The 144,179-nt window shown below is 34.8% G+C and overlaps 1 protein-coding gene and 1 pseudogene across 1 annotated transcript; both read left to right on the forward strand.

Moving 5' to 3' along the window:
- The first annotated feature begins 10,311 nt into the window (after positions 1–10,311).
- On the forward strand, positions 10,312–11,093 carry LOC149548355 (calcineurin B-like protein 6 pseudogene; annotated as a pseudogene).
- A 10,320-nt stretch (positions 11,094–21,413) lies between these two features.
- Positions 21,414–108,372, forward strand: LOC149548356 (membrane-associated protein VIPP1, chloroplastic-like). Its single transcript, XM_089792438.1, has 11 exons — positions 21,414–21,679; positions 70,675–70,766; positions 70,916–71,026; positions 71,318–71,382; positions 71,473–71,554; positions 77,635–77,709; positions 87,590–87,660; positions 87,793–87,875; positions 107,380–107,444; positions 107,560–107,634; positions 107,895–108,372. Exons 1-11 carry the CDS (start codon positions 21,475–21,477, stop codon positions 108,009–108,011), a joined length of 1,041 nt encoding a protein of 346 aa, XP_089648564.1. The 5' UTR covers positions 21,414–21,474; the 3' UTR covers positions 108,012–108,372.
- Positions 108,373–144,179: the final 35,807 nt, after the last annotated feature.

Below are 144,179 nucleotides of genomic sequence, written 5' to 3' on the forward strand. Positions count from 1 at the left end.
TTAGTGGAAAGTTTGTTTTGACATCTAGGGACAAGGAATTATTTTTGTTGTAACTAATTCACCCTCTCCTCTTAGTGACACTCTTCATTACCAAAAAAATATATGTTTTTCTTAATGGATCTCTACAAGGGTTTTTGTTGAAGTTTTTGGATAATTTTTCTTTCAAACCCCAACTAATAATAATCATTGTTCTCTAAATTTAAATGTTGAATTTTCTCTCGTTGCTTAGATCTAGGTTGTCTAAATCAATTTTCAACAACATGATTCTACAATTTACATTTGGTTGTGGTTTTCAAATAACACACGAATCAATTCAATTTCTTAATTTCAAATCAAAATATTTTCTTCATATTTTATTCCATAAATTTCAAAATTTATATTTTAGTAATATGGCAGACACAAGATAGATAGGTCTTTCAAAAATAATTTTAACAAACAAGTTCTCAGACCCTACCTCAATTTGAAAACTAAAATTCTAGACAATCTATTGAATAGATGCAACCCAAATACCCTTACACTTTCAATAAATTTTTAACTTCCATTTCCAAATTGCTCTCCCAAAACCTGTGCATAACTCTAAAATGACAAAAAAAACTCTAAAAAGTAGCCTTAACCCTAACTAGGGTGTCCTAATTTTTAATTTGATAAAAAGTTATTTACTTTTAATTAAATATTAGATAACTTAATTTATTAAATCTTTTCATGCACACTCAACACACTTTTAATTTAAACTATTATTTTCTTTTCTTTTCTCCACCTTATTTATTCTACAAGACACTTTTAGAATAATAATTTATTATTTCAAATAATAATAATAATTAAAGCTCATTATTTAAATGCAACTCTAATTTAATTAGTATTAATTAAATAATTATAATAAATCCATATTACTCTTTAATATTTTAATTCTCTTTTTTTTGTTATTTTCTATTTTCCAAATTAGACTTTTAAATTAAGTCTTTAAATTCAATTAAAATATATAATTTAATTATTTTCTCAATTAATTAAATATCATCATACTTTAATATTCATTTTTAAACAATTAATATTTAATAATACTAATATCATATGATTAATCCAAGCACCTTAATTAAATCATTTATCAAGAAAATCACATAGTTAAACCCACATAAATAAAACTGACCAAAGTCAAAATCAAACAACACACAAAGGAAAACTCATGGGTTTAAAAAGGGTAGTCAGTCAGATAAATGTCCTCCTTCTTAAGACAAGTAATTAGGCTTTGGCTGGGATCGAACCTGAACATTATCTCCTCATTCTTATCATTGAGTTATTGTGATAGGGCACACTCATCCTAGCAATTCAAGGAAGATAATGATCCCAACTAGTATGTGACTATGACTCTCTTTCCAAACCACATCAAACATGACAGACATAAATATAAAACAAATGCGCACACCATAAACATGCAAGTATGGGTTAAGTACCATAAATAAATCATGAATACAAATAAAATTAGATTTCACTATAATAACTTATCATCATAAAGATAAAATAATCATCATTTATAGATTTAACATATGGTATCATCAAGAAAATAATTACATTTACTAGCTAAGAGTAATTTATGAAGGTAATCATATAATCATCAAATAAACACATTAAAGTATTATCATTGCAATAAAATAGCCATTTCTATATGGTATAATCAATTACCCTATATATAAAGTATTGCATTTCAAATATCAGTTAAGGCTAACATGTCCACATAAGAGTTAGATAGAAATTTAACAAGAAAGTCTATAATGATAGTAAAAAAGGGGTATTATAGGTACATAAATTTAAGATAATCAAGAAAAACCTTATTTATTGGAATAAGATTAAATTTAGAAACATCTTTGACACTAAAGCTTTAATTGAATCTGAATTAACTAGTGTAAACTCAGAAGTCATGAAGAAAGGTATAGATGAAAGTTTGTGTCTTAAGGGAAAATGTCTCAGACTACAAATGGAAGATATCTTAGCCAAAGAGAAAATCTTCTAGAAACAAAATTCCAGGGAGATTTGGTTAAGGGAAGGAGACAAAAACACTAAAATTTTCCACAATAGCACTAAAGATAGAAGAGACACTAATTAAGTTGTTAAAATAAAAAATAAGGAGAACACCACATTATAAATGCCTACTGAAATTGCCAAAGAGGTTGTGTCTTTCTTTGAAAATATGTTGAATAGCATAGAAGGATCATCTTTGGCTTTCCAAAAATCCTTCTTAAACAATATTCCAAAATTGATCTTAGATGATCACAACAATGTATTGCTACATAAAATTTCTACTAAAAATATCACTAAGGCTCTTTTCCAAATGGCCTCAGATAAATCCCCAGGGCTTGATGGCTTCCTAACATGTGTTTTTCCAAAAGTGTTGGCACTTTTTGGGATATGAGATCATAGAGGCTCTATAGAGATTTAGAAATCAAAGAGGCCTCCTCAAAGAACTAAATCATACATTTCTTCCTCTTTTTCAAAAATAATATTTGGTGGAACCATTTTAAGGAATTTCAACCAATTGCATTATGCAATACTCTCTATGAATTATTATCCAAAACTTTGGTTAATAAAATGTTAAATCTTTTACGAGTTCTTATTAGTGAAGGACAAACTAACTTCATCCTAGGAAGATCCATTTATGTTGGGATAGTAATAGCCCAAGAAGCAATCCATTCCCTTCATTATAATGGTTCATCATGTATGATGATTGAATTAGACATTAGTGAGGCTAATGATAAAGTTGATTGTAGATTTCTTTGCAAATTCTTACACTTTTTGAAGCAATGGATCAATCTAATCTTTGAATGCATTTAGACTCCAAAATTCTCAATCTTGGTAAATGACATGTCAGAGGGTTTCTTATCACCCTCCAGAGGACTAAGACAATAGGATCTCATTTCCCCCTTCTTATTTATTATTATGCCTAAAGTGTTGGGGAGAGCTTTAGGCAACTATAAAACTAATCAATCCCTTAAGGGTGTGTAGTTATCCCAAGAGGAAGATGCCATCACGCACCAACATTTTGTCAATGATACAATGCTATATAGGGAAGCTAGTATCAAAGAGGCAAAATATTTTAAAAATATTCTCCAAACTTATATGACATCTTTTAGCATGAAATAAATTTATCTAAGTCTAAAGCCTTCTTTTTTAATACCAAGGTCATTCTAGAATTGGATATTAGAAAATCCCAAAACATTAAGAAGGGATCTCTCCATTGCAAATATCTAGGTATTTAGTTAGCATAGGGGAAGAAAAACTCTTCTAGATGGGATATTCTAATTGTAAAAATTAAAGTTAGTGTTCAGTCCTAGAAAGGAAAATGGTTGTCTTTAGTAGGTAGAATAACCATGCTTAAATAAGTCTTATCTAGTACTCCAATATTCCAATTATCAATTTTGGAATAACCAACTCAAAAGAAGGATAATATTAACAAAATTTTAAAAGACTTTCTTTGGAAAGGTTCTAAAGATAAAAAGGAAAATATCCCTCCTAGCCTAGGATAAGGTCTACCGACCTAAGTCAGAAGGAGCATTTGGTGTCAAAAACTTGAAAGATTAAGCAATGGCTCTCAGTGCTAAGATTATTTGGAGAATGTTTAGATCTTCCCACCTAAAATGGGCAAGAACCCCATATAACAAATACTTACATTCTAATGACCCACTTAGCATATCTAGAACCAGAAATCCTCATCATATTAAAATATAGATCAATCATTTTAAATATAGTTACATGAAAATTTGACAAGGGGGATTAGGTAAGATTTTGGATGGACACATGGAAAGAATATCAAATTATTATCAAAATGGAAAACTTTCAATCAACAAGAGAAATTTTGGAGGATAGACTTGGTTTATTTCTCATTAAATATGTTGAGGAAGATTAAAAAAAACTTTGAAAAGATGTAAATGGAAATCATTCCCAACCTTTAATATTCGTCCTTAAGAGGAAGAAGACTTACCATAATATTAAATGAAAGAAATATTACCTTTACAAGATATGAAAATGAACTAATTTGGGATGGATCCAAGCATGGAGAATATAATATAAAAGATGGCTATAGCTAAATCTATAATTCACGACACCACCCCAAGGTGGAATTTCCCTACTCCTTATGTTGGGACTCTCTATACATACCAAAAGTTGGTTACCTTCTCCTAGTTAGTACTTCAAAAAAGAATTTTAACTATGGATAGAATCCGAAGGATTGACTTTGAGGTTCTTCCTCAGTGTCTCTTATGTGAAGCAACTAAGAAAAATGTAGATCATATCTTATTGAATTGTCTATATTCTTCAAAAATCTAGTGTTGGTTTTGCAAAAAAATGAATTTTAGGACAACCTTTCCTTACTCTGTATCATCCCTATTACTCTCTTGGCCTAAGTTAAAATTTGAAAGTATATATTACGGTTTGCGAATAATATCTCTTTCCATAATTCTTTGGGAATTATGGAAGGAGAGAAATAGAAGAATCTTCAAGAATACTAGTATGGCTTGGGATCGATAGATATCTAATTAAAACACTATAAAATCTATATGAGAATATTCTTGACTCTAAGCTCTAAAAAATAGTGCTTATATGTGATTAAAAAAATATCATAAAAAATAGTAAGAGTTATTGAAACGCCACTTTTTTGAAATAACTTAATTTTTTTAGTAATTGGATACAAACGAATATAAAACATGCATTTAATAGACATTTCCATTTGAAAAAGTGTGAGACCATATATAACTTAGCTAGAATGAATTTATCTAGATCGTATGTTTGAAAAAATATGGGTTTTAGATATAAATACTCAAATTTAGTCATTCTGATAAGTCAGCCTGAAAGGTGACACAACTTTGTACCTTTACCCACTTACTATAAAATAAAAGTATCCATAAGTGAAACACTCAATTGTAAAATTCTAAGCCTCAATGACACAACTAACCAATGTCACATTGGGATGAAAAAATGAGAAACCAATGGTCAAGACTTAATTAAAATTCCCTTATTTTATGGCAAGGGTGGGAAAGATAGTAAAAATAAGAGAGCACTATGTGTTTGATCCCATCTTGTAGAGAATTGGGCTAAAAATAACTTTGATGGTGCCTCTAGGGGTAATGTGGGTAAAATAGGTATAAGTTGTTGTATTAGATATCATCAAGGTGAACTTTTGGCCAAATGTATGAAAGAAATAGGAAAAGCCACTAATAATGAAGTTGAACTTAGAACCCTAATTGAGGGCTCGTGGTTATGTTTGAAACTTAAACTTAATTAGGTCAAAATTGAGGAAGACTCAGTAATAGTAATTAATGTATTTATAAATCAATCTATGCCTGATTGGAGATTTAATTATCTACTGACTAAGGTATTGGAGATGGCTAAAAATATTGAGAAAACAAATATTAACCATATCTATAGAGAAGGAAATAGTATGGCTAATAAATTGGCAAATGAAGGAGCAAATGGGAAAAGTGAAACCATCTTTTTTCCCTACCCATATCCACCTTAAGTGTCCGATCTTTATCCATATTAACTTTTTAAATTATTATAACAATTGTTTTATACAAATTAGCTAATTTAAGACTCATTAAGGGTGTTTTTTATAGTGGAGCTAATCAAGGGTGATTTAGCTCGAGTAATTAATTCCTTTAGAGGGTATTATTAACCATTATCTTGGAAATTGGAAAAATTCCAAAAGTATGATTAATCTCAAATATAGAAAGGGTAATAAAATTATGGATAGTTTAGCAACAAGGAGATAGTGGATATTAATTAACCTATCCTCTTTTCTCATCCATACTTCCCCTTGACTCTCAATATTTTAATTGTATCTAAAATTTTCTACTAATACCTAATATTTTCATTAAATATCATTATATAATTATGTTAATCTCTGATGGATTTATTTTATGTACTTGGGTGTTGGAAATATAAGAGGAGTAATTGAGAGGGGAGCGATGATTTAGTTACTACTAAAATAAATTCCAGATCCCTTAGATGTCAGTATAGAAATGCAAACTTAAAATTGAATATTGTTGAAGCTTGGTAATAATTGAATTAGCTCGGTAAGTGCTTAACATATAAACCTTTAGATGTTTTTTGTGCTTAACATTACTTTATCTAAGTTTCAAACACATAAAAAAAAATAGCATGAACACAGTAGACACCAGGATTTAATGTGGAAACCCAATTTGGGAAAAATGACCAATTGCAACTAGTTATTGTTTTTCACTCTTCTGAAGTGAGCCCTCTTAGGAGCCAACCCTATTAAAGGTTACAAAATACACTGTTAGGTGTGACCCTATTAAAGGATTTAATCACCCTATTAGGAGTGGCCTAGTTAGAGGTCTTAAGACAATTCAGTGGAACTGTACCTTGCTAGAGGATTCGCAAATGGTTGTTAAGCCAACTCTGTTAAGAGATTTAGATCACTGCTACAATGGTTAGAGAGTAACAATGACATGACCTAATTTGAATGCAACTAATTTTTTGATTACCAATCTCTATTCTGGCTTGTGCTTGATCCTTCTTGATTGAATAAGGTTTTGTTGCTCCACAAGGATATTCTGCTTATCCTTCAAATACACTTCCTTTTCTTATCATTAGATCTTCAATAACATCTTTATGCCATGCATTCACACACTTTGAAATCATAACTTGACCTTATACTTATATCTTCCACTTTGTCAAGTCGGCTCAAATACAACTTAGAATAAATAATATTCATCACCTTACTCAGCTGGAATCAATAGATAAATCAATTAAGATAAATACAAAAAAAAAAAAGAAAATCCTTCGTTAGCCGACCCAACTCAATAGAAATTGACTCAGAAATGATTTCCTTTGTTAACCAATAGAAGCTCAGTTAACGCTGCAAACTTGCAAAAAATCCTTTGGCAACCGAGTGAGCTCAATTAGCATTGGTTCTATCCAACTTTCCTTCATTAATCGAGTGATCTCAATTAACACTCCCTTCTACAACCTTTCCTCTTGACGCTTGAGTGAACTCGGTAGACACTACCTTCTGAACTAGGCAAACACAGGAATGCTTGGTAGACACTGAGAATTGTCTTCACTGCTTGAGTGAGCTCGACATAAACAGACAAATAATGATATGACATTTGTGTAACATCAAAGACAACACACAATTAATCAGTTGTATCCAACAATCTCCCTCTTTGGCATTAACGACAATACAACATGTCATAGCACAATAAAATTTTGGATTCAGACTGAGAACTCCCTCTGTCAGTATGAGCTCTTTCTTTCATTGGATTCTATCTACAACGACTGCTACCAAGTTCATTTGGAACATTTTCCCTCTTTTAGCAATTTTTTTTTTTTTTTTTGGAAAACTTTTCCCTCTCTAGTTTCTTACTTTATTCTGGTTCCAAAATTTCTTAGAGATATGACAGTAAACTTCTCCCTCTTTGACAACACGTGCCAAAGACAATAATTCTATAAATACTAATGTACCTTAAGTATTGATTCATTTGCAATATGCGCTTGCTAATTCTGCACCAACTTATTGATCTTCAACAGGTTTTGGTTGATGCACTGCTAAACTTCATTTAGTGAATTTCAGATAGAGGAATGACCCCTAGCTTATCTCTTAGATATAGAAATGCATCCTTAGGTAACGACTTGGTGAATATGTCTACAATTTGTTCCTTTATATTCACATATTCTAATCTAACTTCTTTATCTTGCACTAATTCTCTTAAGAAGTGATATTTTATTGCAATGTGCTTTGTTTTGGAATGCATTACTGGATTTTTGGATATATTGATTGCACTGATATTATCACAGTATATGACTACTAGGTCTTTGATTTCTACCTTCATTCCTTCCAACAGTTGTTTGAACCAAACAATGTTATAACAACTGACTGCTACTACTACATATTTTGCTTCTGCTATGGATTGAGATGTACAATTTTTCTTCTTGCTTATCCAAGATACTAATCTTTTACTAAGAAAGAATGCTCCAAAACTAGTGCTTTTTCTGTCATCAAGACTTCCTGCCCAATCATCATTAGTAAATATTTTCGAGTCCAAATTGACTCCAAGTTTATACCATAGATCATAGTCTTCAATACCTTTTAGAGTTCTCATGATTCTCTTGATTGCCATCATGTGATTTTCCTTGGGATTTGTTGAGAATCTTGCCACTATTCCAATTGCTAGAGCAATATCAGGCCCTGTGTGTACTACATACTACAATTTTCCAATCATTGATCTATATGTGGTCTTATCTACTTCTTTGGAATCATCATTTTTGGCGAGCTTATGTCCAGTAGACATAGGGGTTCCAACTAGTCTTGAATCTTCCATTCCAAATTTCTTCAATATCTCCCTGATATACTTAGATTGAGTGATGTAGATACCATTTTTGTTCTATTGTTTCTATAATCCAAAAAAGAATTTTATCTTACCAAACAAGGACATCTCAAATTCTTTACTCATTTCTTTTGAAAAAGCTTTGCATAAGTATCATTTCCTGTGAATAGAGTATCGTTAACAAATATTTCTGCCAGCACAATCTTCTTGTCTGGTCCTTCCTTGACATACAGACTATTGTTATCATCTATTCTTTGAAAACCAATATGTACCAAGTAATTACGGAGTCTTTCATACCAAGCTTTGGGATCTTGCTTGAGACCATATAATGCTTTGTGTAACTTGCAAACCATGTCTCTTTTGCTAGGATCTACAAAACCTTCTAGTTGTTCAATATAAACTTCTTCATCAAGAATTCCATTCAAGAATGCAGATTTGGCATCCATTTGATATACTTTAAATCCTCTGTGTTGCATATGCTAGTAAAGTTCTAACACCTTCCAGTCTTGCCACAAGAGCAAAAGTCTCACCATAGTCAATACCTTCTTCTTGAGAGTAACCTTTGCACACCAATCTTGCTTTGTTTCTTGAATCTTTTCCATCTTCATTCAACTTATTTCTAAATACCCACTTTGTACCAATTACATTTTTATTCTTGGGTCTAGGAACAAGAGTCCAAGTTTTGTTCTTTTCTATCTGTTCTATCTCTTCATTCATTGCTTCAATCCAACTTTCATTTTCTAGAGCATCTTTAACACTTTTAGGTTCAAATTTAGCAAGTAAACATGTACATTTTAATTTTCCTCTTGTCATTGTTCCATCTAATTTGTCTCCAATGATCTGATCAGGTGCATAATGTCTTTTGACATATCTTGCTAACACATGCTCTTTGGTTTTTGAATGAGTTCCACCATCTTCGTTTTCAATTTCAATTTCAAGCTCGTGTCCTTCTGTTTGTGACTTGGGTCCTGTTACTAAAATTTTGCACGTGTAAAATTTAAGTATTCATATAATGATTTAAAAAATAGAAATGTCCTTGTATTATTAATTTTCAAATATACAATTGATGTTTTAAAAAAATGAAATGAATTGATATGTTGAAAGGAAAATATCTCACACAAGTTGTGAGTATAGCTAGCTAACCTTCTTTCATAGAGGAACACACAAATAGATAACATATGTTTAAAAGAAAGAAGCGAGGATAGCGATAACCAGTCATTGCCTTTTGCTTTGACTAGTTATGAATTCCCTGGCGTGCTCGTCATCCAACTCCAAGCTTTGCATTCTTCAACAGGTGCAAAAAAATGAAGGAGAATGATATTAGATCCCGAAGGGTCTAAGCAATGACTGAATATCTATACTTCTACACATATTCTATCTAGTTAATGCATTTCGTTACAAAAGAGAATAAGTTATATTAAATGCAATGCTGAAAGATATTTTGCATTAAGCTTTTCAAAGAAATAAAAGTCATTTGTGGATGTCACGAGCCCGTGCTTGAACTCCACAGGGTACATATGTTATAGGATGCAAAAGATTACAACAAAGAGCATTAGTGATGCACAGAAGATTATTCATGAGGCATATTTACCTTTATTGGGTTCACTAGATACCAATAAATGCATACCATACAACATCGGTGTGTAGACCATACAATATCAATCACTTTTGGCAGTAGGAGCACCTGTAGATCGAGTTCATTTGATTACAGGTTTTGGAGGATTGGAATTGTACATGGATAAGACATTTTTAGATGCAAAAGACTTCATGTTAATTTTACCTAAATTCAAAGAGAATATAGCACACAAAGCTGAAATAGGTAAAATCCACAAGGTAAACTATCTTGACAAACTTGGGAGAATTATTCTTGTTATGGGGCCATGGTTCCAGAACACTACATCATGGAAGGAACAAATAAAATATCTTGTCTACTGTATGGAAAATGCCAAAAATAAATCTGCCAAAGAAACAAGAATAGATGGCTTGGTTGACTGATTTCAAAGGTTGGACAATGGCTAGTATATCTGTGAAGATAACTCTTGAAACAATTAATACTGTACATAACCATTATCCAAGAAGAAGTCATAACAGAGTTGAACATAATAACATGAATCTAAATGAAGAAAATGTGAACTATGGTTTCTAATTCCTTGCCCAGAGAAGATTAAAAAAGAAACAAGCACAGAGACATAGGTAGTCAACATAAATGAAGTTGAGGCCTTGTATGTGCTATTTTAAAAATTGAGTAGCTCTGTAATTGATGATGACTTCATATACAAGGAAGAGCTCCAGCTAGCATTGTTTAGGTGCACCACAAAAGAGAACTTGTTTGCAAATAAAGTCTTTGATCTATTCAATAAAAATCACAATGAAGTCATTGAGTTTGGAGAATTTGTTTGTGGACTTAGTATCTTCCATCCAAATGCACCTCTAAAAGACAAGATTGATTTTGCTTTTAGACTTTATGATTTGAGGCGGATAGGCTACCTTGAATGTAAAGAGGTAAAGCAGATGATAGTAGCTCTTTTGAATGAATCAGACATGATATTGACACATGATATCCTTGAAGCTATATTGGATAAGACATTTTTAGATGCAGATTTTCGTCATGATGATAACATTGATAGAGATGAATGGAAAGAGTTTGTTGTATAGAGCCCTTATCTGTTAAAGATTATGAATCTTCCATATTTAAGGAATATTACTACACCATTTCCAAGTTTCATCTTCAACACTGAAGTGGATGATATAGAAAATTGAGTCTCCATTGACTGCTGATGAAACCTTTTGGAACAAATCAATTCTTTTCAAGATGTCTACCAATTGATTTATTTATACAATTTTCTTGCTACTTGAAGAAAGGAAATGCTTGAATATTTGAAAGATAATGGAAGAAAAAAAAAGAAAAAGATAATCTGCTTGTTTGAGGCTGGAGTCAATCCAAATGTTGGAGATGATGTTTCAACAAACAATCAAAGAGCTAGAGTGTTCAAAGTGTGGGAGATGTGGGAATGATCATAGCCGATGACACTAACAAATTCTTTCCTTCTATTTATGCATTTCTTTCCATTCAAGTATCAAAGAAATCAAACAACTCCATTGAAGGGTGACATGAGGCATCATCTATAGAGACCTCAAATGTTTCATATTTACAAAACTGACGCCTGCATATTAGAAAGGAAAAGCAAATTGTACTTGTTGTTTCAATTTTTTGTTAAAAGTGACAGATAAAGACATCAAATGCATCTTTTAGAAACAACAATGATATATATAATAGCTTCTAGTAAAGGAAGAAGACCATTTCAAAGCTACAGAGTTTTGGTTTCCAAGAGAAATTTATCAAAGTTGATGTTAGTTTCAACAACGTTATAAGTTTCATATCAAATTCTTCCTTCAAATAAAAACTTCTAGCAATATGAATTCATGGCGGCTTCAAATCAATAAGATTCAGCACAACCAAAACAAATGCTTCAACAAAAAATTCTTACCATGTTTCCAATGAGCTCAACAATGGGGTGGCAAAGAACCAGTAAAACTATTCGAAGACCAGCAAAATATCTCACCAAAAAACTCCAAGAAACCCTCCTAGCTGCAGCTCCAAAGAAAATTTCCAGAATGTGAAAATGTGAAAATGAGAAGTGTTTAGGGTATTCAAGCCTTTGTATTCCCTATTTTATTTTTTATAATTCTTGAAGTTCGCGGGTGGTATTATGGGATTTTTATCTCTTTTTGTTATTTCACATTGAGCATAATGTGGGAGGGCTTATGTTTGTAGTATATACCTTAGGGTTTTTCTTTGTGATTGAAGTAGTCTTATGTTTTGCATAAATTTTGTATTGTAAAGGAAATAATATTAAAATGATATATAATCATTTAATATTATTTTGTCATTGTAAAATGCAAAAAATAAGGGGGATATATGAGTTATATGCTTTTGCATAAATGTTGCATTGTAAAAGAAAAATATTTAAATGATATCCTTATAAGTCATTTAATGTTTTTTTCTATTTTGTCATGTAAAAGGAGAAATAAGCCATTATATCCCTATGTTATGGTCTTTAAGTCCGAAATCAGTTGGGAACATCTAGAGGGAATATAGGACTATTGGGTCGAATTTGGCTTTACCATGACAGTTGAGAGACCTTTGCTGGTTGTTAGAGCATTTTTAGAGATGTTTTGAGTGAGTCATGAGGTTATTTATGACTTGATGGAACTTTTTAAGGAAAAAATCATCATTTTAGAAGTTTCTAAGTCCTCTTTTTGGGGCTTTGATTCTGCATTTGACCCAAGGAGTTGGGCTTTTTGGTACTTAATGAGTTTTGCAACTCATTTAGGGGAGTTTTGATTTTATGCATAGAGGTTTTTGTGAGTGCTTTTTCTAGTCCTGGACTGTACTTGCAAAATTTGTAATTCATTTTTTGGAGATACAATACAAGTGAAGGCAGTGTGATTATGCTATTTTGTGTAAACTGTTAAACCTTCTTTTTTCCTGCATTTTTGTGTGTGTATCTGAGTGATTTGATAGGATACCTTGTGAAATTTCATTATTCCTTGCTATTTTGTCTCATTCCAGCACCTGATTGTAGGAGAGTAAGTTTATTTGTAGGTTATAATTTGTGTCTTTTAAAGTGAAATTGGTTAAAAATCACTTATGCAAATCTTTACAGGAAGTTGTGTTTTACTTGCATCTCAAATAGCTAAGTAATCCTTTCCATCAAATGTATCTGAATTTCCATATCATTTTTGTGTATCACCATCTCCTAGTTTAGGTTGTAGGTTTAGGTTCATTTCCAACAATTTCTTCCCTTTTCCCTGAAGTTTAGATTAGGATCTTGGAAATATCACTGAAAATCCAATAGAAGCCAACCTAGAATTCGGAGGTCTCCTTTCATTTGCATGTCCCATGAAGTCAAGTGATTCCCATGTTAAGTCAGGATTACTAAACTTTTTCAGTTCAGTATTGGGTGCAAATCTTGAAACTTAACAGGTCCATCAAGCTCAATTTGAACTAGCTAGGTAGCCTTTGACTCGGGTCCTTCAAACTGTAGCTTGGGTTGCACTGTTTGCAACTTTGTAACTATAGGAGTTTCTAGCGACTCGGGAGATGTAACTTCTTTTCTCTTAGATAGATTTGGTAGGGTATCAGGTTCATAGTAAACAAATCTTCTGTAATTTTCTGGCTCCTTGTTGCTTTCTTCTTCACTCTTTTGCAAACTCATCAATTCTTACATGTGCACTTTCTATGATTTTGTGAGTAGACAAATTCAAACATCTGTATGCTTTACTTCTGCAGGAGTATCCTAAAAATATGCCTTCATCACCTTTTACATCAAATTTTCCTTTTCTATATTCTTTCAATATATAACATTTGATTCCAAATACTTTCAAGTAACTTACATTAGGTTTGTAGCCATACCATAGCTGATTTTGTAGCCATACCATAGCTAATAAGGTGTTTTGTTTGAATGTTTCTTCAACTAAACTCTATTCAAGGAATGAATTGTAGTGTTGATAGCTTCCTTCCAGTATTTGAGAGCAACATTCTTTTCAATCATCAGGGTTTCTATATAGTCCATGATAGATCTGTTTCTTCTTTCAGCTATACCATTCTGCTGTGGTGTACCAGGGGCTGATACTTGTCCTTTAATTCCTCTTTCAATGCAAAAATTATTGAACACATGGGAGTTGAATTCACCACCTCTGCTTGATCTTAAGCATTTCAACTTCTTTCCAGTTTTCTTTTCCACTATTGCCAAATACCACTTGAATTTTTGAAAGGCTTCTGATTTTTCTTTGAAATACATTACTATCATCTTTCTAGAATAGTCATCAACAAAAAGAATGAAATTTTTTTCTCTATTATAGCTTTCTATTCCAATAGGTCCACATAAATCTGTATGAACAATTTCCAAGACTTCTTTTGCTCTTGAAGCTAGTTTTTCCAATCTTACCATTTTGCAATTCTGGCATAGACCCATGTCAAGCTTCTTCAAACTAGGAATACCTCTTACTCTTCTATGTTTTCTTATCTTAACTAGATTATCAAAGTTTACATGACATAACCTTTTGTTCCATAACCAAATTTCCTCTACTTGAGCAATAAAACATGAACAATCACTGAGATCAAGATAAAATAGATTATCTTTTGTTTGCTTGACATTTTCAACCATATTTCCTTTTCCATCTAGTAGTTTGGCCTATCCATTCATGAATTCTACCTTGAATCCAATGTTATTCAATTGTGCTACACTTAATAGATTATTCTTTAGTCCTTCAACCTAATAGGCATTCTCACATACAAGTTCTTTGGTCAACAAGATACGTCCTTTTCCTTTTATGTTACAAGATTCATTGTTTCCAAATCTCACACTACCTCCATCATAATATTCCATGTGCTCAAATTTTGTTTTTTAACCCATCATATGATGTAAGCAGACGCTATCAATAATCCATATATCATTTTTGCTAACATAAGGTATAAGTGTCATCTTATCTTCTTCATCATCAAATTCATCTTTCATAACAATATATACCATTTCATCTTCACTGTTATTAGAATCCTTAGCTATAAAACAAGATTTATTACCTTTGTCCTTGTAGTTCTTGTAGTTCTTGGAGTCCTTCTTGTCTTTATGCTTATTGTTTTTCTTCTCATCCTTGATTTCCTTATTTGGACACCTAGTAGCAATGTGACCAACTTCTTCATAGGAAAAGCAGATCAAAGGAACTTTACCTTTGTATTTTCCTCTTCCTTTGGAATACTTCCTTGCAAGTAGGGCTTCAACAACTTCAATATTGCTGTTTGAACTTTCTTATGATGATCCATCTTCTTCACTTCCTGATTGATTGGAATTTGATTTCTTACCTTTTTCTAAGAGTTTTTTTTTTAATGCAGATTCAATATTCTTTGAAGCAGGAACATAATTATCATAGTTATCTAATTCAAAAGCTGTCAATCTTCCAACTAGAGCATCCAAGCCTAATTAGGTATTTGGATCACATCTCATTTTTTGAATAGCAGACACTGTAATTGCATAAATAGGAAGAAGAGTTCTGAGCACTTTACTTGCAATAGTTTCCTCTTTAATGTCTCCTCTAGATGCTTTATTGCACTTACACTAGCCTTGATCCTTTCCACATATTTTGCAATGTTTTCATCTTCTCTCATTCTCATTTGATCAAATTGTCCTCTAAGGCTTTCTGCTTTGGCTCTTCTTACATTATCATCTCCTCCATAGATATCTCTCAATTTGTTCCACATCTCATAAGTTGTTTTGCAATCTTTGACTTCGTCAAATTCAACATAACTGAGAGCAGATGCAATATCGATCATCATGATATTATGATTTTTCTTTTTAGCAATGTCTTCAACTGATAATGTTCTAGTGGGAGTCTTGTATTTAGCATCAAGATACTTGCAACCCGAATCACTAATGGTAGCCAGATGTAACCTCATAAGTCCTTGCCATGCTGCAAAGTTGTCTCTGTTCAATTTGGGAATCTTTCTTTTGTAAGACATCCTGATCTTTAGCTTAGGCATTGAAACCTTCTCTGCAAAGCACCAAAACCTCTGATACCAATTATTGGAAATATAAGAGGAGTAACTGAGGGGTGAGGGGTGAATCAGTTACTACTAAAATAAATCCTAGATCCCTTCGATGTTAGTATAGAAATGCAAACTTAAAACTAAATACTGTTGAAGCTCAGTAATAATTGAATTAGCTCGATAAGTGCTTAACATATAAACCTTTAGATGTTGTCTGTGATTCAAATTGCTTTAACTAAGTTGCAAACACATAATAGAAAATAACATGAATATAGTAGACACCAAGATTTAACATGGAAACCCAATTTGGGAAAAACCACCAATTGCAACTAGTTACTATTTTTCACTCTTCTGAAGTGAGTCCTGTTAAGAGCCAACCCTATTAAAGGTTACAAAACACACTGTTAGGTGTGACCCTGTTAAAGGACTTAATCACCCTATTAGGAGTGGCCTAGTTAGAGGCCTTGGGATAATTTAGTGGAACTGCCACCTTGTTAGAGGATTTGCAAATGGCTATTAAGCCAAATCTGTTAAGAGATTTAGATAACTGCTACAATGGTTAGAGAGTAATGATGAGATGACTTGATTTGAATGCAACTGATTTGCTAATTACAAATCTATATTCTGGCTTGTGGTTGATCCTTCCTGATCGAATAAGGCTTTGCTACTTATCCTTCAAATTCACTTCCTCCACTTATCATTAGATCTTCAATAACATCTTCATGTCATGCATTCACACACTTTGAAATCACAACTTGACCTCATACTTATATCTTCCACTTTGTCAAGTTGACTCAAATACAACTTAGAATAAACAATATTCATCACCTTAGTCAGTTGGAATCAATAGATAAATCAATTAAGCTGAATACAAAAAATAAGAAAATCCTTTGTTAGCCGACCCAGCTCGGTAGAAACTGACTCAAAAGTGATTTCCTTTTTTAACCAATAGAAGCTCGGTTAACACTACAAACTTGTGAAAAATCCTTTGGCAACTGAGTGAGCTCGGTTAGCACTGGTTCCATCCAACTTTCCTTCATTAACTGAGTGATCTCAATTAACACTCACTTTTTGCAACTTTTATTTTGACACCTAAGTGAACTCGGTAGACACTGCCTTTTGAACTAGGCAAACACAAGAATGCTTGGTAGACACCGAGAACTGTCTTCACTGCCCAAGTGAGTTTGGCATTTACTGACTAATAATGATATGACATTCATGTAACATCAAAGACAACACACAATTAATCAATTGTATCCAACACTTGGGTACATTTTGGGTTAACAAAGGCTTGAGACAAGATGACAAGTACTTTTCATGCATGACTGACTCCTTATGTGTGAGTCATAAACATTCTTAACTCCTTAGGTAGTGTTGGCATTAATTTCCTCTTTTCACTCCTTTTTTTCCTATTTATTGGGGACTGTTGGTGTCATTTTGCATTCAAAATCCATGGATACCCCAATCAAGCTCACATCCCCATCCCTTCTCATGGTTTTTGATAAACCAATTAAGTTAGAAAGGATTATGCAGTTTGTGTCTATAAGAAACAAGGTGGTTTGGAGAGCAATTCTCTAGTGTTTGTGAACTCAATATATTAATTATCCCACCATGTTCTGCTCCAATACAAAAAAAGTGGCTATGTTTATAGCTATTTCCTGCCACTTCTATACTGATAATGGCCTCATTTCAAGCCTTTGTCAGGAGTTGTTTAATAAGAAATTGTTGGGTGAACTCGACATTGTTCTGATGAATAGCAGAGGTGACCTTTCGATTCCCCTGGCTGTGAATTATAATATGCTATATGTAAGGGGGGAACCAATACTAACTTACTCAGTCATTTTCACTAAAGATCTGATGGGGTTTGGGAGGATAGGAAGGTTTACCAGAGAAATCTTTGATTCCTCATCTTTTTTTTTTCCATTTTGGACACCATCGAAGATGTCTGGTTGGAAAGCTACTTTAAGGAGGAAGGGATTTCGCATGAACGATCCCTAAGAGCTACCATTGAAGATTTACATGAAGCTTTTAAGGAAGAATAGTGATTGCAACTATTTTATTTTGGGAAAATTGTTGTCTTTTCACTAATTTTATTTTGAATATGTAGACATCTTTAATTTTGGTTAACTGCATAACTTTATGAACTTCAAGAATGTATATAAAGAGTTTATAAATAAAAAGAACAACAATTATAGTTTGGTAAATTTTAAGCTTTAGATAAGTTTCGTAGAACTTGTTCTTTGAAATTCTGGAAGTATTTTCCAAGTTTTACATAAACGAAAAACTCCAAATCTAGTTTACTTCATTATCTAAGTAATATTCTTCTGATTTCTATTACTTCCATCCTATCCTAGTTTGTTTGAAATGTTATTTCATACATAGCTAAACAAAGCATTCTCAATTTAGAGAAGAGTGTTGTTGGGTTTTATTTCTCTTCATTTTCTTTAGCAACATTCTATGTTTTTCTCATTTCAATGCTCCTTTCATGCAAGAGGGTTGAGATCCTGAGGGTTTTGCTGAAAATTCATCTAGGGTGCTTTGGAAAATAATGTTGGAGTAATCTTTTATAAACAAATGACTACTAGTAAATATAGAGCCACGTTAGGAATGCTTCTTGCTATATGCTAAAATGTTATATGCTTTATTTTAAAATGTTATCAAGTAACCAAAAGTAACCAAAAGTAACAACATTCATGCTTAATTTTATAAATTAATCGAGATAGTTTTTTGATTAATAAGCATCATGGTTGAAATATGGTTTAGAGGCTTCATAAGGAAATCCTACTAATCAGACATTATTGTAGTACCCTAGTTATGTCCCCCACTAGGGGCTAGAAGGTCTAGTTCAATAAAAAAGTAGAGTGTTAAGCATTGATTGTGAGTTGTATTGATCTTCACTCTGGTTTAACCTAGGGCATTTTTTAAGAATGTGATTGACTGTAGCCTTAATAGAGCAATAAGGCTAAGGTCTTGGTAAAAATCCTCCTCATCAAAAGGTAATGACTTTCCTCTTCATTATGCTTAAAGGATAATCATGCATTGTTCACTTTTCATTATTTTTCTATTTACAGTATCCAAACTAGATACTGAGTAAGGATTGCTCTGCTGAGGAAATATAATGGTAGTCTTTAGGTTGTTTACTTTTATTTCCTCTTTTAAAAGCCCACTAGCTCCTAGCTAGCTGTAGAATGATTCCTACATTGAATGGCTCTAACAAACCTTCCTAGTCTAGAAGAATGTTTGCACTGGTTGTTATGGCAGATTGTCTTTAGAATGTTCTAGAACTCATCTTCAGTCAACTTCTCACCACAAGTGTCTCCCTTACCAAAGTTTTTTTAAGACATGTAAAGGAATTTACTCCCATTTTTTTCAATGTAATACTCTTTATTGAGAGATCTATGTAATTTAACAACTCAATCTCAACAATATATTTCTAAAGCTCTATAAAAGAGGGTATGCCCTCTTCAAGTCCTTGTTAAGGGCCTTTGTCTTCAATCTCGGGCTACACTGGAGGTTTTCTTAATCTCATTCTTTTTCCCCTAATACCTGCACTTGAACGAGGCATATGTAAATATTTTGAAAATAATAAAAACTGGGCACTTACCTCTTATTAATCAACAAAACAATATTAAATAAAATAGAATATATCTACAGAATGCCACACTATTTATTTATTTATGTACATTTAGTGTACAAGTATTTTTTTTAGATTACTATTATAATTAATAAAAGATAATTTTATAATTGAAAAAAAATATTTTGTTATTGAAACTAGTATTTTTTATTAAAGAAAATTCATTTAGTTTAACAATTAATTATAATTACATATTATATTTATATCTAAATGATTTCACATATCATTTGTACATTACAAAAGGTTGTATAATTTAATTTTTAACAATAGGAAAATTATAATAGAAATAATATAAATAATTGGAAAGCGATATTATTATATTATTACTAATATTTTCTTATTATTATGTTATATTTTATATATATTTTAACAAATAGACATAACCTATTCCAATACTATTATTAAATTATAATGTTTTTGAGTCTTAATATTTAATAATAACATTCTAATATATTATGATTAAAAAATTGTTATTTTAGTTAATACATAGTTTATTATTATTTTTGAAAAAATTAAAACTATTAAAATTATAAGTGTTTAACTAAAAATAATTAAAAAATATGGGAACCGATTATAATGTAAACAAATAAGACGTCAGAGTTTTAGAAAACTTATATTTATATGTTGTAACTTCGATAGTTTATCTCCATTTAGGGCAGTTGATAGGATGGAGAAAAGGTTGGGGTTAGGATTATGGTAGAAATCAGATTATCATTACAATTCAATTAGGATTAAAGTTAAGGTTATAGCTTTTAAATTAAGATAAGGAAGAATTTGGATAAGAGGTCAATCAATATGAAGGTGAAGGTTATTGTCATGGTTAGAGATAAAATGTTTGTTACATTAAGTTTAGGATATAAATAGGTGTATGTAAATTAGACATGTGATGGTTATGCAAACATATTTTCTTGGTGCTCGTTAATGAATATAGTTGCACTCTACATTTTAGGTGTATCCCAAATACGATGCAAACTTATTACTTATATAGAATATCGATGCAAAAGTGGTAAGGTGTGTGTACAAATAATGTGATTAACTAAAGTTGAGTGCCAAAAAATTCTAAGATTTATTTAGGTTGAAGGCTATAAATAATACACGCCGTTTTAAGTTACAAATGTGGTTACCACCTGTCTAACTTCCCAATGTATGTTGTAGCGAGAATTCACAAGGCCCCCATGGGATGGAAATGACGCCATAGTTGTGACGATATGTTGCTAGGCAATTGGCAACATACCAGTCACAATGGCATGGGCTATAACGATACACAAATATGAAGGCCCGATACTACGAAATGCAACAATTGACATTGGTAAGGTTGAAAGGCAGATTTGACATTTATAGCCATGTTAAGAGTCAAGTCACCAAATAACCTCCAAATTCAACAAATATTTTCCTTTAAGGAGTACATAAACATAAAAAGTAACACATAGACAATGTTAAGGAAAGATGATGAAGCACACCTGCAAATACTTTCATTTCAGTATTGAATGAAAGCTACAAAACCAAATCTATCATTCTTTCCATGTACCTCTTAATATACATTTGCATTTAACACTTAAAAAACTACTAGACATTCCCAATTTTATAAATATCGCAAGTAATATTCTTATTTAGGAAAAGTTTTTCCAAAAAATCTATTTTGATAGACTGAATAGAACACATATGCACTTCGAGAGAGAAAAACCATATCCTTGAGGAGAAGTCTTTGTCGAAGGATGAAAATAAGGGTAACATGAAAAATGCTTAGGTGGCACCAAATCATCTCTGCTCATGAATTTACCAGTGAATGTACTACACGTGGATCTCCAAATCAGCACGAGGGCTCATCTAGACGTATCACCATACGCTTTTAAACCCACCAATGAAATAATATAATCTCTTCCGATTCTCGGCCGCATTCAGCTTTCATTACCTTCAGTTGGAAGTACAGGCAGGGTAGCAGAGGGCCAACAATCAAAACTATGACAAGCTCAGCGGTTACAGTTGCCCAAGCTATGAATTTGAGCACACTGAGTGTACAATGTCATTCTAAATCTCAGGTACCCTACAGAATTAGGTCTGTATCATTTCCATTGAGGAGAGGCCCTCCCAAAGGCCACTCGGTCCCTCGTCTTAGCGTTCGTTTGCCCGGCCCTATCTTCGAGTCCGTATTTCTATCTGGAACAGGTATTTTTTCTTTTCATTACTTTTCCATTTCTTTCTATCTAGTGACAATTATATTCAAATACCCTCTGAATTCGACTGCACCGAAGTTTCTGCACTCTCAACAGTTTGATGCATAATTCGTTAGTTTTGTGGTCCAACCAGTTCTTCAAGCCTGTTCCTAAAAGGTTTCCTATATACATCGTTTGCCACACCTTGAATTCTTTATTTAACTACACTAAATCAGTCTGTATAATTGGATTACCCCTGGTTTACAGCAATTTTCTCAGCTTCTCAGTGAAGTCCATGCAAGAACACTTTGATCTAGTTGGAATAGCATATTTGATAGCAGTTGCAAGAGGATGCTTAACGCAACAATTGAATTAATTTTTAGCAACTTATTCATTGTCAATGTCATGTTTGTAAGGACTATCATTAAGGCCTATATCTTTTCTACTGAATTTCTGGAATGTACCATGTATCTATTTTTTTGCCAATTCTCTACCGTAAAACCTTCAAGTTAGATGAGGCATCAGGGAAGCGTTACAATGCTAGGGCTATTCTTTTAAGCAATTATTACTTTCGTAGAATACATTTATTCCATTAATTAATCTCCTATAGCTGTCCTAAAGTAGTGATGTGGAGTTGGGAATACAACTGCCTTGGCTAATCTTCATCGTGGTGAACTGATTGTTATAGAGGATCTCTATTGAATGAAAAGGATCCATTGGCAGAAAGCAACATGGAGCGTACCTATTAGCCAAGTTTGTATGCCTTGTTTCATTTGGTCACGTGGCAGGCGAAATAATTTACCATTATGGAAGTATTATTCATCTAACTTCTTTTCTAAGACAAATTTGAAAGGTGAGGCCAAAGAAAGGTACCAAAAACCGTTACCTCATTGTGTAGAGAAAAATGCAAAATATATGTAGATCATTCCCTATGGGCGGTACTTGTTGGAACACCTTCCATTGGTTGTGTGTTGGGAGTTGGTATTTTAAATTACTGAAGGAACAAAATTCTTAGTTACTTTTGATTTTGCCAACTGTGGCATGTATTTAATGCAAGAATGACTGTTGAAGCATCATGATCCATTCTCGGATTGGGTAACAGTGCAGCACTAGCACGTTCTACTTCTGATCTATGAACTAGATAAAGCTAGATGTCTTACAAACAGTCATCACATACACGGATCATAATGAAAGATCAATGAACTGCATTTTCTAGGCAACTAAAATAACAATGAACTTGAAAGACATTGAGAACAACAGACACCACCACAAATAGAAGACACATGAACTTATCTTGGGGGAGATGTCAGTCAAAACACACTTATCCTCTCTTTTAAAAGGGAAGTACAGCCTCGAGTCTCTTGGAGATACGACTAATCTGATGTCAACTTATCTCTGTCACTTAGTTCTCTACACCAGCTCTCTACCGCACAATTCAGTCCTGTTCTTCTCTTATAACAGTTTATTGAGTCTATGAACTATATAAAAATCCAATTCAATATAATCTAAATTTCTATGTTGCCTCTTGGGGCGTTTACAACTGGTATATATATTATAGACTGAGAGTCTCAGAAGTAGCTAGAAACCGTTTGGAGGAGGAATTTAAAGTGTTTTGGTGTAGTATCAGAACACAGGATGAAACAATTACTTTGTGCAGTGATGAAATTGCTGATTTTGTCTGAAACCTGGGGTGGTTTCACAATTGTTATGTAACCACCACCTGGAAAAGATGGTGGTTTCACACAGAAGGCTGGAATATTTTATTTCTTCTTCACACATCTTCTAAAATATGTCCCACTTCTATTTTGAAGTCAACTGGACTTCTTACTGATCAAATTTGCCATTAAAAGCTGGAGAAATTGTTCATTTCATTAATTTGAACAAGGAACATGGACCAGAAGTAATGGAAACGCTTCCAGATCTAAAAAATTGTGTTGCTTTGATGACTTCAGTGTTGTCCTTGGGTGTTTCACAATAGTTATGTAACCAATGCCTGGAAAATCTGGTGGTTTTGTACAAAAGTCTGGAATATTTTATTTTTTACCATCTTTTCTACTTCTGATGTCTGCACTCTACTTCACATGTCTTCTAAAATATGTCCCACTTCTTTATTGAAGTCAACTGGACTTCTTACTGATCAAATTTTGCATTAAAGCCTGGAGAAATTGTGCATTTCATTAATTCGAACAAGTAACATGGACCAAAAATAATGGAAGCTCTCCCAGATCTAGAAATTTGTGTCGCTTTCATGACTTCAGCATTGTCCTTGGCCCATCTTATCTAAGAAGCAGTATCTACCAAATGAAGTGAAAATTATTTATTAGTTTTTGAAAAGGTTGATTCTTCTGCATTTAGCACTTTAATTGCTTTTGGTGAAAAGCAATTAAAGGAAACCCAATGACTGTTGAGCATTTGTGTTTGTTTACAGTTGTGTAAAAGTAGTTAGTCAGGTAACTTATGCAAGCTTTGTGGGAATCTAATAATATAAGCCCAAATCTAGGTGTGTGAAAAAAATTACAATAGTGGCAAGCACGAAAAAATTAATGGAATCTGCAACACCACAAGCTATTGCAAAATAGGAGTCAATAGTCAAATCAAATTAACCAAAGCAACCATCAAATGAATGCTCAAAGTACATATAATCAGGCCACCTAGATGCATGAATTAAGGAGATGGCATGCATATAATCAGGACACTTATGCACCTCGAGTCAAGGTATACATATGTCTCTAGTAACTTCTTAGAATAGCTAAATATCCTAATTATCCTAAGTAAACTTATCAGATAGATGCAATGTCACACTTCGGAAAGAAACATATCCGAGGTGAAGTAAATATTACACCAACATCGCCCAATAAGTACAACTTAGGATAGCTGAGGAGTGGTCTTGACAACTAGGCCTGATTAGGTACCCATGTACAATGAGAGAAACCCCTAAAAAGGGAAAGTGAAAGCTTGTAGGACAAACCCCAACTCAAGGGGATGAAGATGAATGAATGAATTGGAAGTTGTTTGTGTACCTTGATGCCAGTGTTGAATTGTGATTGGAATCAATCAATGGAATCAAGTACCATGAAGATTTAAGAATATTAACCATAATGAATGGCTCTCAATTTGAGATGTGAGTGGATATGTCTCAGATACAATATTCAGAAACATTTACCATAATAATTTGTTCCAAATTGACTTTTAAAACATTGCGAATCAGATGTGAGATTTAAGATCATTTACCAAACATTGCGAATCAGATGTAAGATTCAAGAACATTTACCATAAACTCTCAATTTGAGAGGTGAACTGATGTGAATCAGATGCAAGATTGTGGATTCATTTAATAATGGCTCTCCAATGGAGATACAAACTAATGTGAATCAAGGTGGATGAAGTTGTAAGCATGATGTGGTGTAGAGACTAGGATGATTTAAAAAAGTTGGTTCAACTCAATGTGAGCTTTATCAATGATGGAGGTGGAACCATAATGCATGCCTTTTGATCAACAATGCGCATCCTTTATTATGTCTTGCTGTGTGGAAACGTTGGAAGCCTATATATGAAGCCCCTAGGATGAAATGTTATTGTCGTTCATGATTACAAAATGTCCATTTGTAAGTCCTACATGATATGAGGGCACTTTATAAGTTGAGGGCATTTGCATAAATGATAAATCCCCCTGCCCCTCCAAATAGTTTAAATTATAATCTCTCAGCATGTTACAATTATTGGAATTTTATATGTTAGCGCAATTACAGAGTTTAGCTAATTTTTTGAGTTTTACATAGACTGATATGGAGCAGACAGGAGAAAGTGTGGGCCTGCATGGGTAGCAGAGTTTTCTTGAGCCTTGTGTTTGCTCCCTAGCGGTCTTCAGTTTTAATCCAAAGCCCTAACTCACCTGATGCACCTGGCTTGCAGTCAGCTTGGTACATCCCTAGAGGATCAGTCTCTCTTCAGCTCTCCCTTTCCTGATCCCAATTTGGCAACAAGTAAGTCCAAAGTAAGGCGGGTTGGGCACTGGGCTGGGTTGTGGGGATATCTCTGGCACAACAAAAAAAGAAAAGAAAGAAGAAAGTACAGTCAATTAAACATAAAAATAAATAGCCAACACCATGATGTTGTGCTTGTGGATAAATTGACACCTTAAAAAAATACAATACTCAAATTTAATTTTGTTTGTGAAAGTTATGAGGCTTGGAATATTGCAATCATAAAGCAATTGATGTCAGAAATTTGATTATCTGAACAATCCAGGAGTTTTAAGCAGATACTGCCTACAGCATTATGAAGAGCATGGGAAAGTAACCCATTTGAAGAAAAAATGCAAAGCAAACAACCTCAATATGATGAAGATATGTCCTCCCAAAGTTACTTTTAAAAATTGAAATTCTCATTGAGAGCACCCTATTTGGTATATTGGCTGAGGTGCTGGCGGAGGCAGATGAGCAGCAAAGGTGACCCATTGGTTTCTGAAGCCACAGTGACTGTTAGGTGATTGCCAGAACACCTGTCATTGGCTAGGAATTTCAATAAGCTGGCGGAAGTTCTACAGATCAATGGGGAGGGGAGCATAGGCCTTAACTGCTCTTGTCATGTGGTAAGTAGTGGTAGTGTGGTTGAGTATTCCCATGGTACCTTGTACCCCCTGGATTCACAAAATGCTAAGCACTTAAAAGAAAACTGATTTGTACTTTAATCCCCCCCAACCCCACCTCCCCCCAACAAAAAAAAACAAAACAGATACATAATAATTTTAATAAAAAATCAGACTTACATCAAGCTACGCAGGCAGGCCATACAACCTCACTATGTTGTTTTTAACCTTTTAAGCAATCTTCTCCAAATTGAACAAATTTTAATTTGGATTTATGTGTTTTGAATCTTTTGATGTCTTTTAGATGCAATTCTGTGCTGAAGTGCCTCAAAAAGTATGATTTTCATGAAAACCACCGAAAATACATACAATCAAAGATTTAAATAAATGTCTTTAGAGAGCTAATTGGATGAAACAAAAGACAAACATTTGTTTCTTGGCTTCTCTGAAAATAATGGTGTGCTCTGATCTGATCCAAGAATTAGTGATGTGAAGCCTTAGATGAAACTCTCTTTGCTAAACAGAAACCCCTATCTCCAAGCACCAACAGAGTTTTGATACTATGTTAGATTTATTGGGAATTCAATTTTTAAGCCTGAATCTGGGTACATGAAGAAAGCTACAAGAGCTGTAAGCTGTAATGCAATACACAATAAGGCAAGCTATTCCAAAATTGGGGAAACAAAATGAGATCAAATTAATTAAATCAATGTAATGTCCCTTTTCCGAAAGAAAGTTTATCAATAAACAATAATATTAAATAATAAATAATAATTACTAACTAAAATAAACAATAATATAATTATAAAATATAAATAAAATAGATAAAATACAAATGTAAAGAATATAATGATATAAATAATAAGTAATAATAAGCATGAATCATAGATGAAGGTAGAGGCCTTTATGCAGAAGATTAGGGACATTACAAACTTAATACATCTATTGATTCAAGAGCATATACTGGTATCTTTGATTGGATTGATAATAAGATGCAGAGTTAAGAGGATATGACACTCATGACTTCATTGATAGTGTTTGAACCCACTGTAGCAAATCAAAATTATGACTCCTACCACTGAATATTCACAGTGACATAGTCTCTTGACTTGGGCCAATATCATAGATAAATACTTTGTCGATTCAAAGCAACTTCTGGTATATTACTCAAATATTGCCACAAGTATTATTCATGCCACTCGAATTAAACTCAGCTTATGTTGCACCATTTATGGGATAGGTTTGGCATTATGTAATCCGATATGTATAGTTCACATTATCAATGTTGAAATATTTATTTTATGGTGACAAACTTAAGAACCTTGCTGATGTGGAATATTTTGGTGTATATACTCTTCAACATAGGAATAAAGCTTCTGGCAAAAATGAAAAAGAGTATTATTTGAAACCTCAAACTTCTCCTGCAACGATAGGTGTAGCTGATACTCCAATAGTTCTGATAATAATAGAAGGGTGTATCGTGTAATATTTGACAAGATTAATTAAATCATCACTATTAGTATGGTTGCCAAGAGATTTATAAAGATTGAGTCATACTAGATAAACGTAATCAGAATGATATGAAACATGTAGAAATTATCTAATCATCACCAATTATGGATTGTTCACATATAAATTGGCTCACATATCTCAAATATTTATTGATGTATATAATAATGTAGTGCTTATGTATTGATCAGTGATCTAATAGAATGCAAAGCACAATTAGCTCGTGAAAAGTAATTAGCAAAGACAAACAATAAGAGACATGACCTTATAGAAATCTAATCGCTCGCTTCAATAGGCACTTGATTGAAGAGACATGATCCTTGGAAGCGGAGATACAAATAGATTGTTTGTAAGAAATCATGAGTTAGGGAACAACTTTTAGATCCATTCAACATTAAAAATACAACCAACATTTGAATATTTAATCTGTCATAAATATATATAATACAGTCAGAAACTAACATTGAATCAGCATTTGATATATAGCTCAATCAGCAAATACATCCTATAGGACAAGGGAATCAGAAAATAAGAAATATATTTAATATGTTTAAGATGGGAGAGGAGAAGAGAGGCGAATGTTGCCAAAGGAATTAATAGTCAGCGACAAAATATTATATTAAGGATATAGAATCCTTATATGATGTAGTATACTTATATATTATATATATTATACATGTATCGTACAAACACACACACATATCTTAAAATAATGAAATCAGTATACATACATACACACACACACACACACACACATGCATATATATGTATATGTAGATATAGATATATATACATATGTATGTATGTATATATATGATGACTTAGTATATCTGTTGACATCTTTATGTATTTGATTATCAAGGTAGAGAGAGAGAGATGAATAATCTTATGTATCTAAATTATAAGAATGATCTAAATATAAGAATTGCCAATAATTACATCAATACATTCATTTCCAGTGAATCAAATCAAGAGATCACAAGGACATTCTTGGTGAATGTTAAAATTCCTAGAAAGGAATTAAGGCAGAGATTATACATCTTGGAAAGCCAGTATATACACTTAGAGCTATGAACATAGGCATTTGTGAGGATGGATACACCTAGTGTGGGTATTCATAAGGCTTAGGAAGAGATAATGACTCTCTCAAGGATTATGAGGATGGACACACCAAAGTATAGGTTATCCATAAAGCCTGGGAAGAGAGACTTTATACCAAGTAAAGGATATTTGTAAGGCCTTAGAAGGAGAAAGTCATTAATGACATGGTGACATAGCTTGAGGTCCATTTAGAATGGCCACAAGGCAAGTAGAGCCTCAGGAATTCTTCCCCGAAGAACCTGATTACAAACTCTTCCTAAGGATTATGTTTATTCATCAAAGCTCATCACGGAACAAGGCATTTCTTAACACAAAAGAAGGGAAGTGTCACAGTAAATAAAGATAAGTTTTATCTTCTTACTTATTCTAAAGATTTTAAATTGGATATAATAATGAAATGTATTCAAATTTGATAAATTTTATATTTTATATTTATAAACATATTGCATGTCTCACTTCAAGTTGAAATCATTATTTCAGGACTAAATAAAGGTAGATCCTAAGTGGGGACATTTCAATCAACCATCAAATGAATGGATGAAGTACATAAATACGTCACTTGGATGAACTCCTGAAGAAGATGGCATGTCTAGTGTTAATGAGTTAAATTTATAAACATTTGATTAGTTAACTCAGTCTAACAATGAAGTCAATAGACAAACTACTAGTGAGTGAATTAGTTCACTCAAGCAAGACAAACTCAGCAAAGGTTGCGTTTACTAAATAGAGGTCGCATCTAGCAACCACCAATCAAGGATTGATGAGGTAGTGGTTGCACTTATGTACCTCATGTCAAGGTATACACAACTCTATTAGCTCATTTGGTGAAATGAATTGGCTTTCCAAAAGACGATTAGCAGTTGTTAACAATGTAACTTGACATTGATTAAGTAAATCTAATGAAAGTTGCAATTAGTGTAATTACCAATAGACATGCCCTTTCATTATCAAGAGATTCGACTGCTTGCGATCAAGGATACTTATATTGCATGAAGTTGCTCATTTAAGAACTACTGAAGCCAACACGCAACACGTATGACATATTAATATAGACTTGCAGTGACCTGATATATATACAGTATACATATACTTGCAGTGATTTTATATATTCAGGTAGATTGATTTGAAATCGATATTAATACATATATATTCAAGCAGATCAATATACATTCTGGTAGATTGGTACCTACAGGCTGATTGACAAATTGATACATAGTCAGACCACGTTATACATAGAGTGGTTTTTATTGATTGGCAAATCAATTCACATATTGCATGTCTATTATAGATCGACATTGGCAATAATTGTATTTGGACATTAATCATTGTATACATATAATCAGAGTTTCCTTGCTAGATTTTTCACCTTCAAGCTTGAAGCTCTTCCTAGGGTACATATTGTTAATTAATTTAAAAGATGCATTCTATTAGTCTGATCATAAAATTTAACATGGTGTCAAAGCATGCTTAAGAAAATATGGGATCAGATTCAAAGCAGCAGGGTTGCCCTCTAAATTGCCCTTTCAAACCTGATAGCATATATCAATGTCAAGTTGGTAAATGGAATTAAAATTGAAGACAGACTTGAAGGAGCATCAAATTTTACCTCCTGGAAGTTCAAAAATATGGGATCAGATTCAAAGCAGTGGGTTGCCCTCTAAATTGCCCTTTCAAATCTGATAGCATATATCAACGTCAAGATGGTAAATGGAATTAAAGTTGAAGACAGACTTGAAGGACCATCAATTTTCACCTCCTGGAAGTTCAGAGTCAGGCTTGCCTTGGAGGATAACAAATTGAATGAATTTGTAGAGAAAAGGTTCTAAAACCAGATGAAGAAGATCAGAAGCCTCAGTGGAAGAGTAAATTCATCAAAACAAAGAAAACATTGGTTCGCTCTATGAAAGATCACATTGTGCCAATCATCTCTAAGTTAAGATTAGCATATGACATGGTCAAGGAATTAGAGGAGATGTATGAGATCAATAACACGAGGGAGCTCTAGCATTAGAACAGGAATTTCACCACATTAAGATGACAAAAGGAGAATCCATCATCTCGTATTTCATGAGGAATTACTGAATTGAGAGATCAACTCTCTAACATAGATCACATTATAGATTATAAAGAACTATCCATGTTGGCACTTAGTGGTCTTCCTTCATCACGGGAGTCATTTATACAAGGGATAAGTGCAAGATCATAACTCCCTAAGTTTGATTGTTTGAAGCAGAAAACCAAAAATCATGGCGATTCATGCAATTTATGCAATTTGGCGTTACAAAACGTGCTGGGCAATTTTTGACAAGCTGCTGAATCGGATTGCCTATTTTTGCCCATGAATGGCCATGAATCAGCTCGAAAAATTGGGCAGCCCAATTGGGCAACTTAAAAACATAAAAAAAATACAACTTTTAATTTTTATTTATTTAAAAATTTCTCTTTCTTACAACCCTAAAAGACCTTCTATTTGTTGAGTATGACAAAAAGAGAGGAAAAGTGAGAGATAGACTTGAGCTAGAGCTAGAACAGATAGACTTGTTTTTTCATTTTGTTTACAGATAGATATATGTTTCATGGATCTTTATCATACATACATTTATGATTTGATGTCATTGGTTTTATGGATCTTCATCTTACTTACATTAATGATTTGACAACATTTATCATTGTCATAGTTACACAGCCCTAGGAGACGAGGGGACAGCGGGATGGGGGGACAAAGGGGCCTTGATTTGGGGACGGCAGGGGATGGGGTGGTAGCGGAGGGAGCAAAGGTATATATACTATATATATGGTACTTAAAATGCTAGTTATGAAAAGATGTACTACAATTATACAATATAAGATACAAAGATGTAAAAAGCTTAAACATTGAACATTGCCTTGAAGTTTTCAACTGGAACATCATGATTCATGATCAAATGACAAACGAACAATGAACATTGAACATTAAACATCAGCAAATAATAAATATTAGTCTAGACTCTATATATCAGTCTTCATATCAATAGTATGAGTATCTAGATTCTACTATCTAATAGTAATCAATGATCATATGAGTCATGACATAAAGATGATTACAATAAGTATCATGTGCCATGAATCATGATATCAAAATAAGTATATAATGCAAACAAAAACTACAAGTCTCCAAGAGTCCAAATCAAAATGCCAACTCAATGATCAATGATCATCCCCTGGAGGCTGGAAGTTGAAACTCATCGCTACTGGAACTATCGGTCTCTCCAAGATCAAGAGCCGAAAAGGGAACACCAACTAGCCTTGTGGCTGGATCTAAACCATCCTCGTCCTCGTCAATATGCGATGGCTCCTTAGGCTCTACATCCCATTGTGATGCTGGACTCTCCTTGTACACAGTTGTCTTGCAGTCATCAATACACAACACACTGTGTACAGCTACTAGCTTCTTTGCTCTCTGAGAGGTAAGTCTATTCCTCTTATGAGAGTGGATGAAGCTATATGTAGACCAATTCCTCTCAGAAGCTGAGGAACTAGAAACCTAAGATGAAAAATAATTGGCCAATGTGAGACTTGGGAATTAGAAGTTGAACAATTATTATTGAACAATGAAAAGTTAAAAGTTGAGGAACTAAGTACTTGGGACAACAAACAAATAGCTAGTGTGGTGGTTGTAGATTTCGTTCCATAAGCTGACCACCACAAAATGGTATCCTCTTGTGCCATAGTCTTGATATCCACCTTTGCCGCTTGATTGTAACCCTAAGAGTAGCAAATTTGGTCCACTCAGTGCAAACCTTAGCTGCTGTCTCAAGGTCATACATCCTATCTATGCACTTGAAGAACCCTTCTTTCACCTGAAAAAAATTTAAAAAGTATAAATTGTTAGCAAATAAAAGAACCAAGATGCTAGTAATGTAAATGATTTTAACTTATAAAAAGATAAGAATCTAAGTCTTAAGACAAAGTCTTAAAGTGTTATATAATATAAATCACCTCATTATCCTGAAGTGGTGTGACTCTGCCAAGCCTAGTCATGTACCACCTCAGATTCAATGCATATGCAACCATGTGTAAGGGTGTGTTAAATTTGTCCCATCTACTCTGAATAATATATTGAATGTGATCATTGTAGAAGGCTAATGTGGGGTCCTTCTCTTGCACAACTGCCCTTATCTGCTCAAGCATAGAATCAATGCACTCGTACACCTCTCCAAGTGTAGGCGCATCCCCATCTCCATACTTGATCACCTCGAAGACTGGCCTACTAATAGAGACAATGTATTTTGCATCCCTCCAAAATACATCACTCTTAACTATATCCTTCACCCTTATCCCCTGCTCTAACTCGGAACCACCCCACCTATTCCATTCATTCGTCATAAACATTAGTTGCAGTGGCTCCTGCAACTCAAGCATTCTCTCCAAGAGAATGAAATAGGATGCATATCATGTCTCAACTGACTTCAGGAACTCCTCCTTGCCGAAGCTCCTAAATAGTGCATGTGAGGTGTGGTGGTTGCAGATATACATCTGCACATTTCTACCATCACTCACCACTCCCTTTATCCAACTAATCTTCCCCATGTCCTTTAGAGCACTGTTCATAGCATGTACACAATAAGGTGTCCACCAAATATGCCGATATGCGGCCTCAATAAGCCTCCTTGCAACTGTGCACACATGAGCTGCATCTGTCACTACTTGGACCACATTTTGTGGCCCAATCTCCTCATTGGCTTCTTGAAGAATCTGAAACTGAAAATTAGCATCTTTTTGATACCCTGGACAATCAACCACCCTAAGAAAGAATGGGCCCTCTGTACATGTGACTATGACATTGATTAGTGGACGGTGTCTAATGTTCGTCCACCCATCCATGATAATGCTGCACTCCGATTCCTCCCAAACAGCCCTCATGGTCTCCATGGACTTACTAATCTTGGCATACTCATCATCCAAGATTTTAGTCCTCAATTTGTGCTCACTTGGTGGCACATATGATGGTAATCCAACCTTCGCTACTTTGTGAAATGCCTCCTTAAAATAAGGAGACCGAGCAATATGAAGTGGAATGCTATTGACAAATAACATTCTCCCAATGCATGCATCTAACTTCTCTCTCGTCTGGGCTGCAAACAATTCTGCTAAAGGGTTGTTGTCACTAGATTGTGCCCTGCGTTTCCTCTTGCTTGTCTGGGCTGCTGCTACACCTATAGAGCTATAAGTAGAGGAAGGTGCGGAGGCTGACCCTAGCAATGTAGTAGATGAAGCTCTATGTTGTAGTCTAGAAGAAGACATGTGTCGGTGTTGTTGCCCTTGTATTTGTTGCTCATGCACCTCCTGTATAGTTTGAATCTGCTGCCTACCAACCAAGGTAGTAGGCACTAGAAGGCTCAAGTCCTTTGGCACTCCCCAAAGCTTGTTAAATTCAATTCTAAACTTCAAGTTTTTGGATTCAATCAAAAACTTACATGGCAAGACACCTTTCCTTGTGGAAAAGAGGAAGTGTGCATTCACTCTACTAATGCTACGATACCATACATCATCACAAATATTGCATCTCCACTTTCTTGTACCACTTGTTCCTGATCCGCTTGTTGTTCTAGTGGCAAATTGTTTTAAAAGAGATTTTGGATCAAACTTACCCCTAGCCTACTCTACCAAAGATGGAGAGGGGCAATCAATAGATGGAGTACCAGATAGTATAAAATTAGTACCCATGGAAGTGAAACTAGTTTGGGCCCCTTACTGATTTGGCCCAACCCCAATGCCACTTTCATGCTCACCCCTCTCAATGGTGTCATCATCATCCTCAGCCCCAACCTCAGAGTCATGTTCATATTTTGATTTATTGCCACTATCTGAATGAAATTCCATCTCATCATCACTATGAGTATCAATGTAGGTGCTCATTTTGACACTGCATTTCACAAAATGAAAAAAATAAAATAAAGCTAAAAAATCAAACTATCAGCCTATTCCTTACTTTAAATTTTCTAAAATTTAAAACTAATAACAAGAATTTGCAAAATGAAACATCAAGAATCTTAATCTTTTATTTAAATTTATAAATATGATTCAATGAATAAATGATAATTATAACTATAACAAAATGAAACAAGTTACAACCAAAGAACAACAAATCAGAATCAGCAAGGCTTATTTTTTATTTTTTATTTTTAACTTTTTTTGTTATTGCTTACATTGATAAGTAGGAGATAATTTTCACAGCAAGTCAAATTGTGATATTGCTATCAGGATTTAACTATGTGATTTTGAGTCAAACTTATTGACCCATGTTTCATGAGTATTGATTCAACATGAATCCATCTCTCATGAGAATAAATGGAACACTTAGCACTCATTGGATCTAGGTGATGCTTATAGGGGTGAAGCACCAGGACTTCTCGAGAGGTCACCCATCCCAATACTACTCTAGCCTGAGCGCACTTAACTATGGAGTTTCCTCCATGGTTAAACGGAAAACTTCCGACCCCATTTGCAAAACCTTTAGTAGGTGTTGTGCCTTAATGAACCATTCATTAGAAAGCCCCCTAAGCTCATCCATTGATAAGTAGTAGATAATTTCCACAACAAGTCAAATTATGATATTGTTATGAGGATTTAACTGTGATTTTGAGTCAAACTCATTGAACCATGTTTCATGAGTAGTGATTCAACATGAATCGTTCTTTCATGAGAATAAATGGAACACTTAGCACTCATTGGATCTAGGTGATGCTCCCAGGGGTGAAGTATTGGGACTTCCCGGGAGGTCACCCATCCCAATACTACTCTAGCCTAAGCGCACTTAACTCAAAATCACACAGTTAAATCCTGATAGCAATACCGCAATTTGACTTGCCGTGGAAATTATCTCCTACTTAGCAATCGATGGGCTTAAGGGGCTTTCTAATGAATGGTTCATAAGGCACAACACTTGGTGAAGGTTTTGCAAATGGGGTCGAAAGCTTTGGGTTTAATCATGGAGGAAACTCCATAGTTAAGTGCACTCAGGCTGGAGTAGTACTCGAATGGGTGACCTCTCGGGAAGTCCTGGTGCTTTACCCCTGTGAGCATCACCTAGATCCAAGGAGTGCTAAGTCTTCCATTTATTCTCATGAGAGATGGATTCATGTTGAATCACTACCCATGAAACATGGGTCAATGAGTTTGATTGAAAATCACATAGTTAAATCTTGATAGCAATATCATTATTTCTTACATACTGAAATCAATTCAGAATAGCCCAAATCCTACATAACCACTGAAAGTCAATTTTCGTTTTGTACTCTTTTATTTTATTTTACTGTTATAGTTGAAAGATAATAAAACTTGTCTAAAGAAACAAAAATTTTAAATTTAACATTCATAAATATCCATTTGAAAATTAGAAAAATAAGTTAAAAACCTTACCTTTTGCTTGAAAAACTACTTCAACAAGATTAGGGTAAACTCGGACCCACCCTCCTCTTCTTCTTGCTCCTAGGCTCTCCTTTTTCACTTGCAAACACTTTATTCACTCTTGCACAAACCCTTATCTCAGCTCTTCACTCTTCTTCTTGCTATTGCAAACAATGAGAAATGCAAATGTGAATAAAAATGAAGAAGAGAAGACTTTTGAACAAAGGAGGAGGAATGAATGGGCCCCACAATCCAATAGCATAAAAATAGAAACATCAAAACATTATAAAAATGCCTTAACTTTTTAATTTTTTAAGTGCCTCTTTTTTTTGCTTGTCACGGGAGACATCTAGGTGCCCCCCCGCAATGAAGGAGACTCCTTCGCATCCCCTTGCACCCCTATACTTGGAGATGTCTCGCTGTCTCCAACGGCGGTGGCACTCTAAGTGGCGCCGCCTGAAACGCCGTCCCCCTGTCCTAGGGACATCCCCATCTCCGAGATGACCTAGTTTTTTTTTTTTTGGGCGGGGGGGGGGAGACGCATCCCCGTGTTACACTGATAATTCTATATATCTATGTCATATGATCCTGTGTTTTCTATTTACTTAAGCTACAAATTACAATTTACATTTATCATGATGTATGCGATGGATTTATCATTTATGTTCTTTGTTTATGTATGTTAGATTCTATTTGATGATGTTATAATGTTTTTAAGTTATATTCAATAAAGGTTGCATGAAAGAAGTTTTAAATCGCTCAAATCTCTAGATATCAAAGGTTTTTTTCACTTTGCCAATTCATAGTCAATTTGTAGCTGAATCTGATTCGACTCATGAGTCGAGTCAGCCTTGCCAATTCCAAGCCGATTCTGAGTTTTGGTTCTTTGGTTTGAAGACAAATTGTATTAAAAAACAATCTAGATTGGTTGCAAGAGGGATAATTAGAAACTCACAAAATAAAGACAATCATGTTCTTATTACTCACACTACTAAGAAGAGAGGAAGAAATTGGAAGAAAAGCAAGCACAAAAGGAATAGAAATCAAAAGTTTGACCTTGCACCTAACTCGATGAAGAAGGTAGATCTCTCAAATAGACAGTGCTTTCAATGTGACAAGTATGGTTACTATGGAAGAGACTATTGGTCAAAACCTAAGGATCAAGTGGCAAATATTAATGAAGCCTCAACTAAAGGGGAAGCACAAGAGGATTCAAATAGATTTCTATTCATATCTACCCTATCAACTGGTGTTCCCTCAGATAGTGACAATTGGCTAATTGATAGTGGAGCCTCTCGAGACACCACTATCAAGAACATGAATAGAAATAGAGATCAAAAGTCTGACCTTGCGCGGAATGTGATGAAGAAGGTAAATCTCTTAAATATTTAGTGCTTTAAATGTGACAAGTATAATTACTATGCAAGAGACGATTGGTCAAAACATAAGGATCAAGTGGCAAATATTAATGAAGTCTCAACTAAAGGGGAAGCGCAAGAAGATTCAAATAGATTTCTCTTCATATCTACCCTATCAAGTAGTCTTCCCACAAATAGTGACACTTGGCTAATTGATAGTAGAGCTTCTCGAGACACCACTATCAAGAACATCTTCAAATTTGGTAGAGAAAGAGTCAATCCTTCAAGTTATTATTGGAGATGATGCAAACTATTTAGTGAAAGGAGTTGGTGCAACATCGCTCAACCTAGAATTTGGGATTTCACTTCATCTAAATAATGTCCAATTTGTGCTAGGAATTAAGAGAAAGTTCATATCTATTTTGGTTTTGGAAGACGATGGCTTTTGAGTAACATCTTCGGAAGGGAAAGTCATGGTATGGCCAAAGAAGTCCAACATCAAGATTGCATATGTGATTGGATATGGACATGAGAGTTTGTACAAACTTTCCAGTCGACCTACTCAAGCTCTTCTTCATGACACTTCAAACTCCAGTGAGCTATGGAACAGAAGATTTGGTCACTTATGCTACAATGCTCTTCCATCTTTGGAGAAGATAGTTACATGCATACTTAAATTTGAAATGAAATGAAATGAAAGGTTTTTAATGACGTCCATGAGACCAACAGTCTAAGGGACCACCGTAAGACCCCTTAATATGTTTGTTGAGATTTCTCCAGGCTGCCTCTTTTGTTGTGGATTTGCATAAGTAAGATGGCTCCCTTGAGAAGTCTTGGCCCTTCTGAAAGCTCTTTTGTGCTGTTCACTTTTAAAGTGTCCTTGTGCTGGTTGCGAATTTCCTCGTATATAGTGCAATCTTTCACATAGTGCCACTCCATTTCTACCACTGTCTCATTGCAAAACCTACAAATTCTATCCTCCCACTCTTCCTTAGTGACCTTCCATCTGCCAGTTTCACATCTCAAATGGTGTGATTGAGACCTTGGTTGGGCGATTAAGATTTTTGCCTTTCCTTTGATCTTGGCTCCTAAATACTTAGTCATGTACATGGTGGTACTTGTAAAGGTTGTGCTATGGGTAAAAACACTAAGAACCAATGTAACAATAGTGAAAGTAGGTCTAAAGAAGTATTAAAACTTGTACATTTTGATTTATGTGGACCAATGTCAATGCATCCCAATGTGGATTTTTGTATTATGTAACTTTCATAGAGAATTACTCTGTTAAAACCTAGATCAAATTTTGAAGGTCCAAGGAGATTGATGAAGTACCTAGTAGATTTAAGGAATTCAAAGCTCTAGTAGAAAATTTATCTAGAAAGAAAATTAAAAAGTTAAGGACTCAATAATGGAAGCAAATACACCTCTGACAGTTTTTGAGATTTTTGCATTGAGGTAGGAATTAAGAGGGAGTTTTGTGTTCTCTATAACTGACAACAAAATGGGTTGCTGAAAGAAAGAATAGATCCATCATTTAAGCTGCTGCTAAATTAATGATACACGATGAAGACCTCTCAACTTTCCTTTGGCCAACAGCTTATGGAACAAATTTATATATTCAAAATAGATGTCCTCATTAGATATTGAAGAATATTACTCTAGAAGAAGCCTTTCAGAGGTTAAGCCTGATGTCGGTCATTTGAGAATCTTTGGTAGCCCAGTATATGTTCATATACCCAAAGATAAAGAACCAAGTTAGAACCTTTAGGCATAAGAGGAATATTTGCAGACTATAGGAAGCCTTCAAAAGCCTACACATACATGGTCAGAAACAAATAGAGGTAAGCAAAAATGTTACATTTGAGGAAAATGTTGTATTTAGGAAATCTAAAGGTTCATCCATAGAGATTGATGATGAAAATCTAGAGGCTCCACTAAACATGGATATCCACAAAAGCTAAAGAGGATTATGATCCAATTGAGCCTTTGAATCCTACTGATGAGCCTAGAGATATTGTTGCGAATAAAAAGGGAATTTTTTGGGTAAGGAAAACTATACAAGAGGAATAATAGTTTGCAGCTCTTAGAGGCACCTTTAGAGAGAGTAAAAGACTACATAGATTCTCTAGCTATGTTGCATTAATGTGTAATATCATTGAGACTCAACATTTTAGTGTTGAGGAAGCCTCAAAACAAGTCTTGAAAGATTCTATGTCTGAAGAATATTAATCCATTATCAAGAATGATGTTTGGGATATTGTACCTAGACCTAAGGGGAAATTAGTTGTTTCTTCCAAACGAGATTTCAACATTAAGCATGTGGCTGATGGAAGAATTGAGAAATACGAAGCTAGATTTGTTGCATGTGGTTTCTCTCAAAAAAAAGGAAAAGACTATGAAGAAACCTTTGCTCTAGTTACTTGTTGTGCTTCCATCAGAACCATCATTACAGTTGCAATAGCTAAGGGATGGAAGCTACATCAAACAGATATAAAGACATCCTTTCTTAATGGTGTTATTGAAGGAGAAGTCTACATTGAGCAACTTGAAGGTTCGTGATTCATGAGAAAGAGTCACATGTGTGTAAATTAAAGAAAGCCTTATATGGTCTTAAATAGGCTCCTTGAGCATAGTATGAAAGATAGACCAATATTTGATGAGTTTGGTATTCAACAAAAATGATATTCCAAACCTTTACTTCAAAGTAGTTAATGGTGAAGCCTTGATATTGGTGATATATGCTGATGACTTATTTCTTATAGGGGAAGAACATCTCATCTCTAGATGCAAGGAGGAGTTGACTTCAGAGTTTGAGGTGAAGGACCTAGGATCCAAGCACTTCTTTCGAGGATTGGAAGTATGGTAGAGGCGTGATGGTGTATCCTAAGTCAAGGAAAATACATCGTTTACATCTAAAACAGATTTAGGATGTTATATTGTGAATTTATGTCTACATCGATGGAAACCAACTTGAAGAAGTTGAGTGAGTCAATAGCTAGTTTAGACCTTGGAGATCCTACTCTGTACAAGCAATTGATCCGGTCCTTGATGTATCAAGTTAATGTTAGATCAAATATTTGCTATGCAGTGAGTGTACTCAACCAGTTCATGTGTGAACACAAACATATACATTTAGTTGCAGCAAAGCATATCTTGAGACACTTGCATGGCACAATTGTATATGGCTTGAAGTATTATTCCAGTGTGGACTTAGACTTTTAGGGCTATACAGTTTCCAATTGGGTAGGAAGTGTTTGAAAAACACTTTTGGTTGTTTTAGTTTGGGATCTACCACGACTTCATGGTGTCGCAAGAAATAGTCACATCTTGCTCAAATTGCATCAGAAGCTGAATGTGTTGCAGCCAATGTAGCAAAACAAGAAGCAATATGGCTTCAAAAGCTCCTTGCAAGATTGTTTGGACAATTATTGGATTCCGACACGTTCATTGCAGCAATAAGAGTTGTGCAAAACTTTTTGTCAATCTTTTGTTTCATGACAAAACAAAGCATGTAGAGATCAAATATCACTATATCAAAGGTATGATGCAAAGGAATGTTATCTAGTTGAACTATGTTAGCACTGATGAACAGATGGCTGATATTCTCACCAAGCCACTTGTTGGCATGAAATTTGAGCGTTTTCAAGAGAGGCTTCAAATTGTGGAGAACGAATCCTTGGTTGAGAGGGAGTCTCAACATCATTGATTCCATTGGATGTACTACATTGCAATTTCTCTAAGATGGAGAAAGTCAAGTGTAGGTCCTTGTAGTGAAATTTCTCTGAAATGGAGAAATTTGAGGTGTTAGCCCTCATGATAACACATTTTTAATGATCTCAGATATTTGAGTACATCCTCCCTAGCTAAGAGAGAGTGTTGACGATCAATGCTGGGAGAATGGATCAATAACTACTATGTATTAATTTAACTACAAAAATATCGATCTAAAAGGGCATAATCTTAATCAACAAATCATTAATATACCTGCGATGAAAAATAAACTCCATATTTGGCTAAGAATGAAGTTAATTATCAAACAAAAATGAATTGGCTCTCTAAGTGATGATTAGCATTTGTTAAGGATGTAACTTAACATTGATTAAGGAAATCTAATGAAAGTTGCGATTAGTGTAATTACCATTAGACACACCCTTTGGTTATTTAAGAGACTCACCCGCTTGCAATCAAAGATACTTATATTGTATGAAGTTGCTTGTTTGAGACCCACCGAAGGTAATAAGCAATACAAATCACATATTAATATAGACTTGCAACAACTCGATATATATACAGTGTTGTTTTGCATTTTGTCACCACAAAATGTAGGTAACTGTACAAAACTTTTCCAATTTAGTTTTGCATTTCTTTGAGTTAGTTTGTAATTGGATGACATTGATCAACCAATTGACTCCAATTGATGTAATGAATCCTTTTATTGAAGACTTTAGTAAAGTCTTTTTAGTTTTTTTGTTTGTTGAGCCAATGTTTGATTTTTGAAGCCTTAAATGCTATTTTTCTCGTTTTTTAGTGTGTTTGTTAGTTTTTGGTCTTTTAGTTTTGCTCGAATCATTACCTTCGATTTTCCCTTCGATTTGGTCTATACTAGCGTTCAATCAGATTTGGCAGACAAAAAATATGATCATTTTAGTGTCCAAAAGGTGGACTCTCTAGGTGCAATCGCATATTTTAAAATACCATGTTATATTTTAAAGTTGACATTCACTTTTTGAAAAATATAGCATAAATTCACTTTACGTAATGTTTTAAAGTTACTTTAGCACTTAAATTTATCACTTTAAGTAACTATATTGCACTTTTATGTTATATTTTCATGTTGAGTTGCTTTTTAAATTTTTCACTTAAGTGACTTTAGTAACTATATAGTTTGATTTAATTTTTGAGTTACTTTATGTTTTAATTTAAACCATCTAAATAAATATTACTTTTTGAATGATATTTGCACATATTTAATTAAACTATATAGTGTAAATATTATTTTTGACCCAATGAAATGATATTTCTTCAAAAATCAATTAGACATATGCTTAATTCATCACATAAATTGTGCATGTCTTTCAACCCAATTACATGTAAAAAAAAATGCATCTATAGACCACACTTTGCACTAGAAAGACATTCTACATATTTTTAAAATGTGTAATGGTCATCCTAGAATGAGTTTTGCATGTTTTTAAAATATGCAATGACCTCTAGAGAGTGCGTTTTGCACTAAAAAGGTTATAATAAGCAAAATTTTAAAATATGCAATCACCCTCTTAGAGTGCCTTTTGCATCTTGAGGCCAAATAGCATATTTTAAAAACATTTCATTGCACTTTGAAGAGTGCATTTTGCATGGGCAATGCATATTCATGTTTTTAAAATATGCAATGAGGCTTGGAGAATGAGTTTTTCCTTAATACATGTTTTTAAAAATATGCAATGGCACTCATAGAGTGCGTTTTGCATGAAAAGATTAAATACATGTATATTAAAACATTTAATATCTCCTAGAAAGTGCATTTTGCATGTATTTGAAAAAAGTGAACCCGAATTTGAAGACTCAAGGGCAAAAAACTTGATGTTTTCCTCCTCCAAGAACACGTTTATCATAAAAAATGCTTAGATCTGCCCATGTAATGGCTTGAAAACTCCAAGATCAAGGTCGTTTTTGCATATTTATCCAATCCCATGCATTATGTGTTGAAATCCATGCAAGAAACAATGCAGATCTTGAGGTTTTGAAACCACATTTTGGAGAAAAATACCCAGATTTGGGGCTTTTTGATCACTTTTTCCCTCCAGTACAAGTCGTTTTGGCCTTATGATCCTTGTGTTTGCTATTGAAGAACATGTTTCTGCCTTTAGATATCTAAAACGCTTCATTTCATGCCCTCTATGAATCACGTTTTTGCTAAAAATGCCCTAAATATTGGGTTTTTCATCCACGTTTTTGCATTTTTCAACCACATTTTTGCTTTTGGATCCTTGTTTTATCATTTGGGGAAGACATTTTTGCATTCACAAGTCAAAAATGATCAACACATATTTGCATTTGTGAGTCACGTTTTTGCAAAAGCAACCCAGATTTTTGCATGAAAAGGGCACATTTTTGTTAAAAACACTAAAAAATGGCATTTCTAGCCCATGCGTTTAGATCAATAGGGGTCATTTTTTAGTTTTAATGCATGTTATTGCCTTTGGAGATCACGTTTTTGGCATTCTCATGCCAAATCCAACCATTGAATGGTCATTACTTGCAAGTGTGGAAGAAGTCAAATAGTTGTTTGTAAATATAGATTTGGAGGAGAATTGGTCTTCAAGTCTATAATTCTTGCTATTTTGGCTCTTTAATCTCCAAGTAAGTGGATAAATTCAACCTTACTTATTAATTCATGCTTATCTTGCTATTTTGTTGCATATTTTAACTTGATGTTGCACACTTGTCCAAAGTCATGCCATGAATAGTGCATTTTTCCTTTAAATATGATGAAAACTTTCATTTTCACACATTTGGATTCTCCCCACACTCCAAATTGTAAATTGCACTTATAAGCAACTTGCTTGTTGACATGTTTGAGTCTAAGACCAAAGCTATGTGTTTGCTTTGTGCTTGTTTTCATTGGTTGTTTGTTTGCTTTTTCGTTTTTCTTCTTGTTGAAGAAATTGCAAGTTCTTTCCCAAGAACTTGAGAGCTTTTCCCTCCATTCCATCTCTTCACCCTTTTCATGCAAGTGCATCATTTCATTCCACCTCCATCATTACATGCCATAACACATTGCATCTCATTCTCCACATGTGATTACATGTAATCCCACCCTTCATCTACATTTACATACAATCTCATCCTTCGTTCCCATTTACACGCATTTCCATCTTCTGAACCTAAATGAATGTTCGTTTTACAAGTAATTCACTTTACATGTAATGACATCTTGAGAACCCTTTTTTGTCTAAAGGTCACACTTTTAAAGTCAAAAGTTATCATTTGCACACATTCCCATGCACCTAGCCTTCATTCCTCAAGGCATCTTTATAAGAACTCATGCTTTTCCCATACACATTTACATGCCATCCATCTTCCTAAGTCCCATTTTAGCCCTCCACATGTACTTTCCATATCACATCCAAGTCATTGCATATGTTCCATAAGTATCTAATATATACTCCGAATATACTGTTCCTTAGAGATCCATTTTGCCAATATTCTCATGGAGTTAGAACCATATTTTCTAATGATGGATTCAATCCCATTGAAACTTTCATGTTGCAGCAAGTCAAGATATGCCAAAATTTCTATAAAGAGTGAAGACATCTAGTAAAGAAGGCGTGCTTCAAATCAAAGAAATGATAATTCATTTGGTCTCCATTTTCCCAATGGTTGTCTAAGAACTTGAGTTTGTGGAAATGCACCAAGCACTCTGCTTCAAAAAAGAAAAAAGAAAAAAAAGTAGTTACAGGTGTTGATGGGAAAATTTGTTCTAATTCTACATCCGAACATCATCAGGAAAGTTTCCAAAGGGTCAGAGACTCCAGTTTGTGCTGATCTACAAAGGAAAATTTGCGACAACTTGAACGAGAAAAAGCTTGATTACTTCAAGTTTTAAAGTCACAACTAGAAACTCATTAAAGAGAGTAAGAGGCTATCTAACGATGCAACATCATGATTATCAAGGTGAATGTAGTGGCACGAAAATACAGGAACTCATCCAGGATTGCATTATCAAGTACAAGGCCCTTCAGAACAATCCCTAGGATTATTTCAATTCTCTCCCGTCCTCTTCCTTCTTTAGTTTTCATGTTTGTAGATTGAAGAAGATTTATGGCATGGAAATATATAATTACATGTAATACATTTACATGTCCTTATGACATGTAATCCAATAAGTTCTCTTGTTAGTTAGACCGGGTCAAAGTTGGTTGAGCTCCCACTTTTTCCTCATTTTTCTCAAGTCCTTTGCCTATATAAATGAGTGCTCTATCATTGTAAAAATCATCTTTTGTTGTATGTAAAAAAGCTCTGCCAAACTTGTGCAAGCATAATTTGATTGTGTAGTACCAATTTGGGAGAAAAGTGAATAAAAGAAGCAATTAAATTCAAAGCTTTGACTAGAAGCAATTGTGATAGAGTAAATTAGAAGCTTTGACTGTAATTTGTGCCTATTGTCTTTGATTAATGTTATTATTGTGTGTTTAATAATAGAGTGTAGTGAGTTAAGAAGCAACTGGAGCCGAAGCTTTCACTAGGAGTGGTTGTGGTGATACATAGATTAGAAGCTTGGACTGTAGCTTGTGTTACAATCTCGAATTCACAAAAAATAGTTAGAATTTCTCTACTTCTAGAAGTTTTTGCACCCCAATGGTAGAGATTTTTCTTATAGAATAGCTTAAGACTACAAATAAGTTATAGAATAGAGATCATCTACTTCTGGAAGTCTTTGCTCTCCAATGGTAGTGATTTTTCTTATAAATAAGACAAAAAGGACTTAGAGCCAAATTGATACGCTTTTAGCTAGCCTTTGAGTTAGTGTTGGTTTATCTGTATCACCCTTTAAACTTTAGATAGAAGTGTAGTTTGAGGTTTCATCTTGCCCATTACTCACTCTGCGGGAAGTGGAGTCTTTTTTGAAAGCTAAGAGGAAAGAATATTGGTAATACCTTTCCAAATCTCTCAACTTCTTGCTTACCTTGAGTTGATCCAAGGAATAGTGAGGAGGGGGAGCCTTACCTTTAAGGTAGGAGAGATCCTATCTTACACACTGTGGCTGGTCTACTTATTTTGTGTCTGGATTTTATCCAAAAATGTTGGTTGCAAAATATCCACCCAACATACAATATACATCATTTGCAGTGATTATATATATTCAAGCAGATTGGTTTGAGATCGATATTAACACATATATTCAAGCAGATCAATATACTTTCTGGCAGATTGGTACCTACAGGCTGAATGACAAATTGATAAATATTCAGATTGGGTTACACATGAGTGGTCTATATTGATCGGCAAATCAAAATTCACATATTGCATGTCGATTGTAGAACAACGTTGACAATAATTGTAATCAGACATTAATCATTGTATAAATATAATCAGATTTTGCTTGCTATGTTTTCCACCTTCAAACTTGCAGGATTTCCTAGGGTACATTTTGTTTGAATTAATTTAAAAGTTGCATTCTATTAATCTGATCATAAAATTTAACACTCACTTTCCCTATCTTCTGCAATTTTTAAGCAAGATATCCACTAAGAGCTGCAAGTAGATTGATTTCATCTTTTCGAATGCTTCTTCGATTGAATGTAATTGTGTTCTAGGGACTCCCCATGTTTACCTTTTTGCCTTTCATTAAATTGAGTTTTCCATATAAGATCTTCAATGTATTTGTGAGGATCATCTGCCCTTGTTAATACTTGTTCAACCCTCTCCTTTGCGACCAATAATCTGCCCGTCAAATCTTGCAATGCTAAAGGTCTTTGTTCAAAGCCATCTAGAGTATATGAGCTACCATACATTTCATTTTCTGATTTTTTTCAACTATAAGAATATTATCTTTGTCAATCTCCATTGTCTCCCCAAAAGATGTCATGTGCTCTTCATGTAGCACAAATGGGAGAGCATCATGATCAGATATGAGTTTATCAAAGAAGTTCCTCTCTTCCCGTATTCTATCAATACAGTTTCACAAATCAGGAATAAAGAGTTTGAACTTCGAAGTACTCCTCACCTGTAAAAAATGGTTCTTCCTACATATTATGAACCTTAGATGATTGGGAGCCATTATCCGTTTTACTTTCACCATCCACAATGACTGGTGCATTCAAGGCTGCGGTTTTAGCTTGCTCCTCGAGTCACGGCATCTCTTTTCTCTGCATCCATTTCCTCATCACCACTTGGTTACATTATATTTTTCCCTTTATTAGTTCCACAGATATGATCGGATGTCCAAGATTTTTAACATATGAAACAAATCTGTTATTTCTCATTTGATTCTTACCCTTTTTAGGAGATCCTGAAGATGTAATTCCACAGAAATTAATTTTCTTCAGCCCATTGTTTTTTGAACTTCTCAATTTTCCACTCTCATTGTTTGAGTACCCTGTTGACCAAGTCATAAGCAGATTTAGAAATATCTTGTTCTTGCCTGGAATGTGCTAACAACATATGCATAAGTGGCTGATAATGAGCATCGCTCTCATTAATTGTCATAATCATAATGGTCTTGATGGTTGCAATAACATCTTTATTGTGTTCTTCACTGATTGTGATCAAGAAAATTTGAAACATGCTATGCATTAAATCATGCAATCCCATGTCTAGCATGAGATTACTCAAGCTTATTTTTGCCAATGCTTTTAGTATGGCAACCCTTCTTGAGAAATAACGACTCTTGATGTGCCCAAGATTTTTAAAACAATCAACGATTAGCTGAAGTACCTCCTCAATTGTGTTGTCTTCATAAGGTTCTTGAGGTGCTAACATTTTTGTGATTGCCATCAAACAAGAAGTAACCAATAGCATCTGAATGCTTGAACCACTTGTGTTGACCCAACGCAGTCATGGTAGGAAAAAGAGAAATCTGCAACAAATTAAGGGGTGATCGTTCTACAATGGTCAAACATCCTTCCAGTTGGATCAAAGTGATGAAAACATCTCCCCTTGTTTGTAATTCCAACCCAAGTTTGCCACCTGTCTCATAGAGAACTTTGGCCAAAAGTGTCCTTTGATGCCATTTTCAAATCTGAGAGTCTCTTTTTTTTTTGTGTTAATCTGCACTGTTTCATTCGTTCCCTTCCAAGAATTTTGTCAGTGTTTGCTTGTTGCGAATGGAGTCAACTGCTGTTTCAGACTTCACAATTTTGTAGACAGAAACCATGGATTGCAGACTAAGAACCATCACATTTGCCCAACCTTATCACTTATTTGCAGATATATCTTTCTTTATTAGCAGGCTGTATTTATTTATTTTCTATTCCAATACACTGTCTAATGTTCTTGTAAGCAGTTAACTTGTTTATTGCAGACAGATGACTTGTCATGCTACTATAACTGTCTTCACAGCTTAATATCATTTCCAATGAATAATACTGGCATAAACAGTAATTACCATTTACAAATAGTAAGAGAATTGCTGAAAAATCCAACCTGGAAAGCAAACTTTTCTGAGTTAGTATTGAACCTGATAGTTGTTGCAAATCCAAATCTCTGAGTATTGAGCTGCTTCTACCAGCGACAATGTTTCCAGATTAATGATGAAATTTCAGCGCTAACCATCCTTACTGTTCCTGTTACTGCTCTGGTGCCTGCAAAAACTATTGTTATTCCAAAGCAAACTGTGCAATGACCAAACTCAGATTTCTTCAGCTCTAAAAACATACTTAACCCAGACCCGTTAAAAAGTAGACCTACTGTCAATTTGTCTCCAAGATGTTTGTCACCAAGTCTTCAAATAAGGAGCAAACAAACATCCCTCAACTAAGACCTGACAATGGTTTTTAAAATCTTCAAATGACATTTACCCACAGGTTTGCCAGTGTCGAATGTTATGGATTCTTATAGACTGCTGGAGTACCTGTTCTGAGAGCAGAATGCTCAGATAAGTCATGGATTGGCTCAGTTTGATTTGTTTCATTCAAACATATGAATCTTTATTAGGTTAATTTGACTCACTCTCTCTATTCACATCAATGGAGTCCAAACAGAAACTTGCTGAGGACTGCTAGCTAACATTCTTGAGCATGGTTACAATATATCATTTTTACCCAGATTTGATTCTAGAAGCTTTCACAATAAAATAACGCATATCAATTCACTTGCTCCAAATTCTCATCCATCACAACATTCAAACAAGAATGAAATTCCAACAGTTCCAGGAATCTTGGTCAGAAATTGTAACAACATTAGGTGTTGCTTCTTCCTATTTTGAAAACACCAAAAGCATCTCTCTGAAATGTTTTTAACACCACAGGAAATTCAATAATGAATCTACACTCTTCAATATTAGTATCTTCTGGAAATGATTTTGTAAGCTTCAGAATTTCCCGGCCAAATGAAACCTGTGCCAACCAAAGCATACTGTAGAGATGAAGTCGTTTCAGCTTCTAATATTCCCATCTCAAGCTTCTGTTTTCTATATTTAATATTTTTCCCGATAATTCACAGGAATGGCAAAAATTAGAAGAGACTGGCCATTATCTGCATATACTCAAAACACTTTGAAGGAATATAATCTTAATGTTATGAACCAGAATAGTATAACATGCAATAACCAGAAACTTTAAAAAACATAAGAGCAGAAGACACAAATGTTTACCCTGGGAAAACCCAGCCACACTCGAAGAATATATCCTTTATTTAGATATCAAAACAAATACAATAGTTTTCCTTCCTTATGATTGATTTCTACTTACAGTCAATCAAACGCTTCACTGCAAAAGTCTCTCAGTCTCTCAATAACAAAACTGCTTACAAAACATATGAATTACATTCACAAGAATCAATAATTCATTGGTCGTGCATATACTCTGTAACACACTAATAGAAATGAATCTAATAAGCAGGACAAGTGGACACATCTATCACTGGATTCACTGCAAATACACAGTATCGACAGAACAATACCAACACGCAGCAGAGTACACAGAATCACTCTGAAGGTTGATATTGCCTCTTATAGAGAGACAAATCTTGTTCAAAGCTGAAAGGTCTATCATTCTCACCAAGCGACGAAAGTTATAAATGACACATGGCATCTTTAATATAAAAACAAACGATAGCAATGAGCCGACAACATCAATGAATTGACGAGCTCAAATAATGAAATGACAACTCCAATATATAAATCGTCAGCACTTCATTAACAATATTCGCTGCCAGCAGATCATTACAACCACATGGTGCCAAGTAAGCAGACATAAGGCACAAACATATTATATGTGATATTCTTTAGCCACAATATAGCTTGAACACAATAGAAGCACCAGATAAATAATATAATCATTGCACAACATGAAAATAATAAAGAGGTCAACATGAAGACAACTTCAACCCGAGCCCAGCAGAGAAAAAGAAACATGAAAACATGACAAACAATTTCTATAGAAGCTCGTGGCAAATCATCAAGGTGAATATCTCAGTCACAGTTAAATTAGCTTCATCACTCCCTCTTAGCAAGAGAGGGATCATTCATAAGTCATAGCATGATGAGCATAAGAAGCTGCAACACAAAAATGTCAATAACAAAATCTAATCACAGATTTTCTCAACATAATATTGCCATCTCAGTATGACATTAACTATGGCTACTCCCAGAGGGCGAATAAACAAAAGTGCTTCATCATGGAATTTCTTCCTTGATATCCACCATGCCTACTCGCAAAGGGTGGATCCACCATACCCACTCGCAGAGGGTGGATTGAGGGCTTTCGTCTCAGACTTCTCCTAGAGAAGAATGCATCTCCATCATGCCTAGTCGTAGAGGGTGGAACAAGGAGTTTCACCTCGAACTTCTGTCGTAGAGAAGAAATCATTAACAAGGGATTTCACTTCGAACTTCTCTCATAGAGAACTCATTAACAAGCAATTTCACCTCGAACTTCTTTTTGTAGAGAAGAACTCGTTAGAAAGGGATTTCACCTCAAACTTTTGTCGTAGAGAAGAACTCATTAACAAGGATCTCACCTTGATCTTATCTTATAGAGAAGAATTCATTAACAAGGGATTTCACCTTGAACTTCTCCCTTAGAGAAGAACTCATTAACAAGGGATTTCACTTCAAACTTCTTCCTTACAGAGAAGATTTCATTAACCACAAAGACTCTCTCAACGGGGCAACATTCTCTTTGCTTTGGTTATCACAATTAGACAATTGATTCCAAGTTTAACCTAACAAGGAGCTTTAGCAATCACACTGCCACATGAGCTCCCAAAGAACAAGGCATTCTCCCTTTGTCATACAAGCTCCCTCTGAATCTCATTTCTGTAGTTGAAGAGTCTCTCTTTGAATGTTATTTCTTCCTCTAATGATAATTTGAATAAGTTCTTCCTCTTTAATGAAGTTAACCAATTCAGCCCCATGTCTATAAGCAACATTTCCCATCTTCATGACTTTGCATGCAATCTCACAACATCTCCTTGCTTCTCGATTCATCATGGAAGCATTTTAGAGATATTAGTAATGGTATCAAATAGACTAATGTGTAATGTCCCCTTTTTGGGACATTAGAAAAGTTAAAGACATATTATATATAATATTAAAATTGACTTGGAGAGCGTGGACTCAAAATATAAAAAGTCAATTTAATATTATAAAGTGGCAAAAAGGACAAGGAGAGATAAGACAAAAAACCAACAGGGGGAGTCGAAGAGTCACAACTGTGAGGATGAAAGGGGAAGAGACTCTTTCATTTGGCATGCTTGATTTACGATTCAGATTTTAGTTTCTCTCTTGTGAGAGTTATTTGGAAAGCTTAAGCTTTCAGCCAGTGTTAGGATGTAACCCCTCATGTTGGCAGACAGTGGACGCAAACCCATTGTCTATGGAGACGTCACCTTAGGTGTCTTGTATGCGCTTACAAGTTTTTGTCTTATGTGTTCCAATCTAACTGTAAAATTGTGTTTACGATTGGATTTTGAATGCTGGTTATTGTATTGCTATTGTATAATGCAATAACATGTTTTTGAGAAATTTTATGAGTTTTACTGGTTTTATATTGTTGGTTTGTAACGCATTTTCATGTTTGAATCTTGAATATTATTTTGAAAGAACGAGTTAATATCTATTGGAGTTTCTACTGGTTTCTATTGTGTTTTGTAATACATCTACATATGTTTAAGATTTGAATATATTTTGAGAAAGAAACCGGGTCAATATCCATTAGGGATATTTCAGTGGTACCAGAGTTGGTTTTCCTACCAGCTTGTGAAGTTATAACAGAGAATTTATGAAGGGTCAAATTTTCGTATCTAAGTTCAATTCAAGAGGAAAGATGTTTCAAACGACTCCATATTTAGAAGAAATTTGGTTAACGCATTTTAAGCTTTATGAGTTTTGGCACTAGTTGGAAATCACGCGCTCCTTGTTCAATATTTTCTAGGAAACCAAGAGAAGTAAGCTACAACAGCTAGCGACAATTTGTGAATCTTGTAATTAGTATTCCGTAGGGTAAGTAGGAAGGAAATGCGAGCACTCCTCGTAGTAGGCTGTGGTTTATTACTGTGACCAGTTGACGTGAGTGCCAACCAATAGCATTGACCCAGGAGTCATCCTCTCAGTGTGGTGGCTAGTAAATAGACGTAGGTGTATGCTACAGGACTCCTGTTTAGGTATCTTGGGTCTGCAGTATCCCATCAGGGCCTGCGATTGATCTTGGAAGGCCAGTGTCTCACCTTGTGCACTTAATCTAGAATCAAGTTAGCATGTGAAGACAGTATAAAGATTGCATGAGGTGTACGTTAGATAGCAAAGTTCAGACAATCGAAGTGAAATTTTTTTGGATTGAATCTTGGTAGACAGGTATCAATACAACAGACAGGAGATTGGGTGGCAGACAAAGAAGACAGTCAACTCACAAGTAGCTTGGTAGGAGGTAATGCTAAAACCTTACTATGGTATTGCGTGAGTGATTTGTGCTAAAGCAGTAGCCATTTCCTAAGGTTGGGACCATTGAGCAGAGTAGCATTGGATAATAAATGTTGCAGAGCTACGTGGGAGAGTAACAATCACATTTCTGTGACGTTGCCCAGCTTTTTGTAAGTTGCATTGACTCCAGCAAAGACGTCTATAGGTCAGGGCCTATATGGGCATGGTTTGGTAGTGTTGTTTAGGCAACGTTGAGAACAGGATAGTACAGGGAGTGACAGGATGGACAGTGGCATGATGCGGCAGTAGTCAACATACCGAACTTCTAGCAACGATAGTATCCTATAAGTGAAACAAGAATTCATCGTTGGTCTTTGAATTTGGAGCCATTTGGGCATTACAAAGGCTAACGACTAAAATATTGGGTGAGTTGACATGGATTGTTACTATCGGGAGTGCTACCAGTGCCGAGAAAGAGCCAGAATGAGTCAAATATTGAAACGCTTAAAGTGACAATTTTTGTTGTGAAGTGGGCTCATAAACGCAAGTTTGAAAATCTTGGCGTTAACCAAAACTTTTGAAATTGGAATCATTTATGGAAGACGTTTTGGTTTTAGGAGGGAAATCATCCGAGCTTGAAGAGATACGACAGTTACAGAAAGACGCTATGAAAACACTCCTACTTGCAGTTAGCATTACGTTGAGTGTTGGTATCGACGTGTCCCTGTAGGTAGTTGCCATTACAAAAAACTGAGCAGTATTGAAGCCAAGATGGAATATTCTTTCTGAAGTTTGAAACGCAAACTGTCAATGTAAGCACATCATCGTACTGGGCTAGACTAAAATCAGCATAAACATTTGGTATAAGGGGGAGGAGTTCATTTGCCGTGAATGATTGCGACTGCTACAAGTATTTGTTTTAATATTCGTAGACGTGTCTTAGAATAGAATTCCTTGAACATTACAATGAACATATGATTTCCTTGATGTTACTAAGGAACAAACTTAGAAACTATCAGCCAAGGCATCAAATAAACCGAATGAATTAACATGGGGAGCTAAGCTGTGTATAACTCTTGGAGCCATTTTTGGTAGCGAAAATTGTAAAGAGCGCTCATGGGTGATTGCATAGTTACCATCAGGTATTGCTAGAAATAGTGATGTTTGGGATATTTCATTGGGCTTCTTGCTACTATAGTTGAGTGTTCTTATTTGGCATTGCATAAGGTGGAGGATAGGTTATAATATTTGAGCGCATGTCCAAATATTTGAGTTGGAAAATTGATCATCTAGTATGGGACAAAAGAGAAACATAAATATATCATACGATTTGGAGCATCGAACCAGGCCAAGGGTATCATAGTTAGTAGATGAAGGCAAAGCTGTTCTATGACACTTGGAGTTAAGCAAGACAAATTACTGAGGAAGCCAACACTATTCTAAAGGTTTTAAGGATGATCAAGTTCTAAGTTAGAACTTTTGGAATATTATTGCAGGACATAGAGGTCATTGTCATTAATGGTGTTTACAAAGATTCTATTGGCAACCCTTCAAATCTGAGATTAAATAGTGGTGGTGACAAATGTTGCAATCAAGTTGATGACTAGCATTCAGAATGAGATAGTTGTGTAGGAGGTTGTCACAAATTCTAATATTGGCATGGAGACTTAGGCATCTGTTAATAATTGTCAAAGATTTATACTGTTGTGTGATAAACAGTGTGTTACAATGTGACTGCTATTTCAAAATATTCTGGTTTAGTCTATAAACAGGGCAATACTAGATTACTTAAGGTGTGGTTCCAACTTCTGTTCTGGTTGTTAGTTGTAGATCTGCTGCATATATACGTGTACTTTGTCATTAAAGCTTGAATGTGTGTTATAACTATTTGCAATCAAGATCAGAGCCTTCTACCAAAAGGCAAAGTGTTTGACAAAACTACAGCAGGCATCTGGTAACAACAATCAACAAGACTACTTCTTTTAGAAAATAGTGCATTAGGAAATATTGGGAAATGCGTTGTCCTAACTGAAAGGAAAGAGAATATTTTATTATTAATTTTTAAAGATTTTTTTGTATGTACTCCTTGAGCGAAGTCAGCTTGAAGAATACCAAATCCTGTTGATATTGTCAATCGATAAAGAAATCAATTTAGTTTGACTATTTGAAGAAGGCAATTCTGGGCAGAATGTAGCTGTTTGTTAGACTTACAGTAACAGGATAACAACATTCAGCAATGGGAAAAGATTTGGATAAATTCAAGAAAGGTACTATGAAGCCACAAGAGCAGTTAGCCCAGAATTTTGAATCCGTTACAAGAGTTGATATACTTGACATTTTTAGAGAATATAAAAAACTTCCTACACGAATTCAAAATGACTTATCATTTTGTGATTACATAGATTTTCATCCAGAGCAACAACTCAAGACTGATATGGCGAAAAATTAAGTATTTTGAATTGGTTCAGGATCTCCTTGCAAAAGACTAGTGCAAAAATTTGTATGAAGAGTTTCCAACAAATCAAATTCATCTAATAGAGGGTCTTGAAAAAGAAGAGCAATCAACTACGTAGAAGATGTTACACAGGGTGCAAGTTTCTACGTTGGTGATTTGGAGGTTGGCCTTGACCAACAGGTTGATGAGGTCGGTTGCAGATGGGTTGGAATCTTTGTATGATGAACCATATATTTTTGATGCCGATGACATGAATTTAGAGGAACAATCTAAGATGACATTGCTAGAAGATGAACCGCTTCAACATGACAATAATGAAATGCGCACTTTAAAGAACTAGCTGAAGGTTAGTGAAGACATGGTTGTGGCATCTTTGGTATGTTATGACAGCACTCACTAGAAGGCTCAAAGGGAAGTGGAAGGAGATTTCCTTGTTGCTGATTTGCAGGTGGTCAAAACAACTCTTGAAACTATGAAATCAAATTATTTTTGTTTGCTTTCCGACAAGGATTATATTCTTGAGGTTGCTGAAATATATGTTGATCAGTTGAATAGAGAAAGAAATGAGATTACGGAGCTCAACAGGGAGCTTAAGTATGCTCGTGAGGCATTGGATGATACTCAGTTTTCTCTTCGAGAAGCAAAAAAATCAGATAAGGATCACAAACCATTTTCGGGAACATGAGGGGAAAGAGAGGTAGGAGTTTTTGCAAGAAGTAATTGATGAACTTGATAGCATTCAGCAGACGTATGACTTGGATAGCTGCCCCAAACGATCAAGCACCAAAACTTCAGACCACATTCAGTTTGTAGACAACCCTTTGTTTGAAGTAAATGCGGATTTGTAATAACCCCCAATCGATTATAACTTCGACAAACACCAAATTCTTTTATAATTTAGGTTGTTTGACATTTCGTCAAACACTTTGCAAGCAAGCTCTGATACCACTGTAAAAACCCTTTGCCAATTATAACTTAATAACAGCAACTGAATTAATAGTTTGGCAAATTTTTCAGTTAACCATGATGAATGACAAGCCAATTCAGCTTGCTATGCCAAATGAACATCAATTTACTGACTTTCGAATTTGTCTGTACCAAAATGCAGATGCAACTGAACAACGTTTTTATTCCATCCCTTTGGGGATATTGAGAAAGATATTCAATATGCAAAATACAGAAACTAAAATGCTAGGAAAACAATGTGCAAGTCTAACTTTATTACTTTGAATTTCCTGAGACAAACAAATTAATATCAAATAGTATTTGCACATTCAGACAAATGTGGAACTGATATAGAGGAACCTGATTTGAAGCACAAAGATGAACTAAGGCAAAATAATTCCTTATCTAGCAGATCCCAGCCTCCAGATTGAATAGTCTAATCCACCATAGTCCATGTGGCTTCCAAAAACCACAATGCGGGCCTGAAAGAATAAAATCACAGGCTTCTCTTTGCAGACACGGGCCAGTATAGGCAATCGCAGATCCAAATAATGAAACGCAGGCCCAGGAATTAAATTGCAGGCCTTCCCAATAATGCTGCAGGTCAAATTCTTCAACGCTGGGCCTAAAATACAGATACAAGCCTCCCAGAACACAATTGCAGGCCTCTATACTGCTGCTGCAGGCTTTTCTAAGGTGAAACACAGGTTACAAAGTAAATCACAGGCCTCTGATTCTAGCCACAGCCTGCACAGATACACACCTTGCTTCACACAGGGATGACTGCTCTTCACAAATTGAACCCCTACAATTTGCAAATACTTTCAATAATGCCAGGTTACGACACTTTTCTCTGTTCACAATTCTCAGACCATGCAGATCAAATTCTTTTGAGCAGAAAACAATACATTCCAAACTTCAACAATGAAGCCTCCTGATGACAGGCAATGACAGAAGAAAGACTCCAATCATTTCAAACTCTAATTCTCCAAATTAAATCTCCTACAACACTTAGTCCTAGACTTCTTCCAACACAACAAGAATAGAGAAATGGGAGACTAGTAAGTCTCATGAATCCAATTCACAATACCTCAGTTGCGAATTGCCAGGCACTTCTCGGAATTTTCAGAACTTCTTAAAACGCTCAGCCAGATGTCCAATAATTTCAGTATAATTAACAAGACTATTCTTCTCCCTAGATACAGAAGATACAATAGGAGAATGTAGGCCAATTGTATACTTAAGCACAATTGCCAAAAACTTCTCAGACGAGACCCTTATACTTCAACAAGGGTTCACAAGTCAGAAATCAAGAAAAGCCACAAAGGCACAAGAAGAAAATATATTTTTAAGCATGTCTTTCCCAATGAAATGAGCTCTCATTTATAAGCTTTCGTTGGCAAAAGTTTCCATAAAACTACACTTCAGAAAACGTGGAAGTTTCCCAAAAGAATTCAAAACTGGAAACTTTTCAACTTGCTTTTTAGAAGTCTCTCTAAAAGTCATTATTATAATAATATAAACATTATTATAATAATGCAACTCAATGAATAATAAATAAATAAGAGCTCATGCAATTATTAGCTTGATCAACTGCAGGTGATGAACAACTGCCAAGCCGCCTACTGCACTGTCAAGAATAGCAACTAATAAAAATAAACTTACTAAAAATAGTAAATCCATAACTGAGAGCCCCAAAATGTCCTGTCAGCTCACGAAGGTCACTATGATTAGCTAACTCTATCAATCGCACAGACTGGCCAAAAACATGGACATTGTAATAACCCCTAGCCGGATATTGCTTAAACAAAACATCAATTTCCTTAACTAATCAGAAGTTTGACATTTTGTCAAACACTTGGCAATTACGTGCTACAATTTTCTCATGCAAAAGGATATGATTAAGTTTGCTTTGACTGAATTAGTAAACTGCTCATATATTTCCAAACATCCATCATTTACATTCTCACTCCTTTACAGAAATAAATCTATAGGCTGAAGCAAGATTCCTAATGTGGAAACCATAAACTGAAAATTCCTTTCATCATTCACTATTGTTTCACATGCATTCATTTATTATTTATGAAAAAACATAGAACCTGGAATGAGTGACATAGTAAACCATGAGCTTCACCACAAATCACAGGTTTGGAATGTTTAGCTACAGCAGTCCCAAAGATGTCAAAAATGATGATTAGCTGCCCAGATTCAATGCCAGCAATGTGCCAAAAGTGCAGGTTCGAATCACCAAAAATGGCCCTAGATATTACAGTTCGAACTAGGCTGTGAAACCCTGCTAACGCAACCAAATCACTGCACCAATTTGCAGAATTACTGCCCATGGCTTTAACTCGATGTCAATGCATAGTTGAAGAAAGACACCTACAACAGATGTGTGAATCACCACCATTCAAAACATAATCCCAAACAAAATTAAAAGAAACAACCAATCTTCACTATACTTCAGCAGTAGAAAGAAACCTCAGATCAATCCCTAGTCAGAGTAAGTACAATAGGGAAAAGCACTTGCAATAACTCCCAGAAATGCAATCCACAATACCACAGCTGTAGACTCTTAAGCACTGCTCAGAATCTCAGACTCAACCCTTACACTTCAGCAAGGGCAACAAAATTCGGAACCTCAGAAAAAAGGCACAAAGGCAACAAAAGCAAATAAATATCCAAGCACACTTTTCTCAACAAATGGGCTTGTATTTATAACCTCCAAATTCCCTTTTGTTGCCAAAATGTAACTTCATTCAAGAAATTTCACTACACAACATTAATTAGAAGCTTCCTTTAGATTCTCTCACTTGACTTGGCTTAACTAATTAGTAAATGACATTTTCCAATGATAACTCAACTCTCAACTTAAGTGAAATTATAAAGTTAAATTATAACTTTATAATAAACTATTTAATAAATAATAATAATTTGGCCGCTAAAAATATAATAACTCCCACAATACTCATCATTTAAATATGTCGTCTGAAATAGGAGCCACACTTATTATTTCTTCATGTGACCAAATGCACTTTCCTAAAATAGAAAGGAGCATCTCGATCAACATCAACTTACCACAAATAGTAAGTACACAAAACTGAGCCCAAATGAAGTCCAATCCGAGCCAAATGAAAACCAACCCGTAGCTTACTGAAATGTGGAGAAGATAAGACCCTCCCAAGCCAAGCCACTGCCACAGAAGACCCTCTATCCACAATAATTATCCTACGAGGATCACAATAATAGGCTAATCCTTGAAACTCCAATGCTAGGAAAAATGGGTACATTACTGTCCTCCCTCCTTGAGATTGCTTGTCCTCAAGCAATCCAACAATATAGTGAACTCTAACCTCCACTTGGATCCCAAATAAAGAAAATAATTAGTCTTGACCTAGATCCCAAAGTTAGAACTATGTACCATCCTTGCTGTGTACAAGCAACTCCTATAGCACCAACACCCAAATAATGGACATCAACATCAAGATCATCTGAAAAGTGACCTGAGGTGTTGATGAAGGCAACAACCCATCGGAACTCAACGCAACTAAAATTCCAACTTTGTCCATACCGGACTTCCCATCAAACTGATAATCACACCCAACTACACTATGGAGATGGTAACAGCCATAGGTCCCTGAATCACTAACACCAACTCCAACCTCTTCCAAAATGTCCGGGGTGTGTAGATACTGCAAGCAACTGTCAATCCCATCTGCAAAAGATGGTCCTAACCCATCCCATAATGGATGGTATGAAATTGGAGCCAACCCACACCGACGTGAAACCAAGTCCTCTACTTGTGGATCAAAGAAAAATGATGAGCACTCCTCATAGTGTAATGCTGATAAAAACTCCCAATCTCTATCAAGGGCTCATCATCATCAAATTGGGAATCAAAAAATAGCTCCAATCTCTAACTACGAACTATTTGTTGGCTAGGATCTTGGGCAACCCTCTTAGCAAACCCAACCTCAAAATCCCTGTGGGGAAGCATTGCAGACAGAGTCTCTACAATCTTTCCCACCAATCTCTAAATAGCATGAGAGCCTCGGATGAGAGTACCCTCAGACACTCTGTATGAATCCTCCCTCACATCCAAAGTCTCCAACAAATACTGCATGAAGGACTTTGTGCAGTAGAAATTATATGTGGAAACATCCACCTGCTCCCTTGCGACCCACAACTGATCCCTCTAAAAATGTGGCACTGCCAACTGTCCAACACTATTAGCTATATGAGATGAAGAAATAGATTTGCTTCCAGTAGAAGGAAGCAAATCAGCATGAGAGCTCAACTCCCCTGATACTCTCATCTCATCCGTACCTATTGCACCCATATCATGGATGGATGTGTTGGCCTCATCATCACGTCCATTATCCCCAACCGTAGAAGCAAACTCACCACCAACCACAATATGCAATTGAACTAGATCTGGGGTTGGTGTGGGCCGAACATTCTCCAACTCCATGGTCATCTCATCCAACCGTGACTGTGACTCTTGAAGAGCCCACTGAGTACATTGAAGAGAGTTCATAATCACCTCAAGCTCTTGGGTGAGCTCCACCACCTCCTCTTTCTCTAACAATGTCTCATGATAGGTGCTACCCCTCTTCAAAAGGTAATCGTGGTCAACAACTAGCTGCGAGTAAGGACGCTTTAAGATCCTGACAACCTCTAGAAGTGCATGAACCTCTGCTAGAGAAAGAATACTATTACTGTGCTCAGCAGACATAGGAGCACCCCAACTAGATGTAGTTAGCATTTGATGGACAACATCATAATGCCCAAGAGCTGAAGAAATGTCACTATCGCTCACCTTCAACTGACTAGTCACATGATGCCTTTGTAACCTTTGACTATTGCACCATCTCTCTATCTCACTAACTACACTGCGATAGGAAACTGAATCAAAACTGCCCACTACAAGATCACTCATACGTGTGCCATCATCCTCGTACAACTCCACATCCGAGATACAACTTCTAGGTACCTCAACCACCTCCTCATTTGAAGAAATAGAAATCCTCGCAATATCAATCCCCTTGCATGTCTCACCTTCCACCTTAAACGTAAGATCATGTAAACATCGATCCTGGGACTCATCGAAAACCTCCTTGGAGTCACCTCCCAAAATTTGATAAGGGATATCATACCTGGTGCAACTCATAGTATCATCAGATGTGTCCATACCATCTACATCCACATCTCCCGACTTTGTTATAACACCTAATTCACCAACATCATAGTTGGGTGACTCCATACATGCCTCAGTCCCACCTAAGGAAGCAATTGCCTCCTATACTCGAGCAACACTACAGTAGCTAACATATGAGTCGCCAATAACAACTCCCTCCTCCGATGAGTTTGAAAAGTCAATGACAACTACATCATCAACTGCCTCTAAACTAACCATGGCGACTACCGTGGGAGCCTCAACCTGCTGAAGCTCAGTGTTGCTATCCATCACAGGCACATCCACATGTCCTTGTGAAATGAGTTCATCATCAACACTGCGGATAGGACTAGCAGGTGCTGTACTAAATATAGGTACATCAGCATCATGGACACCTGTCGGGGAAAACTCAAGCTTCCTTCCCTGCAACCTCGATGTCGGCCTTCTAAAGGTGGAAACCATATACCTTGCCGCACTCTCAACTATAGCTAGATCTGCCAAGTTCTCCGCCACTTTGTCGATGAAGCTTCAGTTTCTCCAAACTCTCTTGCAATGCATTCATTTTTACGCTAACTTCCTCATTACTCCACAGACTTCTAGAACTGCCAGTCCTATGTCTGTCCATAGCTATTAAAGTGCTGGTCATTCTAGAAATTAGATCTAAAAACCTTCAAAGTCAGCATCGAACAAAATAAACACTGAGCTCAATTCCTACAGGCTAGCAGGAAACCGCTCTGATACCACTGTAACAACCCCCAACCGGTTATAACTTTGACAAATACCAATTTTTTTTATAATTCAGTTGTTTGACATTTCGTCAAACACTTTGCAAGCAAGCTCTGATACCACTGTAATAACGTCTAGCCGGTTATTGCTTAAACAAAACATTAGTTTCCTTAACTAATCAGACGTTTGACATTTTGACACACACTTGACAATTACCTGCTACAACTTTCTCATGCAAAAGGATATGATTAAGTTTGCTTTGACTGAATTAGTAATCTGCTTATATATTTCTAGACATCCATCATTTACATTCCTACTCCTTTGCACAAATAAATCTACAAGCTAAAGCAAGATTCCAATTTAATGTGGAAACCATAAAATGAAAATTCCTTTCATCATTCACTATTGTTTCACATGAATTCATTTATTATTTATGAAAAAACATAGAACTTGGAATGAGTGACACAGTAAACCATGAGCTTCACCACAAATCACAAGTCTGGAATGTGCAGCTACAGCAGTTCCAAAGATGTCAAAAATGACGATTAGCTGCCTAGATACAATGCCAGCAATGCGCCAAACTGCAGGTTCGAATCATCAAAAACAGCCTTATATATTACAGTTTGAACTAGGCTGTGAAACCTTGCTAATGCCACCAAATCACTGCACCAATTTGCAGAATTACAGCCACGCCTCAAGACCAAGAATAGACATGTAGTTGCTTTAACTCGATGTCAGTGGATAATTGCAGACACACACCTACAACAAATGTGTGAATCACCACCACTCAAAACATAATCCTAAACAAACTCAAAAGAAGCAACCAATCTCTACTATACTTCAGCAATGGAAAGAAACCTTAGATCAATCCCTAGTCACAGTAAGTATAGTAGGGAAAAACACTTGCAATAATTTCCAGAAATACAATCCACAATACGATAGTTGTAGATTCCCAACCACTTCTCAGAATCTCAGAGTCAATCCTTATACTTTAGCAAGGGCAACAAAATTCAGAACCTCAGAAAAAAGCCACAAAGGCAACAAAAGCAGATAAATATCCAAGCATGCTTTTCTCAACAAATGGGCTTGTATTTATAACCTTCAAATTCCCTTTTGGTGCCAAAATGTAACTTCATTCAAGAAGCTTCACAACATTAATTAGAAGCTTCCTTTAGATTCTCTCACTTGACTTTGCTTAACTAATTAATAAATGACACTTTCCAATTATAACTCAACTCTCAACTTAAGTGAAATTATAAAGTTAAATTATAACTTTATAATAAACCATTTAATAATTAATAATAATTTGGCCACTAAAATTATAATATCTCCCAAAATACTCATCATTTAAATATGCCATCTGAAATAGGAGTCATATTTATTATTTCTCCATGTGACCAAATGCACTTTTCAAAAATAGAATGGGTCCATCTTGATTAACACCAACTTACACAAATAGTAAGTACACAAAACTAAGTCCAAACAAAGTCCGATCTGAGCCAAACGAAGGCCAACTTGTAGCTTATTGAAATGTGGAGAAGATAAGACCCTCCCAAGCCAAGCCGTTGCCACAGAAGATCCTCTATCCGCAATAATTAGCCTACGAGGATCACAATAATAGGGTAATCCCTGAAACTCCAATGCTAGGAAAAATGGGGACATTATAGGATTGGACTTCCAATAATCCCCTTTTTGTGTTAAATGAGGGAACTCCTTTTGATTTCCATGAAGAAGATGATTTTGATTTCATAATATTGGATCCTGGTACAACTCCTAGCAGTGAATCTTGGTCACAGGATGGGATTGGTGAATTGAGTATCGTTGCTTGTCATTGGATCAGTCCAAATATGGTTCCCGATTTCAATCCATTTAGGAGTTGGATGGATTTCCTACATCGTTTGAATAGATCTTGGTGGAGTATTGATGAGAGTTATGTTTCAATCATAGTGAATGGCTTTACAGCTTCATACTTACTCGTAGCACTTGTGTACTGAGGGGTTCTCTAGACTTATGAGGACGGTATGGTTTTTGATGTGCATGTGATGTTAGTTTTAGCTTTCGAGCAGTTCATTTCTTACATCATCTATTTTGGTCGGGTTGTCACCATCTACTGGGTTATATAGAACCTATTGATACATTTCTATCTCATCATATCAAATGGTCATGACAACAGGGTTTGGGATCTAGGCATTGACAATATGTATCTATGGCTTATTGTGGATTTTGTTAGAGTTCTACTTAGTTTGAGACTGGATGTGAGGATAATCAGAGTTGTACAGTCTATGAGTGCAGCGATATTTCATAGATTTATATGGGGTCTAGAGATGTGGCTAATGGAGGGGTTGCATAGTGATACCTTGCTTCGTAGTGTGACCGAATTTGTTTTTAGATTGGGCTGCAAAACTACTTGTAGATTCGTATGGGATTCTGGTACTAATTGCTTGAGAACAAGCAATTTCAAGGAGGGGAGATTTGTAATGTCCCCTTTTTGGGACATTAGAAAAGTTAAATACATATTATATATAACATTAAAATTGACTTAGAGAGTGTGGACTCAAAATATTGAAGGTCAATTTAATATTATGAGGTGGGCAAAAAGTACAAGGAGAGATAAGACGAAGAGCCAGGAGGGGGAGTCGAAGAGTCACAGCTGTGAGGATAAAAGGAGAAGAGCCTCTTTCATTTGGCATGCTTGATTTATGATTCAGATTTCTCTTTCTTTCTTGCGAGAGTTATTTGGAAATCTTTAGCTTTCAGCCAGTGTGAGGATGTAGCCCCTCGTGCCAGCAGACAGTGGACGCAAACTCATTGTCCATGGAGACGTCACTTCAGTTGTTATTGGATTCTGAATGTTGGTTATTGGATTGCTGTTGTATAATGCAATAACATGTTTTTGAGGAATTTTATGAGAGTTTTACTAGTTTTGTACTATTGGTTTGTAATGCATTTTCATATGTTTGAATCCTGAATATTATTTTGAAAGAACGAGTTAATATCTATTGGAGTTTCTATTGGTTTCTATTGTGTTTCGTAATACATCTGCATATGTTTAAGAGTTGAGTATACTTTGAGAAAGAAACCAGGTCAATATCCATTAGGGATATTTCATAATGCTAGAAGCATACATGATTCACTACTCTCAATGCTATTGCATGAATTAAATATATATAATTCATGATCAATATAAAATACTTATCTCTTCATAGTCTAATCTTATTCGAGAAGGATCTCAACACACACATATTCAATACACAACTATCTCTTTTTAACATTATTGAACAATAATCGCAGACCAGCATTCATATGATGATCATAGCATTGCATGTCTACTATCTCGCACAATGAATGCCAATGAACATCACCTTAAAGAATACCTCTCAAAAATAGACTATTATAACTGAGATAAGATCTGTTATATACTTCTTCTGCCTAAACGCAGGTAGAATAATTCTGTTTCGGGATGTTTACTTAGAGATGCTTTGATACCATATTGATTTTACGAACCAGAATAACATAACATGCAATAATCAGAAACTTTGAAATCATAAGAGCAGAAGCCACAAATGTTTGTTCCTGGGAGAACCCTCATAGTCTAGGGAAAAACCTAGCCACACCCGAAGAATAGATCATTTATTTAGATCTCAAAACAAATACAATAGATTTCCTTCCTTATGATTGGCGTCTATTCCCAGTGAATGAAAAGCCATATTGCAAAAGTCTCTGAGTCTCTCAATAACAAAACTGCTTACAAAACATATGAATTACATTCACAAGAATCACTCATTCATTAATCATGGATATGCTCTGTTACACACACTAATACGAAATGACTCTAATAAGGAGGATGAGTGAACACATCTATCATTGCAAATACATAGTATCGACAAAGCAATACCAACATGCAGCGGAGTACACATCATCACACTATGAAGGTCGATATCATTGCTTACAGAGAGACAAATATTGTTCAAAGCTGAAAGGTTGTTCATTCTCACCAAGCGATGACAGTTACAAAAGACCCATGGCATCTATAATATGAGAGTGGATGGTAGCAATGACCCGATGATATCAGTGAATTGACGGGCTCAAAGAGTGAATTGACGACTCCAATAAATAAATCATCAGCATTTTATTAACGATGTTCTCTGCCAGCGGATCATTACAACCGCATGGTGCCAAGTAAGCACACACAAGGCACAAACATATTATATGCGATACTCTTCAGCCATGATATAGCTTGAACACAATAGAAGCAACTGATAGACAATATAATCGTCGCATAGAATGAAAATAATAAAGGCCACAACATGACAACAACTTCAGCTCGAGCCCAACAGAGAAAAAGAAATATGAAAACATGACAAATGACTTCCATGGAAGCTCATGACAGATTATCAAGGTGAATATTTCTTTCACAGTTACATTATCTTCAACATATAATGGCCAGGAAAGACACATAATTGTATGTCTTTGTAAACAACTTCAAACTTTAATCTAGTCTGTCCAGAATATAGCTCATTGTAAGTTGTATAATGTATTGTATGCCCTAGTATTGATCAGTTTTGTACCGCTGCAAATACAAAACACTCACTGTTTGTTCCCTAAGACACTCAGAAATTTGATGGGGTAACCGTGTTGAATATATAGCTCAAATGGCAATGTGAAGTGGTACCACAATAACCAACAGTACACCCTGTGGAAGCAGCTACGGAAAATGCCAATATATTTCTTCAACAGCCTTCACCAATAGGGAATCGCAGTTCACAATTATTTTGCCGAGACTATAGAATGGCTTCAGAATATTTGCTCTATAAAATATTATCTTTTAATCAAAGTTCAACAAATATTTCCTTTTTTGTTTCCATGATCATTGCATGAATCAATAATTCATTTGTCACTATATAGTTTGGGACCACCAAATAATTCGCAGATGAAAGAATTGTATAAATCGGCAAACTAGTAATAACTCCAGTATATTTTATTTGTTTGCAAATATTTTCCTACCAAGCAATCGATTTAATAATGTTTTGTGATTATGGCCCATTGATTAATAAAGTCTTCACCTCAACCTTGTAACATAACGAACTTACAGCAAAGTCTTTTATGGTACCAACGACTCAGAGGGGCAAGGGGATAGCTTCCTGTGGTTACTCCAGCCTTTACAAACATTCACCATAAACATAAGAAAGCTGGACAGTAATAATATTGGGTGCTGATATTAGCTCTCTTGTGTGCAGTTGTGCTTAAAGGCCAACTTATATTAACCACGAACCAAATATAACTCCAAGGTTGACATCGATGGTGCTTACTAGTTTGTGAGAAAGCTGCCAGCATTCTGATATTATTCCCAGACTTTGATATGCCAATAATAATGTATTTCTTAGTTTGAGTAGTCAAATAAATTTATTTCTTAAAAAATCATTGCAGATAAGTCCAAAATTGAAACCTGTTACTTATGAAACCTCACAGGATGGTAGGAGAGCCACCTTTGGTACCACTGAAATATCCGCTGAGGAATATTTTTTCTAGATGTTTTAACCAAACTATCCACAAAAATTTAACAACAATTTGCATGCAATTGATTTCAATTAATCCCACAAATTATATTGATAATCATAAAATATTTAAGTTGCCGATTCGGGTACGGATACGGGGTTCGGATTTATGGGTACGACAATTTTTTCCCCCTTGCAGGTTCAGGTTCGTTTGCATATGTATGTATGTATGTTAAAAAATTGACTTCAAAAATATAAAAAGAAGAGTGATACTCATAAATCCATAATGGCCAATAAAATTATAAATAAATTAATTGCATTACTGATATTGTTTCAAATTACATGAATTACAAATTGGCATCAATCCAATAATGATTAACAAACATAGCTATGGTGTGGCTTTTACAAATCTATCAATAGTAATGTACTCAGATCTACAAATAAAAAAATCAGTCTGATCTTCAAATAAATTAAAGTAGACTGCTGTTTAACTTCTGTCATAAACTAAGTGCATTACATAGACCAATTTTGACTTGAATAATATTACCAAGCTGTTGCAAGACAATATCTAAAGCTTATACAAACAGTACGTTGATAAAAAAATCAGAAATACATACATAGACTGACCAGTCGCCCTGGGGTACTTCCTAGGTGCCCCTGTTCATTGTGTGTCCTTAACAGAAGGACCCACAAAGAACCCATGAAGTACCCCAAAGGAACCAGTACCAAAACTGTACCAATACCAGGACCCGGGCCTAAATAGCAGAATCTGGTAACTGAGTAAAATATCAGATTGGAATAGAGATTATGGATAATGAAAAGAATGAATTTGAAGCACAAAGCAAAACACCGGAGTGATATCTCCAACAGACATTGAGTTTCTGTCCTCTGCCTCCAAGCTCGAGGTTTCTGTCCTTAAACCTGCCAAAAGTCAAAAAGCTTCCCCAAATTCTCCAAGAGATCAAAATCAAACATATATCCAAGTGTGCTGAAAATGAGCTTCTCCATGTTCTTCAATATTACATCCTTGTGACTTCGTTTTCCCTCTACCTTTCTCTTGGAATTGCTTTACCGTCTCTTTATTATTCCCCTCTTTTAAATTAAAATGACTATTAATAATTTTCATTAAGCTCCAATAAAAGTCATTTTAATACTTTATTAAGTTGTCATTTAATTTGATATGATTTGACAGCTTAATATTTGGTTGACTTCTAATGGCCCTAAAAAAGGGACTTTACACTTTGTGTCCATGCTTGTGAGCACCATCAGCATGACAACTCTTTTTCTGTGGAAAGGAATGACCATCCAAATTAAAGTTTGTTTCCCTTTAGTACCACTAGGATTGATGATCTGTGCCAGTTATATTGAGAACAAAATCAAACATATATCCAAGCGTGCTGAAAATGAGCTTCTCCACTAGGATTGATGATCTGTGCAAGCTATATTGAGAAGAAAATCAAACATATATCCAAGTGTGCTGAAAATGAGCTTCTCCATGTTCTTCAATATTACATCCTTCTGACTTCATTTTCCTCTACCTTTCTCTTGGAATTACTTGTCTGTCTCTTTATTATTCCCCTCTTTTAAATTAAAATGACTATTAATAATTTTCATTAAGCTCCAATAAATTATAAAAGTCATTTAATACTTTATTAAATTGTCATTTAATTTGATATGATTTGACAACTTAATATTTGGTTGACTTCTAATGGCCCCTACAAAATGGGACTTTACACTTTGTGTCCATGCTTGTGAGCACCATCAGCATGACAACTCTTTTTGTGTGGAAGGGAATAACCATCCAAATTAAAGTTTGTTTCCCTTTAGTACCACTAGGATTGATGATCTGTGCCAGTTATATTCAGCCATGTCATCCCTAACCACAATAATCTGACTCAAAAGGTGGCAAAAGAATAATAGGTCATCAGTTTTGTAGTAATTTTTTAGAGTGCCAGATACAATAATTTGACTGAGAAGGTGGCAGTGGAATCTTAGGACAATTACCTAAAGTACTTTGAAGGGTTCGGGGCTGGGAAATATCGAGTAGGAGGATAGGGGAAGGATTCTTTGCAGCCCCAGTACCTGTGTGCAAGGGTTCTTTTCAAGAAAAGACAGAAAAGAAGATTTATTTTAATTACTAACACTGAAAAATGGTACTTGTATAAATGAAAAATTGAGAGAAGATAGTCCATATTTGACCATATTCAAGATTACAGTTTTCATTAGAAGGAATAATATACCATTCTCCATTGTATTATTTTTTTGATTGGTAAGAGGCCGAGGCTAAGATTATTATTATTGTGTTGTGATTAATTATTATTATTATTTACCAAGCTCGGGTTGACTTGAACCCAAGACCTCCCAGATAAGAGGCTCACAATTTAACATTGTGTTGTAGGCTCTTACCTACCATTCTCCATTGTATTACTTTTAGAACAGTAGTAGACTTTCTTTGCCATTGGATATTAACCTTCCCTAGGAATGGCTTAACAGACATTGAATTTTGTTAATCCATTCTTGTTTTGCTTTGGTGAAAATTTAAAAAACTTTACGGGGTTTTATTTTTTCATTCACCCACCAATTCTCCTTAGCGTATGTATGATACTTACTAATTATAAATAAATTTTACTTAGTCTAGTGCTATATCAGATCAATGTAACATCATTAATGTTGCTTTCATGTTTAGTGACACTTAGGTTGCCAACAGCCCAAGATGTCCAAAGTGGTGGGGAACGTTTTCAAATGAACATCTTTGAGCGCGTTGTCAGGCTTGTAAAGGTATAAAGGAAGAGGAAGGGCCTCAGAAAAATAATTTTTAGCTAAGCAATTGAAATTTAATAATGGCTCTTGAGAGATGATTACCCTTGTTACATTTATTTAGAATGTTCTTTCTGTTTAGTCACTTTCTTTTCGTCTTTGGTTAACAGTCATATGCAAATGCAATACTAAGCAGTGTAGAGGACCCCGAAAAGATTTTGGACCAGACTGTTGAAGAAATGAACACTGATTTGACAAAGATGCGTCAAGCTTCTGCACAGGTTTTGTTTTATCTTTGATCCAGAGGTTTATGCTGAAACCTCCTATGGTGCAATATGCAAACTGCAACACAAAACAAATTTCAATACCAGAGATTAAGAATTTTTAACAGTATTCTGATTCTGATGAGTAAGCTTAGTGAAGAGTACTGGAATTAATATTAAAAGAACATTGAAGCAATAAATTTTTATGGAAGATACCCTTTGATCATAACTATTTATTATTTTCACTTTATCAATATTAACCATGGAGTATCTTGCATCTAAATTCTAATGAAAATGTAATTTGTAAAGGTTTTAGCATCTCAAAAACAGTTGGAGAACAGATATAAAACTGCAAAGCAATCTGCAGACGATTGGTGAGTTTTTGTTACTAAAGTTTGGTCTAGACTCTAAAGTATGTGAGTACATCAATATTCATGGGGCCAAGTTATTTCTTTTCCAAAAAGGTACCGTCGAGCCAAACTTGCATTAGAGAAAGGAGATGAAAATCTTGCACGTGAGGCTCTGGTCCGTCGCAAAGCCTTGGAGGTAACTGTCTACTGTTAAGTGTTATATTTTTCAATTTACAAACTATGAATATATTGACTTTGCCAGCCTGTTTAATTCAATATACGAATTTTGAAGATGTATGTTTGCAAGGCACACTCTTTCTCTACGTCTAGAAGTGATGAAAGAAATAAGTTACAAGTATGCTTTCGAAAAAAATGGCATAAACAAGTTATTTATCACCCTTTAATCCACCCATTTCTATGAGTGACAAAATAGCAGTCAACCTTTATTAAACCTGTCATGACCACATACAACATACATGTATGGTGTAAAAGTTGATTCTGTGGAAATGAAGTTACATTTCACAATTTTGATGATTTTAGTTATCTACTGAACTACTTGCATATTTTAAAAATTGTAAGAACTGATTTATTGTCCCACACTATTGAACTCCTTTGTTACTGAATAGAGGAACACTTTCAGAGTGCTTTGTTATACATTGTATGTGGAAAACAAATTGAAATGTACAACAATCTTTTTATTAGCTTTCAATTATGTAACCTGTGATTTCTTAACTTGACCATCTTTATTTGTAGCAGTAAAAGGTTTTACAAGATCATCCTTCTTTTTCTTGGTAATGAATATAAGAGTAGGATACTGACTCAGGGTAAACCACAATCACATCAAGATTTACTATGGGTGGCAAAAGCTTCGTTAGAGATTTAATTACTTGTACCGAGACCATGTTTATATTGTACATGAGTTACCATTGAAGAAATTGTTAGTGGAATCCAAAATGAAAATAAATTCAATTAAGCACCATGTGAAGCACCATTTAGAAATCTAGCGAACCCCAGTTTCTACTTCTCCATAAGAAGAGCACAAGCACAATTTGAAGTCTTCAATTGTCAAAATGAGTGAATACCTTCTCTTTTCTTTTCAAAAACCTTATATATTTTCCTCAAGAGGTCAGTTTCCTTCATGTGTGTTTTAAAGCATTTAAAATGATAGAAATTCTTTTCATTTCAGCTTCATTGAATGCTTTAATAAATGGCCCCTCAAAAGTAATGTTTTTAATAATCATTTTCAAACATACTTTAAATTTATTTTTTTGACTTCTACACATCAACAAATGGCCCTCAAATATTAAAATAAGTAATTGTACTTTTAAATCACTTAAATTGAGGGTCATGGCCCCATTGTACATATCTTTATAATTCACCTTTAATGATTAATTATTAATAAAGTCACTGTTATTAATAACTAAATAACATAACTTGCACCAATATCATTATTTCACTAAGTCAACTGAAAAATAGGAAGACTGCTACATATACCTTGTATCCACATGCCCTGCCAAAAGTAGTAACTTTGCAAATATGAATTACTACAAATAGTTAGTCCCAGAATTCCTGATCAAGCTTATGGTGCCAAGGAGATGCTTCACTAATTAGTAATCTGGACTTTTCCGAAAATAGTAACTTATTATAAATAGTAAGTGTGCCAAACTGAACCAACAAAGAGCAATCCTTCAACATTTTTGATCTCTTAAATTGGAATAAGCCTCTTGCATTGCCAACTAGGACCCTCTAACCATTAGTGTTAGCCTACAAGGGCCAATAAAAGACTAATCCAATCATAAACCATATTACAATGTAATTGGAAAATATTTGCTTGTTATTAATAAAGACCAAGAGATCAATTTATACAAGAAATTGAATGATGTTTCTTTAAGAAACAATCGTAAAGAATAGAAACATTCTATTCTAGAAACAAAAAACTAAATATTAGAAATATTCTAATATTTACAAAAATATTCTAATATTTACAAAAGATTACAATAGATAACTATTAGATACTAAACAAAGATAATAGAAACTATCTATTATCATTATACCTTCCCTTAATGGTTAATCTATCCAAAGCACGAAGTTGTCAAAAATCGTCAAAGGCAGTTTTTGTCTGCTCAAGGGGCTCCGCACTATTCGCTGTGGGCAGCAAACCAAATTGCTTAGATAGGGCAGCTAAGCACTTCCGACATTCAACCTTCATGTGCCCAAACTTTTGGCAATAGTTGCATTGAATGTTTTTCTGCCGAGAGCCTTTTAAATCTAGAGCAAAGGATGTCTCTTGAGAAGACCGCTGATGGTACTTTGGATAATGCTCCAAAACTTTGCAGATGAGCATAATGCTCCAAAACAAACTGCAAAAAGCCATGATTTTTGAGGTGAAAAATCAATCACAACCCCAACATGATTTTTGTGATTAAAAATCAATCAAAGTCCATGATTTTTGAGGTGAAAAAACAATCAAAACCCAACATGATTTTTGAGGTGAAAAAACAATCAAAACCCAACATGATTTTTGAGGCGAAAAATCAATCAAAACCCAACATGATTTTTGTGATGAAAAATCAATCAAAACCCAACATTACAAAGCTTCGTTTTTTATAAGAAAAACGTTAAAACCCAACACATAATTTTGTAGGAAAAAATTACAAACCCACAAAGGAAACCCACACAACTTTGTGAATTACAGAATCAAAAATTTTAAGGAAAATTTATAGAAACGCATAATTTTTTTTTTAGGGAAAAATATATTAAAACCCATTAAAATATTTTTTTTGAGGAATACAATTATGAAAACCCACCAGAATTTGTAAGGGAGGCAAAACATGAGACTTTGCATGGTAAAGTAGCACATGCAAACAACATGCAAGTACATGCAACAAACATGCAACCTTAAAAAAGTAGACCCATAAAATTTGAAAGGTGACCGAGAAGAGAGCTTGAAAAACCTAGAAATAATATGTTGTCGGTTTCTAGATCGGCTCACTAAAAAATCGAGGCATAAAAATCGAAACACCCAGAAAAATCTAACACAACCCAGTTGAGCTCTCAGAAAAACCCTTCAAGAAACAGAAGTCGGCGAATTTAGATCTCTCAAAACAGAAACCCGTCGGATTATAGAGAGAGTTGGAACCAAATATGCATGTAAATAATTTTGAAAATGAAAGGCAGATAATTTCAACTAAGAAATTATAATTATTTTCGAAAAAATTTAGAGTATTAGCTTTGATACCATATTATGAAGTAATTGGAAAATATTTGCTTGCTATTAACAGAGACCAAGAGATCAATTTATACAAGAGACTGAACAATGTTTCCTTAAGAAACAATTGTAAAGAATAGAAACATTCTATTCTAGAAACAGAAAACTAAATATTAAAAATATTCTAATATTTATAGAAACATTCTAATATTTAAAGAAGATTACAATAGATAACCATTAGATACTAAACAAAGATAATAGAAATTGTCTATTATCGTAATAAACCATACCATCCCAGAAAGGGGACATTACAAGATATCAGAAGTTAGCCTCCACAATTTCAATCCCGAGTGGCAAGAAATGAGACCATGACAAAAGTCAATGGTATACAATGTGCATGGTTTGGGCCCTTGGGATGATGCATATTGATCAATTGCCAAATCCTCCAAGATCATCAATGTTATCCTATTTGACAGAATAATGTTGTTAAAGAAGGCTCTGAAGTTGAATCACATGGAACTCCTTTTGAGGTGGGGATCCTTGAAATATTTGGGTAGAAAGTATAAAAGTAGTAGCTCATTTTGCAGAAGACATATTATCTGCCCATGTCTCTTTTTTCTGTCTGTTCTTGTCTGTTTCTTGGCTTTATCACCAATCCCACAACCTTGGTGGACCAAATATATCTACAAGGGTTTATGCTTGCTAAGTAAGACTAAGTAAGACCAATCACAAGCAAAAATCACAATGTACCTTTCTTAGCTTGTGTTGCATGTAGTCTGAAAAGGCTGCAGTGAAATGGATCACGTAAATGGTAAAGGCATTCAGAATTGGAGAGTGACTTTCATCTGTTTAATACTGGAAACAACCAAACCATTATACAAATCTCAATATGTTGTATGGTGTATATTATGTTTAAAGTATGTGATATTATAAATAGGCATGCTCACATGGGATGGTGGAAGCCGTTAAAAAGACAAGCATCAACTGATTAATTAAGACTTGTTCGGCAACATAGTGGTATGTGGTTCTTTTATTTTCTTGCTTGTGCATCCCTACATTGATGGCTTCCTCTATATGACACATGCCCAGCTTGTGGTATTTAAAAGCAAGTTTGAGGTAGTAGACACATTCCTTGCTTTCGACCTGAAAGGCAATAATTAACTGCCAACAAATATTTTTGTTGATTGCGAATAAATTGATGCAATAGCTGGGGAAAATTGGTTTCATTAACTTTGGGTTGTTATGTCACTTGCATCTAACATGCTTATTCTGGCATGCTCAAATGCACAAAAATAGACAATACACAACACACCAAAAGGGAGAAACATATCCTCCTGTGAACTCACAAGGAATAAATGCTGCCCATGATATACCCAATGGTTTACTACCAACAGATTGCAGTTTCTTCTAAGGAGCAACCAGTTACTTTTACAATTTTTGCTGAAACTTAGTGCTTAAAGCAGTCTTAATCATCTAAAAAACACTAGTAAGAGAAAATGTCTCAGCCTTTTGAGAAATGAAAATGATACTGTAAGGCTGTCCGGCTGTTGCTTAATGATTTGAGACCGCTTCTCAAAGGTATTTAAAGTTGGTCAAAGTCAAGAGCTACATGAAAGAATATTTGACTAACTAAAATATATCAGGTATACCATTTGTTCGTAATGCTCCCTTAGATTCTTGCTAATTGGCTTTCTCGTTGCATGGAAATTTCTTGCAAATGTTTAGGAGATTTTCAAGCTTAATTTCTTTTAAGTACAAAATTAGAAATGCTAAATTAATACTGTTTCGTAATTTCTTCATTGCTGGAATAGAAGGACTAATTAACAGAATCTTTTGAATTCAGATCTAATAGTTATGTTACTGAACCTGTCCATTTCTCATACAACATGAGGTCAGCATATAGAGTAATTGAAAAAGCCAAAAGCAAAAAAACTCCAGTATTTACCAAGATTGGTTGCATTTACCTGACACAGATCACAGTATACATATCAACAAAATTGATCTTCATTTACTCCTGTAATATTTAATGTAGTAGATAATCAATTCATATTGTTCACTATAACAGCCAATAACTACCTTAAAATCGTTTAAGGGCAACTTGTTTCCAGCGTTATTCCAGCCAAAACACAACCCAGAATATAGCCCATCGGATAACTATTTTATTTTTATAGATTTATTATACATAACTATTTTTAAATCAAATTTATATGAGGTGAAATTGATCATGATTTTCTTTTCTGATTTTTTCCTCCTTGCTGAACTTCATCCAAATTTATTGTTGCTGAACATGAATTGAAACCTTGTGACAAATTTTGACTATGTCTAAATACTATTCCACTAACTTCTTTGTCCCAAAGTCCTTGCTATCATTTTGACTCTGCTTCCATATTCTTGAGAATATGTTTTGAATCTTGATAGTGGAGTCTGAGGATAAATGCCAGGGCTGTGAAATAGAATATTTAATAATTCAGGAAATACAATTTAGCAGGTCAAAGTCACAACTGTATTGATAAGCAAATAATTTTTTTATTATCTAGAAAAAGGCTTTTGGAAATCTATTTGAAATTTTGAACCATTTTCACGTTGGATTGTATGATTGATGCAAAGAGACCATTCCTGGCATGTTTAAGCCAAATATTTCAGTCAAGCATGTTTTCAAATGGATGCATATTATGTGTTTCGATTTAGATCTGTTGCTGCTGATATATTTTATTAATTCTTGTATATCTATGTTAAGAGTTGTTTTCATCCAGTGGAACTTGGCATTGTCATGTCTTGCTTTAGCAATTTAGCAGTCATCAGAATCTGCTTTTAGGTACAGCTGCTAACTATTCAGAAAGGGGTCTATCTTTTGCTCACTGGAGGACTAAGAAATGGGAAGGCATTCACACTGAAAAAGTTCTGATCAGAATATAGTTTATACCTTGTCGGAGATTGCCCAAATCTAAACAACTGTATTCTGCAAATTATGTAGTAAATTATGACCAGCAATATGTTGTAAACATGCAAACACATTATTGATGTTCTAAATACACAAATTCTGTTTCTTATTAGTGAATGAAATGCAGGACAATTCAAATGCCTTGAAGAGTCAACTTGACCAACAAAAGGGTGTTGTTGAAAAGCTTATATCAAGTACAAGGGTAAGTTCGTTTCTCAAAAATCTCAGGTTAAGCTTGCTTTGGAAATTAGACCTCTTCTACAAGTAACACAAATTACACTAGGTACTCCTAATTTATTTTCATTTAGATAGTATTAAAACTGAGAATTTTTCTGCTGCTATGTTAGTGTTTATAAAGTTGTGCCTATTCAGTATTTTTCTTTCCTATGCATGCTTCTATTTGTTTTCAATATAACAGTGGCAGATCTATATCAAGGGCTCCATAAGTTGTAGTTGCAGTCATTTTTGAGAATCCTTGTACTCCGATTATTCTAAAATAACATTTGTTGCCAATTGTTCATTATACATCCCAGTGTAATTTTTGCATTGAAAATAGAAACATTTTATTCTATATTAAAGTCTATATAAAGAAACTGTGGTAGAGAACATGTTTATACTAAAGCATATGGTCACATGTTATAGTTTATTTGATCATGCAAGGAATATTGTTAGAAAGATATAGTCAGATTTGAGAGTTGGACATAGTAATTACTAATTAGTTAGTTGATATGTTTCAACTTTTGACATTTGAGTCATGGAAACCTTTTTGCTTGATAAGACATGGGTTCTATTTGGGTCCAATTCCTTAGGAATTTGACATTACAAAGAGACATAAAGCATTGCAAATAACAATTTGAATTTTTGAACAATTACAATCAGCTGGCATGCTATTTTGTGGCCTTCTAGTTTTTCTTACAAGTTCGCAGGAACATCCGAGAGGATGCTTTTTTCTGACATAAAGATTTCTTACGTGCAACCATAGTTTAAACATCTTCGACCATGCCATTCTTCTCCAAGGCATGTTACATTCTTTGGTAGATTCCACCATCAGAAGAAGAACCGATAGAATATGAAGTCCTCAAGCTCATCTGAGAACTGAACATAGAAGGCACAGGCTTAGAAAACTCAAAATGCAAATAAGGAGGATTCACAGACAAGAGTCATACAATGAAAGGACAAAGCTTAGGCAGATTAACTTTTTCCCAAAGGAGAGGAAGGTACTTCAACTACAGATTGAAAACAAGGCAAAGGATGTCCAGCCTCAAAAGGCTGCCTAACTGAGCCTAGCAGAGGGAGAGGGGGATGAAGTGTCCCACATCTAAAGAAAGTCCCAGAAAAGATCACCCATTTGTCAGATGCTAGTGCAAGCTCCAAAGCCAAAGAGGGACCCTATTAAAAGGTTTTGAATAGTGTAGGATAACCAAATTATTCCCAGGAACAGTGATATAAGGGGGGAAATCAGAAATTATAGGCATTTGAAATGTCGTGGAAGCTGCCAAGGGATTGATCCGAGGATAAATGCTGGAATCTTTATCAATAGAAAAATGATGCAGTTTGACATTTTTCCACCGGGAAGCTGACCAGGAGTCTCTTGCTTACCTCATGAAAAGTATTGGAAATAAATAATCTCAAACTACATGCGAAGGAAAGAACAAATAAGATAAGATAATGATATTAATGTCCAACAAGAGACCAACAAAGGATCTAAGGGATTGGAAGATACAACAAGGGGAAAGAAAACCTAGCACGAGCACGAAACGGTGTCTGAGAAAGAGCGAACAAGAAAGCAAAGAAAGGGAAAAACACTAGACGAGAGAAGGACTAAGCATCCTTTCTCGGTACAAAGAAGGACAGTGGCCAGCAAGGCCCATAATATGAAGCTTCACTTGAGAATATGAGCTATTGAAAGGTTTTCCTTTGTTACTTTGACAATAATTGCACTTCCAATAGCATGAGCCACCTCTTGAAACCCGTGGTATCTATGTTGAATGTCTCCACAAAGGAGAACCTATATTAATTTTGAAATTATCAGTCCCTTCCCCTCCTTGGCCTTCCACTAAACTTTGACTAGCACTACCACCGGTATCTATTCTTGCCTAGGTTTTTGCAACCTATTCTATAAGAAAATAAATAAATTTTAATTAGGTCCTAACAACTATGAATATCATGCATACAAGTGGAAAGAAGTGAGAAAAAACTACCAAAATAGATACCCAAACTTGCTTCTACATATCTTTCAATTTTTTTTGAGAAAAAAATCTTGAAAAAAATCACGAACATGAAAAAAGTAATAAAAAACTCTTAAATTTTTATCAAAATACTCAAGAATGCGATTGATCACTTATCGTAAATGATTTAAACTCCTTTGAGAAAGCTATCTCTCCCTCTTCGATTGATCCTCTTCGAAAATGCTGAACTTGGCTTCACAATGACAATGCAAACTAGATACCAAATGAGAAGTGGTTGTAGGTGCAAAGAAAGTTCCAAAAGGAGTTGTGAATGCTTCAATATTTACCTTTAGGGTCATTTTCGAGTTTCATAGCAAAAAAAACCTAAAATGTGCAATTAAAACATGTGTTGAATGGGCAACTTAAGTGTTTTAAAAAGTTTTTTTAGCTTTTCCGGTTGTGGGCACGCAGATGCTCTCGGATGCTTCTGAAAGCCCTACGGATGCTAGCTGGAAGCCTCTCAAACAGAGTCATCTATAAAAGGCAAAAAGGCTCTTTTGAAACAAATAATTTTGGCGAAGGTTAAGATTGTTGCCTTAATTAGGGATTACAATGGAAATACATAGAAAATATTAAAGGGAGGAAATACAAAAATAAAAGACGACTAGAAATGCGTATAGCACAAGATTCATGGAGTGAGAAAATATGTAAGGGTGAAATTCTCAACCAGTTACAATTAAGGATACCTTTCTTGTCAACAAAGTATGTGGATTGTATCTTGCATTATTGTTGTAATTGAAGAGAATGTTAGGGTTTAAAAACCTATTTTTCTCCTAATAAAAAACATTTATAATTAGGGTTTAACATTTATGAATAAGGTTAGGATTAAGATTTATCAATTAGGATTATAGGTAGGTGTAAAGTTTGGTTAGTTTTAGGATTAGGGTTGGAGTTAGGGTATATATTTTGGTTAGGGATAGGGATAGGGTTAGGATTAAGTTTAGGGTTAGGGTTGGGATCATTGTTAGGGTCACAATTCATATCATTGTTAGGATAAGAGTTAGGGGTAACAATATTATTAGGGTGAGGGTTAGAATTATGGTTACTGTAAGAACTATGATTAAGGTTAGGTCTAAGGATATGGTAATTGTAACTATGAGTTGGTTAGGGTTCATATTAGAGTTTGGTTATCATGAATGTTAGGGTTGGGTTAAGACTGGTTAAATTATGGTTCAGATTCAAATAGAGATAGAGTAATTCAATTAATATTTTTGAATAAAACAAAATGGGTTTTGAAGGGATCTCAAACCCTATATAGAAATATCATGAAAGATATATAATGAATGCCCACAACAAGGAACAATATAAGACCAAGGAAAGGGTTTTACTAATAGGATCCCACAACCTAAGACCAAAGTTGCTTAAAGAGACCGTTATTTAACCAAAAACTTGAGAAAGGACAAACACAAACATTGACCCTAACTTCCACAACCCAAAAACATCAACCAAAACCTTAATTCCAACAATCAAAGGAACGATGGGTCATGTCAAAAGAAGACATATATGTCTTGGATTTTGTTTCTTTCATAGTAATCCAACCTTCTTCCACCTTAGCAGGTGCATCCTGCCAATCAAAAAAACCTAGCTTTGGAACTTTAGTACCTTGAAAGGAAAGACCAACAACTCCTACAAAAGAACTAGAGAAGTGGCTAGCAGAAGCTAAAGAGCCAAAATCATCAACATTCAGATATATAAGGCCAACAAAGATAATACCATCGCTTTTCTCAACAATTATAATAGATCCTCCAACATGAGCCCTATCACAACCAACCACATTTTGAGACGTAACAAGTGGAGAACTAACAACACCAACCAAAATCTCAGCAACACCCTTTCTTCCATTAGAGGAAGACACTAGAGGCCTAATATTAATAATAGTATGAGAAACAATGGGAGGGACAAACCCATCTACATCAACCATACTACAAGAGATATCAACTTGAGAAGAAATTGCAAGACCTCAAAGATCGAAGAAGCGAAAGCTTGCTACACCCGTCTTCGGGCATACTAGATCTGCTAGACCTCATCGTGGATTCGCCAGACAATGACACCCTATTTACAGTGCTAGTCAGAGATGGACTTGGACCTTTGGTTGCCTTGGGCCTCATCCTTTGGTGCTGGATTTCTTTGTACTGAGAAAGGATACTTCGTCCTTCTCTCGTCTAGTATTTTTCCCTTTCTTTGCTTTCTTGTTTGCTCTTTCTTGGACACCATTTGGTGCTCCTGCTAGGTTGTTTTTCTTCCCTATTGTATCTTCTAATCCCTTAGACCCTTTGTTGGTCTCTTGTTGGACATTAATATCATTATCTTATCTGATCTTATTTGTTCTTTCCTTCGCATGTAGTTTGCAGTGATTATCTATCTTACGACTGAATATTTGCTGATAAATATAAAACTGTATTAACTCCCTTCAGTGTCTTTGGAAGCATTCCACTATTGCAACTTATATCTTCTTAGTGGAGTGAGGGGGTGCAATGTTGGAGGACATGTCTCCTTTGTCACACCTTTCCCTCAAGTCATCACATATTATCCACCATAAATAATAATAAACTTCCTCAATGATTATTTGCTTGCTCAACCCTTTTATTGTTCACTAACACCCATTTATTGTTCGCTAATACGTTGTTGCAGTCGATGTGAATGCAACAACTAAGTTCATGTTAATTGATAATGAGATTGATAATTAATTAATATTTATCATGATAATACAAAATCAATTGATAATTATATTATTCAAGTATTTATTTTTATTATTAATTAATATATATTTATTAAATATTCGGACCAGAGCTTATTACAGTCCACCCCTCTTTAATTTGCTTGTCCTCATGAAACAATATATTTCTCTTATTTTAGGGAAAAATATTACATCATCTTTGAGTTTGCGCAATACTATGTTTGCATGATAATGTGCCTCCAATTCATCTTTCTCTAGTTATTCTATCATTCTAGGTAGACTATATAAAATTATTAAAGTATACACTTGAAAATATAAAATATATGCATGAGTATGTGAAGACATGAAGCATACACATAGGATACATTAAAATAGCTCTTCGTACTAACTAGAATACATTCATTGATTCCTCGCATTACAATTTAATTGTGGAGACTTTTGGAGCTCTAAGATACAAAAGCATCGCAGCTCCTCCATAAAATTCCATCTATCTCTTATTTCTTTTCCTTTTGATTGGCTGCTCTTAAGAGTTGCTTCATCATACCTTGTTGTCTTGCTTGGGTTTCCTTCTATTTCTTTATCGAGTGTTGCTTCTATCTTGTGGACCCTCTCCTTTCTTCCAAATTGATGCTTTGGTTCCCAATTGACTATATCTAAAACACCACTTTTCCCTCTTGGCTTCTCTTCTATGGAAAATGTGCCCTTGTCCCTAAAGGTTCTTGGCATTTTTAGCTTAAATTATTTTTTTCTTAAGTTCATCTTTCGACATAAAAACCTTGTCGTGCGTATCTTACTTATGAAAAGCTTTTGTATGTTCGTTTACGTCTTTTACATTGGTAGATGATGTTTCTAAACTTAAGGCTATTTCAATAGCATCATCTAGGGTAGTTGGTTTGAATGAAACTGCCAATAGCCTTTATTGATTCCTTTAACCCATGCACAAATAGATAGTTATGTGACTCCTGTTGAATTTCTTCTGAACCTACAGATGTCTTCATCCATTGTCCCTGTTTGTTTTTGCTGAGTTAAGTCTTTGAAATCCTTTTGGGGATGTTTACGGTCAAACTATTAAATCAGTTTCTGTGAGAATTCTTCATAAGAGGTCATGTTTTTTGTATCCTTGGGTATGGACATCATGTTGCCACCAATCATGGGCTGCATCTTCCAAATGTAGGATGGAAAATTGTATTGCATTTTCTTCTGTAATGGGATTGAGGTTTAAGAACGTGTTTAATTTTGTAACGATCTGTGGGCTGTGATTTTGCCAGATTCGTCAAAGTTTGGAACAGTGACCTTACTTGCCTTGTGTTTCAAGTTCTTATTAGGCTGTTCCCCTTCTCTCCTAGGAGCTTCTTATCTCTTTGCTTCACAATAGTCTCTGAAAGATACACTCCTTTGTTTCAAGCTTTATTTCGAGTATGCATTTATTTTCGGAACCATTCGTGGGGTGTGATTTTGCCAGATCCGTCAAAGTTTGGAATAGTGACCTTACTTACCTTGTGTTTCAAATCCTTATTAGGTTGTTCCCTTTCTCTCCTAGGAGCTTGTTATCTCTTTGCTTCACAATAGTCCCTGAAAGATGTATTCCTTATTAGTTATTTCAAGATTTAATTTTGAGTAAGCCTTTGCTAATTCTTCTGTGCTGCTATGGAGCTGATTTTTCCCCTCTTCCTCCCTCAGTGTAGTCCTTGGTAGAAAGGATGGTTTTTGTATTCTTGCTGTGGATGTACTATTATTTTCCGAATGATTTGTATTAACATCCCATCCACTAAGATGTGATCTAAGATCGTGAATTGAAGCATTCATATTTTTCAAGGCTTCCATGAGGACTTTGGCTCTTTTGTTTTGTTCCATTAGTGTCTTGGTTGTTATTTCCATGAATGACCTCATTCCTTGCCGATTAGTTCATCCATTGTATTGTTTGAATTTGGGTTAGACTTTGTTACTAGTTTCCTCCTTGTTTCTAATACTCTTTGAGCCCTTTGGCTAGTTTGCATTAACAGGGCTCTTGACACCAATCTACAAGTAGGCTTCCTCGAGGCATTGGGACTGTATGTTCATACCCATCTCAGGATTTTCCCTCAAGGCATTGGAAATGCACATCCTTACCCATATTGGAATTTATCTATTTTGTGAGGATTACTCTGCCATATTGACAGGAATCTATCCTCTTAAGGGGTTATGATAAGTGATTAAGGAATAGGCTACAAAGATTTAATTCCTTTATATTACGAACAAAAATTCATATAACATATAACCATATAAGTCATATCTCGATATATTCCTATCTATAACAGACTAAACTCTCTCTCTCTCTCTCTCTCTCTCTCTCTCTCTCTCTCTATATATATATATATATATATATATATATATATATATAATACAGTTTACTTATATGTGTGTAATTTCCCAATATCATAATCATATATGTACATCGTTCCATATAGAAAGGCTCTGGTATTATTCAAGTGTACTATTCCTTGATAATAATTCTAATATTCCTGCTTGTTATTTAGGAACGGCATTATATGAGTTGATGGTTCTAATGAACACAGTGATGAGCAATCCTCTTTTTAGTATTGTCCTGATGATCAGCTTTATTTGTGCCACTGTACTGCATTTATTATCAGTGAATGCCAAGGACTTACAGCTGGAAGCTACTTATAGCTTTTCTCTTACTTATTCCTTCCTTCACATGTAGTCTGCAGTGATTATCTATCTTACCACTGACTGGTTGCAGTTTCAAATACAACTGTATTGATTGCCTTTGACGCCCTTGGAAGCATTTGGTGGAGTGAAGGGGTGCAGTGCTGGGGGATGTGTCCCCTCTGTTGCACCTTTCCCTCAAGTCATCACATATTATCTGCCGTTTATAATAATAAGCTTCCCTGATGATTATTTGAGTGCTCAGCCCATTTATGAATCACTTATAATCTTGCACACGTAGAAAGGGGTGTTGCCTACATGGCTTTGGAGTGTAATCATTGCAGTTTTAATCATTCATATTGTTTATTATGGAATGATACTTATATGTTGCTGTAGTCGATATAGTTCATGTTTATTAATTTATTAATTAAACATAATAACTAATTTGTTAATTGATATTAGGAATGATAATTAATACATATTTATATAATGATTTTATATATATTACTTGATAATTATATTTTATTCAATTATTTACTTAATAATAATAAATGATTTAATTCTTAATTAATATATAATTATTAAACATTCGGACCAGGGGTTGTCACAGGATATCTAACATTGTAGGGTGAAAAAATCAACATCAGTTGAACATGAAAAGTACATAATATCTCAATGCACATTAGGTATAGAAATATTTTGGCCATCAAGAGTCAGTGGAAAGACAGAAGAACATAGGAAGCAATTGAGATTCAAATCAATCTAGAAATATTAGTAGGAATGATGGTTGCAAGCTCAAAAAAAATAAAAATGAACTGTTTAATTTACACATTCAGTGAAAATTCAGTTGAGCTTAGAGAAAATTTTAGTGATATCTGGGAATTCTTTTGCTTTGGATCAAGCATTGACCTGAAACTATTCCTTGATGATGGGCCCACTAGTAAGACCTGAATGTTGGATGGTAGTTTTTTGATGCAGGATGATTGAGAACTGCAAACAATGATACAGTGCAAGTAAGCTAATGTATATAACAGTTTATCTTTTTTTTAAAAACTAAATCAATATCCTGCATGGTTTGGAAGGTAGAGAGATCAAACCTGATGAGAGGCTATTTTTCTTCCCAAAGTTGCTTATAATGTTTTGAGGTTTTGCAGCTTCACTGGCCTTCCTTGAATTCTTTTAAACTAAAGATCTGTGCCCATTTGGGCAAATCTTTTATTTGAGATCTGACTGAACCTGTGTTTGGAGATGAAAAATAAGGCATATCTACTGTGTCAACTATCTTTAATTCACTTTAAAAGATGAACATGGCATTTCTGGTAATTTTTACTAAATCAGAATTACAGAGGGAATGAACATCCACTTTCATATTTTTTGGGAATGATAGATATTGACATTCAAAATCAATCTGGAAATATTAGTACGAATGATGCTTGCAAGCTCAAGAAAAAACATGAAGTGTTTAATTTACACATTCAGTGAAAGTTCAGTTGAGCTTAGAGAAAATTTTAGTGATTTCTGGGAGATTCTTTTGCTTTGGATTAAGCATTGACCTGAAACTATTCCTTGATGATGGGCCCACTAGTAAGATCTGAAATGTTGGATAGTAGTTTTTTGATGCAGGATGATTGAGAACTGCAGACAATGATACAGTGCAAGCAAGCTAATGTGAAGAACAGTTTATCTTTTTTTTTAAAAACAAAATCAATATCCTGCATGGTTTGGAAGGTAGAGAGATTGAACCTGATGAGAGGCTATTTTTTCTTCCCAAAGTTGCTTATAATGTTTTGAGGTTTTGCAGCTTCACTGGCCTTCCTTGAATTCTTTTAAACTAAAGATCTGTGCCTATTTGGGCAAATCTTTTATTTGAGATCTGACTGAACCTGTGTTTGGAGATGAAAAATAAGACATATCTACTGTGTCAACTATCTTTAATTCACTTTAAAAGATGAATATGGCATTTCTGGTAATTTTTACTAAATCAGAATGACAGAGGGAATGAACTTCCACTTTCATATTTTTTGGGAACGATAGATATTGAGCAATATTTCTTAGCCGGTCTAGTTTTTCATAAATACATACATACTTGTAAATTATATTCCTTGGTCATGATACCAAATTATGTAGAGAAATGACAGAAGCATGAGAGGGTAAAATTCACCAGCTTAGGCTAGTGGGATTAGTTGACAAATTACTTGTTCTTGTTATATTTTATTTGGTTTTCAATATGAGTTTCAGATTGATTCTCTATTTAATCTTCACTCAACTATAAGCTTTTAATAAAATTTAAGCCTGACTAGAGAATGTAATTAACAGACCAATTTTTTTTAGGTGATTTTTTTTTGTGTTTTTAAAGTTCAAAATATCAAGTTGTTTTGAAATATGACTTTGTTTTTATGTTTGAAAAATTTATGCTTAGCTCATGAATTTTTCATTTACTTCACTCTACTGAGCTATATGGGCTATGGTGCCACATAATCTTCAATCGTTTTTCCTGAAGTTGCTCAAAATAATGATCTCTATGCTGCTAGCTATTGGAGAGCAAAATACAAGAGGCCAAGTCGAAGAAAGATACATTGAAAGCACGAGCACAGTCTGCAAAGTTTGTAGACACTTACCTTTTTGAATTTAGCATTTAGAGTTGAGTACTTGTTTGATGTAAACCGATGTCCTGTTAAAGGATTGTGTTACCAGGCTCAATTAATTGTGAGACTTTTCATTCTGTTTGATTCAGGACTGCACAGAAAGTAAATGAGATGTTGGGCACTGTCAATACAAGTAGTGCTCTTGCTGTTTTTGAAAAGATGGAGGAAAAGGGTATGTTCCTATGTTTGATTTAAAATCAATTTTAATAGTGGTTCTACAATGGGAAATTTGCTAATATATTTTACATTCTCAAATGCTTGGAATTCTATTGTTCTCATTTAAGTTCTTGTATATTGTGGTCATTATTTTCTGCGCTAATATTGTTATCTAGTTCAATTCATGATCTTCTGTTTACACTCAACAAGAGGGAAGGAAGATCTAGAATTACATTAAATTAAAAAACGAGGAAATGTTAGGCATGTTATTAGAAGACCAATATATTAAATGTGAGACATCTAATAGCATATTAACAGGTTTGATATTTACTACCTGAGGCTCTTTTTTCTAGACTGATTCTCCATTTGACCTCTCTTTTCACTTTTTATATTGGACTGACATAGAGCTACTTGTTGACCTTGTTGAATTCTATGGTAGTCCTCGTTAATCATAGGCAAATCATCAGACCTGTTGCCTTCCCAACCATACATGATAAACACTTATTATCATCCCTGAGGACAATAGCTGTTTAATAAAGCAGATTGCATATTCTTTTCTGTGTATTTGAGAGAGGAAGATAATCTTCTTTTATACCAAACAAATGGAATTCACGAAGGGACGCCACCCTTCCAAAGTTTGGGCCCTCAATATATTATAATATAATAATTGTATAATATAATAATAATAATTATATAATATAATTAGTATAATTATATTATCACAAAATTATATAACTATATTATTAATGATATGATTATATTATCTCATAATATAATTACATCTCACAATAATATATTATCAATATAATTATTATATATTTATTAATCAATAATCTTTTATGCTAAGGCCGAAGGCCAATTAGCACATCATACCACTAGTTTGGCCCAAGAAGGGATCTGACCTAGCTACAAAAAATCAACACTCCCTCATAGTGAGGGAGGATTCCCTTTTGAACAACCAAGTCAGGTGGTGACAGCCATCATGGCTGCTCCCAAAGGATGCGTCTAGCATGGCTACTACCATAGGGTGGAGTCTACTACCTCAAACTTTTCTCACAGAGAAGGATGCTACAAGGGTCAGTACCCCAAAATTGTCTAACAGAGAACAATGCTACAAGGACTGATACCTCAAACTTCTCTCATAGAGAAGATTGCTACAAGGGCCGAAACCTCAAACTTCTCTCATAGAGAAGAATGCTACAAGGGCTGATACCTCAAAACTTCTCTCACAGAGAAGAATGCTACAGGGGATTGCATCTCAAACTTCTCCCACACGGAGAAGAATTCATTAACAAGGGATTGCACCTTGAACTTCTGCCTCACAAAGAACTCATTAACAAGGGATTGCACCTCGAACTTCTCCCTTATGGAGAAGATCTTATTAACAAGGGATTTTACCTCTAACTTCTCTCTCTTCAAGAAGAACTTGTTAACAAGGGATTGCATCTTTAATTTTTCTCTCATAGAGAAGAAATCATTGACAAGGGATTACACTTCGAACTTCTCCCTTGCGGAGAAGAACTCATTAACAAAATCTCCATGGTGATGTGGCTCTCTGAAACAGATATGAACCTTCCAATCCTTGTTCAAGGTTGTTTCTGATGGATTGTCAGACTCCCTCTAAGTCTTATAACAATCTTCTGACCTGGTCCGAGGTTTCATGCGATGAATTGTCACTAAAGCAGATCCACTACCTGCTCGCTTTGTCACAGAAGCATTCCCTGCTCACATAATAAAACTCTCAAATACTATTTGTCTCCTTTCAAAAGTCGCATTGGGATACTTCCAAGTGATTTCAAACCCTATCTTTCCTTGGGTCCAAGATATCTTGGACCTGTTTCCATCACATAAACCCCTCTTAGTTACAAATTTGTAAATTCCACTATTCCCATGCTCATCTTTGACATAACAATTCTGCACAGTAGAGTACCTAATCTCAGCACTCTTAGCATAATATAGCTCCACAACTGCAGCATGAAGCTGGTTGGTAGCATAGGAAGGTCACAGTGCCTTCCAACAGCAATAGCAGGTTTTACACCCTAAATTCCAAAAGATTTAGCTATGATGAAGACATCAGGTCCCATCATGACAAAATCTCCATTCATTGTCCCATCTTCTGGTAGCCTTATTGTCCCCACAATACCTAAATTTGTTATATATGCTCTTTATTTTCACTAAAAGAGAAAACAGGGCCTGATGTTTTGCCAATGACAAGGGTGTGTTCCTCATCACTGCATTTAGTGACCCTTCTTTATCCAACCCATTGCCCAACCAAACAGTGGTAGAGCACACTATCTACTGCAATCAAATTTCCACAACATACAGTACCAGGATTGCGTAGCAATATACCTTCAGCGATTCTGTTAGAAGAATATTCTGATGCTGTTACTCCTGTGTAGTTACTCAAAAGTATATTTTAATTCTAATGCAACCTGACAAACACATGATTATCCATATTGGCAAGAATTTATAATTAAATCAACACATATTGCCGCCAACACCTTATACTGTTGTGTGAAATTACTATAATGAAAGTTTCACTCCTTTTAGTTCCTCTCTTGTATTATCTCTGAATACCGTCGGTTGTCTAGCCATCATAAGTATATTCTTCTTCTTCAGAATTCTCTGTAAACACTGTTATGGTGTTAAAATGACTCTCAATGTGGCTCCTCTTAAGCAATGGAAGCCCATAACCCCAAGAAATGGCGATCAGATTCATCACTCCTTATGAAGCTGGTCCACTCTTATTCACAACAATAGCTCACATATCCACCATGAAGCATTAATGCGCTATAAACAACGGTGATGACCAAGGCAAAACCCAACTAATAGGAAGAATTGATTAGATAACTATTTGATTCTCCGAACTATGGATACTCCTTTCAAATAATGTCCACAATAAAATATGTTCCATTGTACTTGCCAAATACTTCTTACAACAACTAGGAAGAGAGTGGTATATTGGCCGTGACAAATCTGTCTGTCTTCTTTAGGAGAGTGAACACATAATTTTCAGAAGACAAAAATCTTTCTGGGCAACTTATTGATGCTTGTTGATATTGGGATGAACATGCCCAAGAGAAGAATTATTGACTGTTCCTTTGATGAGTTCTATTTGGCATATTTGACATATTGCTTTGGATCCATTAATAGATGGAATAAATGTCACATTATCAGAAAATTCCTCTCCATATGGAAAACATAATAAATTTCCCAGAAAGTAAGTGAATGCTCTTGAACTTCCATTTCTTTATCAAGCTCCATCCAGCATAACATTCCTTAAGTTAGTCTCATCTGTTCATTTATGCAAATCCTCTATGAGCCATTTGATGTTATCCAAAGAAGGCACTAGTTGGGGGTGTCGTATGAAAATGAAAATGTCAAACTCATATACTTTGGTTTGAGAGTTCAGATAAGGGTCTGATCCTCTAACACTGCATAGATTTAGAAATCGATATTTTTCATCATGTTTGGTTAAATCTGCTCTTAGTCTTTGGAACACATCGATGAGTGAGCATAGACAATTCCACTGATCATTTCTGGTTCTGATGAGGTTCCAAAGCTAGCACAAAACTTCAACAATCTTTTACGTTTACTCCAATTTCGATAAGATAGGTGTATCCTTATAACATTTCACAGTCAATATAGTTTGACAGTATTAAATCTTTAGTTATAGAGCTGATTTGAAATGCTGAAACTTGGCCTTCCTAGACGCTTCCATATTCTTGTCAATTCTCTTAACAATTTGAAGCACTTCTTGCAATTACTTGGAAGTCTCTTTTGCCTTTATGTTTGGTCTTGAAATAAAATCAGAGAGTTGGGTTTGAATTGCATACCTCGACGGTGGATCCAACACTTGCCAAGATTTTTGATTGGGATACTCATTCCGAACTTATATTCCAAACTCTATAAATTTAGATGGTCCTATCATATTTGTATCACAACTTCAAACTATATGCCAGGGACTTTCAATAAGTTGTGACTTCTTTGTAGAGATCTGATGCAAGGAGATGCTTGATGACTTCTTCCAAATCAATGGGTGCCATTTTATGTAATAAATGCATGAGTTATAACAACTCGACTACCAACTGGCCTATTAGGCATTTAAATGGTAAGCACAATTAGTTGAGAATATCTCTTTAACAAGCTTGAGTTCCCGATACTGTTCCTTGTTTTCATTGCTCAATGTTGATAAGGTTCAAAAAGCGTTGTGTGATGTTTTATTAGCCTGTTCGAGGGCAACCAGAGCCTTGTAATTTGTAGCAAGAAATTATACATTTTATCAATGAGAGTTCTGATACCGTGTTGAGGTTTATGGTAGTGCTTGTTAACCACAGTCAAAGCATCAGATCTGTTGCCTTCCCAACCATAGATGATAAACTCTTATCATCACCCTCAAGCACAACAATCGCTTAATAAAGCAGATTATATATTCTTTTGAGTATCCAAGAGAGGAAGATAATCTTCCTTTATACCAAACAAATGGAATTCACGAACGTACGCTGCCCTTCCATAGTTTGGGCCCTCAATATAATATAATAATGATACAATATAATAATCATAATTATATCATATAATAATTATAATTATATTATCATAAAATAATATAACTGTATTATTAATGATATGATTATTTTCTGAAAATAAAAAATAAAATGATATGATTAATATTATCTCATAATATAATTACATCTCCCAATAATATATTATCAAATAAATTATTATATTATTATTAATCAATAATCTTTTATGCTAAGGCCAAAGGCCAAAGGCCAATTAGCACATCGTTGCTCCAGGGCGTTCCAAGAAGGGATTGGACCTAGCTAAAAAAATCAACAAGTCTATTATAATATCTTGTGATTGGCATTTATTGACCTTAATGTATGATGAAATCTTGTCCATATCTTTGATCAAAGCTGATGCAGGAGCATCTTGCATGGAAAAAATTATAAAAAAATAAAAATAAAAAATAAAAAATAAAAAATTGGAGGAGAGAGAAAGTGACGAAAATAGAAGGAAAAATAATTAAAAAAATAAAATAAGGGAAAAAGGAGAAAAGAAAAAAAAAGGGAATTTCTATTTTCGAGGTGCATAGGTGGCGTAAATAGAAGAAATAAAAATGGTTGTCATTCCATTTATTGAGGTGTGTAGGTGGAATTCTAGAAGGTTGTGGATATTGTGTAGGTGAATCCTAGAAGGTTGTGGATATTGTGTAGGTGGAATTCTAGAAGGTTGTGGATAAATCATGCATTGGGTGGTAAGTGCCTATTTAAGCAAGGCATATGAGCATTTCTAATCAAGCTTGGGAAGGTAAAGCTTTGGAAGCTTCAAGGTGTGAACGCTGGAAGGAGTGAAGGCTTCAAGGTGTGATCTCTTCTTAGTAGAAGCTTGAAGAGAAGGAGGAAGAAGAGGAGCGAGTTTTCCTTCAGTCTGTGGACAGAGCACCGAATGTGAGGTAGTTTACAGCAAGATTGTGGTGGAGTTGTGAATGTGTGGATAGAGGCAGTTTACACTTGGATCTTGGATAGAGTTTGTGAGAAGAGCTAGTGGTTACGATTTAGAAACAAGGAGGTTGCTTGGTGGCTTGTGAGCACAAGTTGAGATCTTAGAGGTTTCTACAGAGTGTGGATCTGGACTAGCTAGTGTTTGGATTGGATTTTGAGGGATCTTGAAGAACTGTTATTGTAATTGCTATTGTATTTGGCCGTAACTGGGAAGGCCTTACAGCCCGACACATTGCATTTAACAGTTATTTTATGAATAAAGAGTTGTGATTTGATATTAGATCTTGCATTCTTGGTTATGAGTTGGTAGGGTGGTGTGGCCCTTCATCAAGTGGTATCAGAGTGGGAGTTCCTGAGTGTACAAGCAGATTGCCGAAGTGTGAGGTAGTTTGTAGCAGGACCTTGGTTGGGCGAAGTTTATTAGAGCGAAGGTTGTTCCTGAGTGTGTAGACAGATCGCCGAAGCTGAGGCAGTTTGCACTAGGATTTGGGTTAGAGAAGTAGATCTGAGTTGGTCTTGATCTATTGGTGGATTTTTTTTCTGGAGTCTTAGATCTCTTGGTTGCGAGGTGGCAGATTGTGGTTCTGACTTGCAATTGTAGAGGGCTTGCAGATGGATCTATGGTTGCAGAGATGGAAGACTGAACTTGTTGAGGCATAATTGTAGAGAGCTTGTGGATTATAGGTCCGTGGTCCTAGACTTGTGATGTGGTTCCTGATTGGTCACACGAGGTGGCAGGTTGCAATTTGACTTGCAAACAATTCAAGGTTGTCACAAGGAGTGTGGGAAGGTTTGTTGCAGAGGGTTTACGAAGATCTTGGGAGATGGCTCCAAGAGGATTGGACCCTGGGATGATTGCAAAACTCCATGATATAGTCGAGAGGAGGTTTTCTGAGATGACTGCTTGGCTTGAAGCTAGCTTGGCTGATCGAGTTAGGGATGGGGTGAGGAAGGAATTCCGTGAACGTTTGTGGAGCTGGAGTCTACTGATCTGGAAGAGAGTTGTTTGGCCGGTTAAGAGACTTGTTCAAGAGAGACGATGGCATCGCAAGGTTGAGGTGGAAGAAGGTGGTTTTGTTGATCAGATTATGGAGCCTGATATAGAACCTGCAGAGCAGCTGGAGGTTGTTGCTGAAGATGTTCCTAACCTTGTTGATGTTGGGATGGAGATTGGTTTTCATGACCAATTGGTTGAGTCTGACATGGAGATTGCAGAGCACTCGGTCATGGATGATCCAGTTGTTGTTGGTGGCAACTTGTATGTTGCAGAGCATCTTGTTGTGAGCAATGAGACTGCTGGCGTTGTGAGTTTGGCATATGTTGCTGCTGATATGGATTTTGTTGTTGCTGGTGTGGATTCACTAGTTGCTGATATGGATGAGGGTTTGTTGATGAAGTATTATGTTCAATTTGTTCCTGGGAGTGAGCATGATGATTGGATAATTGAGATTTTGGTGTTTGACATATGGATGCAGGTGTGGAAGATTTGCATGTTGGTTTTCTTGTCTCTATTGAGGTGGAAACCTTTGGTGAAGATGAAGATGGTTGTAGATCTTTCTTTTGGCGTCAAAGTGTGGGACACATTTTTCTATCTACCTGGCGAGTCTGATGCAAGAGCATCTTGCATGAAAAAATTTATTTAAAAAAAAATTAAAAATTAAAAATTAAAAATTGGAGGGGAGAGAAAGTGACGAAAATAGAAGGAAAAATAAAATAAGGGAAAAAGGAGAAAAGAAAAAAAAGGGAATTTCTATTTTCAAGGTGCATAGGTGGCGTAAATAGAAAAAATAAAAATGGTTGTCATTCCATTTATCGAGGTGTGTAAGTGGAATTCTAGAAGGTTGTGGATATTGTATAGGTGGAATCCTAGAAGGTTGTGGATATTGTGTAGGTGGAATTCTAGAAGGTTGTGGATAAATCATACATTGGGTGATAAGTGTCTATTTAAGCAAGGCATATGAGCATTTCTAATCAAGCTTGGGAAGGTAAAGCTTTGGAAGCTTCAAGGTGTGAAAGCTAGAAGGAGTGAAGGCTTCAAGGTGTGATCTCTTCTTAGTAGAAGCTTGAAGAGGAGGAAGAAGAGGAGCGAGTTTCCCTGAGTCTATGGACAGAGTGCCGAATGTGAGGCAATTTACAGCAGGATTGTGGTGGAGTTGTGAATGTGTGGACAGAGCGCCGAATGGGAGGCAGTTTACACTTGGATCTTGGATAGAGTTTGTGAGAAGAGCTAGTGGCTGCGGTTTAGAAACAAGGAGGTTGCTTTGTGGCTTGCGAGCACAAGTTGAGATCTTGGAGGTTTCTACCAGAGTGTGGATCTGGATTCTGGACTAGCTAGCGTTTAGATTGGATTTTGAGGGATCTTGAAGAACTGTTATTGTAATTGCTATTGTATTTGGCCGTAACTGGGAAGGCCTTACAGCCCGACACATTGCATTTAACAGTTATTTTATGAATAAAGAGTTGTGATTTGATATCAGATCTTGCATTCTTGGTTATGAATTGGTAGGGTGGTTTGGCCCTTCATCAAAAGCATAATGGCTGCTTACATTAGGTGAACTATTATCTGAAATCAAAATCAGATTTATATCATTCAGTGACTAAAACAAGCCAGTGGGATTGCAATGTCTAATAATATAAAAGATACTAGTAATCTAGACACAAGGCATAGTGGAGATAAAATATATGTTTTCTAATAGTGCACAACATGGCATGTTTTAAAATATCTAGAGGATATACATAGCAGGAGTATCACTTGCTCAACTAAAGAACTGTCAATAGTATTGAAAGTATTTTTGTTGAAGTTTAAGAGCATATTTTAGGACTATAGAATCAAACTATTGTCATCCATATTTTTGTGCAAGTGCTCAGAAATAGAACTCAATGTACGATTTAGAAATTATTAATTTTTTATTTAATTTTCCTTGAAGGATAGGGATAACATGATGATATGAATGTGAAGGCTCAAAAATAATGAAATGATTTAAGAAAGATATCTGACATGTGGGTTTTTTATTTTGTCACTTTCTCAACAACACAAAACATAATAATGGATAAGGAAAGGCTCTCTTGAAATTAGCAAGTGAAGCTTTTCGATTCAATATATTTTAAAACCTACAACAAAAACATCTGTTTTGATTAAGTAAAAATAGGTTTTAAAGGACCCAAAACCTTTTACAAAGTACACAAAAGTCTAGAGAAAAAAGCATAAAAGCTAACATCTAAATCTAAAAGCATAGTTCACTGAATGACAGGCCTCCAGAAAGAGCAAAGAAAAACAGGAAAACAGGAGGCCAACTAGAAACAGAGCTGTAAAGACAGCAAAGAAACAGCAAAAAACCAGCACTCGAACAGCTACATAATCTTCAGCATGTCAGCAGCCTGGTCTGCCAAGATGTGCATATTCTCCGCAGTGGCCTTCACCTCTTCCATCTTGCTCTTCTCCTCATTCTTCTTAGAATGAGCCCGAGTGCGTTTGCTAGGTCCCTGGTTCTCAGCAACAGTAGGGGAATCCTATCCTTTATCTTGCTCACATTATCTGCCATAGTCTTTAAAGCATTACTATTATTATCAATCATTTTCTTTATCATCTTTTCCATATTATTCACCTTGGCCTCCAAGCTTGTCACCTTCTTCAGATTATCACTATTAGCCTTTTCCAGCACCTTGTTTTTGGCTTCAATCTGTGGAATCTTTTTCATAAGGTTTTTAACCTCTTCAGCATTTCCATTAACCTCTGAAAGTCTGTCAATATGTTGACCTAAAGTTCGCTCCCCTCTGGCCAATTTGCTTACCTGCTCAACTTCCTTAACAATAAACTGCATTTGTTGTTTCAAATTTCCAACTTCCTTCAAAATGGTCCCAAGGCTTCTTAAGGGTCCTTTAGTAATGTCAGCCTCACCCTCATCCTTGTCAAAATCTAGGATTTGCTCTTGGTCCCCATATTCCTCTTTTTCCAGCACCACATTCTTCATATAATTCTCAACCCCCTCATCTTGAGACCTCATTGATTTTCTCTTCCTCTCCATTCTGTGAGCAAGAATTTCATCATCTGATGGGGTCGAAACCCTATCATCCTTGTGACCCTTAATATCTAGTCCCCTTCCACCACTCCCTTTCTTTTGGGAGCCTCTCATCTTTTCCTCAACAAAGTCATTGCCACGGTCAGAGTCGCTTACCTCACCTTTCCTCTTCTTCTTCTGAGAGTTGCACCCAGTACCCCCTTTCGAACTCCTATTTCTCCCCTCCACTTATCCTTATCATAGCCTTTTTTCGAGAGGCTGCCCTCTGTATCATACTCCACCTCCTTCAGACTGCCCCTAGGTTTTTCGGCCTTTTTGGATTTTAAAACATTCATAATAAGAACCATAAGTCCTTCATGACACACATGTTCCCCATTCGGATAATTTTGAATTGCCTGAATAGAGAAACCCAACAACTGCCTCAAATAAAAGAGGAAATTGATCCTTGTACCATGCCTAAAGTGGTTAGCTAACATAAAGTGGTAACCATAAAGCTTTGTAAACTAGCCATCCAGAGTAAGGTATTCCATAATAACAAACAGCATGAATCTCCAAGTTCGAGAAACAGAGGCAGGGTTGAAATAAGAGTTACCAATTTTTAATATGTACACTTAATAAATTTTTCACAACGATTTTGCATAAAGTTCAAATAAAAATTTTAATTTGACAATTTTGTTCATCATCTCAAAGGCTAGGGCACAAGACTTTGACGAGTTCCTTTCACCAATGAAGTTATCAATACTATCCAAATATCAAATAGAAAACTTTGGAGTTATCTCAACAACTAAGATGATCTTGAAGAAAGCATAACACAGGGAAATAATAACACCCAAAAGAAGAATCAATGGAGACAATTCATAATACTAGAATATTCAAAGTCACTTCATAGATATGAGTAGCAATACCACACAAAATTAGGATAGATCTTTTTATTAATTGGTTTCTTGCTTAAATGATTATAACACTTGGAATTGGACCTAAATGAAAAATCTTGTGGCATAAACAAGCTTGAGCTTAACATTCTTTACTCAAATAAATTTAAGCAATTTAATTGACTTAAAACCAGACTGACAATTTTTACAGCATAAATTTGGCATCACTTTTCATTACAGTATATCTGTAAATGCCACATATTATAACATTTAGTTGCAGCATATTGAAAATAAACAAAAAAAAAAGAAAATAAATAAATAATCAAAATTAAAAGCTATTCTATCTTAATTTTTTGAAAATAATGTAAAATATTACCTTTTCCATTTTTGCTTCTCATTTTGGGACTCCATGGTGAAGGATTTGATCTTCTGTATTTCGCTTCAACTTAATTAATCCTCGTTCCATTTGAAAAATAATGATCATTTGTTGATTGCTTCTTCTTAAAGGGATAAGATTCATCACCATTTTGTCCTTTAATTCACTTTATCTTGTTTCTAATTATCAATTGAGTGCATTCAAACTTGGGTGCCACTTCTGTCCTTGTTTTGGCAAGAAATATATGCTAATTAGCTTGTCAAAGCTATTGAAAGATATTTTTTCTTTTGTTTCTAGATTTCCTATTGATATTTGTGGGGTGTCTTGTGGTGGGAACACTTTTTGATCATCCTTGTTGATTGAGCTTTGATTTGACAACTCATCCAGGTCTGCATGTGAGTGACCATCAAGGTCTAAGACCTTAACCTATAATTCATTAGCAAAGTATACTTGTTGAAACATGCTATCTTTCAGGTAGCTCCTGCTGCTGGCCCTTGGACAACTAGGTCAGTTTAGTTTCATCAGTACAATCAACTTCAATGAATTTCTTTAGGAGGGAGAAACAATTAGGCCCTTGGTTATCAGTCATACAAGTTTGCACACTAACACCACATAATAACAACTCCACTATAGACCATACTCCATTAACATTCTGCCAACAAGTTTAACGGTACTTGCAGTGAATGCGCTAAGGTATTTGGAACAGGCAGATTTGCCAAAACAAGATAGTCAGGCAATGACTGAAGCCATTTGTTTTGATACCCTACCATCTGAGCACATTAGGATTCTCAGAAATAATGATGAAACAAACACAAAATCAAAAATAGACTTTGAGGAAATAAAGTAGCGGGAATTAAGAAACCACAGCAACAATAAGGATGATGAACTGAAACTCATAATTATGAAACTACTGATAGCAATATTACACGACGGTGAATTGCTCCCAGCATGGTAAGCATGCATGGCGCCAAGCTGTAATATGCCATAATAAATGAATGGTGACCAGTGGTGATGCTACAAACTAGAACACTGAAGGTGAATAGCCACGGGTGGAATCTTCTTCATAACTGAAGACTAAGTCACAAAGTTCAAATTTGAATTCGAGCTCGTCAATCATAAAATTTAACACAAATGCATGCCTCAATGCATGTCGTAAGACACGTCTCTATAAATTTTACACCCTTAAAATATGCATTCCTCAATGCATGTCGTATGACACGTCTCTGTATTTAATATTATCTCAATTATTATCACAAATGTCCTCTTCAGCTGAAGGTGATCACAATGGTTATAATAACCATATCTCTAGAAATAGAGATAAAAATCTCTATCGCAACTACAATCTTCAACACTCCCTCTTAGCAAGAGAGAGATCTTTAGCATAGCACTCACACATAGCTGTAACCAAAAAATGTCAATGATAAATTCTAATTACATACATTCTCATAAAAAGAACATAATTCATGGAATCACTTAACATGAAAAACATGGAAGAATCACAACTTCCATCACAGACTCTCAATGTGATGTTGTCATTGAATCTCTCAACATGACAAGCCTGCAAGGCTTTTACATCACAGCCTCACTCAACATGACGCTATCATGGAATCTATCAACATGACAAGCTTGCAAGGTTCTTACATCATGGACTCTCTCAACATGATATTGTCATGGAATCTCTCAACATGACATTCAACTCCCATCACAAGATCTCTCAATGTGATGACATCATGGACTCTCTGTTCATTATGATTTACCTCATAAGTGAAAGAGTTATCATAGTTGTCCTTACAACTTTATCAATTTCACATGAGTAAGAACTCATAATCAACAAGAAAGGGAATCACAATTGAGACTCTTTTCAAACAAGAGCCTCAATTTCTATAATACCAAAACATTAATAGCATGTATAAGAATGGCAGGGATTTCATAAAGACTCCCTCACAACAGAAACTACTTTCATCATCACAGGAAGATAGTTGATGAAACCTCCCTCCGAAGCTAAAACATCTCCCTTCTAATATGTATCATCAAAGCAACCTCCTCATATTCATGATCTCTCCTCATCTCTTGCTTCTCATTGCACCTTGCAACCAAAAGAGATTAATTAATAACTCATAAAATCAACTTATTAAATAGATATCAATTCTGAAACAAAACACTATTCCTAGCGTTATAAAAAACAAATATCACAGAATACTTATCTCATTGTTTAGTTTTCTCAGTTGTCCGGTCATGGTGGCACCTAGTCTGCATATTGTGAAACAGTGCATCTAAACTCCTTAGCAACTGATTAGATGACCAGATATATAAATTCTGCTTGAATGGATCAAAGAATGAACTGACACCAGTCAGAAAGATCCTTGCCTGAGAACAATAGAAATCTGTTGTGTCAATCTGAAAAGTATATGCACCACAACACATCGAAACTGTAACTTTATGTTTTAGAATAGACAAAAGTGTCTCACTTTTGATCGGTCATAGCATGAGCTTCAAACGTGATCAGATATTAAGCCTCTATTATGCACTAGCATCCCAGTAAACAATCATAAACAAAGAAAATAAAATATCAAATGAAGAATCTCTGACATAATATTCTTGTTCATGTGTGATGGTAAGGAAAAGTCTGCTGTTAAACATGATACACTGTCCACGTGAACAGACATGCCTCAACATCCAAAAGTCGATCAGTGAGGAAAACAACAATTCAAGAGGCATGCAGACCCATTGGCAACAACAATACCAAGAACAATTACAAGTTGAGCAATTTAATCAAGAATGGCACTGAGACTTCCTTTCTTCTGGTGATGACACTCAATTCCAATTGCATACTCGGCAATCCTTACCAAAGACTCTCTATCTCTAATTACCAAAAGTATTGATATGAGGGGGGTTTGCATCCCAAAACAAGAAGTGAAATATGATCACGCAGTGTTCATATGACCATGTGCATAGGTCTCCAAGTTGAATGACTCCAAGGATGCAATGCTTTTTCTTACCATCAAAATCCATGTTCTAGGAAGAGAGGAATTCACATAGAAATATAGAGTAAAATGATTCTTCATTACCAAATCATTATTCACAAGCAATTCTTGAAAACACTTGTTAGCGACAACTGCAAAATCAATAAAAACCCAACACAATTTTTGAGGTGAAAATTTGATCAAAACCCAGCATCATTTTGAGGTGAAAAATCAATCAAAACCAAACAGAATCTGAGATACGGATAATAGAATACAAAACTTCATTTTTGAGGAAAAGCTGTAAAACCCAACAGATAATTTTTGAGGAAAAATCATAAACCCACCAAATAATTTTTGAGAATTTTTTCATTAAACCACTAGGTAGTTTTTGAGGAAAAGAATATAAACCCACATAGGACTCCCACACAATTTTGCGAATTACAGAATTAATTTTTTTTTTTGAGGGAAAGAAATTACAAAAACCCATCAAAAAAATCTTCATGTGGCTAAACATGAGACTTTGCATGGTAAAACAACAGATATAAGCAACATGCAAATACATGCAAGCTTCAAAAATCAAAGACTTTTGCAGGAGAAAACTATTGCAAAATATTGCTGTATGAAACTCTTTTTGCAGACTTTGTAGGCATCAACTGGCAAGAGACACCAGTCCGCTCAAGTTGTAGGCACCAGCCTATTGGAGACCAATTTTACACCTTTTAGGCATCAACATATATGAGGCACTAACCCCCCCAGTTGAGTTACAACTCAGCAAGAGACACCAATCTCTTCTAGATTGGAAAGCACCAACCTCTCTGCTATCTACGCCAAAAGTTCACTTATATCTGCTGTGGTTCTACCTTAATCTTTTCTCCATATCTCCTTTATATCTCTGTTCCATATCTCCCTTGTATTCCTGCACCGTAGCTCTGCTCAAGGTCCTGATTCAAATCTGGCTTAATCTTTGCTCTAAATCTGCTCTAATTTTTCAATAATGACTAAATTGCCTTATATATATATATATATATATATATATATATGCTTCAATAACTTATCTTAGTCTGCTACAAAGTTTCTCAAAAGTTCTATAAATACCCTTAAATCTGCTTACAAACTTTCTCTCTGTCTTCTCATAAAGGTGTGATTTGCCTCTATAACTTTCTTAGTCTGCTATAAAGTTTCCTCAAGATTTATGCTATACGATAAGATTGGATAATTCATTAATGTCCAACAAAAGACCACAAAGAGGGTCCAAGGGACTACCAACAAACAATGGGAGACCAACCTACGACAAGAACACCAAATGGTGTCTGGGAAAGAGAATAAAACCCAAAACAACAAGCTGGCTTAGGGTGCTACTGGAAGATAACTGTTGTTGTAACACCTGTTGAGCCTTATGGATTTGACAGGCCCAGAGGGGGGACCGAGCAGTCACTTGGTATCACAAGCTGAGAGACCACTGTGAAGATTGAGGTGATGAGCCAGTTAGGGTGCTATCTCAAAGGGATCTGATGCTGTAGAGTGTGGTGCCAAAGTCTCCTAGCCCCCTGGAGATAACGCAAAAGACACTGTTGGTTAGTGTATTTGAAGGAGGAGATAGACTAGGTCTCTCTAAATAGGCAATGAAATCTCCCTTTGATCTCATAGTAGATGGGGCGATGGAAATTGAAATGTGTCTTTGTCTCAGCTTTCCCCTTGTCGCAAACTTGGCAAATTCACTCCTCTCTGTCAATATGATGGTTTGTCTAGATGCAGAGCCTATGTGAGCCCCCGTTAAAGAGCCAGAGAGATGCAGGGTGCATGTGACCATAGATGAGAAAGGCGTGAAGGACGCATAATCTTGTATATCAATAAATTGCTTAACATATAAGGCCTTCCTTGAACGAAGACCCCCCAGGGGTTGACCCATGTAGTAAGCATATTTTGCATGTAAATGTCCATCCTAATGTTCTTATTCAGCTCCTTTTGAGACTAGAGGAGATAAGGCGGGGCATCAAAAGAGTACTGGAAAGTAGGAAGATGGTCAATCTCAATCACCACAAAACCTAGAAGGGGAAAAGCTTGAGGAAACTAGCAACAAGTCTGACTAGAGGAGTCAGTGCTTGCAATTGCCTCCAAAGAGCGATAGGCCAGGTAAGGAAATCAGGTAACTCTTGTATAGGCCCAAGTCATTCACCTATCACAAGCAATTTTCACCTCCTACAGCCAATCTTCAAGATTCACCAAACCCCATATGGATTCTTCACCTTACAAGGCTATCACAGAAGCATTCCCAAGGATATTTCAGCACAAGCTGATCGATTCAACTCAAGAAGATTTAACAAAAAAAGTCCATCTAATTCATGCTCTCAAACATCCTTCAAATCTCTAGTTACAAGGTTAACCTCAAGCAAGTATAAATGATTCTTTTATAATCATGACTGTCATTGACAGTTTGGATAGACCAGTGCACAGTCATGCATGACTTTTGTTACAGGCATCAATTTTTTAAATCACTTCAGTTAGAATCTAGAAAATTAGGTTTTTTCTAACATATTTCAAAGTTAGCAAAGTTCAATGGTGGAATTGAGATATACAATGCTTGTACAAAGACCCATTTTTCAGCAACTCCATTGAAGAGGATTTAAAACCAGTTTTTACCAAAACTAACATAACTTCCACAAAACTGAACCAAAATGTACCAAACCAATTGCATTAAGAAGCTAATTCAGCCCTCTTTCTAGAAATATAAACTTTATCCCATAAATAATCATTACATGACCGTACACATTGCTGCAACATGACTGTATTCAGAAAATCTGAAAATTGCAATCCATAAAATGTTAATAACTTTCTTAATTATGCACAAAATGAACTCAAACCAAAAGAAATGGAAATATTATTCATTGTTCGAGTCTACCATGATAATAATTCATTTTTTCCAGGCTGTCCATGGCCGTACAAGGCCTAGAAACAGCAACAGAACTAAAAATGCCAATCAAAACAAGTATAAAGTGCTCTAAAAGTTCTTAATTGTTCACTTTCTTTCCATTCCTATTTGGTTTGACTTTACAATGAGTTTTATAGCCTCCTCGTGAGTTGGGACCATACAACTACCATCCATGACCGCTAGATTTCCTTTTACAACTTTTTAATGCAATTTTGCATTTTTGCAACTTTTCATCCTCTTGACAACTTTTATGAATTTTTACAAATATGACCATTTAACAAACTCTTATCGAGGGTCATTTTAGAACTTTTGACACATTAAACCGATAGGGACCTTAACTATGACAATGTGGACAACATTACATTTTTAATTACAACTTTCTTTACAATTGGATGCCATTACATGGAATGACATTACCAAACATATGAGTGAACATAAAACATTAAAATATCCATTAGGATCTCTAGTAGACATATGGTGCCTAGGTGCCCCTGCACCAAAGAAATGTTCATTAATTGCTTTCTTTTCAATCTTCAAAACATCTTTGAGATATACCTTGCAGTAACACCTCTTCATCCAAGAGATGGATCTTGCCAAAGAGGTCAGCCATACCAAGATTTTTACTGATTTGGTTTTACTTGCCCAAGATGGGTGCTTGTATCAAGGTCAGCCAATTGTTTTTTTTCTTTTTTGTTTGACATACCATATTACCTAGGGTTTACCAGGAAAGAGAAACTGAGTTTGGCACACAGATAAATATACAATACTTATTAGATGCAATTCAGACTCTAGTTGTAATATCCCAGCAGGATATTATCTCCAATTTTTTTTTCAAATAGTTTTCAAAATATAATAGATAACTATGAAATGAAACCCAACAATATTAACCAACAATGAACCAATAAATGCTCATTAAAAGACTTCAAAATACGTTATTGCATTATACATCAGCAATACAATAACCAAATATAAAAAATCTAGTCTTAAATATAGTTACACAATCAAGTTGTAAAGAAACAATAAAGTGCACCTGTAGTCTCAGATGTGAGTCCTGAATTCTGATGTGAAACTACTGCAGATGATGAATCGGGGCTACATTTAATCCACCTAGAAAATCCTGAAGGTTTCCATCCTCGGGCTTCAACAAGAGAAAGCTAGTAGCTTCCCAAAGCTTTCCAAGAGAAACCAAAAAATCAATCTCAACTCCCCAAGCATGCTCAAAAATGAAGGAGACTTCCTATTTTAATGCTCAAAAGTGACCCTTCAGATTCCCTTCCTTGTCTTCTTGTCTTCTTGCCAATTTGTCTTTATTGCCCCCTTAAATAATATTAATTTGACTGTAATAATTCTGCATTAAGTCCACTATAGTCAATTGTAATATATTTTTGTCTTGGCCTATTAATTCTCTAATGTCCTAGAAAAAGGACATTACAGTCCTCCTTCCTCGAGATTGCTTGCCCTCAAGCAATCATGAGTACATAAGCCAATGCCAGGGTTCCATATCCATCTGCTAGCATCACGTTTGCCCATCCTGGTAACTCTAAAGTTAGGACCTACCACGCCGTAGTACCAAAAATGAGATTGTAACCTAACTATCACTATGATCCCTGGATCCTATGTCAATTTTTGAGTCTTTGTTGTCACTATAGGCTACACGACTCTGATCATAAATCTCCAACTGTGTAGCATCACAGCATAATCCACAAAATGTAAAACATACATCCTGTTAACACCTAGATCCCAAACCAACTTATCAGCACGATCCTCAGTGTAAAAATAGATGATTGGTGAACCTCCAACCTCCTAAATCAGCCAGCTGAATAAATAGATGCCCAACACACTGCCCATATGCAAGGAAACCAACTCATCATGACTCAAGATGTTGCTGTCATAACTCGGATCAGCATCAAGAATGACAACCTGTCACCAATATGTCGCCAATCTGGAAAGGTAAACATCTCATATGGAATATATCACAACATGTGTGCTTCCCACTCATCTACATGCAACTCACTAACCCCTGTAGGCCAAGCCAAATCTGAAACCAATAGTTCAAGTATGGTAGCCACTGATAACTGAAGCACAAATGAAGAAAAAATCACCAATCAATAAGTAGGTAGCTGTCATATCATAAGAACTTGGTGATAAATCTCTAGGTAAGCTGTAAAAACCTTTAAACTCGGAAGTGAGAGTCAATCAAATGCATAATTTTCCTTGTCTGGAGGTCATCATATATTGGTGCTGTATTAGGCTATTAGCCTACCAAGCATTGAAGATTTCTTCTCAGCCCAAAACTCACCTATTTGTTTGCAGGCAATTAATGAGCGCGCTGAACAAACTCTTGTATTTTCCTGAGTTTTTTGTCACCAAGTTTAGTTTAGAAATTTGGTCCTCTGAGTTTTATTGAGTTGTAAGTTTTTGAGCCATGGTTGTATCTTTCCATGCTTGGGACAATTTATATCCATCTTGTGACGATGGGCTCCAGATAAGAACTCATAATGTTGATAAGAAAAACTGTAGATAGAGTGGTTTTGAAATAGGTAAGACTGAAGATAATTATGCTTATTAATGATTATGGAGAGCACTTGCCTCTGCTAAATTAGCTTTTCCTAAGTGAGTTGCAAAATTTCCATGTGTTATTTTGGTTGCAAATTTTTAGAATCATCATCATGTACTTTCTTGTATACTCTCAGGGAAAGTTTTTCCTTAGTCTTTTACCAGCTAGCTTGATTTGACTCTTGCATGTGCTTAACTAACCTTTAATAATTGTGTTTGACATTTCAACTGTGGAGATGCTTCTTTTGTTTCTAGAGTTGTAATTATGATTATGATTCTAAATCTTCACTCATGAGTGCAGTAATGGCACTGGAATCTGAGGCAGATGCTCTTAATCAATTGAATACTGACGACCTTGAAGGAAAGGTTGGTTACTGTTCTTCTGAGAGAAAATCATTTTTTTGTTTGTACATCTTATCTGATTTTGACGCTTCAAACTTCGTTTTGAAATCTCAAATGCATTTTATCTTTTCTTGAACAGTTTGCACTGTTGGAAAGTTCTTCTGTTGATGATGACCTTACAAGTTTGAGGAAAGATATTACTGGAGCCTCTAAAGTATGGTTGGATTCTTATGTAGTACACTAGAAAATGGATTTTTACTTCTTCTTTTTCTTTATTAAGGAATTCTATTTTTGGCTCATGGGCGGAGATTCTCTCACTAGATATATTAGTGTCCATAATAATTCATTTATTAGTATTTGCTGTGTGCAACCTGATTTGAATAGCAGGACAAAGGAATGGGGCTTTGCTATTCATTTAATGGATTTCTACTATCTAATAAACACTAACACCATTAGAGTTATTTAAATTTGCAGAGACAAGAACTTCCAGCAGGTCAATCACCTGTGAGCTCAAGGCCATCTTATCCCTTCAGAGATTTGGAAATTGAAAGTGAATTGAATGATCTTCGAAGAAAAACAAAGGAATTTTGATATTTTAACATACCAAGTTTGTACCATATAGTAGAGTAGGATCAGTGGGAATGATAATCAAGGCAAGATTTGCTTTTCCTCTTTATATTGTCCTGCAGGCTGTAATCCCATTTTGATTATGCACCGGTTTGACTTTCATTGTGAATATCCAACTTGCCATGCTAACATTGAATCAATGAAAAGTTAGAAGATGTCATTTGTTGGATTCTCCGGTCATTTGTTCATAAGTATGAGGATATTACTTGGTGGATGATTACCTTCACTTATTTTGGAAGTGAATTGAGGGAGATTTTCTTCGTTTTAATGAAAATGTTATGTAGACTGTATACTATTAATTTATCAGTGTCTATTTTCTATACAATTATCTTTGTATGGACTGTGATTCCTATTATTTGTTCAAACAGCAACTTGTGCATTTGCTAGTGTAGTTTCAGAATTTAATGGTATTACCCAAGCCTTTGCAATAATAGTTGTATCCATTCAAATTCAAAAAGCATGCTCTTAGAACATTGTTTCTATTAAATATGATTTTAAGGTTCAATTGTCTTGCATTGCAGGAGATCCCTTCCAACCAAGGTATTCTGGCTTCAATACATTTCCAAGAGCAACTAGCAATTGCCAGACATCACTATTCATTCCATATGAAAAACTGCCATTGTTATTGTATCAACGACTTGTTTGATCTCGCTAACAAAAGCTTCATCATATATAATATAGGTTGCTTTCTTTCATTTAATAAAAAGATTTAAAATCTGTTTTGGCCTATACATGAATATATATATACGTGCATGCAGTCTCATACACTATATAAACTAAGTAATATTTTATGATGGCACGAGGGTGTGCCTTGTTTTTATTTTTTACTTTAAAATAAGTACCAAGTTGCAATTAACTCTCTTATTATTGAATACAAAATTAATCACTTGAAAAATATCAAATAATTACTAAGTTGCATGGGTACCTCCCCCCCCCCCTCCGGACCACATACCGGTTTGAACTGGTTCGTGGTTCTAATCCGGTTCGACTTGGGTTTGTTTTTGGAGGCCTAGTTCGATCTGGTTCGAACCCAAGAGAACCACATATAAAATTTCGAACCAGGGTTTGAACCCAGGAGAACCACATATAAATTTTCCACATTACAGCATGTTTTAATTTAATTTATGTTGATACATCTTGGGTCTGGGTTGGTAGGCATTACAATGCCACATTTTTTTAGTGTTGAGTAATCCCTAGCTGTAAAACACTTTCTATTTGAATCAAAATGCTACTAAATTTGAGACACCCACAAGAGAAGATGCTCAAAATGTGGCGACCACCATGACCAATCTCGAGGAATTTCAGGGCCTATTTGAGTAGCAATATGAATTTTTCAAACACTAAACAATAAACAACGTTTTATTGGGAAATGTTGCCCTGCAGAAGAAAGTTACGGTCACATGAATATGGTTGGGTGGGGCAGCTACTTACCACATTGTCTATCACTATTTGGCTGATTATTTCTCCTCTAGGTATATTAAAAATTGTATTAAAGAATATTGAATCTGGGACGTCAGATTGTGTTATCCAAAGGCCTCCATGAATGGTCTTTTTCCAGTTTACTATTGTTCATCAGTGCTTGGGAGATTGTGCCCAAAGAGATTGAAGAATATTCAGCTGGTCAAAGGGATTTACCTTCTGCAAGCTAGATCTAATTAGTTTTTAACCACGTTCAATTGATTATGTTAATCATAATAAGAGTTTGGTAAATAAATTTATGAAAAGAAGAAATTTTTATTAAAACTTACTGTTGATCTGCATAAACTAATCAGATACAGTTATGAATTTTTTAAATGAAAGGGAAGAGATCTAGTCGCTAGGGGTTCCAATAATCGTTGTGGTTTGCTACTATATTGTTTATGCTGTTTTAAAGTTTTTTGTTGTTCAAATGTGTTTATGCTACTATGCTACATTCTAATTCTAACTCATGCTTCGTATATATATATATATATATATATATATAAATTTACATGTTTTTGTACTAACGAACCCAAACCCCTTTTCAAAATTTTGTCGAACCAGCGAACCGGTTCTCGAACCCGAACCCGGAACCGAACCGCGAAGTGGCAACTTAGGATAATTTAAACTAGTAATAGCAGCTAGATATAGATATTTGTTGTCTTTTTGGCCATATTTATCATTTCATGTTTTTGGACTCAGTAAAAAATCAAGGCATAAATATATATTATTGCTAAAATTATATATATATATATATATATATATATATGAACTATTAAAATTTTATATCTTAGAATGTTTATTTATTAATTGTTCTATTGATTGAAAAATGTTGATCTCTCAAATTTGGTTTTGATGATTATTGAATGTTAAACTTCTTATGTGTAAGTGAGTTTGATCTCTACAATTAGAATGTGTTCTGACTGTTTAAATATTATTTATGATAGACTTTTATATTTCATTGAGTAGCCTACCAAGGAAGCTGAACCTTACACAACCACAACCTATAGGTGTCAAGAGATCAACAACACAATAACCTTGGTGCTAACAATTAGAAGAAAGGACTAATGATGACACCCTATCAATAGAGCTAATAACTCTCGAAAGTGTTCTTTAGAGAAAGAGGAGCCACAATTGACCACTTACAACATAGAGGCCAAAAAAGGCCATTAACAACAATAATTTGCAAGGAGATTTTTGGAAGGCAACTAAAGTCTACATAATGAATATCAAAAGGTACCCAAAACCAACCAATAGTAGAGACCACCCCAATAAAGAAACTACACCCCTTTTAGAGCTCCTTTTCAACCCACTATTAAAGGATCCTACCCTTATAAGAGTAGAAAAGGAATCAAAATTGGAGAGCCCATCACAAATTCATTCCATTTACAAGCTACAACAAAAAAGAAAAAACCACATAATTATACAAATGTTATCTTTCACGCAACAAATCTCCAACTCCATAGGAACTATGAAAGAGGAAGGAGCAAACAAAATGTATCAATCACCGCTAATTTCCAACATGACATACTCCGACACATGGATGAGTACAACCTCAAATTCACTAATCCATCTCATGCCCAAACAACTACAGAAAGGAGAAGACCACTCAAAGTTATAAACCTCCTCCACCATGAATCACACCCCCATCTCCATAAGAATTGTGGAGAAGCAAATTTAATGCACCAAGCCTTTACCATGGCCAATGAAACACAACCCACCAAGGGAATGGTGATAGTAACCTCAAGGTCTACTACAAACCTTAACCAAGACCAACCAAATGCTAAAATGAGTGCTTTGAAATTGTTAGCAAATGAGTTGTCACCAGGATAAACATGACCACTATCCATACTAGCTAAAATGGACAACCAAACAAAAAGACAAAAATGTTGTGAGTAGCAACAACTTCCATCATCCAACTACAAAGGGCTCCTCACCAAAAATTGAGGTAGGCATCATATTCAAGCACACAAGGAGAAGAATAGGGATTGAAGATAAACAAGTATTTTCCAAGCCTCGTTATTAGCTAGAACAACACATTTCCATCAACTAGAACATGACTCGCCACACCTGTAGCCTCACAAGAGAAACACCAACACAAAAGCGCATCATCCAAAAGTAATGAAAGAGAGCAAAATCTTGAATCACCGTTGACAATGAGAGTATGTACCATCTATTGGCTACCACCTCTACAATACCAAAAATCATGAATGAAGTATCCATCAAGTTGTGGACACCCATAATCCCTCCCTCAATTTCTACCTCCCTATCTTTAGGCAAAGCCACAAGGTTCGCAGAAACATACACCTCACTCTCTAGAATATTGAAGAGCCGCTAGTTCTTTATTTGCAAGACAAAGCATACCTAAGCATAAAAGTACCACCCAAAATAAGGAATACAGTTTCCACCCAACAACGACATAGCTAAAGACTGAAAAAATGTTGAAGTGGGAACTAAAGTAGGTCATCAATTAATCTCCTATAAGAGATGCTAGCAAGAAATAGTTTGTAAGAGTAGGAAAAACACTACTACCAACATAACCATGCTAGACAAGCCTTAACACAACACACATCATAGTGAATGTGTTGATTGTAGAGACAACCTTGAAGACAACATTCATAATGCTCCAACTGGTAACATTATGATTGTTTAGGAAAGAAACAAGGATAAGGGTAGGGTCAAACGCACTCTAGGATGTAACACCATCACTAAACCAAGAGGTTAGAATAGGGCACCCTAGCTACACAAGTATGTTACCCAAAACAACATACCTAGCACCAAGAAAATCAAGGGCACAATTCATGCAAGTATCACCCATGAAGCCATCGGTCACCAAACCAAACTGAGCACCATTTGTAGAGTTCCTAACTGGTGGGTGTTTGACTAATATAGGACAAAAGGAAACTTGTGAAACATCCTCGACAAATGATTCTAAGAGGATGGTCAAAACAACATTCATAACACACCAACTGGTAAGAATCAAATTGTCCAAGAAGGAAACAAGGACAAGGGCAAGGTCAAACACATCATAGGATGTTAACACCACTATTGAACGAGTTAGAATAGGGCACCCTACAAAATTATGTTACTCAAAACAACATGCCTAACACCAAGAAAATCAAGGCCACAGTGCATACAAGTACATTCCATGAAACTACTAATCACCAAACCAAATTGAGCACCATTCATAGAGTTCCTATGTGGTGGGTATTTGCCCAATATAGGACGCAAGGAAACTCGTGAAACATCCTAAACAAAAGGCTCTAAGAGGATGGTCAAAATCTAATCCATAATAAATCAACTAGTAAGAATCTGATTGTCAAGGAAGAAAATGAGGACAGGAGCAGGGTTAAACACATTGTAGGATGTAAACATCATCACCAAACCAAGACGTTAGAATAGGAGACCCTACAAAAGTATGTTACCCAAAACAACATATCTAACACCAAGAAATCAAGGATACAATTCATACAAGTATTGTGCATGAAATCAACGGTCACGAAACCAAATTGAGGACCATTTGTAGAGTCTTTAAGTGGAGAGTATTTTCCCAATCTAGGACACAAGGAAACCCGTGAAACATCCTCAACAAAATATTCTAAGATGATGGTTAAAACTAAAGGGAACACTTCATACTTCATCCCCAAAGAGCCACACCCTCAACAATAATGAATCCGACACAGCCTCAAGGCATAAACCTTCAATTACACAACCCCAACTAGATCTTTCATCATCGTTCTTATCCTCTAGTGCATCTCCCTCTGTGACCTCATTTAAATTAGCCTTTTTTTTGTCTTATACAAAAAAAAGTCGTAAATTTATATATAAGATCTAAATTGATGTTTTAGATTTAAAACTTTTTCTAGCAGAAAATACATTTAGATTTCAACTTTTGAAATAATATTATATTTTTTCTATAATTAAATTATAATCATATAAAATAAGAAAAAAGGCTCTGCAACTTCTGGCAAAACTTATTGCTTCGTTGTCCCGCAGATTGGAAGCCCCCGGATGGCTTTGATCCCTCTTCTCATTCGTTGAGCAAGACCAACACTTCTTTTCCCTCCATTCCTGGTTCTCGTCAAACAAAGTCTTCCAAAGTGGTTTGTCGCAAGGGTGCTCTAATTCTTCTACAAATGAGTCATCTTGAGAGTGCAGAGATGGTGAATAGACTATTGTCCTTGAGCCAGATGGGATATCTAAATCCTTCAAGAAAGCATTACAAGGGCAAGTTGCCATCCGTGAAGCAACAAAGTTCGTCAGGAGTGAACAAAAGCAAGTCAGCGCACCATGAATCAGGAGAAGCTAGAGGTAAGACACCTTGCTATTCCAACTTTATCATTACCTCTAACTTACAGATGTCCAAGGCTATAGAGAAAGAAAAGTGGAAACTTAGAGGTCGTGTAATTATTTTTGCTGCTTTGGATATAGATAAAAATCCTTAACGTCTTGTTGCATAGGGTTTGTGAGAAAAAAACTCAGTCTTCATTTCTCTTACTGTCTTATGTTATAAAAAGGTCTCTTTCTTATTATTTCTACAACCCTAAAGCCCATAATACTATTGCCAAAAGGCAATTCTAGGAATTTGGGGGCTGTGACTTTAGGGTGATTCCTTAGTTAATAAAAGTAGCTCACAATGCAGTCTTGGCCTTGATATGTCCTAGGTGGTTAATTGTTGGAACTCTTCCTCCATTTGTTTGAAACCTACTACCTCAAGTGCTTGAACCAATTGGTAGGGTGCTAAGAATAGATAAATCTAACACCCTCATTCCAAAAATTGATCCTCAAGTGCTTGTTTCTATCAACTTGGGTATGGATATTCTTGAGAAAGTGTGGTTTATGTAGATGATGCCCTCGTCTGTTGTCCCCTTACCTTTTAGGAGGTATGTATGCTTGCTACTCATGCAGGAAATAAGCCCTTAAAAGGCTAGATTGCCCTCGGCTCCAAAAGAAATCCACTTCACTTCCTTCTTCAAAGGATCTAGTTTAAAACTCTAACTCTAAACCCTTTTTTGTAGCTAAGAAGGATTTCCCTCTTCCATTGGTGGACAATTTACCTATTTTACCCCTTGCCTCTCTTGCCTTGAAGAAATTAGGGCATCATTAGATCCCCTGAAAGATCAATTTTCTTAGAAGCCTTTCTCTGAATGATCAACAACTCAACTTATTCAAACAACTTAATCAAACTAATAAATCCACTCGACCAGTATAGCAAATCATCAGCAACTCAACTTATTCAAATCAACACTTACCTCTCTATTTTATTATTAGCTTAATTACAAAAACATATAACAACATAAAACATAGAAATAAAATTCACACAAACATGACACTAGGATTTAACGTGGAAACCCAATTTGGAAAAAATAACCAACATGCTAACACTTTTCACTCTTCTGAAGTGAGCTCGGTTAAGAGCCAACCCTGTTAAATGTTACAAAACACGTTGTTATGTGTGACTCTGTTAAAGGATTCAATCACCTTGTTAGGAGTGGCCTTGTTAGAGCTCTTCAAAAACATCCCATCAAAATGTCACCTTGGTTAAAGGATTTACAACATGACTGTTAGGTTAACCTTGATTAAAGGATTTTGTGCCACAATGGTTAGAAAGTAACAAATAGGTTGATATGATAAATTAGAACTCACTTTGCATGTTTGAATCTCCATTTGGCTCATTCTTGGTTCATTGACTGGTCTTTATCACATTCTGCATCTCTGATCTACTTGGCAACACTTAGAGAAATCTCACTTTAACCAACTTCTCACTTTTCCTCTACAATTCTTGTTCTTCACTTGTTCTCCACAGATTTTCCATCCAACTAACTTGTAAAACATCTCATATGCCTCCTTAAATATACATGTTTAATCTTTTGTTGCTTAAACATAATTGTAGATCTTAGGGTTTGATCATATTCATTGAATTTGTTCATCGTTTTGTCCTTGTACTTCTTTCCTTGAAACTTAGTGAAACTTTGCATTGAATCCTCGTATTAGATTGTTTAACAAACTTAATTCATGCATTAAATATGTTAGCTCATCAATCGTCATCATTAACATGTTTTGACTATTCTATAAATTCAATTGTTTCAGCCTCAAATCTTGATTCTTTCATAAATTGTTAATTTGTTGACACTTGATCATCACTATGTTCTTTTAGTTTGGTAATCACTGATGATGTAGTACAAGGTAGGAGAATCCCCAAAGGAGATGTCCAAGCCCCCAACAAATAACCACATAGTGGAAACACAACAACAAGGCAAGATCTAATACCAAATCACAACTCTCTATTCATAGATCACTGATTACATGCAATATGCCAGGCTATAAGGCCTTCTAGGTTAGGGCCAAATACAATAGCAATTACAATAACAATCCTGCAAGATCCAACAAGATCTAACTTACAAACCCAATCCCAACTAGTCCATAACCACAACTAGATAAGAATACCAAGAAGAATCCACACTTGCACCCTCATGTCCACCAAACAATCCTCTGGTTCACAAGCCATAGCTACTAGCTCTTCAAAGTTTGCATCTAGCCTTCATCCTCTTCTCCAAGCTGGATGACTTAATACCTAAAGACTCCAAAAAAAACCCTACTTATACTCAACTAAGCCACAAGTCGGCCCAATTCCTTACAAATTAAATTAAATCCCTCACATTAAATATATGTTGAGTCACATGTAGGCTACAACACAAATTAAATACCCAATGTTGGCTCGCAGACAACTTGACACCAACAAGAACTAAGACCAAGCCAAGCATCAGAAAGACCAAGCCAAGCATTAGCAAATTCCCAAGCATTGTTGAGCTCTCGGTGCATGTTGAGCACCATAGTGTATGTCGAGCTCCCAGTGCATGTCAAACACCATAGTGTATGCCAAGCTCCTAGTATCTTCTGAGATCCCTTCAATGACCAAGATGACAAGGGCAACACTCTTGACATGCTCCTAGAGAAAACCAAGCTCCTAGTCTTTGCCAAGTGCCCCAAGCTTTGTTGAACAGCTTCATTAACTGAGTCACTCGGTTAACACAATGACCAAACCAATCCAATATTGACCAAGTCACACTTCATTCTTTGACTGAGTTCCCAAACTCCAAAGCCAAACCACACCATCCTACAGGATTGCAAGCCAACTAGGGATATGCTCCCGCATCAGACATTCAAGTTCAGAAAGATGATCTTAATAGCTGGAAGAACATCTTTTGGGATCCAACACATAAATCCCAAAGTGGTTCTTTACATATCCTCCAAGTCTTCAACTTCTACACTCTTTGCTTCATTCTTTTTCTGCTTAATATCCATTTTCAGTGTGCTACAGGTCGGCTTTCCATAGTGATCTCCAACCTTCTCAGAATCTGCCAACTTAACTCAACTGCCAATACTCAGGTTCCTCCTACCAAGCTCTTCATTCTACAAAGGAGTTAGGGAATGCTTCTTGCTACCTTTCATAATTGTAAACACATTCTTGACACAATCATGCAAAACCCTGCAATCATAATGCCAAGGTCTATCGAGCAACACATGACAACTATTCATGTCCACAATATCACACAACACTTGATCCTTATACTACCCAATCTGGAAATCAACAAGGCATTGCTCTCTCACTTCCAAAGAATGCTCACCTCTCAACTAGCCAATCCTATAAGGGTAATGATGGCTCACTCTCTTCAAACTAACTTTCTGAACCATCTCCTCGGCAACAAGGTTATCAGTACTACCACCATCGACAATGACCTTGCAAACTTTACCACCAGACTTACAACAAGTCCTGAATAAACTGGTCCTCTGACAAGAATTTAGTGTCCTCTAACCAACTAGTACTTGCCAAGCTAGAAAACTCTCTCATTTCTCAGGTTGATTGTCTTGGATTGCAACCTCATTCACAACAACAACTTTCCTACCATGAGGACATTCAAAAGATCTATCCCCTTCTTCACCACATTTGAAACAATTACCACTAAACCCATCTCCACCTATCCTTTGCTTCTGATCAACATGTTTTGGTTCACCTTCAACACTTAGTTTAGCCTTTGCTGAGTTATCCTGCTTCTCCTTCCCTCTAGTATTACCATGACTTTTCCTCTTCAACTTATCTTCTGCCTTCAAAGCATACTCAACCAAAGAAATATTCAGCATACCAACCTCATCCTGAATATTGAATCTCAAACTATTAACATATCAAGCTACCTTTTATTTGGACAATTCTCTATGACCAGATTGAATAGTCAACTTGTAGAACTCCTTGGTATAACCTTTCATAGTCATATCTTTCTGCTTCAAATTCTGCAACCTCTTAAATAACTCAAGTTCATAATTAGCAAGAATTCAACTTAGTCACCATCAACCTCCATCTAGTGATCTTCATTTCACCTTCCTCCTCTCTGTCTCTTTGCAGTTCTTTCCACCAGAGAGCAACATGTCCTCTCAACTTAATTTGTGCCAACCTCACTTTGAGATGACCCTCAATATTCTCAAGCTCAAAGTAGTCTTCCAATTCACCAATCCAATCAATTAGGTCTTCAGGAGTCGAAGTACCTGAGAAATTAGAAACCTCCATCTTATGCTTCAACTTCAACTGAGATCCAGGTCTAGCAAACTGACTAGCCCTTTAGAATTTCAATAGGTCTCTCGACACAATCTATTCTTCCCTCACCACTAGATCCAGTAACTTCAAAGTCTTCAACAACTTGCTCATAACCATTATCAGTACCCACATGCCTAGGTACACCACCTAAAACACTCACAATTTTAGCAATCATGTCACTCTTCATCAATGCAATCTTAGATCTGAATTTTGTTCTAATTTTCTCTAAGATCCTTTCTTCGACAACATCACTAAGATTATAAATTGTCCTAGGGTCCAATCTTCTTGGAGGCATCTTCGAAAAATTTCGCAAACCAAAAGCAATAGATTCACAAATCTAGAAGCTCCACTAGATCAACCTTCTTTGCAAGTCCTAGTGCAAACGGCCTCAGCTTTGGAAATTTGGCTACACACTTAGGAAAACCTTCACTCTGATACCACCTAATGTAGTACAAGGCAAGAGAATCTGCAAAGAAGATGTCCAAGCCCCCAACAAATAACCACACAATGGAAATACAACAATAAGGCAAGATCTGATACCAAATCAAAACTCTCTATTCATAGATAACTGATTACATGCAATATACCCAGTTATAAGGTCTTCCGAGTTAGGGCCAAATACAACAACAATTACAATAGCAGTTCTGCAAGATCACTAGTTCAGAACCACAATTGGATAAACCAAGAAGAATCCACACTTGTACCCTCAAGTCCACCAAGAAATCCTTTGGTTCTCAAGCCGCAACTAACTAGCTCTTCAAAGTTTGCATCTAGCCTTCATCCTCTTCTCCAAGTTGGATGACTTAATGCCTAAAGACTCCAAAAAAAACCCCCTACTTATACCCAACTAAGCTACAAGTTGGCCCAGTTCATTACAAATTAAATTAAATCCCTCACATTAAATGTGTTGAGCCACAAGTCAATTACAACACAAATTAAATACCCAAAGTCGGCTCACATACAACTCGGCACCAACAGGAACCAAGACCAAGCCAAGCATTATAAAGACCATGGCAAGCATCATCAAATTCCCAAGCATTTTTGAGCTCCTAGTGCACGCCAAGCACCATTGTGTATAGCTCCCAGTGCATGTCAAGCACCATAGTGTATGCCAAGCTCCTAGTATCTTCTGATCTCCCTTCAATGACCTAGCTGACGCAGGCAACGCTACTGACAAGCTCCCAAAGCAAACTGAGTTCCCAATATTTACTGAGCGCCCCAAGCTTTGTTGAATGTCTTCATTAACCGAGTCACTTGGTTAACACAACAACCAAATGAACCTAATATCAACTGAGTCACACTTCATTCATCAATCAAGTTCCCAAAATCCAAAGCCAAACCACACCATCCTACAGGATTGCAAGCCAACCAAGGATGCTCCTACATCAATTAAGTACTTCAGTCACTACTGATCTATCTTACTTGGCTTACACTAGCTTTCTTGACCATCACTATCCTCTATCATTACTTTAGTTTTCTTCATCTTTCTTGGTCATTACCATCTCTCGACTAATACTTAAGTTCTTTCATCTTTAGCACAGTAATGCTTGACTTCTTCATTGACCTATTAACTTGTTGCTCAGCCAATTTCATTTTTTACTTAACTTCTTGACTTGTATCAATCATCTCTACACTTCAACTCATCTGTCTTGTTCACTTAATACAATGATCTAATGACACTTTATCTTGCCAAATAGTAACTGATCAAGTGCCCTTTGTAGTTCCATCATGCTTACTCCTTTTTACCCAACCACTTTACTAATTCATCTTGTTATTTCACTTTTCAAATCCTCTTCATCAATCAAATAATATGGCACTCTATATTGTTTGCAAATGTCTTACTAGTAAGGCTTGACATCAATTACAACATAACAATTGTTCCAATTCTAGTTCCAACAATCTTCCCTCCTAGATTGCAATGTTGATCTCAAAGAGTTATAGAATCTTTTGAGGGCACATGACTTGGACTTTTGCCTGAAAGTTGTTAGGCCTAAACCCCTGTGCAAAACCCAAAATGCTCAATAACTTGCTCTAGAACATATTAAATTAAAGAAAAGGTTATCAAGAGGAATCATATGGTGAAGGATAACCCTACATAAATATAGTTCTCCCTACCTATTGCCCCACCCATGATGCTTCTAATTATTCACTTGCACTAACAAAGGACGAGTAGGTTGCACCACACACTTTGAGTGTTGCCATTGAGGCCCTTCCAGTAGTGAAGGAGTTGGTTTTCTTGGAGGCTATCAATGATGAGACTGATAAAGTTGATGGGATTGATGCCATCAAAGATGTTTATGAGGATGATAAATTGAGTGGGCTTTCCCTTTTTCTCTCTCATTTGCCCCGTCCATTACCTCCTCCCAACTGGTGTCAGTACAAGCCCAAAACTCAAACTAGTAGTCTATATCATTCTTGGATTTGCAAGATAATGGATAAAATGATATTTAAGGGTTGGGTGAGTTGTTATTTGGAAAGTATGAGTTTGGTAATTATGGACGGGAACTTGAATGAAAGGAGAAGTTGGAAGATGAGTCCTTTGTTTTTAGTGTCGATCATATGTCCAAGGGTAAGAGAGGCAATAAGGCTAGCAAGGAATATCCCTTAGAGGAGAACAAAGTAACTCTAAGAGGAAATCAAGGTAGGCCACCCCTGGTTAGTGACAAACCTAAACCCCTTAAGCACTCTAAAAATAAGCTTACTAATTTGTTTAAGGTCTTCCAAGCCCCAATTTACGCTAATTAATTTAATTTTACATGATGAACATCAAGTGTGCTTCCTTGAATATTAGAGGGTTGGAATGTGTTGACATACAATATTTTGTTGAGAGTATTTTGAGATCTTGTAAGGATTTGGACTATGTGCTCCTCCAAGAGGTTTAAGATGTTGGCTTTTCTCTAGACATTTCCCTTAAATGTATTTGGAAAGATGCAGGTGCTTTCTCTACTTCCTACCAAATGGGAAAGGGCAGAATCTTTGTACTTGTTGGCCCAAGATGGAAGAAATTTGTCACTGAGTGGGGTACCTCTCCTTTTCATAGAGGACTCTAGATCTTATTCAATTACAATAGCTTTGCTTTTGAAGCATGTATAATTTATGCACCTAATGATTATAATGAGAGGATTAATCTTTGGAGATGGCACTATGACCTCAAGGAGATTCCTTGGAACCTTGCGAGGGACATCAACATGATTGAAAGGCCTCTAAAATACATTAGAGGAGCTAGGTTTGAGTGGAGGGGCAATGAACATCTCTTTTGGAACAAGCTGACTTGTAAACTTAAATTGTTTGACTATTTGGCCAGTAACAAAGATTAACATGAATAAATTTGGTATACTTGGTCCAATTTTTAAAGAGGAGATAACGAATTTACTATAGGTTGGATAGGTTCTATCTTAATAAGGATTTCTTTTGATGTGGGAAGGACAAAATTCATGTGACATTCAGGTCGTACCCTTCTCATTATTAGACCATCATCTGCTCATGGTTGGTATCTCTCTTATATATAAATATCTAGCCCCTAGATCTAACAGTGTATTTTCCATAAATTCTTCTCTCCTCAAATATGATAATATATTACTACAATCAATAATATTAGATGGTACAACAAATATATTGTGAAAAATGAGGGGTCCATTAGTAGATGGAACTAGAATGTGAAGACTAAGAAATTAATATTTCAAATAGTTGGAAAGAATAGGGCCAATGACACTAGGAAAAAAGTGGATGAACTTTATAACTCCCTATATGATGTTGATATCAATATTCAAAAGAATCCTTTAGATTAGGTTGCGTTAGATGTTCTATCTCATTGCACGCATCAACTTAGAAAAACTTGAGCTAGGAGAATTGAGGGGGGCAAAATAAGAGCTAGAATTAATTGGATCAATCTAGGGAAAAAGGGTTCCAAATTATTTTTTTAAGTGCTCAAGGATAAGGAAGGGAGAGACAAGATTGAGTGCATTTTGTGAAGGGATAGTTTTTTGATGTCTTGGGAGGAGATCCTCACTGCCTTTTCTACATATTACAAAAAGCTCTTTAGATTTGAAGACATTGGTCACCCTATGGAGCAGGTTAGGAGAAGGATTTGTAACATCATCCGAAGAAGGTGTCTAAGGACTCTGCTTTGTTGAGAAAGGATATCTCAATTGAGGAAATCCACTTGGTCATGTCTAAGTTATGCAATGATAAGGCCCCTAGGTTTGATAATTACTTGTTCAATTCTACAAGAAAAAAATAGAGTGGGTGGGCATGGAGCTATTACAGGTCTACAAAGTAGCTCTTGAGAAGGGTTCCATAGGTGTGGAAATCAATGCAAGACTTATCAAACTCATCCCAATGGGTAGAGATAGATCCTTGAACAAGAACTAGAGGGCCATCACCCTTATTAATGTCTCATACAAAATTTAGCCAATGTGTTTACCTTGAGGATTGAAAATATCCTCCCTAAGATTATTAACCCTAGCCAAATCGGTTTTGTTAAAGGAAGGTATGCTCCAGAAAGCTTGATATCTTGTTGTTAGGCTCTTGAGTAAGCTAAGGTGTATGGAAAACAATTTGGTATGTTGATTGATTGATTATGAGAAATCTTATGACATGATATAATGTAAATTTATTGTTATGATGTTGGACATCTTAGGGTTCCTAAATTTTGTCAAATGGTCTTCACTCTTCTCCGCAATTCCTTTGCTTCAATTGAGATTAATGAGACTCTCTAATTAGTTTCCTCTATCAAGATCAATTAGACAAGGGTGTCCCTTAGCTCTGGCTCTTTTTGTCTTAGTTGTCAATTCCCTACACAATTTGCTAAGAGACTTGACTCTCTCCTCCAAAGTAGATAATGTTATTCTACCTAATAAGGAAGAGATTTTCAATGTACAATTTGTTTATGACACAAATATTTTGTTCCAACTTTTTGAGAATAATGTGCCACTTAATGAGAAAATTGGATTTTCTTTGTGCAACCTAAAGAAGCAAGATCTTTCTTGCCAAAAATATTATGTTGGGCAAGAAAGAGGCACCCCCTAGTTGTCATTCTAAGTTCTCCATTGGTCAAGGTGGCCCTCATTGGGAAGTTAGATATTTAGGGATTCCATTTTTTGTTAACCCTAATCTCAAGGAAATGCTAGATTGAGTCATTCTAAAATTTGAAAGAAAGTTGAACAAGTGAAACTCCCATTTCCTTTCTTTGGCAGGCAAGGTCCACATTTGTCAAAAGATTTTTTCTTCATATTCTATATACTTTTATGCTAACAAGCTTTTCAATTGTAGTCAATTTAATTCTATCTATAAGGTTATTAGGGACTTCTTATGGTTTGATGGTAAAGGAAGTAAGAAAAGACTTGTTGTGTCATGGGAGTGGTGCACAAGGAATAAAAACATTAATGTACTTGGGATGATGGATTTGAAGATTCAGGGGATTTCCCTAGCTATTAAGTGGATCACTAAGGCCTCTCAAGAAATTGAACGATGGAAGGATATTGTAAGGAATAATCTAGCCATGTCCTTCCCATGTCATGGTAAAGCCTAGGCTTGATTTAATTTATTTGGAAGATTTTGGGTTATGTGAAACACTTCATTAAGGGAGATTGGATAGTAAGGAAAAACAATTAGTTGTGTAGTACATATCAATCTGGTTGAATCAAATTCATGGTGATAAACCTTTGGAATTTTTTTATGGATGCTCAACCAAGAAGTGGGTTCTAAAGGATATCAAATGTTTCGATAATATATTGCAAGATGGAGGACTTATTGCTTGGTGTGGTTTGGTGGAGAATTTTGGTATCCCTCCCTCCCATTGGAGAACCTACTCTATTATTAAGGATGCCTATGGTAGCCTTACATTTCCAAAAGGTGTTTGTAATTTTCAATTTTGTTCCTTTCTCCTTAGATGGTTGGATTCCTCTCCTCTCGATCAAATTAAAGCTAAATATGAGTATAACCTACTCACCTTCAACATGGACATCATGGAACATTTAAATTCTAAATGGAGTCTAAACCTTGACCATTCTGCCTAGAATAAACACCTTCTTAATCATTAGCATTGGTTGATTGAACCCGAAGTGTCATGCTTTTTATGGTGTATTTTCTTGCACAAGTTACCCTTTAGCACAAGTTACCTTTTAAGAAGCTTGTAGGAGAACCTTACATTATTTCTTCCTGTAGATGCTTTGAACTTGTGCAACATGTTTCTTTGATTGTATCTTTGCAAAAGAAGTTTGGGGATCTTTCGGTTTGACTCTAAATCAAAACTTCAGTTATGAAAATGTCTTATTTGGAAGGATTTCTGACATGAATAATTTTTGTAATGCCTTTTGGTCCATCTTTTCTTTAGTTTTTCTTTGGTACATCTGGAAACTTAGGAATACTGATATTTTTAATAGACATTGAGGTATCTTACCAAGTCTTTAAGGAGAGATATCTATTTTGATATTTCTATGCAAGTCACCACTATCATCAAAATAAAGGAGAGTGAGTTTTTGAAGTTGTTGAATGAAGCTAAAACAAAAATAGAAAATAGGGAAGTGGCATATGGTTATATTTACATTAAGGTGAGGAATGAATTTGACCTCACACTTACAGGATTCATCCAACAACTTAAAGAGCATGGTAAATGTAATTAAGACCTCAGGTTAAACCAATAAAGGAAGAGATAAGACATCTTAGACAACAAGGAAGGAACAATGGCTCCACGATACTTACTATTGCCCCACAATTTCTCTTACAACCTCACCTTCGGGCTCTGAATCTAGTGGTGTTTATCTCAAAGGTTACCTTGTTGATGGTCTTGAAGAAGGGTGGTACAATTGATAAATTTAGCTTCTTGTTTTATATGCAGATAATTAAACTTGTCAAAACTATATAATTTGAGTTCTAAATGATATATGATAGAAAAAAAATTTTTTTTTAATGATTTATTACATCTTTATATTATTATATAAAATTTAACAAATCATATTACACCAAAATTTATCCCCTACTAGGTAATGTGAAATATAATTGTATTTGATTTAAAAATAAATAAAATTTTACACAAATTTTGGTTAATAATTTGATCCATACTCATAGATATCATATGCTCTATTAACCCCCTTTTTACAGCTAAGCCCCTCCTGGCCTTTCAAAACATATGGAAAACAACCAAAGTTATGACACATTTTCCCTTAAAGATCATTAGGTTGAAACACAAACCTTACATATTTCATAATCCTATAATATATATATGACTAGTATATTTTGTATAATGGATAAGAATAGAATCATGTGGAGCCTTATTCATTTACAAGTACTTTTCCTTTATCCCTGAGACCTTTGTTGAGCATCTGATTGTTCCTTGGATTGGTGCTTCTTGTGCCAAGCCAAATTCTTTCTCCTCCTTGATGTTATCGATATCAAGGCCATCTTTTTACTTATAATTTGTAATCCATTCAATGCCTTCATTCATCTTCAACCTTGTGATATTTTGTAGAATTTCTACGTTTCTCGTGATTATTAGTTTCTTAACTTCTAAATCCTCCATGTCCCATAGCTTAAGCACTAGTCATTTTGGGATGGTTTGACCATAAAGTGATTTTGGGCCCTTCATAAACACTGGTCAAAACTAAGTGTAACTCACTTAGAAAGGCTTTTCAACATAGTATCCTGGTAGATAAATTCGACTCCCCAACCAATAGAGAATTTTTAAAAAGTAATGTGTTGATGTAAGAGGGGGAGAATTTCCTGCCAAATACCCTCTATGTGACATGTATTATGGACCTGTGTGAATAATTCATCTTTACATTAAGTTGTTTCACATTAATTTTCTGTATGAAAGACATGTCATTTATATGACACAATCCTAGGGGATCAATCTAGACTTGTGAAACACAAAGTCAGAGCTTTAGAGATGTGGGAAAAGCCTTGAAAGTGTGCCTTAAGCTTCTTTGAAAGACTATTTATAGAAATATGTTTTCAGGTAGTGGCCTCATTAATGTTATGTTCATCAAAGGTGAATTATTATCCTTGCTCTCCATCAACTTTTATGATTTTGTTAGCAATCATGTGACCATCTTCAATAAGGGCTCCTTTGTATTCTACATGTGTCCTTATACTCACTAAGCCACTTTGTCATATATGAGTGTTACTGCCAACATGAATCTATTTCGTGTATTTTCTTACTATTAGTCTCTCTGATATAAGATTGAGGTTGATGAGTATTACTACTTAAATATTTTATAATGATTGTTTTAATATTTTGGGCATGATTTATAATTTAAAAAAAAAACTCAATAACGTCCTTTATCAACTATTTCTCCAAGTTTCTAATGTAACGTTCCACCCTTTTTATAGTATTTATTCCTATGGAAAAGACTCATTTTTTTATTTATTGACCTCATGGTTCTTGTTGAAAATTATTTCCTAAATAAAGGTTGAGAATTCTACTACATTATTGATGATATCATCTGTTATAATGATTTAGAATAACTAAGAGGTGGGGAGGGTGAATCAGTTATCCTTAAGTCCATATATACCAATTCAACTTTTAGTAACTTCAAACAGATTAATTAATCTCATTAAATATTTTTGTCCATGTAGCATATCATCAACAATTTAACATTTCATACAATCTCTTTGTTTCCTATATGTGTTGACTGCTAGTAAATAAAATACTGTAAAAATATAGCATGCATGAAAATAACATTCACGCATGTAAATAACACTTTGTCACAAGGATTTAACATGGAAACCCAATTTGGAAAAAATCACCAAGTATCATGCTACCAATTTTTCACTTTTCTGAAGTGAGCTTGGTTAAGAGACAACCTTGTTAAAGGTTATACAACACACTGTTAAATGTGACTATGTTAAAGGATTTAATCACTGTGTTAGGAGTGGCCTTGTTAGAGGACTTTGGATCATTCCATTAAAATGTCACCTTGATTAAAGGATTTACAAAATGATGATTAGGCCAGCCTTGATTAAAGGATTTTGACCGATACAATGGTTAGAATGCAACAATAGGTTTGATCTATAAAGTACAACCAACTTTGCAAATTTAGATCCCTATTCCCTCATTTGTTTGTTCATTGACTTGACTTCATTCACATCTCCATCACTAATTTGCTTGGCATCTCCTCAAGCAATCACTCTTTGCCAAACTCTTCACACTTCTCCTCTGTTGTTTATCTCTTCACAACTTCTCCTTAAGATCGCCAATCAACAATGAAACAACCTCAGAAAATATCCCATATGCCTCCTTAAATAGGTAATTTTGATCTTTTTGTTTCATAAACATAACCATTGATCTTAAGGTTACGTTAGATTCATTGAATCCTTTTATCATTTTGTTCTCCTTCTCCTTCTAAAAAATCTTGATCAAATTCTTGCTATTGATCGTGTAAAAAACCCTCCTCGTGCATTAAATATGCCAGCTCATCAATCCTTATCATCCACTTGCTTTGACTAATTTAAAATTTGAACTATGTCAACCTCAAATTCAATTCTTTCTCAAGTAGTAAATTTTGATGTCACTCGACAATTGTTGTGTTCTTATGCTCAACCATCACTATGTAGCTTAGTATACACTATATAGTCTTACTTGGTATCAAAAGGCTCGCTCGACCATTACTATTCTTGGTCACTACAAACACTTCTTCATATGTTTTCTTGGAAATAACTATCACTTAACTTGAACTATTTTGTTCGGCTTCTACGTAAGTTCCTCAATCTTCTTCTTTAGCCCCTTTATTGACCGACAACCAATATTGATACTAGGTCAAGCTTATCCTTTTGAGTTGTTCCAACTCTAAGCTTTAGCCAACTATCTTCTTCACTTCATATATTGATTAGACAACACATTATCTTTTCAAGGACTTACTTATCAAGTGCTCATTATATTTCCATGATACTTAACTTCTCATTACTCAACAATATCACTATCTCACCTTGTTATCTCTTCTTTTGAAATCCTCTTCATGAATTAAATGTTATGGCACTCTACACTGTTAGTAAATGTTTGTCCAATAGGTTTGACGTTCTGTCTTATCACTAGGTTTGACATCAATGACAACATAACAGTTGCTGCAATCGTAGTTTCCAACATCATCTAGGGGAATTGCCAATCTACCCATGATCCATTCCATAGTCTAATGATAGGCTTGGGTTTCCTTTTGTGACCCCATCAAAGTTTAAATCTCACCATCTCCAAAGTAGGGGCTCCCAATTTTCTTGGTGTTTGTTAATAGGTTTCTTTTTCAAAAATAACAAGTAGATTGATTCTCTTTGTCCAAATGCAAAGAGAAATTGCTAACAAACATTTGGAGAGATTGTCATCAAGTATTAATTCTTATTCTCTAAATTTTAGAGTTAAAACTTCCTCTTATGATGCAACTTACATTCTAGGGGGTATGCTTTTAGTTAGAAAGCTAGAAAGGAAAATTGGTCCCCGCGCATAATTATGTAATGGATGTGATTGTGAATTTATCATAAAAAAGGGAAAAGAGATAAATGACACCAAGTTTAGTCACTCAACAACTCTAAAAAAAGATTAAGAAAATATCCAGTAATATTTTTTAGATGACATAAATAACTTTAGACTTAAAGTTCTTATAATAAATACAATCATGATTCAATATAACAAGTGAAAAAATCTAGAAGCGATTACAAATCACCAAGGCAAATAACCATAGAAAAATGCAAATAGAAACAAAGTTTTAAAAAATCTCTTTTAATCCATGAATAAGACCAACGAGCTCAAAGACTCTATATTGTTGCACTAAAAAAATATGATTTCCCCCAAAGAAATACACCACCACCACCCTTCTATAAACATTCCAATAACATTACCTCCATATTGATATGTCAAAGGATAAAGAGATCAGAATTCAGAGTGTTCTAATGCCACTTAATTCCAAATTTAAAAACTCTTCCCCTATCTCTTTAATTTCAATAACTATTTCCTTTCATTTAGGAGTTTTATTAGTAACTCCCATTTATTGATTTTGGATTATATATAAACATGACTGAAGAACTACTAATTCTAAAACTTATTATCATCTTGATAACTTCCAAGTATTTTTAGGTTGGGTCCATTATTGAATTCTTTCCTATAATCTTTTTGAATTCTTACTAGGAACATATTGTTTGTCCTCCTCTCCTTCCATGAATGGAACTAAGGCCTAAAACTATTTTAATGAAGAAATTGACAAATTTTTCTTTCTTCGATCTCTCATCTGGATCACTATAATTCTTGATAAGTAATTTTTTCCATTCTTTGGAATATTAAGCTCAGAATTGAAATATGCTCTTCCTGTACTATGAAAAATTTTCAATCCTGTTATGAGATCCACTCCCCCCTGACCCCCTTTTTCATTGATATAGTAATCTAAAGGCTCTTGAACTATGATTTAAAATCATTCTTTCCTTTTCTGTCTTTACTCTTAGATACACCAAAAGATGCGTCTCCAACATAATCACTATTCCCTCTAAACATAGCCTGAGAATGACGCGATAGTTTTTTTTTCATATCCTTTTGTGTCTTGAAAAGGATTTGAAAAATAAATTTAAAAAATCTAAGCCTACTCATGCCTTGCTCAAACATTTTCTTGGATTCTATATTTATAGTGTTGCTCTCCACTAGAGCTTTTGAATTCCAAGAAGAGGATAAAATCTTGGCTCCTCGGCCTCAAAATCCACCATTTAGGTTCACAGTTTGTAGCCAAATACCCATTAGCTTGTGCTATGTATATATAGGCAATATACAGAGTAAAGTTGCGATCAAAGTTATTACATATCAAACATAAGTGTCTTAACTAAAGTCTGATGAAGGACTACATAAAAATAATACTTGTCAAGACCTGGCCATGAAAAAATTGATATTAAATTCCTTACTAGCTACATTCCCTTTTTTATTGTTAGTTGTGAATTACAAGAATTCATAAGATTTCTCCTTAATGGACATCTTCCTTTCATCTTTATATTTAAAAAGTGAGATGACCTTCATGGCAATCTTCCTTTTATCTGTATATTTAAAAAGCAAGATGAATCAATAGAAGACATTTTTTAGATCCTCATTTACACAATCCCTATTTATATGTTCCAAACTTCATTTAAAAAGAAACAATACTAAATACAAAATTACAAAATAACTTTTAAAATAAAAATCAAGCATAGACAAAAAGAATCATATATATATAGTGCATATGTAACAAATTTGATACTCTAACAGAAGAAAATAATGATCAAGTGAGTCTAGATTTGATTAATAGCCTACCTTAAAGAAGCGTCTTTGATGTAAGTTGACTTGGAGTGGATCAAATCAATATAATATTAAATTAAAGTTAAATTAATATTATATCAGAGTCAAATTTCATGCCTTCTCTCGGAGGTTTGTAGAGACTAAGGAGAAAACCTTGTTTGGCAAGTTGTGTCCAAAAAGAGTAAAGTTTACGTCCCCAAGGTGAATATTAAATTTTAAAAGATAGGAAATCATTGGATGTAGTCATAAAAGGAGAATAGTTTAATCACATATGGCTCAATATGGATCAATATTATATAAGCAACAACAACTATTATCAAAATCTTAAAAAGCCATTGCCACCTCTTTTATTTCCTTGAAATAATGGTCAAAGGCAAGTGAACCTAAGGAATCTGTAGAGTTTTTCTATTTTTAATTATTAACTATTTAAGTTATGAATATGAATAGTGTTAAAGATATTTTAGAGTCTTTTGTAATTTAGAGAGATAATATTTCATAGCAACTAGTTACAAGTAGATATAATATGAGCATAAGTTTTTGTTTCATTATTTGTTTAATATTTTAGGGTCTTAGAATTTGTTCAAATTGGAAAGATAAAATAATTTGTTACTTCACAACTAATCTTAGAAATACTTATTAGTCGCTCCCTATATAATAGTCAGGGTACGCTCCAATTTATTTTTGTGCAGATTTCAATGCAAAAGACTAAGGTTTTGAAAAGAAGAATTTAATAAATCAAATATGCTAAGTTGTTTCTTAATTTCTGATTGGTCAAACCAAATTTCCTGAAATTTATGTGCATTTTTTAAATAGTTAAATTAACAAAAATATTAAATGCAATAGCGCTGCAGGTAGAAGTGCGGGGTAGGATTAAGCATTTAGGTTGTATCTTCAATGTTTTAAATAAAATAAAACTATTGTTATATTTCTTACACGTAATAAAAGTTGGGGAAGGGCATATAATCCTTTGAAGCCTACATAATATTTTCTTACACGTGTCTTCCTCTTAGTATTCAACGTGCATGCATGCAAATTAATGAAAGAATCCGCATGTCTCTTGTGAGATTCATACATTTCAGCATTAGTTAGGGGGAAATATTTATTTGTTTTTTACTTTAAAAAATTGTTTGGATTTGTTGGGCAAGGAGATCATTCTAAAAATTAAAAATACCAAATTCGTGGTTATGCTACTTGTGCAGATAAAAAAAACTATTTGTTTTTTCTCTTTTGTCTTCACATTTGAAATTTACTTTTTTCGGAAGCTCTATTTCTACTAATAATTTTTTTATTTGTTTTTACATGAACAAAGTGGAACTTTAAAATTAAATAAACATCTTCAAAATCTATCTTTAAAAAAAATATTGATCTTCTAATTTTTTAATAATTAGTTTAACTAAAAAAATTTTAAATACACTTTATTATGTCAGTGCTCAACCAACAATTTCACTATTTTATTTATAAGATTTGAGAATTTTGACTCTTTAAAAAAAAAAAAAAGGGAAGTCTTTAAAATATAGGTTATTAGATTTTTTCAATAAATGTAAAGCTTTTTTTTAATTTATTTTTTAACTAAATCTTCTTCTTTTTTTAATAAAGTTTTATATTAACTTTCTAGATACATTTTTCAAATCTTAAATATCCATGGATAATTTTTCTTAATTTTGGAATTCTTCAAAAAGTAATAATGGACTATGTGCATTGCTTTCAACTATTGTGTCAACAACAATTTTTTTTTGAAATCAAATTTATACTAATGATGCCATAAAAATAAGACATTTTTTAGATCAATGTCATTTGCACCACCTATTTTACTGGTTCATACAACATGTTATATGTTTCTTTCCTACATCAGCTCACAATGACACATAGATGTAACAAACTGCTTCAAGCTAGACCCATTTTATACTTTTCTAACCAAAAGGCAGGGACTCAAGCTCACAAAGAGCTCTTGTTTTATTGTAAGTTAGAAGATCTAATAGAAAAATTATTATTTTGTTTCTCCTAAATGAAATATTGTATTGATATCTAAAATCGCAATAAATGGTAGGAAGGCTATCTCAAAAGTTATATTTCTAAGTTTACCCTACCACTTTTGAGATGATCACATTCAATCTTGCTAATGTGAATTAAAATTTATCTTTTTTTATGGGTTTTTCTTAAGTGTTCCATTTGATAAATGTGGGTTAACTACCAAAGACCATAGAAAATAGCTTTAGCTTTAGAAATGAGCTAGCTACTCAATACTTTTAACGAAGTCCCAAAAAGATTCTAGATCAATTCAAACATGTATATGGCCAAGACCAACACTTTATTGTACCTTGTGTAGACATGTAAAACTATTCGTCAATGCTTACTAATTAAATTTGATACCTTGTATAGATGTCTAAAATTGTCTTTCAACACTTACTAAATTTGATTCAAACAATATATTCCATTAACACTATAGTTGAATTTAATTAATCAATTATATTTGTTATATTCTTCTACTTATTTAATTAAATTGGGGCCACTTCTTATATGCATCCATCTCTAATGTACTAAATTTAATTTAATGCATGTCCCTCATGAAATCCCTTTAAAATAAATTTATAATTTTATTTCCTCCACTTCCTAATATTATTCTAAACCTTGTTTAATTGAAATTTAATTTAAAACTTAAAATTTAGCCTAGATCCTACCCTATACTTATCACTCTCATCACTAAACCTATCCACTTGGGCTAACCCTTGATTAACACATTAACCTATAAGATTAACTAACCTATTAAGCTAATTGATTGCTCACACGTGTGACCAACCTTCCCAAAATTCACCTTTTCAAAGAGTTCTAAAAATGCTTAAACATGGATCTCTTACAGCCTCTTACAAAGTATTACACTTCGGGAAAATGATCTTTTGGACTTGTCCCTTTTACCTAGGTACTTCGAACTACCTTGGAACCATCACATTCTAAATTGCTCACTCATATGTGAGAAACGTTCATTTTGCATAGCTCATCATTTATCCCACATGTCTCCTATGTGGCTCCTATATGGATGCCACATAGGTGACATCTCATCCAAGCCATCATCCTTGCTTTAAAAATTATAAATAGAAGTCTCACTACATTTCAATCATTAACTAGTTGCATTGTTATCATGTTAGTTTCATGCTAGAATTCATTAATTTCATAGTAGAGTTATCTCATGTTAGTTTGTTTTCAAAGGCATTTAGAGACTACATGTTAGTTCATTTCTAGTTTGAATCTTCATAACATTTTAGCTAAATCTATGAACTCATGTTAGTTTCATTTTAGCTTCATCACTACTCTCATGTTTGGATCAACATTGCAAACTAGTTCTTCATAATGATTTGATCTCTATTAGCTTGCATTATAGCCTCATCATCATCAAAAAAAATTTCATCATTTGGGAATTCTATTATTGTTTAGGAGAGCATACTCACATTCTCCCAAAAGAAGAGATCACAAGTCTTGGGTGCACTTGTTTTGGCTCTATCAAAGGGTATGTGGTTTTCTTAATTGTAAGTTTATTTACAATAGTATCTTGCATTGTTTGTGACGATTAATCCACTAATGTTTGAGCTTGGCTAAATAGGGAAGAAATACAAGTATACTTTTTAACATGCTCAATGAAACCCACATTCCTAAATTCCTAACAAATTTTCAAAAAAAATTATCACATAGGTCATATTTTTGCATTGATGTCTCTACCTTGTGTAACGTCTCTATAGATCAATGCCTGTGCTTCCCATATTGACATCTTTACTCAATACGTACATGTAATTCTAACACGTTCAAATTTTTTTTTTTTTTCATTTTCATTCATTGTAGACTTTTGAACTAACATCTACATCGATTCTCATATGTACAGTTTTGCATTTGCGCTTGTTCTTCTTCATTTCTATTCTGTGCAGTTTTGTCAAGCTTTTCACTTAACACTTACATTTTTGCAACTTCTTACCATTCTTCCAAAATCTAAAATCATCACACTACAAATGATTTAAAGGTTCCTTCGAGGTTTTATATTTTTTGAATGAACCTTATGTATGATTAAATCAATATTGTTGGAATGTATCCTCAAAAGGATAAACTCACACTTTCATGGAATGTATCCCTAAATAGGCACTCATTTTCATGTTCTAAATGTACCACGAATGAACACTTGTATGCATTAATCACCTTTAAAGCTCATTAATCACCTTTAAAGCTTTGTGATAGTGTTTTGTGTTGAAGTAGTTGAACCATGTTCTAATTAATTGTCATTTCAGAAAGGAGGCTGTTATCCTCCCTATAAATTGTACTATTGACTAAATTTCAAAAAATGAAAACACAATGATTTTTTTTGAAATTTTCAGAAATTGATCTTCATGTTATGTATATATTGTGATCGAAAACAATAAAAATTTTGAGAAAATTTTGCTATGTTTTCGTGAATCTAAAAAAGAATCATGTTTGACTTTTTTTTTTTTTTTTGTCTTTGGTGCATTTTGTTTGGAGATTAACCAATGCCTTTTAGAAATAACCTCATATCTTACGTGTTTGGAAGAATTTTTGGGGGAAGGTATTCCCTTCAAAGTCTTCACTCAATTTTTAGAAAGGACAATGTTGTAATCTAAATAATGCAAAGATAGAATCTGGTGTCTCCTCTCCTCTTTTCATTTGTGGATCTTGGGTGTATGATAAAGTCATTTTTGTCTTTACCTCTAGAGAGGCTTATTTGAAGAGAGCACTCCTCTTTAAAGAGTGACCTCAAATGGGTAAATAACTCAGTTTGTATATAAATAATATTGTGACTAAAATACAATGTTACCTCCACAAGATTGAGTGATCAAACCAAATTGACTATGTAGCCAATGTAATCAACTATAGACTTGTGTGTTTCAAATGTATACAAACTAATTAAGGGGATGTTGCAAACCTAATCACAAGCTACTAATTAGAGGCCAACCCTTTTATCCCCAGTTTAATACTTGTAATAAAAGAGGATTGTTTGATCCACTGAAGTTTCACCATATGTATACCCTTAGTTGTGATGTTTGAAGGCTTTTCAATTTCATCATTACAAGTCAAGAAAGCCCCTCCAAAGGGATCCCCTATTCACCCACTCCCCGAAGGCCTTAGTAAATGCATATTTTATCATTTATCTCCATATTATATTGCCTCTTAGATTGAGAGGGACACAATGCATGAAAGCCCACTATAGAAAGATTGGAGCTTCTCTCTTATGGGCTTACAAGATTTAAATTGTACTCAAACCCCTAAAGTTTGAAAGTGCATATTCAATATTATTCCTTTAAAAATTATTTTGTTGCAAAACTTTCCCCTCAAACACTTCATGACTTTACAAGTTTCTACCTATTGTGATTGTTCTTTTCATGAAATAAACCTTATAAAGTAATACAAATAAACAATTAACTTGGTCAAATCCTAAAAACCTAATAAATATGCCTTTTCTCTATATCCACATTTGCACAAATTCACATCTACATAGATCAGTGTATGTACTAAGCAAACCCATGCCTCCACTTCTCTAGAATTTAGATGGAATGTTTTGTTTGGTCAATCAAATTCCTACAGTAACATATCTTATTGTAGTTCATCATATCTACAAATCAACATTTTCAACAACCATTAACATCTCTACCTAAAAATAATGATCTATCTTACTCTACAAAAACTGTCATTTTAATCTCCCTACATGGTCATCTAGTTATTTTTGACCAAATTGATCACCTATAGGCCAAAATTTCTATTTTTACGATCCATGTCATATTTGGGGAACATAAGAAGGTCAAAGTCCAACTCCTAGTTGCTTACAAGGAAAATAAAACTCTACATAGGATCATCATACAAAAGCAACATGTTATGAAAGAAAATAAAAACTGTGCACATGAACTATAATGTTATGATGTTGTTCTCTTTAAACTCAAAAACATTAGACATATCACCCTCTTTTAGATAAACCTAGATTTCATTAGACCTGTAAGAGAATTATATAAATACCAAGAGTAGGCCTTTCAAATCCATCACTTCACTAAAATCCTTCTTCCTTCTCATCTTATATTTTTCATCAAATTTCCAAATATTTGAATTAAGGGAAGAATCAAAATCTTTGGACATTAATCTTTATTGTCTTCATTGAACCATGACCTTGAATTATAGAAATTTGATTGAATTAATATGATTTAATCAATCCCTCTCATCTAAACTTCCATCACAAATATTAGGTTTATTTTTCAAGGTGTTATCAAGATCCTCATCCTTATCACACAAATCCTATTTGAATTTTGTTACTCGAGAACATTATCCATCTCAAGTAACTAATTCACTTAATCATTCCTATTTTTCTTGAGATCATTAGTCTATCTCCAAGTGAAGAAATATATTGTCATCATCATCTCAAATAATTGTACTTAAAAGGATCTTACTTTTTCTAAGGTTTTCCAAAGATTTCATCAAAATTAAATCAATCAAACCTTGACGACTTGTCCTCACACAAAGTATCCATCATCAAAAATCAAAACCTTTGAGGCCCTTTCCTCATAACGATAAACAAATTCCAAACACTTGCAACTAGTTCTAAGTCCCCATTTTCATTATCAAAATATTCATCCAATTCATCCTTAGACTTCATTGCTCATTCTTAATTCTTTAGAGGTTGGACATGTATGGTTGTAACTAAATAATAAGCTAGAGTCACGAGGATATATATATCATATATGAGTAAAGACAATGAAAATCCATTTTCTTCAAAAAAATTCGATAGTGTTGAGGTGCTTACCATAGACATAAATAGTCAAATAGAGCATGAGGTTAAATTTGTTGAGCAACCTAAAAATCCTTTCATAGACATAACTCCAAACGTAAAAGAGTTTCTTAGAGACCCATATAGTATGGATATGATGGAGAAAGTGATTATAGCCAACAAAATTAGTTTTCTTATGAACTTTGTTCATGAGGGAGTCATAGTCCCTATGGACTTTGATGATTCCTTTCTTTACAAAAATGTCATTAAGGTTAACAACAACATGACTATGACTTGTACAATCAAGAAAACATCATTACAAGACAAAGACAAGGTCGCTTCTAGTAAAACCTCCACATCACTACCTATGTCAATACTACAAAGAATGAGTACATTCATTTATTAAAATTAAAGATAAGCATACTCCAAGGATGCATAGTACAGCAAAGAATAACAACAATGCTATCAGAAGACAAGAAGTTATATAAGAAGACATCATGTTGTAGATGATGAAGTAGAAAGTGAATAGCAAAAAATCACTATGAGGTGCAAATACAACACATTTACACACAAATTGAAAGAAATAGAGCCTAAAGATGCAAAAGAATAATCAAAGAGGTAACCAAGATGAAGAAAGAGCAAGACCTAATGACAAAGAGTTTCTTAGGGCTAATGGGAAAAAAGACAGAGAACATCACCTCCTAGGTTTACTTGTATGTATCTAAGAGGAAAAATTTGGGTTACTACTCCTAATCAAAGGTTTAAGATGCAATAAGTTGCAGTAGCTCAAACACTTCAAAGGTGACATTTTACAAGCTAATTTGATGTATAGGAAGCTACTACTTAAGGGAGTAGAAATAAAATAAACAATACATATGATAAGAAGAAGAGGAAAGATGGTAGAAAGGAAAGAACTAGGAGTTACAATGGTAGCCAAGAACAAATAAAAGTAAGAACCATTAGCAATAAAAAAATTCAAGTCATAGTGGAAGATAAGAGTCATAATGAAATTGTAAGAAAGGAAAGGCACCAAGACAATATAAAGAGTTGAGTGAAATAGATAAGCAAAGAAACCAAGAGGTAATAACAAGTAACAACAAAGGTGTCAATATATTAAGAGCTTAACCTAATTATGTAAAATAATTGAATATTTATGGTGGCTTAAAACTAAGGGAGGAAAGGAGAAATAATGGATAATATTAACTAGTAAAAATCTTAGTCAAAGATGTGTCTCAAAGTTTTGAGCTAAATGAGGACAAAACAATACATGGTAGTTGAAGTTGGAAAGGAAAATGAAGCATGCATCAAGAAATGAAAAGGAAACATGCATTAATGGACATGATAGCTATAAACACAAGTGTAGAAGGAAAAGGAAAAGGAAGTAGACATTGATGTAATAAGGCAAGTTGAAGAGAAGATGACACACCTTTTTCATTAAAGTAAAGGGAGGGGGTGGGGGGAGAAGTGATGTGAAAAAAAAGTCAAAAAGTTGAGTGTTCGAGAAGAATAGATCAAAAACCTTCCAAGCTATTAGATGTAAAAGATAGCTAGAAAATGGATACACAAAACCCAATGAGCAAGAAAATATCCAAGAAGTAAAGAGAAAAAAAGAATTGAATGTGTAGATGAATTGCAATAAATATTTTAGATAAAGAGTAGACACGGAAAAGAAAGTTCATATACTTGCACATAAGAAAGCTTTCAAATGATTCAGATGAGCAAAGAATGAAGAGAAAGTTCATACTTGCACATAAGAAATTTGCTAGACAAAGGAGAAACCTACATCTAGAAGAGTATAACTAATAGAGATGATGTGTGATGAGAAGAATGTGTAACTAAACTTATCATTGTATGCCAAGGGGGAGTAATCCAAGAGGGAGAAGTACCAATGCCAAGTTAGTTGGACTTTGAAAAAAAACTATTTATTTTAGATATTATTTGGTCTATATTGTTGATTTATGATTACATAACTTGTTTCCCCGTCACATGTCTCCATCAATGCCAAATGGTGAGATTATTGGCAATTTGTACCTATCATCAACATGTCTCTAATATGATAGTGTTTAGATGGTGTTCTTGGAAAATGTTTATTATATAGTTTGGATTTTGGAGATGTAGTTTTCCAATGTTAGAGGATAATTAGATGGTTGGTCGAAGAAGAATAATCTATTTGAAGTGTAACACAACTCAAAGAGTGATTGTAACGCCCTACTTAGGAACCCAAGAGAATTTAACCTAGTATGTTATAAATTTTACCAAACTATTTTTTCAAAAAAAGTTTAACAATAACAAAGTAACAATGCATAAGCAATATATACACATGCACAACAAATACACATAAGCCATAACAATTATAGTTTCATTCCTCAAGGGCTCCTTCATGTTGAGTCAGGTTAAGAAGTTTTATTAATAGTTTAAGTCTTAAGTACAATGTCCATAATCATAAATGAATAACAAACACATAATCTCATGAGATCAACTGATAAGATAAAGTACATCCAGATAACATCATCCACTGCACATGTTAAAGGGTATGCAATAATAACTATAAGTACATCAAAATACTATATAACATCTTGTAGGATCTCAAATACAAGATATATAATACACATAGATATAATATCTAAATAGAAATCTTCAAGATAAGATAAGAATGATAATGATACAACTGTATTAGTGAACATCCAACATCTACCAATCTGATGGGGAACCAAATGGTAAGAAGTCACTACCTCCTAATCATGTGGTCACCTAATTAGGCTCCCACTCCCACCATGCAGGGGAGATTATGTAAGATTCAAATAGGGATATCAAACAAAAATAAATCCTAGGAAGGAATCCTGATAGCTCAATCTACGTCAAGGGTAACAAAAACTACTCATAAAGAAAAGATAACCAAAGTAAAAAGAATAATCAACCAACACCAAAATCTCATACTAAGGTATACAACCAAGTAAAAATCAATTATAAATAGAATATCAAAACCAAAAAGACACAATCACTGAAAGAATACTAAGTTTTGCATCAATGCCAAAATAAATACACTAACAAGAAATCATCCACAAGTACACTACTAGAGGCAAATATAAAACCATGAAGGAGACCTAGGTTACATACTAGGGAGTATCATCACATCATCAAACTACTTGAGTTAGCCTAGATTGATCTCTCACTAGACCCCATACCTTAAGCATTGAGCTACCCTAGACTGGTTACACTAGACCCCAAACCCTCAATGCGACTCATGTAGAACTAGACTACCCTCTCACGAAGACAATGAAAACTTGTGACACCTCTCAGTAGGTATCATCCCATTACCATCCTTAGCATGTACAAGCATTCAAGGCATGGGTGAGGTAATATCTATAACTTATGCTTTTAATTTGTGTCTAAATATTTTAATTACTATGTTATCACATATTAGACAACTTACAATGAGTTACCCTGACAACCACTTTGGGCCCTAACCCCCATTGCAAGTCACTCCCATAGAAATGCACTTAGACAACCTTCCCAAAGATCACAAAACATAATTCTATCCCATACCACAAAAGCCATAATGACTGAATTCAGTTCCATAATAGGCAACCCAAAATTGCATTAGTTCTCAAGACTCAAGTCATCATAAATGCTCATTAAAGATAAAACCCATAAACACAAATTTCAATTTGAATCATAAAATACATCATGATAATATCTAGTCAAATCCTCGTCATAAAAGAAATCAAAAAAATCTCTAATGCACATCCTAGATTGGCCAACTATACAAGTCACAAAAAACCATCATGAAATAAATATTACAAATATTTAAACACAACATAAGAAACACCTAGTTTTTAGCCATATAGTTTAATTTTTTCATTTATTGTGTTTAGATTGAGCCAGAAGGATGCATTTAGAAATAAAGTAAGAATATACATATTTACATAAATTGTCAAGCTAATATGCTTATTTAAATGAATAAGTATTTAAATGTCAGAACTCTTTGTGCATATAAAATGTCATGCAATATTATCATGTTATTAATTTAAGAAAATCTTAAATCATAAATGACTTATATTGTTAGATTAAATACTGATATCAATTTCATTTTTAAAATATTAATTTGACTTCAATTTAAATCTGATATTAATACTCACTTTCTTTTAATTCACAATGCAACTACAAATAACTCAAACTTGAAATTATAATTTGATTAAATTATTTATAATATCTCTCATAATACTAAATATTCATAATTAGATGATTACATAGTGAACTCCACCATAACTTCTCTTAGAATATAACAAAATCACAAAAATATATTTATTAACTTCCCACTTGCATTAATAAATATAAAATCACTTATATGCAACTAATAGATTAACTAAGAAAATATTAATGGTAACATCTAGTTTACAAATAAATAAGTAATATTTGTTTGAATAATTTATAATAACTGGGATGGAGGGGGGTGAATCAGTTATTGTTAGGTCCGAATGTACCAGTTAAACTTTTAAACACTTCAACCAACTTAGATCTAAAATCTAATCCACTTGGTCTCTATAGCAATATATCAGTAACACAAAACTTGTAGTTCACTATCCTAATAATTAAAAACTTGCATAATGTAAAACATAGTAGTAAAACATCTCAAATAATATCCACACAAGTATGACACCAGGATTTGATGTGGAACCCAAATTTGGGAAAAAACACCAACAATATGTCACCAATTGTTTCACTCTTCTGAAGTGAGCTTTGTTAGGAGCCACCCTATTAAAGGTTACAATATACACTGTTAGGTGTTACCTTGTTAAAGGATTTAATCATCTTTTTAGGAGTGGCATTTTTATAGGACTTAAGAACATTCCATTAGAATGCCACCTTGAATAAAGGATTTACAAACGATTGTTAGGTCAACCTTAATTAAAGGGTTTCAAATTGATACAATGGTTAGAAAGTAACAACATGTTAATCTGATAAATATAACTCACTATGCAAATATAGATCACAATGTAGCCCATACGTTGATCAACTGATTGATGTCCATAATCATCTCTTTCTCTATTTGCTTAGCAATCCTTCAAGCGGTCACACTTCACCTCTTCACAACACTTCTCATCCTTCTGCTAAAGTTCGCCAATCAATAACATCAACAAATTATTGTCAACCATTTTAGGTTACCCTTATGCCTCCTTAAATAGGTAGCTAGATCTTTTGCCTCTTAGACACCACTGTAGATCATAGGGTTCGGTCAGATTCATTGAATCCTTCCATCTTCTTTGTTTCCTCCTTCCTCTTCCTTGAAACTTCTCCAAACTTCTCTTTGAGTCCATGCATAGAAAAGCTCAAACATGGTTTCCCTTGAACTAAATGCTCTAGGTCATCCATCCTTATCTTCAACATGCTTTCCATAATCCAATACTTCAACTCTATCAACTAGGAGTTGAGATTCCTTCACAAATTGAAAAATGTTGTTACTCGGCCAACACTGTTTTCGGACACTCAATCATTAGTAAATTGCTCTATCGATACTAACTATTTTGTTCAACACACTTTTTGATATGGCCAATAGTGATGCTTGGTCGACATTGTATTCTACTTGGCTTATACTAATACTTGGTCAACCCTAGCATCACTTGACATATACTTCAAGTTCCTTAATCTTCTACTTTGAAGCTCGGTTAAGCCTAAGTATTTGTTCTTTATTGATCATCTCTTCTAGGCTCTAACACAACTATTTTCTCTACTTAGTGTTATGAATAAACAAAACACTATCTTGCCAAAGTCTAACTAATCAAGTGCACATTGTAATTCCACATAGCTTAACCTTTTCTCTAGGTCCTTTTGTGATCTCTTCTTCTCAAATCCTCTTCATCAATCATCTTGATATGGCGCTTTACTTAGGTAGTGACTGTCTCCCCAATAAGGTTTGACATCAAGGACAACATAACAATTGTTCAAATTGTAGTTTCCAATAATCTCCCTCTTTGGCATTGATGGAAACACCTCAAGTCACTATGCAATTCAAAACATTTACTTGCTTCAAGAAACTCCCTCTATGTTCAATATCATATCTTTATAAATATCTAGTTTCATTTTAATTCTCATCTCAATGTGTAATAATCTACCTTTTTAGTTTCATTCTAATTCTCATTCATGCGGCTCTGATATGCAACACATAGAATCCCTCTATCATATCATATCATGAAATTAATCATCTCCCTCTTTGATATACAACTCTTGAACTTCTGAGTTCCTTTATTGCTAGCAACATCGTGTACTGATTAAGCTTTCTTAATGCATTTACAACGTCACTTTACTTCTCTCTCTTTTCACAATTGATAGCATCTATATGGAATCTCCTTCTTTATGTCTTAGAATGGTAACTTACATTCTCTCCCTCTTTTTGCACTTTATTGATGGTAACTACATAAACTTCTCCCTCTTTGACAATAATGTCAAAGACATTTCATCTTTCTCATACATCTTCACCATGTAGATATCTTCATGTCAGTGCTCTAAATTTGATTCACCATCTATCACTTGGCTTATGACTAATTCGTTAGCTTTTGCTTCTCTCTTCACAACTTTAGGCAGGTCCTAAAGTGTGACCTTCTACTTCAACTTGTAAGATATTCTAATCAATATATTTGATGCAGAGCTCCATCTAAGATTAAGTACCCTCAGTTAGGGGAATCACCCCCAATTACCTCTTAGATATTCATGTGCATCCTTGGGTAAAGCTTTAGTGAAAATATCATTTATATGTTCCTTTGTATTCACATATTCTAGTCTCACTTCTTTGTCTTGTGCCAACTCTCTCAAGTAATAGTACTTGATAGAAATATGCTTAGTCTTTGTGTGCATCAAATGGTTTTTATATATGTTTATAGCACTTGTGTTGTCAGAGAATATAGCAATAGGTTCAATGATCTCTTCTTGCATTCCTTTCAACAATTTTTTGATACACACAATGATAGAACAATTGACTGCTACAGCTACATACTCAGCTTCTAATGTAGATTGGGAAATATAGTTTTGCTTCTTCCTTGTCCATGAAACTAGTCTCTTTCCTAGAAAGAAAGCTCCACTGCTTGTACTCTTTCTATCATCAACATT

Source organism: Cupressus sempervirens, chromosome 7, assembly GCF_028749045.1.
Source record: "Cupressus sempervirens isolate cs-2001-9-10 chromosome 7, ASM2874904v1, whole genome shotgun sequence".
Lineage (NCBI taxonomy): Eukaryota > Viridiplantae > Streptophyta > Pinopsida > Cupressales > Cupressaceae > Cupressus > Cupressus sempervirens.

Excerpts from the sequence above, each read along its gene's own strand:
- LOC149548356 (XM_089792438.1), top strand. The coding sequence starts at position 21,475 with ATGACAAGCTCAGCGGTTACAGTTGCCCAAGCTATGAATTTGAGCACA. Across the intron at positions 70,767-70,915 it reads GCGTTGTCAGGCTTGTAAAG|TCATATGCAAATGCAATACT; the intron begins GTATAAAGGAAG and ends TTTGGTTAACAG. Across the intron at positions 107,445-107,559 it reads CTGACGACCTTGAAGGAAAG|TTTGCACTGTTGGAAAGTTC; the intron begins GTTGGTTACTGT and ends TTTCTTGAACAG.